This window comes from Zingiber officinale, chromosome 1A, assembly GCF_018446385.1.
Source record: "Zingiber officinale cultivar Zhangliang chromosome 1A, Zo_v1.1, whole genome shotgun sequence".
Classification (NCBI taxonomy): Eukaryota; Viridiplantae; Streptophyta; class Magnoliopsida; order Zingiberales; family Zingiberaceae; genus Zingiber; species Zingiber officinale.
Window position 1 is genome coordinate 102,851,056 of NC_055987.1, and position 144,179 is coordinate 102,995,234.

General features: G+C 38.3%; 3 protein-coding genes and 1 long non-coding RNA gene across 8 annotated transcripts; 1 reads left to right on the forward strand and 3 right to left on the reverse strand.

Moving 5' to 3' along the window:
* The first annotated feature begins 9,855 nt into the window (after nt 1-9,855).
* Nucleotides 9,856-10,595, forward strand: LOC122008068. Of its 2 annotated transcripts, none has more exons than XR_006119182.1 (3): nt 9,856-9,890; nt 10,333-10,435; nt 10,542-10,595. It is a non-coding gene; the product is annotated as an uncharacterized LOC122008068 (long non-coding RNA). The 2 variants fall into 2 exon arrangements; XR_006119183.1 differs by lacking the exon at nt 9,856-9,890 and adding an exon at nt 9,950-10,142.
* Nucleotides 10,596-17,755: 7,160 nt separating this feature from the next.
* Nucleotides 17,756-23,876, reverse strand: LOC122027877 (pentatricopeptide repeat-containing protein At2g35130-like). Of its 4 annotated transcripts, XM_042586895.1 has the most exons (8): nt 23,755-23,876; nt 22,873-23,066; nt 20,286-20,518; nt 19,662-19,911; nt 19,343-19,488; nt 19,050-19,255; nt 18,834-18,958; nt 17,756-18,373 (listed from the first exon to the last, which is right to left on the reverse strand). In XM_042586895.1, the coding sequence occupies exons 1-8, from the start codon at nt 23,793-23,795 to the stop codon at nt 17,790-17,792; spliced, it is 1,779 nt and encodes a 592-aa protein (XP_042442829.1). In that variant the 5' UTR covers nt 23,796-23,876; the 3' UTR covers nt 17,756-17,789. The 4 variants fall into 4 exon arrangements, with proteins under 4 accessions (XP_042442829.1, XP_042442843.1, XP_042442837.1 ...); XM_042586909.1 differs by lacking the exon at nt 23,755-23,876 and having other exon boundaries at nt 20,286-21,306; XM_042586903.1 differs by lacking the exon at nt 23,755-23,876 and having other exon boundaries at nt 22,826-23,066.
* A 14,139-nt stretch (nt 23,877-38,015) lies between these two features.
* LOC122027905 (casein kinase II subunit alpha-2-like) lies at nt 38,016-44,250 on the reverse strand. Its single transcript, XM_042586923.1, has 10 exons — nt 43,832-44,250; nt 43,582-43,711; nt 41,256-41,450; nt 40,263-40,420; nt 39,131-39,221; nt 38,987-39,052; nt 38,665-38,747; nt 38,522-38,585; nt 38,395-38,463; nt 38,016-38,318 (listed from the first exon to the last, which is right to left on the reverse strand). Exons 1-10 carry the CDS (start codon nt 44,122-44,124, stop codon nt 38,262-38,264), a joined length of 1,206 nt encoding a protein of 401 aa, XP_042442857.1. The 5' UTR covers nt 44,125-44,250; the 3' UTR covers nt 38,016-38,261.
* Nucleotides 44,251-44,914: 664 nt separating this feature from the next.
* Nucleotides 44,915-91,255, reverse strand: LOC122027914 (formamidase-like). The gene is made up of 7 exons (XM_042586932.1): nt 90,973-91,255; nt 47,342-47,579; nt 47,057-47,247; nt 46,530-46,765; nt 45,717-45,960; nt 45,529-45,636; nt 44,915-45,233 (listed from the first exon to the last, which is right to left on the reverse strand). Exons 1-7 carry the CDS (start codon nt 91,189-91,191, stop codon nt 45,108-45,110), a joined length of 1,362 nt encoding a protein of 453 aa, XP_042442866.1. The 5' UTR covers nt 91,192-91,255; the 3' UTR covers nt 44,915-45,107.
* Nucleotides 91,256-144,179: the final 52,924 nt, after the last annotated feature.

The window sequence follows — 144,179 nt, forward strand, 5'->3', positions numbered from 1 at the left end:
AGTCGACTCTAAGGTCATAGTAGAGAGCTGTCCAACTATGAGTTCGAGACCGAAATCTGTGATCTCTTTCTGTAGGGGTGGTGACATGGCTACTAGAGATAATAGGGTAGCGCTGGACTTTCTGCCAAGTGCATCTGCTACCCTATTTGCTTTCCCTGGGTGGTAGAGGATATCTATGTTGTAGTCTTTGACCAGTTCTAGCCATCTGCGCTGTCACATATTCAGATCCTTCTGAGTGAAGAAGTACTTCAGACTCTGATGATCTGTATACACTCTGCACTGAGCTCCATACAAGTAGTGTCTCCAAATTTTGAGAGCGAACACCACTGCTGCAAGCTCAAGGTCATGAGTAGGATAGTTCTTCTCATAATCCTTGAGTTGTCTGGAGGCATAGGCTATCACCTTGCCATTTTGCATCAGTACTGCTCCTAATCCCAATTTAGAGGCATCACTATATATATCAAAGCTGTCTATATTTTCTGGTAGAGTCGGAATAGGTGCACTGGTCAATCTCCTTTTCAGCTCGCTGAAACTGTTCTCGCAGCCCTCTGTCCACTGAAATTTTCTGTTCTTTCTGGTAAGAGCTGTCAGTGGGGAGGCTATCCTGGAGAAATTTCTGAATAGCTCGCTAATCCCGTAAAGCTTCGATCTCACGGCGTTCTTGGGTCTTTCCGGTTGCTCACAGCTTCTATCTTACTGGGGTCTACCATGATACCATCCTTTGAGATGATATGACCCAGGAAGGACACCTGATCTAACCAAAATTCACATTTTGTGAACTTGGCGTACAACTGATTCTGCTGAAGGATCTGCAATACTGTTTTCAGGTGCTCTGCGTGTTCTTCCTGAGTTCTGGAATAGATAAGAATGTCGTCGATGAACACGATAACAAACTTATCTAAGTATTCTCTGAATACCCTATTCATGAGGTCCATGAAAGTAGCTGGAGCATTTGTCACGCCAAAGGGCATGACTACGAACTCATAATGTCCGTATCTGGTCCTGAATGCTGTCTTGGGTATATCCCCTTCTTTAACCTTCACCTGATGATAACCTGATCTGAGGTCTATCTTAGAGAACACTGCTGCTCCCTTTAGCTGATCGAACAGGTCATCAATTCTGGGAAGAGGATACCTGTTCTTGATGGTAACTTGGTTCAACGCTCTGTAATCTATACACAGGCGCATGCTCCCGTCCTTCTTCTTCACGAACAATACTGGCGCTCCCCATGGTGAGTGACTAGGGCGTATGAAGCCTTTGTCAAGTAGCTCCTGTAATTGCTCATGAAGTTCCTTCAGTTCTGCTGGAACCATGCGGTAGGGTGCTTTGGAAATAGGGTTGGTACCGAGAATGAGCTCTATTTCAAATTCAATCTCCCTGTCTGGTGCTAGTCCTGGTAACTCTCCAGGGAAGACTGCTGGGTAGTCACATACGACTCGGACCTCTGCTAGCTGTGGGTCCTTATCCTGACTGGTACTGACTACGTGTGCTAAAAATCCCGTACACCCGAATCCATTAATCTGCGGCCTTCATAGTCGAGAGAAACCTCTTGGCCTTTCTTTTGGGTTCTCCGACGAACTCGAATCGTGCTTCGCTTCGGGTTGGAATATGACTTTCCCTTCACGGCACTCGGAAGCACCATATCCGATCAAGAAGTCCATTCCAAAATGACATCGTAGTCACCATATTTAGCACGATCGATCACGTAAGAGTTCTCTCGCTATAATGACCGCACCGCTCGAGCCGTGGATGCCATAATTTCTCCTGAAGGCAGTGTCATCAGAAACTGACTACTGAGTACCTCTGGAGGTATTGCTAACTTCTCGGAAAATGCCCTGGATATATATGAATGGGTTGCCCCAGTATCGAATAAGACAGTTGTACTTTGCTGTAAAATACTAATCTGACCTGTAACAACTGTCGAGGTATTTGCTACGTCCTCTCTGGTAAGTGAGTAGATCCTCGCATTGGTCATAGCTGGAGGGGTTCTAATCTGCCCTGGCTGATGTGTGGACCATCCAAAGCGGCCTGCATCTGATGTAACTGAGCTGGCTGGCCTCCGTACTGAATCGGCTGTGGCTGAGGAAGACTGGTCTTGTTTGGGCACTGCTTAGCCATGTGCCCTTCTTGTCCACATTCAAAGCATCCTCGTGTGCCCTTACGACAAACTCCAGGATGGAATTTCCCACAAGTAGCACACTTTGGATAACTGGGCTGCTTGCTGGCTGGTCCTCCTTTTGGGTAACTCCCTGGTTTGCGCTTGTTGCTAGAGTTCCCTTTCCAGTTAGAGCCATGGGAGCTGTGACCTTGCTGTTTCTAAGTGCCTGAGCCTCCTTGGCCTTTAGCTTCTGAGAGGATTTGCTTCTGCTGCTTGATACTATTCTGGTAGTGCTCAGTGGTCAAGGCGCTGCTGACTAGTTCTTCGATGGTTTGCGGCCTGTGGATGCCGCCCGCCACGTTCATTGCTATTTCTGGCCTCAGCATCTTGAGCATCAACCGAACTCGTTCTTTTTCTGTGCTGACTAGTTCTGGGCATAGACGAGCCAACCTGTTGAATTTCTTCACGACTTCCTCCACTGAAAGGTTGCCCTGACAAAACTCTGTGAACTCGTCGTAGTGGCGGTTTGTGACCCGCATGTGAAAGAATTCCTCAAAGAACTCCTTCTCGAAGTCAGCCCACAACATCTGGTTCACTGGGCGCTTCGCTCTGATTCTCTCCCACCACATGCGTGCATCCCCTGTCAGGCAGAAGGAGGCACACTTCACCTTCTCGTGTTATGGCTAGTCCAGAAGCTCCATCGTACTCTCCAGTGTTTTGAACCAGGCTTGTGCATCCCATGGTTCACTAGTGCCTGAGAAGTTCTCTGGCTTGACTCTCTGCCACTGGATCAGATAGGCTTCTCTCCTTGTCTCTGTTGCTAGGGCTACTGGTACTGTAGGCTGGACTGGTGGAACCTCTAAGACTACTGGAGTCGTCAAATTTGGTTCCGGGGTGACTGTGGGGGTATTCTGCTGATTAGCCCTGAGGGTGGCTATCTCCTGTTGTTGTTCAGCTAGCTGCTGCTGTAACTGAGCCACTAACGCTGTAAGGTCTGGGGGAGGCACTGAACTGCCTGCCTCATGCTGGGGCTCAGTAGCTGGTGTCCTTCTAGCTGGGCATCCTTGTGCCATTTCTAAAGACATGGAGGACAGGACATGCATAACTAATACAATTATAATTGTATAACTATTGCTATCATGTCATATACTATCACATACTAACATGCATCCATTATTTATAAACATGGGCTATAACAAGAAAGCAAGAAACATAAATAAAGCAGAGGTATTCTTACTTGGAAGTTGCAGGTTCAATGCTGATGTGTGTGTAGGAAGTATGGAACACTGCTCTGATACCACTCTGTAACGACCCGCCTCCTACTGACTAGGCTGCGAGGCCGGACCGTTACGTTATGCTGTGCTAAATTACTATTGCGGAAATCTGGATTGATTAAAATTTTTACTAAACTAATTACTGTAAAATCTGAACTTAATATTCTGGGTGTACCTAGGAGTTGTACACATGCTAGGGAAGATAATCTATGCCTCCCGGATGTCCTGCTAGCTGTAATCAGGCATTTCAATCAATCCATGGATCGATTGGGCTGTCGGATCGATCCCGTGATCGATCCAGCTAGATACTGGCACTAAAGGCTCGATCGGCTGACCTATCCACAAGCTATCCTCGCTCAGACGCTGCCGATCGGTCACCGGTCTACCGTCCGATCCAGAGCACGCGATCGGTCGATAGACCGATCTGGCATCGATCGGCCGGCTGACCGATCGGAGCTTCGATGCTCTCGTCACGCATGGGTCGTCGACCGATCCACAACAGATGCCAACTCTGCATGATCGATCGGCCACCGACCAATGCACAACCTAAACTCGATCGGTCTCAGACCGTCTGGCTCGATATCACCGAACTCGATTTCAAGACTCGTACAAAACCTCACACAACAATTCTAAAATCAATTGGAATATATTCTAGCAACTATTAACCAGCATTCTAACATAGTTACTAACAAACTAAATAAATCTCCCATGGTTTAAACATTCTAAGGTCTAAAAATGCATGAAAGAAGAAATACTAAGAATTCAACTATTTAAGCTTGCTAAAACCCCTGAGAATTTTTTATTCCAGTTCCTGCCACACACACCATCTTTGCATTGAACTCCAGCTTCCTCTGCTAGTCCATTTTCCCTTTACCTTTATCTGCAGTATAAGGAAAGTAGAATCTGTAAGCTTAAAGCTTAGTAAGAAACCAACTATCTCACAAAACATGCATACGATGCTAATGATGCTTTGAAAACATGCTATTTAAAACATATGCTGAACATATAAAATATGGCATGGCATACAATCATCCAAACATGTATAACGAACTGAACATAGAGTGATCATGCATATTCACGGGGAAAAACTAAGCTGGAGCATGATACTGAAACTGAAACTGAAACTAAGCTAAAACTGATCTTAAACTATAATCACTTAATTAGTTTATGAGTTTGAAAGCTATTATCATAATAAGTGAAAATACATAATCATGTTGCTATTTGGGCCCGGCAACTGTACTTTGCTGTGCGCGCATCCCTAACTAGACCCGGGTTTGCAAGTCCCGAATTTAGTAGGGTTACTAGGTTGTCTGAACCTAGGGACGACTGTGGGAGTCCAACCCAATGGATATTTGATCCTGTATAGTGCCACTGAATATAAAATACTGGTATTGCTGAATTTACTTATCTTGCTATTACTAGGTTATCTGAACCTAGTGCTAGGTTGTCTGAACCTAGAGGCGACTGTAGGAGCCCACCCATTGGACCGTAGTCCCATGAAAGCTGTAGTAAGGCTAACTAAGCTATTTTAAATGCTCCCATTGCATCTTCTGAGCTATCAAAAATGCCTAAGTTGCATTTTTCTAAGCTAGTCATTTAATCGAACACCTAGTGTGCTTTAACTCCCCTCTCTATTAGGGAGACTACCTTTAGACACCCAACAGCATCTAAACCTCCAACTGAAGGGGGAAAGACATGTCCGGCCCATCTAAAGGTACTCACTAAATCCCTAAACCTGCGAGGAGGGTTAAATACACCCTATATGTCGAAAAATCTGCATATAACTAAACTAATGCATAGAAAACCAAACGGAAGCTACTTATACTGCAGGTGAGGGGTTTCTTACCTCGTACGCTAATTTCCTTACAATTCTATTCGCTAGAATTCCGGTGGAGACGACTTCTCGACGATCTTCTCGCGTCTAAGCGTTCCCCTCGCGAAGGAGAGCGTCCTCGTGCCGGAGTTATCACCGGAAGATGTCCTTGGGGCCCTAGGGAGAGAACCCTAGGGTGTTCTTGTGGTTGGCGCCGAGAGAAGGAGAGGAGAAGGGTGTTCGGCGTGAGGGTTTGGAGGGGAGGAGTTTGCCGAACCAAATTCTAAAATAAACCAAACCCAACCTAACTCTTCTATTTATACTAAGTGGATAATTGAACCCAACTCTAATATAAATATAATTGATTCCTCTTTCTTTCAGCACGGCCCTGCTGGGTTCACCGGTTACTAAGGCTAACTAAAAGTTATCGGATCCGAGAGGTTCCGGGTTCGATTCCCACCTAAGCTATTTTGCGGTTCTAATTATTTTTACTACTTCCGCTACTCGGAAAATTCCGGAAAAATATCTAAAAATTCTAGAAAAATCATAGAATATTTCTAAAATAGTTTTGAGAATTTTTGGGCGTTACACCCTGTCTCATCCCTCACCGGAAAGAAGCGAGGTGTAGAATCGAAGACAGCGGTCATTCCCACCCCCGTTCGCATTTCACCGCCGATCCTCCTGGTGGCCGCCATCTCTAAACCCTAAAATCTCTTCTTTTGGTCGGCGCAATTCGATCTCTCTTTTTTTTTTCCTTTGCGCTAGAGGATGAGAAGCCGGCTCCATCCGACAGCGGTGAGAGGAACAAATCCGTGAGAAAATTCACCTTCAGAGATCTCGCCGCGCCCACTCACAACTTTAGGGAGTCGAATCTAATCGGAGAAGGCGGCTTCGGGAGAGTCTACAAAGGGCGACTCGATTCAGACCAGGCAAGTTGCTCACTCCTTCTCCCCTCCTCCTTGCTTCTGCCATCTTGCGGCTTCGTCTGAACACCGGAACTCGGAAACCAGATTGTGGCCATCAAGCAGCTTAAGCAGGATGGTTATCAGGGGAGCAAGATCACTGTGACCTCAGAGGGCCCCTTCTCAAAGAGGTAGTTGCTTTTTCTTCTTCTCCTTGGAATCTATTTAATTCGTTATTTTCCCTTTTTGTTTAAATTTTTTCTGTCGCATGAATTCCCATTCTGCCGAGATCTGTCTTTTGGTGTTTTAGGTTAAAATTGCACTTACGCTGCATTGGTGAATAACCATCTTCATCTATATTAGTTTCTCATCATTTGTGGCTGGAATTTGAGTAATTATTGTTTCAATATTCACTTTTAAGGCACTTTGCGTCGTGTTCTCAAGAAAAAGGTTTGTTCTTGCGTGTGAATAATGGAGTTGCACAACGCTCGATATATTATGTTTTATAGGTTGGACTCCTTATTTTGAGGCAGTGTTCATCTTTAATTTGTCTTGTTTTAGATAGTTTGGAGGTCAATACTATTCATCTTAGAAAGCCATTTGCTGCAGGGATTGTAAGTTGTGACAACATGAACTAGTGTTTGTAGGAGGCAAAAGTAGGTTCGAGATTTTGGTCTTTCCTGCATTTCCTTTTTCCATGGAAAACATTTTACCTAGTACAAATTTTAGGTTTCGATGTATGAAGTTGGTATCTCTGTGTGTGATTTATGTGTCTTTTGATTCCCCTGCTCATAGAAAAAACTAATTTGATTATTGTCTTATTCTCTAAGAATTTCGTTCTTGCCCCACCTTTTCTTATGCCTAACCTAAAACCTAAAACCTAAAATTGAAGTGTGAACTGACCAATCAAAAAATGGAATATGCAAAGGGGCTCACGTACTTGCACGATGTTGCAAACCCTCCCGTAATTTACAGGGATATGAAGGCGGCAAACATGTTGTTGGATGAAAACTTCAACCCCAAGCTGTTTGATTTTGGACTTGCGCCTAAACTTGGGCCTGTCGACGACAAAACGCCTATTTATCTTAGCTTATAGTTTGGAAATCGAAACCTACTTCTATGCCTTTGATGTTGAAATTCTTATTTGCTCTTCACCATTGTTTCTTCTTGTGTCGAAATTGAAACCGCGACTTGTATTTCTCTTTAGAAGATACACTTGAAATGCACTATATATGGTCGATTCTCATAACTGATTGTTTGCCAAGACTATAGAAGATGAATGTAGACTCCATTAAGTATCCAGTTTAAAGCAATGGATCTCCATGTGTGTGTATTTTAATTGCATAATTTTAACCCTTCTAATACCATTTTGTCGCAGGTGTGGACACTACAAGAAGCTTGCCCCTGAATATGAAAAGCTTGGATCGAGCTTTAAAAAGGCTAAATCTGTTTTGATTGGGAAGGTTAGCATCGTTCTAAATCAGACCAAGAAGCATCATCTCTTTTACTGAATAGGACATGCTCAGATTCCTTTTTTGGTTTTATCTTTTCTGATCATTTTGAGTCTAAATGTAGCACACTACTAGTGTGCTATACTGCCATGTAGTGATTGAGTCTAAATGTAGCACACTACTAGCAACTATCCCTTCTAATGTAGTAGTATTGACTCCAGACATTTGATCAGATTGTTCTTGATGTAAATAAAGATGTTCTTGTTGAATTCTATGATCCATGGTTAGTGTATTTGCTGAGGTTCTTTTTTTTCTCTCCATTTGTAGCATTAGATACTTTTCCTTATCCACTGTAGACGACTAAGTTTCTTATCTTCAAACAGGTGTGGCCACTGCAAGCATCTTGCTCCTGTGAGTATTTTTGTTGAGACAGGGCTTAAGACCTAGATTAGCCTAAGGTCATATTTGCCATGTTTTTAATTATGAGATTACTAGATCTAACCTGATTCATTGATGTGGATTTAGTCAATTGTGTACCTTGAATGCTTCATTAGTTCTGCTACCTATTTAGATTTTGGAGAAATATTATATGATGTTAATTTAGAGTAAGTTGAAAGTAGGTATCATTTATTGAATTATATGTATTTTGAAACTTACATATTGCTAAATAGTTGTCAAACTGAGAGTTCTGTATTTCTAATCACCTATGTACTAGATTTAGATTTGGGGAATTGTGGTAGTGTGATGTCAGTTGATACCTTAAATGCAGAATCAACATCTGATTGAGAGGAGGATTAGATTCACTCACAATTCTTGTTTTCTACAAATTTAATATTTGAATTCGTTGATGTTTGAGAAGAAGTGTAATGCTAAAATCCTTCCAACCTTATCCAACATTCATCTGACATGAAAATTGTGTGAAAAATGTGCATTATGACCTACTATATTTTGTGCTTAATCATTATTATTTCTCAAATTATCATGATGAAGTCCTCTTCAGTCATTTTTTTTGGTATATCATCCTTACTATGATAGGGTGTTAGCAATAATTTGGTTTGATATGAATGATTCCATCTAAAAATTCACTATACTAAAGACTATTTAGTCATTTCCTATGTGGGAGGATCAGAATTTTCAACTTTGTCATTCTGAATTAGTTTGTTAAGCGGGATGCCTTCTGCATTTCAGGTATGGAGTTAGTGGTTATCCTACCTTGAAGTTTTTTCCCAAGGAAAACAAAGATGGTGAAGATTATGAGGCTGAACGGGAGTTGGATGATTTTGTTAAATTTATTAATGTGAAATGTGGCACTAGTCGTGATGCGAATGGTCAACTTACTTTCTAGGTGAGTGATAGATTGTGAAGGATCATATTGATAAACTTTGTTCTTCAGTCCGTAGTTGTATATGAAAGGTACTATCTTGTCTAACATTGCATACGTATCTTCATCAAGATATGTAAGCAAATCATAAATGCACATCTTAATTTAGGTCTTATGCTAGGCTAATTTGCTATGTCATAGATTTCTCTGTCCAATATATATCCACTTATCGGCATCGCAACAACGGCTTTCATTGATAGTTTCCTAGATCTTTTACTGTGTCACATATTTATCTATCCAATATATCCACTTATTTGCATTGTAGCAATTGCTATTATTGATAGTTTCTCGGATCTTTTTCGCAATAAGTATGCAGTGGAAGACTCATTGCTTGTGATGGTATGTTCTCCCTTTCTTAATATGGTTCATTGTTTAAGCAAGTAACTATACTATGTTTGATTTCTTCTTGTCTATCTACACAGATTGCTAAGGGACTAAGACCCATTTTTCTTGGCCTTATATTGTGTGCATCCCATAGTCATACGTTCTCTATACTTAATGAGTGATTCGTGCCTTTGGAAATATATAAACACTTGGGCCATCACGATGTTATTTGAAATGGTAAATTTTTTTTATTTTGAACTAGAATATCCTGTTTGTAGTAAATTCAATATCAAGTTTTAAGATGCAACATCTCTACCTACTCTTTTCGAAGGATCATCATTACTTTTTCAGCGTTCTTATGTACCTTTAATAGTGTTTAGAATAAAAGGAAACAAAACTGAAAAATAATTCTACATAATTGATGCTCAAGGTGATCAAATTTTTTCTTTATTCACAATTTTTGTTTTGAAAGTCTGGTTGATTACGCATATTGTTTGATTAGATTATAGTTTTAAATTTGATGGAATGCTTGCCTTTATGCATAGAGACTATGCTTTGCATCAGAAGTGAATGGCATCGTTATCCTTCTTCATTTTTTATGCCTTCATACATTAAGGAAGTTCAATGGATAAATGAAGGATTTAGGGGTCTTCTCCCATATCCTTTTAATTCAAGTTTGGGAGGCATGATAACTACCCCACCTTATTTCAATGACAAGAACAAGGGTTCTCATGGCCAATATGTGTCTATTAATGGGATTTTCAATGTCTTTCTTACCACGCTAATCCTACTTCTGATTGGATTTGCAGCTTCAAGATATCAAACTCTACACCTTCTATATGGAGCTAGATTTGCAAAAGCCATATCCAACTCGAGGAAGTGACTTTTTGACATGGGAGGTAGGTGTACCTCTTTAGTTCCGCTTTTGACCAAATATCCCTATAAAGATTCATTTGTGTGCTCTTAACAGATCTATTCCTACAACGTTGTTATCTAGGATTAGCATTTATTCTATTAAATGTGATTTATGCACCTATAATTATTCTGGTGAAGTTAGCATTCTATTAAACTAGATTATAACCTTTGCAGAGAACTTATTGGTAACCAAGGACTTTGTGAAGATAGCAAATTTTGGCCTTGCTCGTGAAGTTCATTCGAAGCCACCATTCACAGAATAGGTTTCAACACGCTGGTAAGCATGTTTATGACAAGCACTTGTGATCTTATATTTTTTATTTGATACATGTACACATTTGTTTTAGTTATTTGACATATGGTGGATTTATGTGTTGTTACAGTTTACAAATCTCAAGTACTCCAGAGTTGAAATTGATGAAGTGCGGTTCGAGTGGGCTGAATGCATGCTAGATTACATTTGAAGTGCGGTTCTACCTTGATGTGTTAAAAGAATGTTCTACCTTGATTTTGATATCTATTAGCTAGCTTTTGATGTAAAAAGAATGTTTGGGTATTTTATGGATATTGTTGTAAGAAGATTATTTATATAATTTGTAAATATTTGTGTATTTTATGGATATTATTGAATGAAGAATATTTGTATAATTTGTGAATATTTGTGTATTTTTTTTTGTTATTGTCGGTTTTTCATTGTTTCGGAAATCAAATTTGTGCTGTTAAAAAATATACATATTACATCGATCTTCCACCGCTGCAAAACCGGTGTTATTAACTAATATTACATCGGTCATTTACCGCTGCCAAAACTGGTGTTATTAACATACAATATTACATCGGTTTTACACCGTTGATGAAACGGTGTCGTTAAGTGATACTACACCGGTTAATAACCGATTCGAAGACCGGTGTCGTTAAGTGATACTACACCGGTTTTAACCCGATGTCTAAAATGGCAGACTTTTAACATCGGCTTCATAGACATCGGTCGAAAATGAAATAGACACCGGTGGAAAACCGATGTCTATGAAGGTTTTTGTTGAAGTGATAGGGTTAAGTTCCGCTTGCGATTCAAATCTAAACTATTAAGAACAGATAAGTTAAATTTGGAATCAATGATGTTAAGTTTCGTCTGCGATTCCTAATTTAACTTCTAAAGAACACAATAGGTTATTTAAGGAAAGGTTCAACACTTATACAAAATTTTTGTACAGTGGAACCGGTACATTTTCCTAGGACTAACCAACAAAGCCATGGTTACAAGGGAGGTCAACCCTAAAATTAACCTTGAAAAGACTAACGTGACTAGGGCTTCTAAGCAATCTAAGAAAGTCACTGATAAAGTCACAAGGGAAGTTATCTCTAGAGTTGACCTAGAGGAATCAAGTATGACCAAGGCTTATAAGAAGCCTAGGAAGGTTATTAGGAAGGTATCAAGAGAAGTCATCCCTTGTGAATACCTAGAACACCCAAGGAGCACCAATCAATTTTGGATTCCTAGAAGTGTGTTCTCTATACCTTAAATGAGTCTAGAGAGTGTCAACTCTAATTGGAAGAATAGTTAACCCAATCTTAATGAATTTGACACTTGGAAGTATTTTCAAGGTTTTATACTCCTTGAAAATGAGAAGATTTAAATGCTTACTCTTTGGAAGAGTAAATGTACCAAAATTTGAAGATTTGGACTTAATTAAGATCGGCACAATTATGAAAGATTCAAAGAAATGTCAAGTTGGGATGTTGACATTTTCTTGGGAGAAAAAGGGGCAACTTAGGATTAATTTTAGTTTAGCAATTAATTATGGATATTTAAATAGATAATCTAAGTATATTATTTATGCTAAATTTCTATGCTTTGTTTTCCCATCATATGACATGATATCATAATTTGTATTCATAATTGTTATGAAAAATAAAAATACCTTGTCATGTCATACATAGATCATGTATCTATAGTAAGTTTTTCTTTTAAAAATACTCATATTGATATATGCCATAAATCATCATGCATTACTTTAAATTCTTGTAATTAAGGATAATGGCATTAGTCAATAAGTGACATTATAGGTGGATGATCAATTTTTAAAATGCCTAGATAGATAGGCATGAACCCTTAGATTATGGAAAACTAATATATAGCTCACAAAGACCATAAGTTGACTTGTATGTGTTTTAGTACACATTAGATACAAATGAGATACTAAGAGAATGAACAAAACTCAAGATGGTGATTTAGTGTATGTTTTTGAGTTTTAATTTCATCGAAACAAATAGTTTATGTGTTATCCAATTATTGGGAAAGCTAATATACAATACATGTGCATTTAGCCCAAAGAATATGGTTGGAAATTGATTTTGAAAACCATTTCAAAATGTTTTTCGAAAAATTTGGTTAAGGCTATCTTTTGATAGGATTACCATTATATAGTTAAACACAAACTAGAGCAAAACATTAAAGTTTTCAATGATTTCAAGTTTTATGTCAATCTTTGAAAAATAAGATGTATTTTCTTAGAAATTATTTTTTCTTAATAGTATATGACTTAAATAATGTCTATGTAAAATTTTATATTTTTTTGAAAATTGTAAAATTATTTAGGTAGTTCTGAAATTTGACCAAAATTAAAGCTGATTTCAGAAAAATTAGAAACTCAATCGATCGATCGATCGATCGATTAGGGGGTTCAATCGATCAGTTGATCAATTAAATGGAGGTTTCTGTGAGCAATGCTTACAGAATTGATTGGTCGATCGATTCAACCCTGCCTTGATCGATCAGTTGATTGATTCAAGTGCATTTCCGCAAACAAAAGCTCGCAGAATCAATCAGTTGATCGATCGAATCCCAACTTCAATCAATTGGAAAAGTTAATTTTTTGCTGAAATAGTCTAATTTCAGTCCATTAAGCCTCATTTAGTCGTGTTAACCATTCTTAACCCTATGAAACTCATTTATGAACATTTAAGGATCGTTTTCTTGATGAAAACAAGAATAGAATGGTTAAGGAGACTAATTTAAAGTTTAGGATGAGGTTTGCATTTAATATTGATTCTTAAACCTCAAAACTTTAAATTTTAGATTTCCTAAAGTTTAAGGAACTCCAAGTCATTGTTGATGCAATAACGGAAGATTGAAGCATGTTTTGAGGGCGAGCTGCTTCTTAAAGACATGATTTAAATTTATTTCCAAACAATGATGAGTGTATGCTCTAGGATGAGTATTTGGGCACAATGAAGGGTATGAGATCTTCATAGTGAGGTTGTGAATAACTCTTAAGGGGGAGAGTTTTTGATGTGTGCCAAGGCGGAGAATATAGGGTTTAAGTTAGGAAATTCTCCATGTTCACAGGGGAAGATTGTGAAACCCTTATGTAAAGGGGGAGAATGAAGAAAATCCTCATTTATGCTTAGGCATGAAGAAGAAGTTAAGGCTATAGGATTAACCTAACTTAAACGTATTGTCAAACATCAAAAAGGGAAAGATTGTTAATGCAACATCTTCTGGGTCAAGGTTAACCAGTTTGACTAAGCTTGAGTTGGCTCAAGCTTGAGTCTTGATGTTTGATTTTTAATATTTGACAATATATGAAGAATGCTAGTGCAATTGTTCATATGGAGATTGATGGTCAAAGTCTGATCAGAAAAGTCAAGTAGGTCAAGGTTGATCGAATTCTTGATTGAAAGTCCTAACTAGAGGTTGGACAAGGGTAAGTCCAATAGGAAGGTTGGCAGAAGATGAAAATCTAGGTGGGTCGGTGTTGACCAGACACTTGGTGTGGAAGTCCTGATGAGTGAATTCAGGTAGTGGGAAAATCCTAGTGAGAGAAGCTAGGTGATGGGCAAAATCCTGGTAAGTGAAGCCAGGTGAAAGCCCTAGTGAGTAAAGCTAGGCAGAGGAAAATCTTGGTGAGTGAAGTCAGGTGAAAGTCCTGGTAAGTGAAGCCAGATGGAAGTCCTGGTGAGTAAAGCCAGGCATGTAGAAATCTAGGTGAGTCAAGGTTAACCAGACATCTGGTGTTTGGAAGTCTAAGTGGGTCATGGTGGACCGAACACTTGACATGAGACGGTAAGTCCAATTGGATCAAGGTTGACCGGACACTTGGCATAGGGAGAAAGGTCTAAAAGGGTCAAAGGATTGACCAAACACTTGGTGACGAAGTTCCAGCAGGTCAAGGTTGACTAGATGCTAGGCATGAAGGAGTTTTAATAGGTCACAGTTGACTGGATGTTGAGATTTAGAACCCTAGATTTGAGTTAGTCAAGTTAGGGTTAGTTAATCAATTAGCCGATCGATTGAACCAGAGCCTAATTGATCGATTGGGAGAGTTTTGTGAGCAATGATAGCCAAATCGATCAGCTAATCGATTGAGGTTACACCAACTGATCAATTGGAGGTCATTTGTGAAAGAGCACAGTGTGCTCCCCAATCGATCAGCCGATTGATTTGGCTACTCCAATCGATCAGGCGATCGATTGGGGTATAAATAAACCAAGCCGCTTATGAGCTATTCGAAACTCGATTCGATAAAAGCTCATTTGAGTTCGTTTAATGAAGCTCGTTAAGATAAACAAACCAAGCACAAGTTTCACAATACTCGGCTTGTTAGCTAGTGAACATGTTCGTTAGTAAGTTCATGAATCAACTTTTAAATGAAAAAATAATAGTTTTGATATTGAATTTATAGATTTTATACTCTACATATACACAAATATATTAAATTTATTTATTAGAATAACATTATAAATTTTAATAAGGATATTATATTTTTCTGTAAATATATAATTTAGTTTTTAATAAATATTTAAATTTATAATTTATGTTTATTAAGTGTGTTTAGGCTTGATAAAACTCGAATAAGCTCGTGAGCTATGAATATATTCGTTAAATAAAGTTCCAGCTCGGCTCAATTATAAACGAGTCAAACTCAAACATTCAAGAGTTCGGCTCGGCTCGGCTCAATTACACCCCTAGAGATCGATTGGGGCTAGATTTCTCATAGTAAAAAGAGGAAAGCCGGAATCAATTGATCAATCGATTTTGGGGACTTTTGTGGCATCACAGAAGCATTCTGGATTGATTAGCTAATCAATCCAACTGCTTCCAATCGATCAGCCAATCGATTGGGAGATGACTATTGTGCAAGTTGCAAGGTTTGGATGCCTGGGATTGCGTAGATCTAACGTAGCAATCGATTAGGAACTCTAGAACTGCAGATATAAAGGCGACGGCGAGGTTCAAACAAAATAACGCTTACACGATTTCATCTCCGCTATTGTTCACCGAACTTCGAGCTTGGAAGATAAGTGTTGTTGCACTTTCCAACTAGTCCAGAGGCATATTCATCAACAAGAGATCAAGCAAGAAAAGATTTTCCATTTGTATTCTTGTATTTACTTCTTGTTTCGAGTTGTATCTTGTTGTTGAGTTGTACGAGGTTTCTCGACCTCCGGATTATTCCGAGAAATATTGAGGTGGATACCAAATAAATCCTTTCATTAGAATTGGGAGCTTACTTGAAGTTTATCCTCTGTAAAATCAACATCTACAAAAACAAGCGAGTAAGCGAGACGAGCTATTCACCCCCTCTAGCTCTGGAGTGTCCCAACAGGTATGACATGTAGAATTGTGTTCTCGGTAACACTCATGTATTAAAGGGTGATAGACTTAGCTTGTAGTAATGTCCACATCATGAATTTGAGATTAAGGAAATGCAGTAATTCCCTATGCATCGGCAGTAGGAAGTTTTATGTATGCTTAAGTATGTACGCGTCTACATCATGAATACATTATGGGGATGTTTGGTAGATATTTAAGTAATCCTAGACCAAAGCATTAGAAAGTTGTAAAGAGGGTTATGTAGTATTTGCAAAGAACGAATGATTATATGCTCATATATTAGAGATCAGCCATCTAGAGATCATTAGATATTTGGACTCTGATTTGCTGGATGCTTAGATAGTAGGAGGTTCACCTCAAATTATGTCATCTGCATTATATATCTATATTATATATATATATATATATATATATATATATATATATATATATATATATATATATATATATATATATATATATATATATATATATATATATATATATTAAACAGCCCACTGGCTTTATAAAAACCATCCATTATGATATACGATAGAAAACACATATAAACCAATAACAAGGACTGCTAGCCGGCTAGGATTAAAATTATGATAATAAAAGATGCATAATTATATTCCAAGAATAACAGTAATTTGTCGAAATTTAAATACATTGATATAAAGTTTCTGGCGGTTAAAGAAAGAGTTTAAAATGGTCAAATTATGATAGATCATATAAAGACAGATTCCATATTAAAGGATCCTCTCATTAAAGGCTTGTCACCTAAGGTGTTTTATCAGTATGTGTTGAGTATGAGAGTTTTTCCTTTTGATGAGTGCCTATTATGTAGGAACCTGTATTTTAATGTGATGTTCTATATTAATAAAAAAAAAAAAAAGACAACCCAATGCACGAAACTCCCGCCATGCGGGGTCCCGGGGAAGGATCCATTGTACATAGCCTTACCCTGCTTTTTTACAAGAGGTTGTTTCTAGGATTCGAACTCGTGACCTTTTGATCACATGACAATAACTTTATCGTTGCGCCAAGTCTTCCCTTCATGTTCTATATTAATAAACATATATATTTTTGACTTATTGTACGTACTAAAGTTTTATATGTGTATATGACTTTGACTCTCTGAACATATGGATATCATGATTCACTATTATGATTTTACATATCGTTTTGTAAATATGATGTGAGGCTCTATTTGCTATTACGGTTTTGCATATGATTTTGTAAATATGATTTGGATCCGATTTGATTCATAATGAGAACTTATTGAGAATGAATATTTGTAGATCATATTTCTATCATTCTTATAGTACAAATCCATATTTAATCTATATCATTAATGATATTAATACTATGATTACTCTTGAGTCTTATTATAATTATAATAACTCTACTTCCCCGAGGCCATGGTGCTGCGGTACGACATTCAAGTTGTCACCCAGGCACCCGCGGTTCAAACCTCAACTGCGACGTATTTGCAGGAATTTTTCCTCCAAATAGAGGGCGTAACCAAAGGATACTGGTATCCAAAGATAGCTAACGAGGTTAACTAAAATTATCTTTTTTTATATATATTAATTGAATTGAATTAATAGACCAGAATATGTAAATGGGTATCTGACCTATAAAATTTTGGCACGTAGATTCTGAGATGCATCGTATGGTATTTTGCTTTCAAGTAGCGCTGCTTCCTGATGCAGATGAGACGCCCAAGCAAACAACTTAACGAAAGTCACGGAGACCGCTGCTGTGTTGGCATAGGAAGGTTGACTTCCATATTTTACCTCTTAGGAAAACAAGAAAGTTGACTTCCACATTCTGATTGGGGACCAAAATTTCAACTCAGAATGACATTTTAAACCTTATTTTTTTTCTCAATTAAAAATATTCCATGATCATGTCCTGTGAGATTCTTCTATTTTTCCCCCTAGCTACTTGCTTCTTTTGTAGGAAACATGGCATAGACAAGCAGCTACTGATAAATTATATAATTTGAATCTGCACTCGAATAAATTATTCATGCAGCAAATGTATTTCTTGTTTCCTTATGCATTGATCTAATTACAGTGGTAATCTGTTCGATCTGCTCATCCGTAGCACAAGAGGCAAGCAGCACTTTCGCAGTTCCTCCATCTGGATAACAACCAGCATCTATCATCTCTTCAAAAATCTCCAAGCATTTCCTGTACTGTTTCTTTCGCGCATAAGCGCTCATCTTCGAAGTCCAAGTCACTACATCAGCTTTCAACCCTTTGCTCGCTAGGGAATGAAACACATCTTCCATTCTGCTAAAAAAACCTGCACGACCAAAAAAGTTAATCAAGATGTTGTAAGTGCTGATGTCCCCTTCATATGGACCCTTCTCCATTCCCATTAAGACTTCTTCCATCTTCTCGAACCGACCGGCCCTTCCGTAGGCGTTAAGCATGGAGTTGAGTGCGAAGGTGTCCAGCTCAAGCCCGGATTTATGCATCTGGTTCATGACTGCTTCACATTTTGGAATGTTTCCTGCTCTTGAGTAGGCAGAAAGGAGCAGCATGTGTGATTTCATGGTTGGTGTCATGCCCTGCTGTTTTAGCTCTTCAAATGCGGCCTCTGCATCTGTATGGAAGTAATGGTGATGGTCATGACCTCCATTAACGCCATCAGCACAAAATTTGAACATGGTAAACCCTTTTTCTGCAACTTATCTAATTAAAACATTGAAATCCATAGAGTTTCTCTCGAGGAACTTTGTCAAAGCCAAATGCCATTGAAAATATAAGAAATAGAAGAAGACAACGAAGAAGAAGAAGAAGAAGAAAAGGTCAAAAAGGATGTAAGTTTGATAGATACAGCTGATCATGTACTCACAAAATGACTCCCATCTCAGAAATATTCCCTGATCTAATAGCAAAAGAAGAACCAACAGTTGCTCATTATGATATGGGAGAGCTAAAATGGATGAAGATACTCTGATGGATGAATAAACTTGTCTTACTAGACTACATATTCTAAGTTCTAAACTATATACTCTAACAGAGGCAGTGAAAAAAAATTGAGAAAGGTTGAGCTATCTTACCTTCATGAAGGCCAGCTCTTCCAAATGCATCAACCAAAATGTTGTATGAAGCTCTATCTGGTTCACATCCCATGTGTTGCATTAGCGAGAAGATCTCGTATGAACCAAATGGAAAACCTGCACGACTTTTGGATTGGAAAATCATAGCTTCTAAAACTCCAAAATGGTTAGCCAGAGTTTGAGAGAGAATCTATCATCTTTTGGTTGTGAGCTTACTTATAAACTTCCATGAGAGCATTGTATGCATAAACATCGGGTTCATGTCCAGCCTCCTGTAGCTCTTCAAATATCTCTTCAGCCTTCTCGCACATTCCATCTCTCGCAAATGCATTTATCAAAGCAGTATATGTACATATATTTGGCTTGCACTTTTCAGTTTTCATTTCATTGAATATCTTTAGGGCCATAGCAGATTGATTAGCCTTCAATACATTGAAAGTAACAACAAAGCAATAAATGAATTATGGATTTGAATGCATCATATTAACAAATTTAGGAGAAAAAGTTACCTTCCCGTATAGATTAATCATCATTGTGTATGTGTCTGTTGATGGTTTGCACCGATCACTTTTCATCCTTTGAAAGATTTCAACAGCCTTTCTAGTGTCCCTCTCCTTTAACAACCCATTTATGTATGCATTATATACCACAGCACCTAATCAAAATGGATGATCTATCTGCATAAACTTATGATTTAATAGTTTTCAGAAGATTATTGAATAACATGAGAGTATTGAATAATGTAGCTTGATTTTAATACGACAAACCACTACATAGAGACAACAAAGAGCATTCATGTGAAAGGTGCATCATAAGGAAGAAAGGTACTTGGATGTGTGCCATTTTGTCTCATTTCTGTAAGGATAGCCTCACACTTCTTGTAAAACCCACATCTGGAGTAAGCACCCAACAGAAGAGCATAAGTATCCTCAGTTGGGATGCATTGACCTTCAAGTAGATCTGTGTAAATCGACTCTGCCTTCCTATACTGTCTCTTCTGGCTGTACGAGTCTATAAGCAAGTTGAAGCATATGACATCAGGGCGGAAAGAGCTCTTGTATAGTATCCACTCACAAACCTACAGAACATTCCTCAATTTATGGAAATCATAGAACGCTAAAGAATTTGCATGTTATCTGGTTAGACAGGACTCGTGGAAGAAGCAAATACAGCATAAAGTCATAAATTGAGAAAAAAAATCTCAAGAACAAGCAACATAGTTTACAATATAAAATGTAACTACTAAAATATTTTTCCATGACCCAACATGCTGTCAATAAAAGTAGAAAAACATCTATTCATTGTTTATAGACATTTGATCTAGAATAACCACAATTCAAAGAGCTTGTCAAGTTGATAATGTAACAAAGGAATGTGATGTGTCTTGATCCAACATTATTTTACAGGTGAATGTAAGTGTTAAAAACAAAAACAGTGGAAGATGATGCTTACAGATATAATAGGATCCCATTGCTTGTTGAGACGAAGTTGAACTGACACATTAATAAGATCATCCCACACATTGTGAGTGGCAGGGAGAGTGTCAAGTGCAGCCCATACTTTGGCAGCATCAGGTTCCTTCTGTACAAATTCTAGAATCTGCTGAGCCATGGGGCTTAGGACAGGGAAAACTCCATCTACAAACCCAGATCCATACTTCCAACCCCGTCCCCTTAGTGAACCACCTAATAAAGAATAAGAATGACGTAAAACAAGTCATTAGAATAAAGTCAACAAATTTGAAATGTGGTGATGTTTACTTAAACTAAACTTGTTAAGGACAAAATGATCAAGTTAAGCCATTCTTAGGTAGCACGTGAAATAGAACACTTTTTATGAACTAGTGTGTCCATTCCGGCAAAATCAAATAGTAAATAATTTGATTGACTAAAATTAGTTAACTTTTTGTGAGACGAAGCAATGATCAATGTTAATTTTGAATGTCCCAAAGGTGGTAAAATTTGTAGGCCTGAAGTTTTTTAGGACTAATTTTATAACACAGTCTAACTGAAAGAACATGTAATTTGATTGACAAAACATTGGAAAATTGCACATCTGACTCATTAATACTTTACTGCTACTTAAGATAAAATGATTCAAAGATAAAACTTACAGGTAAACCTGTCATAATCCTTCAATCAAGATAGCAATACGAAAGTTTAGTTATGAAAGGTAACTAAATCTATGCTAGTCCAGAAAGCAAATGAGAATATATAAAAAGGATAGAAGACTAAAATATATGCCGAGTAGTATCTGATACTGAATACATGAAGAATCAATTTTCCACTATAACATATGGTCTTTGTGCATTCTGCAGGCACTCTCAATGATCAATTGCCTAAGTTTCCTGCCAACTTATTTGTCTTGGCACAGAGGTTGAGTTGGCTATTTCTCTCCTTCAGACAGTACCAAAACCAAGATTTGATGAGGGAGAAGAAATTTATTTTAGATGCTTCCCTCCATGGAGTATCATCTGAGAAATATAAAGGGGCAACATTCATCCCAGATCAGAAGATTGAAATGCAACCCTATAAATACCAACCAATGCAGGGAAAGAACATTCCACAAATAGATGATATGTAGATTAACAACAGAGATATAGATGAGATAAATAACACTAACCATTTCATACACTTAAAAAAACAACAACTGCATTCAGCTTATTCTTCGATGTAAGCCAGAAAAAAATTTAGTTTTCAGCGCTGACAAGTATTGCAGAAATAGTATTATCTTGATTAATTTCTGTTGTTTGTCTATGATAGTTGGAAAATATTTTCTCATCCCTTCCCATGTCATCCCATGTTCCTTTGATTTGATAAGAAACCCATTTGATTCAAGCAGAAACCAACCAGCTTCAGTGATGCAGTGATGATTTGGGAAGAGTGCAATGATTTGGATCAATTGGCCACTATTTGTGTAGGGGGCAATGGCAACTTCTGGACTGTTTGCCTTGTCAAACTTGGTCCAAATTGAAGATCTCATCCACAATTGCCTCCAGACAAGTATCAATATTAGGAATTGCTTGCTCTAAACTAACCATGAAGAACCAAATTAATCAACTGATACTTGTTCTTCTATGACCTTAACAAAATTGCACAACTACTTCCTAACCTCAAAGAATGCACATGAATGTTTGGTTCCACTAGATCCTTACCATAAACTGTTCATACTTCGTTTAGTTATGCCATAAAATCCCTAATTACAGTGCATCAATTATGTCTAGAACATAATTCTTCACAAGGTATATATTATACCAACAAACATATATGCATTGTCATCAAAACAAAAACTACGCTAAAGGTGTTCCTCAGCTTTCATGGAATAATATTCAACTATTTGCTATAGCTTTGCTGATTTGCTACTGCTTCAACGCAACTTGGAAAACATGGATGACAAAAATTAATGTAGGAGATTACAATGTCACTCCCCAATTTGTTCCTCCATGCCATCACAAACTTTAGCAGCTAAGACAACAATCTTCACACTTTGTTGTTCTATTGGATACTAGTTGGAAGGAGTGTAACAGATGCAAATTTGTCGATCTCTCATTGACAACCTTGGAATAATGTTCACTTGAAGCTGAGGTGTAGACATCTAGACCTCCCAGATACAGAATGTATCCTTTCCTTATCAGGTCTATTCATCAGCAGGGGTTTCTGAATCTGAGGGAAAGTGAGGCAACCTTCACAGTATAATCACTGGCAGGGATTTTTATCTATCAAATACAACTTTTCTTCATAATCCCTCTCCAAATGTTTGAACAATAGTGGGAGGAATTGAACATGTTTATAAATCATATCAGACTTCCTACGAATTTGTCTTCTTTTGATAATTTTTCCATCCTCCCTTGTATAAATTTTCCCCAACAGCTTCTCAAAAAATGAGGGTTTCTCACTTTGCCATATCAAAAAAATACGATAGAAAACTATGTTTAAATGAAGGTGTATAAGAAATATAACTACTCTGGTATGCAATTAGAAAATGACATATACCAAAATCTGATAAACTTCTGTTTGACTTCTGAAACGTATTGCCCTACCCCTTTTCCTGGACAATTTTTTGGGGTTAGAGATTCTCCATTTCCCACGTTTGTCAAGAAAAACATCCTCACTAATTTCTGCCCCATCAGAAATGTTTGGATGCTTACATCCTTGTCTCTGAGTTTTGTTGAGGCCAACTATTTTGAATCTTGATTTTGCAAACGGACTGTATGGAATACCCTCAATGGTAAACCTACAAATAGACAGCATTTAGAAAAAAAAAAACACATTTCAAAACATCTTTTCTCGTGAGAAATGGAGGGTCAAAGACCGAGAAGAGATAGATGGCTTACAAGCATACATAAAGGAAGTATAAAATGTACAAGAATACTACTCTTATCACAAGCATTACATAGGTTCCACTAGATAGTAAAGAATATCCTTTTAAGGAGTAAAAAAATTACATAAAGGACCCATTTTGATACCAAAGTCTAAACATCATGCAGAACATATTAGAATCTCTAAGCCATCTCATGAATCCCAAAACTTTGCAAGCAAGGAATGGTGGCACCGCTGGTTAAGATAGCCACTCCAAAATCCAAAGGGAAAAGTAACAAAAAGAAAAGGATTGATTGCAAGAGACAACTTTTCTTGTTCAATTTAAGGTTGCGTTGCTCTTCCAAATTCACAAAACATAAAATAAAAAAAAAACGAATGTCGAGGATTCTGCATATAAGAGACTGATAGAGGCGTATTACATTAGAGCAGTACACATTTGACGCCCTCAAATCCCAATGTCTATAGACCTACCGATCTTTCTCACGGCGGTTCTGCTCTACGAAGAGATAGAACGATGCATTGGGAACAAGAGGGACAAGAGTTTCAAGCAGTAACAACAATATGAGAGGAGAAGAGAAGGAGAAAGAGAGGGATTTGGGTACCGGAGCAGGGAGAAGGAGGTGGTCGGCGTGGTGGAAGCCATGGCGCAGCAACCAAGCGAAGCGGAATCTCAGTCACGGGACTCCGTTGCTTCGAGATATGGATTAGAGATGACGTAATAGATAACAGACACATGAACCCAAGTTCATCCAACTTTTATAATATTTATTTTATTTATTTATTTTACGAAATTTCACCATTCTAAAAACAGTTTGTTTTTCTTGTTGAACTATGGCTCTAAATAAATTAATTTTTCTAATTTAACAGACACATGAACCCAAGTATTCGTGAATAAATGTTATATTTAATTTAATAAAAATTTATTTATATTCATTTAATATACATAAAATTAATTAAATAAATAAATTTAAATAATTCGTTAAACTAATAAAATAAACTTAAACATATTCAGTTCGTTAACGTTTATGAACAATGTTTATGAACCATATTCATTATTAAAACTCTTTTCAATATACTAAATAAATAATAAAATAAATAAATAAATAGGTTTAAATTATTAAACTCAATAATTAATCAAACAACTAAAAGTTTCAAACAATCAAACAAACTTGAATTGAGAGCTCGATAACATCTAAATAAACCATACTCAAGCTAAACTTGAATTGAGAGCTCGATAACATCTAAATAAACCATACTCAAGCTAAGCTTAAATTGAGAGTTCGATAACATCTAAATGAACCAAACTCAAGTCAAGCTTCAAACAAGCTCAAACTCATAAAAAATAAACTAAATCAAGCTTGAATAATCATTTCAAAAGTTTGGTTCATTTTAAACTCGGCTCGATTACTTTATCAAACAAGCTTGAACACATCAAAGCTTGGCTCGACTCATCTCATTTATAGCCCTATATTGAACCACGTAGATAAATTTTTAAAATTACCAAATCACGTAAAGTAGTTTTAAAATTACTAAATCACGTATCTATTTTTTGTTTTACCCCTATCAGTCGACTGATTTTTTTTATCAGTCGAATTGATTTTACTTTGTATAGAAACGTTTAAATTTTGAGCAAATCAATCTACTAATATTTTTAAATCACTCGACTGATTTACTTTTTTTTTTAAAAATCAATTTTAGGTAAAATCAGTTAATGTATCAAATGATCTCGGATTGACATGAAACTAATTTCTATATGTTCAGTTACTTCTCCTGATTATATTCATATCCTAAAACGTCAATTTGACTCAATATATTGAGAGCGGTGATTTATTGAACATGAATATGTTTAAAAAATTTAATTCATGTTCAAAAAATTATTAATCTTAAGATATATTGGATTAAATTGGTATTGGAAGACATAGATATAATCAGGAGAAGTAGACAAATACATAGGAATTAATTTCATATCACTCTCGGCAAAATCGACTAATGAACCAAACAACCTCGAATTGATATAAAACTAGATCCTATGTAATCGACTAGTTCTCCTGATTATATCTATGCTCTCAAAAGTTAATTTGACCTAATATATTGAGAGCAATGATTTTTTGAACACGAATATGTTAAGGTCATTTGGTTCATCAACCAATGTGTTTCATATTAATGTTCAAAAAATCACTGCTCTCAATATATTCGGTTAAATTAATATTTGAGGACATGAATATAATCAGGAAAACTATCCAAACATATATGATCCAATTTTATATCAATCTGAGGTCGTTTGGTCCATCAACTAATTTCAAATTAATATGAAACTAGCTCTTATAGTTCATCTACTTCTCTTGATTATATCCATACCATCAAATATCAATTTGACAAAATATATTAAGAGTAGTAATTTTTTAAATAAAAATATGTTTGAAAATGTTTTGAATGTCAAAATTTTGAATAAATCAGTCGATTAATTTACTTTTTTTATTAAAGCCTATTTTAGGTAAAATCGATTGATGGACCAAACGATCTCAGATTGACATGAAACTAGTTCTTATGTATTCGGCTATCTCTTATGATTATATCCATACCTCAAACATCAATTTAACTCAATATATTAAGAGTAGTGATTTTTTTAACACTAATGTGTTTGAAAAATTAAATTCATGTTCAAAAAATCATTGCTCTCAATATATTGAGTCAAATTGGTATTTGAGGGCATGAATATAATCAGGAGAGATATACGAACACATAAGAGCTAATTTTATGTCAATCCGAGGTCATTTGGTTCATCGACCGATTTTATTCAAAATCGACTGATAGACCAAATGACCTCAGATTGATATGAAACTAACTCTTATGTATTCGTCTACTTCTCCTGATTATATTCTGTTGGTGCAATTTTCCTAGGTCAAGGTTGACCAGTTTCACTAAGCTTGAGTTGGCTCAAGCTTGAGTCTTGATATTTGAGTTTTGATATTTTACAATATATGGAGATTACAGTTGCAATTATTTGTATGGGGAGATTGTTGGTGCAATTCCCTCCTAGTCAAGGTTTGACCAGTTTGTAGTAAAGAATAGTCAAGTAGGTTAAGGTTGATCGGATAGTTGATTGGGGAAAGTCCTAACTCAAAGTTAAGGAAGGGCAAGTCCAACTGGAAGGTTGGCAGAAGAAGAAAATCCAAGTGAGTCAATGTTAACCGGACATTTGGTGTGAAAGCCCTAGTGAATGAACTTGGGTAGAAGAAAAATCCTAGTGAGTAAAACTAGGTGAAAGTCCTAGTGAGTGAAGGTAGGCAGTGAGAAAATCCTAGTGAGTGAAGTTAGGTGAAAAATCCTAGTGAGTGAAGCTAGGTAGAAGAAAAATCCTGGTGAGTGAAGCCAGGTGAAAAACCCTAGTGAGTGAAGCTAAGGAGAGAGGAAGTTTTGGTGAGTAAAGTCAGGCAATGGAAATCTAGGTGGGTCAAGGTTGACCGAACATTGTGATTCAGAGTCCAAGTAGGTCAAAGGTTTGGTCGAATACTTGGTACAAGGAGAGAAGTCCAAATAGGTCAAAGGTTTGACCAGATACTTGGCGTAAGGACAAAAGTCCAAGCGGGTCAAAAGCTTGACCGATCACATAGTAAAGAAGTCCTTGCAGGTCAAGGTTGTTTAGATGTTGTTGATGCAGGAAGCATCCAACAATTGAACCTATGTTTTGATTATGTCAAAGGGTTCAAATTAAGTTATTTTGTTATTTAATGTGCTTGAATGAGCTTTGCAAGAAAGTCCTAAGTGTTCTTAGGCAAAAGTCCTGGCTGCGATTAGGCAGGTGAAAAACCCTAGGGGGTGGTAATCCTAGGTGGTGGAAAATCCTAAGGGGCGGTAACCTTAGGTCCTAGGGGTGGTAACCCTAGGTGGAGGAAAACCCTAAGGGGTGGCAACCTTAGGTCCTAGGGGGTGATAACCCTAGGTGGAGGAAAATCCCAAATGGGGGGGTGTAACCTTAGGTCCTACGGGGAGGTAACCCTAGGTGGAGAAAAACCCTAGGGAGGTGGTAACCCTAGGCAGAAAGTCCAATCGGTCTGGAGGACCGGACGGGCATCAGTTATGCTCTCCTGAGTGGAGTAGGTGAGGGCGCATTCCCCGCGGAGGGAACAATAGGCGTCGATTCGACCTAAGATTTTCGGTCGGAAATCCGAAGTCAGAACCGGGCAGTCTGAAGACTGTCAGAATATTTTATTATCATGTTTATTATGTGCTAACTTTGTTTTGCAGGATATGTGGTTGTGTTTGTGGACTAACATATTTTGCAAGAACAAAAGAGCACCTTATGCCTCGGATGAACAGTACCTAAGGCGCCCTCATGGAGCTTGGAGGCGCCTCGGGTGCAAAGGCTGGAGTGTGCGCGCTGCAGAGCTGGAGGCGCCCTCATGGAGGCTTGAGGCACCTCAAGCAGGCTTGAGAGCGCCCTCAATGGGTATGGAGGCGTCTTCAAGTGGATCAGCGACGACAACTTCAGAGCTCATCCGCGCGGCGAACTCGATGCGGATGAGGGTGCCTTCAAGGAGGTTGAAGGCGCCCTCAACAGGCTTTATAAGGGGTATTCGACCAGCAGCTTGAGACAGCAAATTCTAAGTGATTCATCCTTCGTGTGTTGCTCAAGAAATGACTCGGTTAAGCTACGACAAGTCTCCGACGACCCAAAGTTTCGAGATTTCCATTTAGAGTTATCGATATAGCTTTTTCTGCACTAATTGTAATATTCAAACTATACTTTTTGTACTATAATAGTTGTTGCCCAAAGTAAATGCTCAAGGAGCATGAGCCTTAGAGTAGGAGTCGCCTAAGGCTCCGAACCAAATAAAAATACTTGGGTCTTTCTGTGTGTTTGCTTTATTCATTTCTGCTGCATTACTCGAACGTTTTCGAATACGAAAAGTGAAAGTCACGAGCGCTATTCACCCCCCCCCCCCCTCTAACGCTTCTCGATCCAACAATTGGTATCAGAGCTGGCTGCTCTGATTTGGTGAAACCACTAATCAAGCAGGGGGTTCCTATTTTAAAAAAAAATTATATATTGTTTGTGTTAAAAATAAAATCTTACGCCTTTCATTTTTTCCCTCCAAACCCTTTTTCAAAAAATTCATTTTCATTTTTTCATCATTGGTCGGCATTAGCGAAATATCGCATTTTCAAAAGTTTGAAATAATATTTTTTTAATATTTTATTACTTTCCCCCTGAAATTAGTAAATTGTTATTTTTATCTTTCTCTCACACTACTAATCCAAGACCAAGTTTTGAGATATTTGTTTCTTTTTTCCTTTTTGTGTGCGAGATTCATTTTTATGGCACTCCAAGAAGGCTATAGCACTGCCCGCCCACTGCTCTTCACCGTAGATGACTTCGGTTGTTGTAAGGGTCGGATGGAGTTGTACCTTCAAACTAATTTTGAAGTCTAGATGATCATCAAAATCGGTCTGGTACTTACAACTGACGACGCCGGCAAACTAATATCATGCGAGAATTGGGATCCAACTCTAATAAGGAAGGTAGAAGCAAACGCTAAAGCAACATATACACTTCAGTGTAGCCTAACCAATGAGGAGCTGAACTGCGTCGGCCCCTTCTCAAGTGAAAAAGAATTATGAGAGAAGCTGATTGAGCTACACGAAGGTACAAGAAAGACAAAGGAAGCTAGAAAGAAGAAGGTGTTGAAGGCAACATGGTCCGAGTCATTAGACGAATCTGAATCCGATGAAGAAGAACAAACGAGCTTTCTCGCTCCACTGATACAAGTGAACATCGTCAAAACCGAGTCCGAGTTCGAGTCTGAAATCGAGAGCGAATCAGAAACCGAATCTAAGCGAAGCCACATATCCGTATCCGTTTCTGAAGGACCCAAAACCATTGTAAGCACTTTAATTTCTGGTATTAATATAGATAATCTAGAAAATCTAGTTTCTTATTTATTAAAGAAATTGGCTAAATCCAACATCCGGGTTAAGTCACTCCAAAAGGAGGTAACATCCCTTAAGGAAGTGACTAACTCGAGTCCTTTGACTGAGCCAGTTCAAATTGGAAATTCAACCCAAGTCTAACAACTTGAGGAAGAAAATTTCAATTTGAAAACTCAAGTTAAAGAACTTAAGAATACGCTTGAACGGTTCATGTTGGGTTCCAAGAATCTTAATCTGATTCTTGGAAAACAAAGAGCCGTTTACAACAAATCCGGACTTGGATTTAAGGCTAAACACAAATACAAGTCATACTTATTACTTGTAAATTGATCAAATAGAAAAGTAGTCCAAGCATGGGTCCTCAAGTCAAACCTGACTAATCAAGTCGGACTTGGATACTATTGAGTCGCCAAGAATCAGATACATTACCTTGATAGACCATATCGAGACTATGATCCAGGAAGAGCCAATAGAAAAATTATCTTGATAAATAGATAAAATTGCTTGATGATTGTTTATTTTCTTTTCTTTATAATATGTATGTTTAGATTATGATAGATTAAGGACCTAGGCGTAATTTATACTTGTTTAGTTAAACCAAGAGGTTTCAAAAAGGAAATTAAATATATGATTTCTTTGAAAGGCTCTATCTAGAAGTGGTGGATGATCTCATACCCAAGAAGGTCTTGTGCCTCGCCATAGCACGGGAGCCAATCTTTGAAATGTGTATTTAATTGACTAATTGGAAAACCTAAGTCTAACTTAAATATAAATTAATCCTTAGAAATAATCTAAATCTAAAGATAACCATCTCACAAAAATCAATAAGGTTCCTTGGTTGAGAACTTAGAAAAGGGTGAGATAGATCTAGGTAAAAATTTAGAATTAATTTACCAATTTAATTAACAATTTAATTCACCAATTTAATTTACAAATTGTAATCAACAATTGATTAAAATACTTAATCAATTCAATTCAATTAACTTAATTAATTTTAATATTAATATTTAAATCATAATTAAATTTTATATATATATATATATATATAATTAATTTCAAAACTCTAATTAATTTCAATCAAATAAATTAATTACTTTTGATATTTTCAAAACTCAAAATCATTATTTACAAAGTTATAATTTCAAATCATAATTAATCTCACTCAATTTGAAAATTATTTTAAGAACCATAATTAATCTTACTCAATTTGAAAATTATTCTAAAAAACATAATTAATTTCGAAATCTTACTCAATTTTATAATTAACTTTAAAATCATAATTAATTTCAAAATCCTATTTAAATTCTATAAATAATATTAAAATAATTATTTCCAAAATCCTATATTAAAATAATTATTTTCAAAATCCTATTTAAATTCTATAATTAATATTAAAATAATTATTTTCAAAATCCTATTAAAATTTTATAATTAATATTAAAATAATTATTTCAAAAAACATAATTAATTTGGTAATTATTAATTAATTTTAAAAAAATCATAATTAATTTCAAAATCTCACTTCATATCATAATTATTTTCAGAATCATAATTAATTTCAAAATCTCACTTCATATTATAATTAATTTTTAAATTATTTCTTAAAAAGTTAATTATTATTAAGGTATAAATCATAATAATTTCAAAATTTAAAATCATTATTTACAAAATTATAATTTTCAAATCTTAATTAATTTTCAAATCTTAATTAATTTTCAAATCTTTTTCAAAATCTTAATCTTAATTAATTTTCAAATCATATTTGATTCAAAATCTTAATAATAATTAATTTTTAAATTATATTTAGAGTCTTAATGATAATTAATTTATAAATCTTAATTAATTTTCAAACCATATTTGATTCAAAATCTTAATAATAATTAATTTTAAAATTATATTCAGAGTATTAATGATAATTAATTTTTAAATCTTAATTAATTTTTAAATCATATGTTCAAATTATAATTTCAAACTCAATTTTCAAAATATTCATAATTTTAAATGTTTACTCATTTGAAATTCAAACTCAAACTTATTTTAAATATCAATTACAATTTAAACAAAGATTACTCCGTCTCACACTCACTCATAAGCTAAACTTACTTGATAACCTAGAATGAGTAAGATAGTAAATTAGGAAAATAATTACCTTTAAATACATGCTTGGGCTATAGGCATTAATTAAGGGGGAGTGAAAAATTTTTTCCAAGTTAGTTTTTTCTTTAAAATAAAAATTGTTTTTGACTTAACTTCAAAAATAAAAACTATTTTTGACTTGTCTTCAAAAATACAGATTATTTTTGACTTGGCTTTAAAATTAAAATTATTTATGACCTGGCTTTAAAATTAAAACTTTTCTAGAAGCTAAATGTTTTCAAAGCTAAGTACTTAAGCTAAGCTTTTATGTAAATCCTTTTTAAGTTAAGTATTTAAACTAAAATCAAGAAAATCTTTTAAAAGTCAAGTTTTTATCAATACTTTTAATCATCTTAAGAGTTCAATTTTTCAAACAGCAATTATTTTCAAAAGCTTAAGTTTAGCTAAGTATTTTTCGAAGCATTTTTAAAATTTTAGCTAAGTGTTTCTTAAAGCAATTATTTTCAAATGCTAAATTTTGCTAAGTTTTTGTTGAAAGTGCTAAGTATTTTTCAAAGCATTTTCAAAATTTAGCTAAATGTTTTTCAAAACAATTCTTCTTGAAAAGCTAAGTCTTTTTAAGGCTAAATACTTGACAAAATTATTATTTTCAAAAGTTTAGCTAAGTCTTTGATAAAAGTATTTTCTAAGCAAAAATTTGACTAAGTTTGTTTTTTTAAAAAAAAAAAAGGGGGGGGGGGGGGGGGTAAGTTTTTGCAAGATTTTTTTTTACTAAGTTTATTAAACTCTCTTTCAGCTAAGTTTTTAACTAAGTGAAAGTATTTTCTAAACTTAGCTGTTTAGCAACGTATTTTCTCAATGCAATCATTTTGAAGTTAAAAATTTAGCTAAGTTTATTTTTTGAAAGAGAAAAAAGTAAATATGAAAGTTTCAAAACTTATGCATATCTAAGTTTTGTTGAAAAAGTTAAGCATTTCTAAATTGGCTAAGTATTTTTAAAACTTCATTCATCTAAGTGCCACTCTTCAGGGGGAGCTTAAAGTTAAATAGAATAAATATTTTTTCTCTCTTCTTAGTGTTCTTTTTTATTTATGTCAAAGGGGGAGAGAAAAGTCAAAGTTTCAAAGTTAAGAATTAAAAAGTTAAAAATTAAGAACTTAAACATAATGAATGAAAGGGGGAGCATAAGGTGTTGTTTTGAAATTATTTCATTTATGTTCATGTTTAAGTTTTTACATTTACTGTTATATTTTTTATTACTTAACTTTGAACTATGTTGCCATAATCAAAAAGGGGGAGATTGTTTGTGCAGGAAGCATCCGACGATGGCACCTATGTTTTGATTATGTCAAAGAGTTCAAGTTAAGTTATTTTGTTATTTAATGTGCTTGAATGAGCTTTCCAGGAAAGTCCTAAATATTCTTAGGTAAAAGTCATAGCTGCAGTTAGGCAGGTGAAAACCCTTAGGGGGTGGTAACCCTAGATCCTAGGGGGTGGTAACCCTAGGTCCTAGGGGGTGGTAACCCTAGGTGGTGGAAAACCCTAAGGGGCGGTAACCTTAAGTCCTAGGGAGTGGTAACCCTAGGTGGAGGAAAACCCTAAGGGGTGGCAACCTTAGGTCTTAGGGGGTGGTAACCCTAGGTGGAGGAAAATCCTAAGGGGGTAACCTTAGATCCTAGGGGGAGGTAGCCCTTGGTGGCGAAAAACCCTAGGGGGTAGTAACCCTAGATCCTAGGAGGTGGTAACCCTACGCAAAAGTTCAGTCGATCTAGAGGACCGGACTGAGATCAGGTATGCTCTCTTGAGTGAAGTAGGTGAGGACGCGTTCCCCGCGGAGGGAATAGTAGGCGTCGATTCGACTTAGGATTTCTGGTCAAAAATTCGAAGTCAGAACCGGACAGTCTAGAGACTATCAAAATATTTTTATTATCATGTTTATTATGTGCTAACTTTGTTTTGCAAGATATGTGGTTGTGTTTGTGGACTAACATATTTTGCAGGGACAAAAGAGCACCTTATGCCTCGGATGAATAGTACCTGAGGCGCCCTCATGGAGGCTTGAGGCGCCTCGGACAGGCTTGAGGGCGCCCTCAATGGGTATGGAGGCGCCTTCAAGTGGATCAGCGATGACAACTTCAGAGCTCATCCGCACGGCGAACTCGACGTGGATGAGGGTGCCTTCAAGGAGGTTGAAGGCGCCCTCAACAGGCTTTATAAGGGGTATTCGACCAGCAGCTTGAGATATCAAATTCTAAGTGATTTATCCTTCATGTGCTGCTCAAGAAATGACCCGGCTAAGCTATGACAAGTCCCCGACGACCCGAAGCTTCGAGATTTCCATTTAGAGTTGTCAGTATAGCTTTTTCTGCACTAATTGTAATATTCAAACTGTACTTTTTATGCTATAATAGTTGTTGCCCAAAGTAAACGCTCAAGGAGCGTGGGCCTTGGAGTAGGAGTCGCCCAAGGCTACGAAGCAAGTAAAAATACTTGGGTCTTTCTGTGTGTTTGCTTTATTTATTTCCGTTGCATTACTCGAACGTTTTCGTATACGAAAAGTGAAAGCCACGAGCACTATTCACCCCCCCTCTAGCGCTTCTCGATCCAATAGATGCTAGGCAATAAGAAGTTCCAACAGGTCAATGTTGACTAGATGTTGGGTAAGGGAACCCTAGACTTAAGTTTGGAAGTTAGGGTTTGATAATCAACTAGGTTAGTAGATTACCGAAGCTTAATCGATTAGGGTAATCGCTTAAGCTTGAAATCACGAGAAAAACTTTCTAATCGATTGGTGTAATCGATTAGGACATCGTAAGCGATTAGGGTAATCACTTACGGTGCCTTTTGCTTCGAACAGAATGGTTTTGTTTGAAGTTTAAGTGATCAGGTTGATCGCTTAATCTATTTCTCGCAATCGAACAGAATGGTTTTGCTTGAAGTTTAAGTGATCAGGTTGATCGCTTAATCTATTTCTCGCAATCGAACAGAATGGTGTTGAATCGATCTGGCTAATCGATTTAGCAAAGCCTAATCGACTAGGGTAGTCGATTAAAGTTGAAAATATAGTTGTTTATACAGGTTGCTCACGTAATCGATTAAGAGGATTCTTAATCGATTAAGGTGCTAACGATAATCCTAGAAAAGGGTTTTTCGAGCACTGTTTCAATAGCTCTTTTCTTCCACTCTCTTCACCGAGCACACGACTTCACACTAGATTCTTGGAGACTTAGAGAGAAGTGTTGCTACACTTTCAAGTTGATCAAGAGGTGTCTACAAGGAAGAAGTAAGAAGCTAAGGTTTCATTTGTTGTAAATCTTGTACGATTTCATATTGTATTAGCTTCTTCTTGTATTTCTGTGTGTGGGTTTGTAAGAGGCTTCTTCACCTCTGGATTATTTTTGAGAAGGAGTGTTTTTGATAGTAGATGTGTGAGTGAGGGTCAGATCCTTGGATTAGTCACCTCTTTTTGAGGTGGATTGGATACCAAGTAAATCCATCTTGTTAGAATTGGAGAAGTTTCCTTCGAGTATTCCACTGCAAAAGATCATCATTAACGGGAAGTGAGCTATTCACTGCCCCCTCTAGCTCCGAAGTGTCCCAACATATTCAGGCCCTCGAATATCAATTTAACAAAATATATTGAGATTAGTAATTTTTTGAATATAAATGTGCTTGAAAAATTTTTGAACGTTGAAATTTTAAGCAAATCAGTCAACTGAGTTTTTAAATCAGTCGACTGATTTTTTTTATCAAAGTTAATTTTAGGTAAAATCAGTTGATGCATAAAACAATCTCGGATTGATATGAAACTAGTTTCTATATATTTGGTTAGTTCTCCTAATTATATCTATATTGTCAAACATCAATTTGACTGAATATATTAAAAGCATTGATTTTTTGAACATGAATTAAATTTTCAAACATATTCATATTCAAAAAATAATTTCTCTTAATATAATGAATCAAATTGACATTTGAGGGCATGGATATAATTAGGAGAGGTAGACGAACACATGAAAATTAGTTTTATGTCAATCCGAGTTCATTTGGTCCATCAATTGATTTTAGACAAAATTGACTGATAAACCAAATGACTTCAGATTGATATGAAAGTAGTTTTTATGTTTTTGTCTAGTTCTCTTAATTATATTTATGCATTCAAATATCAATTTGACCTAATATATTAAGAGTAATAATTTTTTGAAAATGAATTGAATTTTTCAAATACATCCGTCTTTAAAAAATCATTGCTCTTAATATATTGTGTCGTATTGATATTTAAGGGCATATATATAATTAGAAGAACTAGACAAACATATAGGACTAGTTTCATGTCAATTCAAGGTCGTTTGATCCATCAATCGATTTATCTAAAATTGACTTTAATAAAAAAAAATTAGTCGACTGATTTAAAATTTTAGTTGACTAATTTATTCAAAATTTCAACGTTCAAAAATTTTTCAAAAACTTCTGTATTAAAAAAAATCACTACTCTTAATATATTATGTCAAATTGATATTTGAGGGTATGGGTATAATCAGGAGAAATAGACGAACATATAGGAGCTAGTTTTATGTCAATTCAGGGTCATTTGGTCCATCAATCGATTTTGGAAAAAATCGGTCGATGGACTAAATAACCTCGGACTGACATAAAACTAGTTTTTATATGTTTTAAAAAATCACTGCTCTCAATATATTATGTCAAATTGATATATGACACAATATTTTACAAAATTGGCTGATGAACCAAATGACCTCGGATTGATATGAAACTAATTTTTATCTGTTCGGCTACTTCTCCTAATTAATATCAAACCCTTAAATACCAATTTTATCCAATATATTAAGAGCAACGATTTTTTAAAAACAAATTAAATTCATATTAAAAAATATATTTCTATTAATATATCGTGTCAAATTGACATTGAATGCATGGATATCATCATGACAACTAGCTGAACACATAGGATCTAGTTTCATGTCAATCCGAGGTTATTTGGTCCATTAACCAGTTTTGGACAAAATCAGCTAATGGACGAAACGACCTCGGATTGCCATGAAATTAGATCTTATGTGTTTAGCTAGTTTTTTTGATTATATCCATACTCTCGAACATCAATTTTACTTAATATATTGAGAGTAATTATTTTTTAAACACGAATTGAATTTTTTTTTAAGATTTTAATGTTTAAAAAATTATTATTCTCAATATATTAGGTTAAATTGACATTTGAGGACTTGGATATAATCAGGAGAGGTAGACAAACATATAGGAACTAGTTTTATATCAATCCAAAATCATTTGGTCCACCAGTCGATTTTGGGCAAAATCGACTTATGGATCAAATGATATCGGATTGATATGAAATTAGTTTTTATGTGTTTGTTTACCTCTCCTAATTATATTCATACTCTCAAATATCAATTTGACCCAATATATTGAGAGTAATGATTTTTTGAACATGAATTAAATTTTTCAAAGATATTCATATTCAAAAAATCATTGCTCTTAATATGTTGAGTGAAATTGACGTTCGAGGGTATGAATATAATCAGGAGAGGTAGTGAACACATAGGAATTAGTTTCATCTCAATCCAAAGTCGTTTGATCTATTAACCAAGTTTATCTAAAATTGACTTTGATAAAAAAAAAATAGTCGACTAATTTACTCAAAATTTTGACCTTTCGACAAAGAGCAAAAAAAATCAGTCAATTGATAGTGGTAAAATGTAACATGAGTATATAATTTGATAATTTTAAAACTATTTCATATAATTTGATAATTTTAGAAACTTAGCAATATGGTTGGATAAAAAATTATTCTAAAAATGGTAAGCTTTTTTATATAATTTATATATTTTTTTAATCATGTGGGCCAGATTATAATTGATCATTTTTTTTAATTAATAGCATTTAATAAAATTTTCTACCAACTACATAAATGAGGAAGCACTCATAACATCCTATCATTATATCATTGTCTCATGGCCAACTTATCCCTTCGAGATAGTTTAGCAACTAGCATGTGCTACTACTATGACCAACTTGGTGCATACGATTATTTTCAATCAACTAAGTAGTCCAGATCTTTTGGACCGTAAAAAGTGATCCAGGGGATGATCCCTTGATCTGGATTGGTGGAGATGAATGATCCCCATCTATTTTATGAATGGGGACCATCCCTTGAACCAATCCAAGTCAAGGGACCATCCCCTGGACCGCTTTTTGCGGTCCAGAGGATCTGCCCTCTCAACTAAGCCTTAACATTTAGATTTACTTTTTTTCCCTTTATTTTATTATTTTATAATTATATATTATTATTTTGTTTGCATATTGATAAAGGTGTAATTAGTGATGAAACGAGTGGAGTTGAAATAATATAAAATATTAATATTCAAGTATATATATATATATATATATATAATATTTAAATACAATTTAAAATTTAAAATATAAATAATTTTACTGGAGCTAGGACTTAAATTCGAATTCAAATGATTTCTTATAAAAGATAAATATTTTCCTTTTATTTATTAGGTAAAATTTGAGTGATTCATTTACTACTCAAAGCATTTAACTCAAATTGAAAACTAGCACAATTACAGAACAAGTTGTCACCTTATAACATTCCTATTCTCCTATTAGATGACTAATAATTTAATTTTCAAATATAACAAAATGAAGCTTTATTTTGATGGCATCATTTATTTATCAAATTCATGAGTTGAACACAATTAACCCATTGATATTAATTATTGGAAAATTTCAGATGAAATCAAAACAAAAATAGCACCTTCGGCCACAGCCATCAGACTAGAATAGAAAATTAGGCTGACTAAATCCATATAAATTGTCCTCTCCATGATAAAATATATGGCTCAAGGCTTCAGTACAAACCAAAATATCTCATCTAAAACTAAATTGATCCAAGATTGAAGATTCAACTTCTGAAACAATAAATCAAACATTCGGAAAAATGAGAACAAATAAATCAACTTGTAAAGGTTATCCCACAATAGCACACGCACAATCACTTTAAGATGCATGAACATGTAAAAAAAGCATCCAGCTCAAACGATTATGGACGAGTCCTGGAGCTTTCAACATTTCGCACTGGATTGAAATAAGAATGGGCCTGGAAACAGCAGCAAATTTTCAATCAGAATCATTCATCAGAAAAATGGTGCAAGACTTGCAACAAGGGTATTCACCATTGCTTCCTTTGCCGTGAGCCTATCCTTTTGATCATATTGGAGCAGCTTATCGACGAAATCAACAGCCTAGAAGAAATAACATAAGTAAAAATGATAACCAGAACTTTTGAATCTAGCACATTACCTCTGGAACTGCCAGATGCTGGTTTTCAGAATTTATAAACCTTGTCCATGGCTTCCTACTGTGCCTGTGAAATGGAAAATTGATGTTAAGGAACAGTCTGCAACAAGAAGAGGAGGCTTAATTATAGAAGGGCGTTTGAGAACCTTCCAACAAGCTTTTCAAGGTGCGGATCCAGCTCAAGTCGGTATTTGTTGAGATATGAGTTTAACCCATCTGTTCCAAGCACCTGAACCACAGTAAATATTCCTTGCTGAGTTTTGCAAGAGTAGCGAAGTTGACTAATTGGCAAAAATCGATCAAAACAATTAAAGCAGAAGACAATCAACATACGAGGAAGCAGTGTGTAAAAAGACAATTATACACAAATTAATAACATTTCAATTATGCTATGGGCTTTGAAGTCTTTTTGACATATTACTCACATCCGCCAACTGTAATTAACTTCCATTCAAATGTGAAGCATACCTTAGCTATTTTGACCAACTGATCATAGTTATCCTGCCCATAAAAGAATGGTTCCTTCCTGAATACCTGCTAATCATCAGAGTAACATGAGAAGATAGAAAAAATGGTCAAATGAATGAAGCAGTACAAACAATTTTAACGCACCATCCCAGCAAACATACAACCAAGGCTCCACATGTCAAGTGAATAATCATAATCTTGCAAGTCGACAAGAAGTTCCGGGCCTTTAAAGTACCTGCAAGGAAAAGGCAAAAAAAAAACTTATCCTAAAATTCTGCATTTGATTCATGAAGTAGCAGCAGTAAAGGAAGAAAAATGTCACAATTTCCTGAAGCAAAGAAACCAACAAACCTCATTAGATAGATATTGTCCCTCCATTGAAAGCTATGCAGCTCTCAAATCACATTAATTTGGTTAACTATAGTTTCTTGGGACTCCCTTTGCCCCTTATATCTTCAATTCTAATCAATTCATCCAGTTTATCACAACAATCTTATTCGGCTCTTCTTGAATTAAAGAAATATTAGGTATTCCGACGATTTGTTTAATCGATACAAATTGTGACCCGGATCTCGCAGATATTTCGATTCCATCCAACGATGATGCTATAGCTTCAATCCGATTGGTTCTTAACAAATTAGTATCCGCAATTTGTGAGGGCCGCTCTAGCTATATAAGAAATCCTTGATTATGATTAAGGGGGAATAGTTAAATTTTGGACGATTTTTGGGATTTAGTTACTTTCTTGAATTAAATTTAAATTAAAAACAAAAAAGAAAGTGTGTGCATATTGATAACATGTTACTATGTTACATGATTTCTTTGTATCCCAAGTAATATTCTTGATATCTTAAATATAAGATTAATGAATACAAGAGAACACGTATTGCATACAAGTCCCTTATTATTCCTACGAGGGAAATTTCATATGGGTAACCATAGAAGGGATTTCAGTATAACAAATATCAATTACCCCTTTAAAATTTAGAACCGAAACAAGTATGCAAAAGAAGAAAATAGGGTTCAAAAAAGAAGAAAATAGGGTTCAAAAAAGAACAATAATGATTTTGTCTGTTTTTATTGTAGATATGCATATCAATTTGTTGCTTCCGAATTGCAAAATCTAAGAAATGGTTTCCATTCATCAAGGTTGGCAAGCTATGAGGCTTTGCTTTCTTACAGAAACTAATCACATGCCTAAATCAATTCCATTTTACAAAGACAAGAAAGAAAATGTTAGAAGGTTGGTAATAGGGCACAATACTTAGCATCATACCTAGAGGCAACTCTGACATTGTACTCTTTTCCCGGGTGATAAAACTCAGCTAGACCCCAATCAATAAGACGAAGCTTCCGTTGTTGATGATCTATCATAACATTATGAGGTTTGACATCTCGATGCATGATGCCTTGAGAGTGGCAATAATCAAGGGCCTATAGAGAGTTAAAGGCAATCAAACTTGACAAAATCTAATAAACTGAAAGAAAGAAAACAAAAATTTGCAACACATGCCACTTGCAATACATATGAATAGACAAATTTGCAAAATTCAAATAATTGAATCATGGTACTCTGCACATCACTGTAAATGTTAGAAATCTATTTGCAAAGAAATTCCATTAATTGGTGTAAAGCATCCTATTCAACATTTGAAAAAAAATGATGAAAAAAGCAATTTGGCTCAGACCACATTGAACCAATCATCCTAAAAGGTAAGTCATTTCACAAAAAGTCGCTGACAGGTTGAGCATGCAGAAAATCACATCAAGTTTAAAATGTCATGCAAATTATCATTATAAACACAATAAATAATATATATAATCATGCTTACTAAATCAAAAGTTACAACAATAACAACAAGCAAGCCTTCATGACATCTATATGGGCACTACATGCCATTGGGCTTGATCCCCTACTACTAAATCAAAAGTTACATCTAACATTTTTAATCAGCTACGATACATGAGATAGTATCTGGACTACTCCAATTGGATTGAGTTACCGGCTATTCTCAATCATATCATAGCTGGTCAATTCAAATCCCACTTACAAATATGTGGAAAATCAGGGAAACATAAGATACACCTTATCTGAAGATAAAAACTTACAGATATTTTGATTGGTTGATCTAAAATTGGCAAGTGCATTATTAACTACCAAAACCAATACCCATGCCACAACTAATAACTTAATGTCATTCAAAATTAGTAAGTTGACTAACAAACTGATAATTTCATCTCAAAAACAAAGATGGAAGGATAAACATGCCTTTAGTAATTCATAAATATAGTATCTGATATCGTAGTCTGATAATGTTGGATAGAGAACTTTAAAGTCAGTATTGTTGACATATTCAAAAATCAGACTAGGTGTCTTTGATTGTTGATCTCTGACAATATCAAGTAGTTTGATGATGTTGGGACCACCACAAAGATTTTGCAATATCTTTATTTCTCTCTTGATCTGCATCAAAGGAAAAATAGTTATGTATAAAACGCAACATAAGAAGGAATTACAAATAAGAAACAGAAATGTTACAACATCAAGTAAACCCTACCGTGTGAATCAGACAAAGAATTTATCACTATTGACTAAGTTAAATGCAATTAGAAAATAAGGAAATATACCAGAATTCAATTGTAAAAATCATCATCATCATCAAGCAGTGTTTGCCCCAACTATTTGGGATCGGCTGCATGAATGCTATACTTATTGAGCATCAAGCTATGTACAAGGCAATATCACTAGTAATATTAAATTATTTCGATTGTTATTACATTGACTAATATTTTCTTTGATCACCTACTCCTCCTTACCTTCCACTCTAATAGGTTAAATTATTCTAACTATCGAATCTACTAATTTCCTTTGAATATGTCAATACAGTTTCTATATTCTCTTATTTTATCATCTATTGAAGTTACACTTAATTGCTCTTGAATATTAATTAATTTATTTTTTTATCATTTCTAGCAACTCCAAACATCTACCTTAGCATTTTTATCTCTGCTAACATTAATTTTTATATAATTGTTTCCTAGCAGCCTAACACTTAGATACCTAAAATATAGTATAATATAACCTTATTAAACTTTCCTTTAGCATAAGGGAGATGTGACAATCACACAAAACTAAAGAAGCTCCTCTCTTTTTTGATCATCCATTTTTTTAACCTATTTAATTTTATCTTCATTACTATCACCTTCTTATTGAATAATAAATGTGAGGTTCCTAAACTCATTGACAGGTTCATCCATCTTAAGTGTTTTATCAATACCCTTTTTGTTATTGGAACAACATTTTTATGCATCAATTTTTATTTATTTATTTAATTCAAACGAAGGGACTTGAAGTTAACCTTTTGTATAAACCTCCAACTGTGAGAAAATCATTTATAACACTCTTTGTAGATTTAACATTAATAACAATATTACCATGCATATATTTTGTCACTCATTAATATAATTAGTAGATGTTCTTTTATTTTCAAAAATGTACCACAATAGTTGTCTAAGGATTCAATCATTAGAATTTTCTCTAAATCAGTAAAAAAAATTGTGCAAGTCTTTGTTTTCTCTATATTTTTGTATTATCATCAAATAAACATCCCTGGTTATCTTGTAAACATGAAACCATATTGATTTTCCATAATGATAGTCCCATCTCTTATTCTCCTCTCGCTAACTCTTCCCTGAAATTTTATAGTATGCCTCATCAATTCGATACCTCTATAATGAGAATGGCATTGTATATCCCCTTTATAATTATAGGAATCAAATGAAATATTACCAAAATTGAGATAATGATTGCTACATCAATAGCACTTCCTCATTAGAATTATACAAAAAGAGAGCTCAGTTCCAATTGCAATAGCTTTTATAGAGTTTTAGGGTAAAATGCATTTACTAATGAGTGATGACACTGTATGAAGCACATGCCCTTCAGCAAACTCAAAGTAATATAGCTTAAATCAATTGCAATCTAATGCGAGTTTCACATCACTAACAAAGAAGCATATGCCACCTGAGGAATTTGAATATCTTCACTAGCTTAACAACGATACTCTACCCATGGAATCAGACATCCTTCATCTAGTATATTATTTGGAGAGTTTGAGATCACTAGTAAAGAAACATGTGCCACCTAAGGAATTTTATATATCCTCAGGAGTTTAACAATAGTACTCTCCAATGGAGTCAGGCATTCTTCGTCACGTATTTTATTTGAAGTTACTTAGAATTCTTCGATCAATTCCAGACAGGCATTATTCATCCTCATAAATTTTTGGGATGATTCAAGTATGTTCCTCCAACCTCAGGAATCAACTATTGGAGCATTGGTCAAATGAAATATTGAAAACAAGCAAACCCTATAAGACTTTGCTTTAAAATATCAGACTCTTACGTGAAAATTTTGGCATGTCTAAAAGCTCATGTGATCCCACAAGGCCAAAATGATTAGAAGACATTTAGGATATTCAGTAACAACCAAATCAATCTGTAAAGCAATGGAACCAAAACACATCGTAGCAACTCCTTTATTATTAAGAAGATCTAAAATAAAGCATTAGATTATGACCCAACAAATTTTGCACCTTCTTCTTTTTGACTGGCTTGAGAATCTTAATAATGCACTTCTCATTGTTAGGAACGTGCACTCCCTCGAAAACCTCACTATACTTTCCTCTTCCTACCTTCCGAACCACCTCGTAAGGATCTTGTTCCCTACGAAAGCAAACAATCAACGACCAGCCAGTATGAAGCCTTGAAGGGGAAAACAGAAAATGTGAAATCCAGAAAGAAAACTCAAATCGTTGGCGATAGAGGCATCAATCACGCTCTTACCCCCACTGGACGATGAGTGATTCGTAGTCCCAGTAGTCCTTAGGGCGATGGACGTTGACGTCGGCGTAGACCCGAGCCAGGGAAGGGGCGCCGGGACGGCGGAGGGACTTGCCTATCTTCTGCGCCAGGGCTCCTGCAGCGGCGGACGCGGTGAACGGACGGAGGAGGAATCCGGTGATAGGGGTGAGGAGGCAGTTGGGAGCAGAGGGGGACGCAGTTGCGGGGAAGGAGGGGAGGCGAAGGTGGCGGAGGAGGGATCGGATTGCGGAGGGGAGGAGAGGGCTAAAGGTCATAGAAAGAGAGACAGGGATTGGAGGAGGAGGAGGAGGAGGAAAGATAGAGGGGGAGGAAAAGCGTCGGCGGTGGCGGCGGGTCGGCGGTGGGAGATTGGGATAATACGCATGTCCTTTTAGCGGCGCAGTGGCTTGCTGAAAGGGGCCGAGCATATAAATATTGGACAATTTTAACCCTATGAATTTATTTTATTTATCAATTTATTTTTGCTAAATTGCTAGAAAAAAAAACCCATTATTTATTGCCTTTTTTTGGCATGCCCCATGGAGGTTTGGAATTGTCAGTTTACCCCCTTATAGTTTTAATTGGTTGTTAAAATATCCATTAATCATTAATGTCTATTTTCAATAGTGTAAATTAGCTTGTAGTGCTCAGTAAATTATAGAATTTTAATATTTTAGAGTTATAAATACATATTATGACTCATTTTTTGAACGATGAATCTAATTTTTTTTATAATTTTTCAAAATTTGATAATATTTCTTGCAATCAATAAATTCAATTTTTTAAAAAATATATATATATATATAGTTTCTTATATTTTAATTATCAGTTTGTAGTTATTTTATAATAATATAATGGCAAGTTTCAAAGTGCAAACTACTTGTGCCGTGTTAAGAATTTGTTAAGCAAGAAAACTAAAAAAACTACAATCCCTCCAAAATATGCATCACGAGAAGAGGATAATTGCTTTCTCAAGCCTTGTGCAAACTACTTGTGCCTGTACCGAAGGCTTTTTTCTTGACATTAGATGCGCATCATGAGCATCTACCATGGTAACTCTCCAACTAAGAAGAGGATAACTGCTTTCTCAAGCCTTTTTATTCGTGTAATGCAAGCATATCATGCTCAAACATCCATTACATGGAGTAGTTTTCATAAATTTAAGCAAACAGGGTTATAACCATATACGATAATGTTGATAGCTAGAATGCTGTGATAAAGAACTTATTCAGAACCCAGAGAAGACAAAGCAGCAGAGTCATATATCCTTGGACGGGTTTTGTGTTATGGGCAGATCTCCATCGTATGTGCTCTTCAGAACATCTGGGAGTCTCTTCAGCACTTGAGGTCCTGCTGGCACTTTTCCAGATTTTGGTCTTATATCCTTTGTTCCCATTCCATTCCGAGCATGTAAGGATAATAGTATTAGGCATTATAATCTTAATTATGCTCATTGAAAAAAAAAAAGAAAAGAAATAAACTACAGCCTCTTTAAGCTTGATTAGCTGAATTGAGAAGTTATAGTTATATTATTTGCTGCTAATATTTTTGTATCTCTGCAGTGGGTAACTTAAGCTGCAGTGATCCATGAACTGGACTATAGATAGGTATGTAAAGTTGTTTGTATAGGATTGAAAGAACTCAATCGGATTAGCAGCCATTGAAATTCAACTACCAACCTGATCAAATATGGATGTAGGAATGGCAAGAGTTGCCAAAGCATTTGGGGTGTCTACTATTCCTGATATCCTTCCTTCGCAAGGGCAGCATGAGAGTAGTATATACACCTACATTAAGTATGTGCATTAATTTATTGGTTTCATCTTCATGGTTTGTTGGTATTAGAGTGTGATAGAGTCTTTCAAACCTGTTCTTTGGAGTACCCAAATTTTGAGAGGTAGTCTATGGCATTTAGGACAGCACGCTTGAAGGCTAAAGTTGCATCAAGGAAGTGTTGCCTTCCTTCCTCATCCACACTAATTCCTTCGAAGACTAACCATTCTGAGAACCTTGGTTCCACTGGCCCTATCTCAAAAATTGGGTTTACATGGAGAGGTGTTGGCCCCATCGGTGTAAGGTACTCTTTCATTCCGCCTCTTATGATCTCACACCTGTATATTACAAGTCAGAGAAGACTCATCTTTTAAAGCTAATGTCAATTTGATGATTATTAAACATGTCCGCCTTTAAAGATACTAAAACAATGTTTGTCTCAGTATAAATTTGAAGTAGTTACTAATTCATATTCTTCACACATTCATTGTTTTTTCCTCCATGGTTGTTTTCAAATGTATTGGAACACTTACAAATGCATATCACAAAAGCATTACGGCCATCACTCATCGATATGAAAATATTTGTTTATTGATACGAGTAAACACTCTTAACACTCTTAAGTTGACTAAGCTATGAAGATACTAATGATTATCTCCTTACATGCTTGCCTTTGAGTATTCTTAATGTACCATTGTGCCAATGGGAAATTTATTCTTCAAGCTTTTTTGGAATTCATCGCATGCCAGTTTTGCTAAATGGTTATGTTCAACAGCTGTACTCATTTCTACCATATTTCTTGCTTCTGGTTAAATTTTCTTTTATGACTTCATATTTGATGCTTACTGAAATCATGTATATGCAGAAGCATATAAACAAGAATGCAACTGAGAGTTTGAATAGTTACTTGAGTTCTAGGAATCCACTCATTTCTATTGCTCCACAAAATGTGATTTCACCATCTCCTTGCGAAAAGTGCATATCACCTGTACTAAGATTTGCTCCTTCCACGAATACTGGAAGATACACTTTTGAGCCTGTACTTAGATTTTTGATGTCACAATTCCCTCCATTTTCCCTTCCAGGAATTGTCCTTGCAGCCTCATTTGCAATCTTTTCCCATTCGAGGGTTCCTTCTTTTACCTACAAGTTTCAAAACATATATATATCGGGATTGCGGTACATATATAGTAATATAGAACATACATTATAGTATAATAGCAAAATATATTAGAAAATTCATGTCCCCAAATAATCCAAAAAAGTAATAGTATAATAGCAAAATATACTAGACAAATATGCTTTAGATGCAGTTTTATGTTGTAAAATATTATATGATAACCATATTTTTTATTCCATTCCTACTGTTCAAGTTGTACATACTTACACTTGAAGATGGTAGTTAAAACTCACAGATTCTGTGTGGCATCATACCTTTCCAAGGAGGCAATTCCTTGTGTTTGGTAAGTGTGCTACCGGTCGTTGGTGTACGACTTCAGATAATTTCACTGATCGAATGTCAGTTTCTACCAGTTTCTTTTCCCTTTCATTCCATGTTTGTAGAAGTTCCATGGAAGGTGCAGTTCCAACTACCCCTGGGTGAGTCAAACCAGGAAATCTAACACCTACAAACCAAATTAACTTTGTAAAGACAAAATCACTATTCAGAGAAAAGGCAGATCAAACTGTTGGAAAGGCAAAAATGTTAAACCAAGTCACCTGGTATGTTTGGGGAGTATGCATATATTCCTTCAAAGTACCAAATGGCTTTAGTAGCACAAGGAAAGTGATCCGTTAGAAACCCTCCGCCATTATCTCTATCCAATGTTGCTGTAAAACCCCATTCGTTACCAAGCAGGGGACCTAAGTTGCATATTTCTACGACTAGAAGATCCCCAGGTTTGGCAGGAACACCTTTTGTATCAAGAACTCTTAGAGGACCACTAAGACAATGAGACTGTGAATTATCACAATATTATGATATGGTTAAGAACCTGATACCCAGCATGAATAACATAGATATATCTAATCATAATAATAAAAAATAATTTTAAATTGATTTTAATCCATTGAGATTGAGATTTATTATATTTGATATCATAATTAAAATTGAATAAAATAACAAAAATAATATTTCTAGATGTATTATATTACTATGCTTATAATTATTATGATTATATGTCATATTTAATTTTTCCATTATTCTTTAGACAACTTGTATAAATAAGTTTATTGGCTTTAATAATAATATAATAAAAAAATTTATTCTCTACTATATTTCTTTTCTCTATCTATTAGTTTCTACATGGTATAAGAGTGAAGTTCTCTTTCTCCTAATTTTCCTCTTCTGAATTTTTATTACAGCGGCTGGAGTTTCTACATGCTGATTTGACATCATCAGTAATAGTGCGGCAACTTCGACGACTGCAACAGCAACTTTTCTTCACCTTTCATCAAAAGCTTTTTACCATCGACAGTAGCAACTTCGGCAACGGCAATCGTAACAAGGTAAACTTGCTATTTGTTCGTTTTGTTTTGTTTTATTTTTTGTCCATTATATTTTTTATAATGTATTTTTTTGATAATAATGTGTTTTTAAAATTTCATCCTAATTATTGTCTTGTGAAGGATCCCACGACAAAAACTATTCTATTACAAGGGGATACTAAAACAGTCTTTATTATCTTCAACCCACCTCTATCAAAACCTTTGTTGGAGAACACACAAATAAATTCTCTTGGCATGCACGTCTTAGTCATCCGTCTTATTCAGAATATTATTAATCGTTTTGGTTTACCAACTTCTTCAGTGTCATCATCTCATTTATGTGAAGTTTGTATGAAAATAAAATCCCATAAACTATCTTTTGTATCCTCTACTCGGAACTCTAGTTTTTCTTTAGAAATTATTCATTCTAACGTTCGAGTCTTTAGAAATTATTCATTCTAACGTTCGAGTCTTGCTCCTATTCTTTCTAATTAGGGTTTTCTTTACTATGTTATTTTTATTGATAACTTTAGTAATTCACTTGGATTTTTCCTATGAAAATAAAATCTTATCTCTTCGATATTTTTTGTCATTTTCAAAAGCATGTTGAGCATTATTTTAATTGTAAAATGCTCTCTCTTCATTCTAATTGGGGAGGAGAGTATCAAGCGCTTTATTGTCATCCTACTTCTTATGACATCCTCCATCAAGTCTCTTGTCCCCACACTCCTAAACAAAATAGATCCGCCGAGAGAAAATATTGTGATGCGTTGGTAATGGGAGCCCACCAAGTATGAATCAAAGGCAAGAATAGTATCCGACGTGGAGGGCAAAGTTAAGACAGTCAAGGGCAGGAAACCACTGGCTCACCAAAGTTGGCCGAGCAGGTGGCAACGAGTTGAGCGGGTCTGAAGAGTCTGATCGGCCTGGAGACTCAACTGAATAGATTGCTCATTCGGTTGGGACGACTATAGAGAGGACATCTGATGCTCACAACTATGACCAAATGAAAGCTAGTCCGATCGGACCGCCTATCCAATCGGGCGAGGAACGAACTACTGAGCTGAGCACCCATGGAGAAGAACATCCTTGAGCGATTGGATGGGGAATCTTGGCCGAGTGGCTCCCCCGCTTGGCCAAACAGTGGGTCCCTTGCGTAGCTCATCATATCCTTCTGGGAGTCAGTATCACTTGCATGGGGGCATGGTCAACAAGCAAATTGTATGACGGAAGCTTTTACTGTTATGCCAGGGATTGCACGCCCTGTTAAGGAATGGTGTCAGAGACACTTTCCTGACATGTCTTTACATAGGATAGTTGGAAAAATGTGCACACGCCTTGAGAAATGTGCATGTCTGCTACTGGAGTACTATATAAAGGGGGGTCTATGCACCGACGAAAGTATGCATTATTTGTGCTTGAGCTCCTGTTGCTACAGTTCTTTACCATCTTTCTACTATTCTAGTGACTGACTTGAACGTCGGAGGGCCAACGCCAAGGACCTCTTCCCTGGCTTGACACTGGCGTTCTTAGTTTTGTAGAGCAGAGGGGAGTCTTCACGAGGGAAACTACTAATCCACATCCCTAACCAATTGTCTTCACTATTTTCGGATAGGATCATATTGGTGCATTCTATGGGAACTTAACCTGTATCCGAGACATGGAGATGGAGGACGTTGGATGACTCACGATCGTGACATTGATAAAGGAGGAGTTGGACATGCTGATACAAGTCCAGGCGGTTAAGATGGTGGAGCAACAACAGTAGGCAATGGTCGAGCGCCAAGCAAAGGAACCCGCGACATCAGCAACGAGATAGCAAGCCAGCTACAGAGACCGAGCAAAAAATATATCCGCTCAGGGCCAAACAAGAAACTGTCTGGCACATATGGGGATACACCAAATGCGTCTATCCCCTTTCACCGAGTGTTATTCCACACCCCTTCAGAAGAACAAGGTCGAACGGGTAGAGAGCAAGGATCTTCCTCGGACGACGTGTCTATCTGAGACGGACAGAAGGGAAAGGCACCAAGGATCGATGATTACCCTGAATGGATCAATAAGCAATTCTCTTAGGGGATCTTGGACGACCCACTATCACAACATTACACACCATTGACAATTCAGGAGTATAATGGGACAACCAACCCATAGGACCATCTGATCAAGTTTAACAATACGACCACACTCTATCAAAACACGGATAGAGTGAAGTGTCAAGTCTTCCTTACCACCCTTTCTGGATCATCACAGAAGTGGTTTAGATGTCATCCGATCGGATCAATCCACAACTTCAAGGACTTCTGGGCATCATTTTTGCATCATTTTTCCAACAACCGCCATTACCAGAAGATGAACGTTAACTTGTTCACTGTGAAGCAAGGCCCAAGGAGACATTGAGGGCCTACATCAAGAGATTTGATCAAGTGGCCATCGATATCCCATCGGTCACCCTAGAGATACTGATAAGTGCCTTCTCGCAGGAGCCTATAGAAGGGAAATTCTTTCGCTCACTCATCCGGAAGCCGTCAAAAAACTTCAACCACCTACTCAGGCGCGCCAGCGAACACATAAACGTGGTCGATGCCCAAGCGGCATGAAGGAAGGAAGTGCCCACTGAACATAATGCTACCCCTGAATGACGACCGGCCAATAGCCATCAACCACCAAAGGACCCTTGAGAGAGAGCAACACAATCGCACTTGGAGCCCGGAGCCATGTTGTGCAGCATGTGGAAGCAGAGTGACCGAAGGCTGCGAAAGGCAAGTCGTAGACACCGTTGTTCTGCTCCTACCATCTCTCGGCGACAGATAATACCCGGGACTACTATGACTTGAGGTCAATTTCAAACTGACCGTCTCCTCCAGGATATCGCCGTCATTCACCCTCTCTCAATCGACATCATCGACGTTGATATGTTGATTGGGCGGCAGGAAGAAGAAAGACTGCTGGCCAAGTAGCGTCAATGCCAACCTCAACGAAGAGGTAATGCAAGTCTCACCCGGGCTTCGCCTGAGTGGGCTCAATCTTCAATTCAGGAGGAGGAAAATTAAAGCAATGCGGCTCGGGGCAAATTCAGAATGATAGCCGGAGGGCTGACCAATGTTGATTCCAACAGAGTGAGGAAGTTGCACACCCGACGACTGGAGATATATGGTATGGGATGCATCAAGGAGAAGGTCGATGAACTAGAGATTAGTTTTAGCCCTCGGGACCTAGAGGGAGTGGAGATTCCTCACAGCGACTCCTTAATTATTTGAGCAGTAATAATTAACTACACCATTCACCAAATTTTTGTGGATACAGGTAGCTCGGTGAATATCATCCTCAAGAAGGCATTCGACCAGCTATAAATCAATCAGAGCGACTTGCAGCCCATGACGATCCCACTGTATGGGTTTACATGCAATGAAGTATTGTCAATCGGCCAAGCTCAGCTGGCCATATCACCCGGAGAGGAGCATATCAAGAGGACAAGGACCACAAACTTCATCATAGTGGATGCACTATCCACTTATAATGTAATATTGGGCCGACTGGCCTTGAATGAGTTTTGAGCCATATTATCCACCTTTTGCCAGAAGATCAAGTTCCTGGTGGATAATTTGATGGGAAAAGTCAAAGGCGACCAACTGGTCACTCGATGATGCTACATTGAGATGGTTAAATCTGAGGCAAAGGGCGCTCAAACAACCTAGTGTTTGGAGGTGAACACAATCATGGAGGAATCTCTTGCGCTGGTTTATGATGAAAAAGAGGAGGTTCAGATCCATCCCAGCTGATCAGAAGCTACAACATTTGTCGTTGCTGACCTGACAGATAAGAGGAAGGCAGAGTTCGTCTCCTGCCTTAGGCAAAATCATGATGTATTTGCCTAGTAAACTCATGAACTCAAAGGCATCTCTTTGTGCTTGGCACAGTACAAGCTTCACATCCAACCGGATGCATGACCAGTGAAATAGAGGAAAAGGGATTTCAGCTCGGAGTAGATTCAGATCATCCGACCATAAATTGAAAAATTACTGGAGGCCGGTCACATTTGCAAGGTTGAATTTCTGAGTTGGCTAGCCAACGTTGTGCTGGTCTCTAAGCCGGGCAACAAGTGATGGGTTTGCATCGACTTTCATAACTTAAATAAATCTTGCCCAAAGGATTCCTATCCCTTGCCACATATTGATTAGATGGTAGACTCCACAGCAAGTTGCAAGCTGATCAGCATGCTTGATGCGTACCAGGGCTACCATCAAGTGTCGCTCGCCAAGGAAGATCAATTGCAGGTAAGCTTCATTACGGTCGACGGGATCTATTACTACAACGTCATATCTTTCGGACTGAAGAATGTCGATGCCACTTACCAAAGATTGATGAACAAGATGTTCCGATTGTAGATCAGCCAGAATATGGAGGTATATGTCGACATTATATTAATAAAATCGCTCCGAGCCACTGACCTTTGTGCAGATATCGAAGAAACTTGCCCAATCCTGAGGAAGTACAAAATCAAGATGAACCTAAGCAAGTGTCTATTTGGAGCAAAGAGTGGTCGCTTCTTCGGTTACATCGTGACCGAGAGGGGAATCAAGGCAAATCCAAGGTAAGTGAAAGTGTTGCAGAACATGCCCTGCCCCGCAACTTAAAGGAAGCTCAATAGCTGATCGGATGGATCACCGTGTTATCAAGATTCATCTCCAAATCGTCCGATCGGAGTCACCTATTCTTCAAGATCCTGTGTCATGCTATAAAATTCTAGTGGGACGCGGAATGCAACAAGGCACTAAAAGAACTTAAGAAATACCTTACCTCCCTACCTGAATTGGAAAAGTCCATCGCCAACGAGCCACTTTGGATATATTTGTCATCCACAAAGCATGCGGTTGGCTCGATGTTGGTGCGGTAAAATGACTCTGAAGAACAGCCGGTGTATTTCTTAAGTCATGTATTGAAAGATGCAGAGTCCCGGTACACTTGTCTCGAAAGTTGGCGTTCGAGCTAGTACTCGTCGCTCGGAGGCTTCGTCTATACTTCCTCTCACATCCCATCGTGGTGCTAACTAACAACACACTGGGAAGAGTCCTCCTTATCTCAGAGGCATCCGGATGACTGATCAAATGGATCACTGAGATAAGTGAATTTAACATATAGTATCAACCCTGAATGGCAATCAAGGCCCAAGCCTTGGCTGATTTTGTCACCAAGGTACAGAATGCCCAACCGGATGTGACTTAGAAAATATATGTTGATGGCTCATCCACTGGGTAAGGTAGTGGAATAAGCATCCTATTAATATCACTATGTGAGGATAGGATGCAGTTGTCCGTACAGCTAGATTATCCGACCACAAATAATGAGGTAGAATATGAGGCCTTGATAGCTGGCCTGCAAGCGCCTAGCATGTGAAAGCCACAAAAGTCCTCATCTATTCGGATTCTCAGCTAGCAACTCAACAACTGTCAGGAACGTTGGAGATAAGTAATGCCCGGCTTAAGCTGTATGTCGAAGCTTTCAAGAAATTGAAGGTAAGTTTCCAAGAAGTAATTTTACAGATGATCCCCCGATTGGACAACCAGTATGTTGACGAGCTGGACAAGTTAGCAAGTTCTTTATCTCTAGTCGTCATAGATAAGTCGGTCAAGCAGGTTTTACTAGTGGCATATATTGACAAGACTACCGGAATGGTCTTTCTGAGTGACTAAAGGATGCCATTGATAGAGTTCCTACGATCGGGTGCCACACCAGTCGGTAGGAAGGAAGCTAGGTTGTTAAAATGGAGAGCCGTCCGATTCACACTAATTAGAGATCAGTTAAACAAAAGAGCTTTCTCAAGGCCACTACTTAGTGCATCAGATTGGATGACATTGAGTACATCCTGTAAGAAATTTACCAAGGCTCCTGTGGTAATCATCCGAGCGAAAAATCACTGACTCACAAGATCTTGTTGGTCGAATATTTCTGGCTCACATTGCAAGACGACGCTGCTCAGACGGTGGCCACTTGCCTGTCTTGCCAGAAATACCAGAACATCTCACACCGATCGACCCACCAAAGAGTTGAAAGTATCAACTGTATCGTGTCTTTTTGACTAGTGTGCCATGAACATCATTGGGCAATTTCCCATGGTGATCGGACAATGAAGATTTCTACTTGTGGTAGTAGATTACTTCTTAAAATAGATAGAGGTCGAGCCACTTGCTAAGATAATCGAGCACATGGTTATCAAATTTATATGGAAAAAAAAATCTTGTGTCGATTCGACATCCCTCGCATGCTCATCTCAGACAACGGAAGACAGTTCTCAAGATGGAGGCTCAAAGAGTGGTACGACGGCTATGACATCTTACGGGCTTTCACTTCAGTGGCTTATCTGTAAAGCAACGGCCAGGCGGAAGTCACCAATAGGAAAATCCTCAAAGGGCTTCGAGCTCGGCTCGACCATGATAGAGGCAGTTGGGTCAACGAACTCCCAAGCATATTGTGGGTTTATCACACCACACCTAAAGAGGCAACCAGTATAATCCCATTCCATTTGGTGTACGACAGTGAGGCAGTGGTGCCGGTCTAAGTAAGAGTAGAATCTGACTGGGTGCAGCTCTACAATTAGGGAAACGTCTATCAGAGACTGATGGAACTCAACTTGATGGATGAAGTGCGAGATAAGGTCGCTGTCCGACTCATGGCGTACCGACAACGCATGAAGCAAAGCTACAACCAAAGAGTGATTTCGAGGTCATTTTAGGTCGACGACTTGGTATGAAAGAGAGTGAAGTCGGTTAGCAACGTCATCAATCAAGAAGCCCTATGGGGAGGACCATATAAAGTCATTCAGAAGCTCCTCTAGGAAACTTACTATTTACAAGATTAAAATGAAAGAAATCTCGAGCGGCCTTGGAGCGCAAACCATCTCTAGCCCAATAGAGCAAGGTGAGAATCGAAGAAAATAATAGCCGAAACCACATTAAAAAAATACCATACAATACTTACATCAACTACATTCATCGAATCGTGAACCATTGATGCATTGCAATATCATTAGTTGATGATTCCCCAACAATAGTTGTGTCAGATGATGAACCACCAAAATAACTAATTGATTTATACAAATAAGGCCTTGGAGCACAAACCATCTCCAGCCCAATAGGGCAAGGTGAGAATCGACGAAAATAACAGCCGAAACCACATTAAAAAATTACCATACAATACTTACATCAACTACATTCATCGAACGTGAACCATTGATGCATTGCAATATCATTAGTTGATGATTCCTCAACAATAGTTGTGTCAGATGATGAACCACCAAAATACCCAATTGATTTATACAAATACTTGAGCGATGACTATAAACCTGAGAATCGACGAAAATAATAGTCGAGCGGTGACTATAAACCTGAAATTCGACAAAAATAGCAGTCGAACGGCGGCTATAAACCTGGGTAAAGTATTTATATCAACAGCCAAGTGGAAGCTATAAACCCGAGGATCAACTAAAATAGTAGCAGAGCGACGGCTATAAACCTGAGAGTTGACAAAATACCAGTTGAATGACGGCTATAAACTGGGGGTCAAAAAAGAAAAAAAAAATAGCTGAACAACAACTATAAACTTGAGCACAATGTAATTTGAGAGTCGAGAGGCGACTATAAAACCTTGAGAACTAACCAGCCGAGCGGCAGCTATAAACTTAAGTACAAGGGGATAAATAGTTGAGCGGCAACTCTAATCCTGATTCAACAGTCGAGCGACGACTATAAATCTCATTTCAATAGCCGAGCAACGGCTATAAAATCTTATTGGGATGTATACTAAAAGCCTAGCTTTTTGTATGAACATAAGAATCACATTGGTCAATGTCTGTATTTATATTAAATGTAGTTGTCCATTTAATTTATATTATAGATAACATGGTGTGTGGTGTCATACAAAAGATCATATTATCAGTTCCTTATAAATTATAAATAGTAGCTCACAACCAAGATAGATTGGGACAAACCATTGGAATGGTTGTAGTGAAATTTGATATTAATTTATCTTGACTATAAAGTTACATTAGTACACTATATGTGTATTGAGTAGGACCATTTGAGGTTGTTTCTTTTTATACTGACTGCATAAAAGAACAAAACCTCTGTTATTATGAATGTGTGTACTCTTAATCCCGATATAATAACAAGCAAATAGACTTAGTATTTATTTATTTAATTTATCAATGGGTGAGATTTAGTTCATTAAATCAATATGCCTGATAAGTTGAGAAATGATATTATTTATATAGTGTGTTGTTGATTATAAAAGGAAACTGTGTCTTAGCAATCTAGGTTGATGATGTCCCATTAAGGAGCTCATAAGGATTGTTATATAAACCCTGCAGATGGACTTAGTCTGACACGATAATGAAGTTGAGTGGTACTACTCTTGGAGCTAGATATTAATTAAGTGAGTTGTAAGTAACTCATTTAATTAATGGGCATTCGATATCTTAAACACAGGGAGATTAATGCAATCATGATAAGAAGGAGCCCATAATATAATTTGGGATTGGTGTGGTTGTTCAATAATAACTCTTTAGTGGTATGAGTTATTATTGATGAACTTGAGTTGGGTGTTCGGGGTGAACACAGGAAGCTCAAGCTCATCGGGAGACCAAAACCAATTTCTCCTCTCGATCCCTGTTGTAGCCTCTATAAATCCTTGTATCCATAAAGTCTACTTCTTACCCAAGTAATGGGTCAGGCACATCCTTTCTTAGTGCAAGGGGGCCGGCCAAGCATGGGCTTGGAAGCCAAGAGGTGGCCAGCCAAGCTTGGTGCCCAATCTAGGGGCTGGCCACTGGAAAAGGAAAAGGAAGTCGTGTTTTTAAAATAAAATTTTGTTAAAATCTTTCCTTATTTATAGTTATCTACAATGGTTAAAAGAGAAATTTTATTTTGTTAAAATCTTTCCTTTTTGTAATTATCTACCATGGTTAAAAGAAAGATTTTAATTTTGTTAAAAACTTTTCTTTTATAGCCATCCACATGGTTTTAAAAGAGAGTTTTAAAATTTTAAAATCTTTCCTTTTATAGCTATCTACAAAGGATTAAAGAAAGATTTTAATTTTGTTAAAATCTTTCTTTATTTGTAGTTATCTATAATGCTTAAATGAGAAATTTTAATTTTGATAAAATTTTCCTTTTTTGTAACCATGATTTAAAAAAGAAGTTTTAAATTTTATCTTTCCTTTTTTGTAGTCATCTACAATGTTTAAAAGAGAGTGATTAGTTTTAAAACTTTCTTTTATTGCCATGTACAATAAGAAATTTAGAAAAGAGAGATTTAAATTGTTGTTAAAATATTCTTTTTTTTAAGGGGAGGCCATAAATAAGGAAGTTTTAATTATGTTTAAAACTTTCCTTTTTTGCCATGACCAAGGATTATAAAAGAGAAGGAGAGGGTGCCTCATAAAAAACACAACCTAAGTTCCCTCTCTTCCTAATCCCTTGGTGGTCGGCCCTTCCCTCATCTCCTTCCTTAAGGACCGGCTACAATACTCATATTCCTTCTATAACCGGCGGCCTAAAAGGATTCCATCCAAGCTAGGGTCGGCGGGTTTGCTTCCATAACCTAGGGCCGGCGGCCTTGCTTGGAGCTCATCTTAGATCCTATTGTGGTCGGAGGTATAGAGGAAAGGAAGAAGAAGGTGGTCGGTTGTTGGGAGGGGAAGAAGAAGAGAAGGAAATTTCCTATTTTGGCATCCCTTGGTGGCTCGAAAGTCTTAGAGGAAAAGAAGTGGTTCGGGTGGAATTCATCTTGGTAGATCATCGCTCACACGACGTCCAAGAGGAGGAGAGGAATACAACAGAAGATCAAGAGGTCTTTTGTCTACAAAGAAAGGTACAACTAGTCTATTATCCCGCTGCATACTAGTTTGTTTTCTTTGTGTGGATCCTGAAATACCAACACAAGAGGCTATCGTTTTTAGGTATTCGATTTTGTGTTTCGATCTTGTGCTTCTATTGAGGTCTCTTTAGTTAAACTTAGGGTTACTGTAAGAAGTTAAATATCCAATTTCTTTAAAAGGCTTTGTCTAGGAAGTGGTGGATGATCCCATAACTAAGAAGGCCTAGTGCCTCGCCATGTTTAACCTGGAAGCCAATCTTTGAAATAGATATTTAATTAACTTTTGTAATATGGTTTAACTTCTGAAGAACACATAGGTTAAACTTGAAGTAAAAATGTTAAATATCGTTTCCAATCCAAGTTTAACTTTTGAAGAGCAACTTGGATTAATAATATTAAGCATCGTTTGCAATCCAAGTTTAACTTCAATAGAGCACATGGGTAGCTAGGTTAAGTTCTATGTGTTGGAACCCCAAGGTTGTTTTGGTGTGATCAACAAGTTAAGTTAGGTCCTGTGTGTTTCTAACCTTGTGTCTAAGTGTGCAGGAGCTTAGGAGCACATGTACTCGAGCGGAAGGCACAACTAGCGAGAAGGACGGCACGCTGTGCGTCCAAGGGATGAGGCGCTGCGGAAGAGTACACCGGCGGACGAGAAGGAAGCGTGAGGTGGTTCCGAGGGATGAAAGCCGGAGCGGAAGATTGCTCGGGGAGCAAGAGACACAGCTAGTGAGAAGGTCAGCGCGGGGTGCGACCGAGGGACGAAGACTACGGATGAGTACGCTGGTGGACTAGAAGGAAGCACGTGGAGATTCCGAGGGACGAGAAGCCGGAGCGGAAGCTCGCTCGAGAAGACCGGAACTTGGGTTCGGGTGAGTCCTTTTTCGGATGGTAGAGATCACACAAGCAAGCAGATCCAGAGTTAAAGACCCGGACCGAAGCGGACTGAACTGGAGCGAAGGTCCCGACAAAGAAAAGTCAACTCCTGTTGACTATAGTGCTCCAGGTGCCCGGAACCATTCCGAGCGCCCAGAATGGCTCTGGGCGCCCGGACCTTGAATATTGACTAGATCGCGTCAAACGCGATCTGAACATTGGGGGATAAAGTTGTATCCCCCAGGGCACCCGGAACCCTTCCAGGAACCCCGACCAAGGTTATAAATATAGCCTTGGTCCAGAAGCTTTTTAACGAACTCCAAATAATTAATTTCAATGCTTGTGTGCTTTAGAGTTGTAGTTGAGCTTCTGTTTCTGCGCAATAACATTGTAAGAGGCTTCTCCGCCTGAAGGAGTATTCTAGTGCTTTCAACTTCCTTGGATTAACAATCACATCGGTTGTAACCAAGTAAATATCTTGTGCCTCGTTCTTTATGATTTTAATTATTGCTTTGCTTTATTTATGCAAGTGTTAGCTTAAAGGGTTCGAGAAGGGTTGCGATTTTTATTCCCCCGCCTTCTAATCGGCCGCAACGGTCCTATACTATGCTTGTACAAATTTTTGTACAGGGAAAACAGAACGGTGTTACGAGTAGCAACCAACATCTAACAGGCGTCATCGAGATATTCGAATAAAAATGCCAAGTGTCAGACACTCCTAACTCGACCTGGCGAATCATGAGTGGGATGAGAGTAATCTTAGTATGAAAACGTCAAGTGTGGGAGATACTCGACTCGATAGAGCCAAGCACCTGTTCTTATTTTTTACAATGGGGTGCTGCTTGGACGCGACTCGTGGGATTCCGACTATTGCATGATTTGACTAAATTAAATGGAACGCGCTAAATTGATGAGTGGGGACGTATAGATTAGTACTTGGTAGCTTCGAGAATGAAACGCTATATGCAGCCAAATGGGAGGACATTGATTCATTCTTGGAAGTTTTTTACAAAAAACTGACAAGAAACTTAAACAGAAAATCTACTCCAGATCGACAACAACTTCCTCAAGGAGTGAGGCCACAAGCTCATCCTTCTAAATGGAATCAATGGAGACATCAGCAAGCAAGTAGCTGCCCTCCTTCAGTTGCTGGATGGTGTCGTCTATACCGAGATCGAAAAGCCATAGAATCATATCGCAGAAGAGCTGGTTGAAGCCCTTCGAGTGGAGATATTTAACTCGGAAGTCCTCAAGCTGGGCAGCCTTGCCCTCTTGAAACTTAGCCATTTGGGCCTTGGATGCTTCCAGCTCATCCTTGAGAGACTTCAGCTCAACATCTTGATTGGCAATTTTCTATTGCTCCGCTGATCGGCTTGATTGTTCTTACACCAAAGTTGTCTCTATTTCCTTGAGTTTTTTCTCCAAGGCCCGAGCCTCTAGGTTTTTCTTCTCCAGATCCTCTATTGCATGGAGTTTTCGAGTGTTCGCTGATTTAACCTTAGAGTCAAAATCCTTGGCTTACTTGTTGAGTCGCTCGAGCTGCTGAGCCTACACCTGGCTTTTTTTCTTCTCGGCTGATAATGTTATCTCAGACCCCACTATTTGTTTGGATGATTTTTATAAATCCTCCTTTAGCTGAGCAACCTCAGCGGTGAGCATTTTGACACCAACTCGGGACGCGCTTGCTCCACAGGTTGAAGCCCACAGTTGCTTTTTGTCGTGCTCAAGGAAGGCCAACCTCTGACACATCATCAAACTCTCCACCCAGTACTACAAAATGAGTCAGAGTGATGCAACAAAGACGAATAATAACTCTTGGGAAACACATCATGGTGGATTTTTTAGTGAAGTCGTTAGCCATCTCAACGAGCGGAATGGTCATCACCCTACTCTGGGTGTCCTCCCAGGTCTGAGCTAGAGGACCCTGAATGTAGATCATATGCTTGGGCGATTGGGGCATGTCAACATCGGAGGAGCACCAGGTGTCAGTGCGTAGGTGGATCAGAGTGGAGATGTGTCTATGGCTGACCAGATCGGAGAGCTCTGAAGTCACATGACCCTTGGACATGGACTTCGAGGGACGAATGAAGGAGACTAGGGTCTCTAGATTGGCCGGTGGTGGAAAGAAGGAAACATGCTATGCCAAAAGTGCATCGGTCGGCATCTTGAGCACTAATAGAGTCTGATAGGATGAAGCAGGCATGGGTAAAACTACCACCCTCTTGGGAACGGCAAAAGATGAACTCTCACCCTGCTCAGACGGAGGTCGGGAAGTATGCACTTCCACAGGCGCCTATGTTGAGGCTCCCGAACGAGGGGTTCCTTCCAAGCAAAGTCTTTTCCTCCGTTGGCGCTGAAGCAATGGCTCACCAGAACCAACCGAGTTAGTCGGCAGCGACTCAGATGGTATGACTACTAGGACCATGGTCACATAGAAGGAATCTCGCCAATGGTGGCAGCTGCACTACTCCCGGTCGCTCAGCTCGCCTCGCTTGTCTTATCAGCTGAACTTTTGATCGGCATAAGCCCACGGTTCTCTAGCTCGGCAGCTCCACGAGCATTGATCTCAACGATGGACAGCTTGCTCTTGCCGCTCAACAGGGACTTCAACATGACTTTAGCTGCAAAAATGAAAGTGAAATCAGCTAGATTCTAAGGCAACATATGAAGAAACAATTTACCTAATGAGCCGGGCAGGCGAAAGCGGAGGGGACTCAGTTCAAAAACATATAGAATGCCTTTGTACAACAGCTTATGTATGTGATAGTTCTGACCGGCGAGATGACTGGCCGCCTCGAGGTAGGTTAGCTCCCAGCAATACTTGCGCAAAGCAGGAGGCTTCATCAACTCTATTTGCAAGTCGGTTGGGAATGATGGCCGCTTAGGAAGGTGAACAAAAAAGTAATGGTTCTTCTAGTGTTTGTTGGAAGAAAACATTTTATCAAAGAATATAGAGCTTACTCAAGCCTGTAAGAGAAAGGTTCCTGCCTCAGAGAGCTTAGGATAGTAAAAATAATAGAAAATGCATGGAATGAGCGGGATGTCGTACAGGCGGAATAAGATTACCACCTCACACAGAAGCTTAAAATTGTTTGGCATTAACTTGGGTAAAGGAATATGAAAGTATCTACAGACTGCGGAGAAGAAGGTGTGGATCAGGAAGCGCAGGCTAGTCAAAAATTGATTTAAAAAAAATTAAGGCAGTCATCCGACGACATATGTGGGTGTGTGTATGTAGTGGGAATGATTATTTGGTAGTCATCGGGAATATTGTAGGACATTTGCATTTGCATTATTTCGTCACCGTTAAAGTTAGACTTGGTCGATGAATACCACAAGTCAGTGATAGGTGGAGGGGGAAGAGAAGAGGCATCCATGGAGAAGCAACGAAAAGCAAAGGCGAGAACATCTACGAAAATCAAGAAGCGAACGAACAAAGGGAGAGAGAGTTTATGGAGAAATATCGCTAGCAATGAACGACGAAGGAGAAACTCGACAAAGAGCGTGCGCAAGGAAGATGCAGTGAAGTAGGAGAATGACGACAAATAAGAGTTTATAAACCCTGGGGATGGATGCTCTGCGTGTTAGAGTATATACTAAAAGCCTAGCTTTTGTAAACATTTATTTGTTGAAATAAAAGAATCACATTGGTCAATATTTGCATTTATTTGTTAAATGTATTTGTTCAATTAATTTATATAGTAGATAACGTGGAGTGTGGTATCACACTCAGAAGATCATGTTGTCAGTTCTCTATAAATAATAAACAGTTGCTCGTGACTAAGATGGAAAGGAACAAACCATCAGAATAGTCGTAGTGTAATTAAGTATTAGTTTATCTTGACTAATAAATTACACTGATACACTTTAAGTGTATTGAGTAGGATCATTTAGGTATGTTCTTTTTGTACTGACTTAGTAAAAGAACTAGACCTTAATTATTATGAAAGTGTATGCTCTTAATCCTAATATAATAACAAGCACATATATTTAATATTTATTTCGTTGACTTATCAAAGGGTGAGGTTTAGCTCGATAAATCAATATGCCCGATAAGTTGGGAAATGATATTACTTATAGTGTGTATTGTTGATTATAGAAGGAATCTGTGTCTTAGTTATCTAGGTTGAGAATGTCTCCAAGAGGAGCTCATAAGGATTGCCATGTTAAACCCTGCAGGTGGATCTAGTCCGACATGACAATAAAGTTGAGTGGTACTACTCTTGGAGCTAGATATTAATTAAGTGAGTTGTCAGTAACTTACTTAATTAGTGGACATTCGTAATCTTAAACACAGGGAGACTAACACACTCATGATAAGAAGGAACCCATAATGTAATTTGGGATTAGTGCGGTATTTCGGTAATAACTCTCTAGTGGAATGAGTTATTATCGATGAACTTGAGTTGTGTGTTCAGGGCGAGCACGGGATACTCAAGTTCATCGGAAGGCCAAAACCAATTTCTCCTTTAGGTCCCTGTTGTAGCCTCATTATAGCTTCAAGTCCATCCAAATGTAAGACTCTTCTTGGTGTCCAAGAAGGGGGTCGGACCATTGCTTGGTGACCAAGCAATGGCTGGCCACATCCACTTATAGGGGTCGGCCCTATAGCTTGGTGACCAAGCTTGTAGGGGCCGGCCAAGATTAATTCAAATAGGAGGGGTGTTTTAAATTTTTAAAATATTCTCTTTGCAGAAAACTATAAGTTTTAAAAGAGAGATTTTAATTTTTAAAACTTTCCTTATTTTTAATTAGGCCACATGTTTTAATAGAGAGTTTTAAAAGTTTTAAAACTTTCCTTTTTTAACCATCTTCATGGTTTAAGGAAAAAAGGGAGATAAGTTTTAAAATTAAAATTTTCTATCAGCATGTTAAAAAAGGAAATTTTATAAGAGAGTTTTTAAATTTTAAAACATGGTTTTAATTTTTAGAAACTTTCTTTTTTTAACTCTAGGAAAGAGAGCTTGTAAAATTTTGTAAGAGTTTTTTTTTCTCTTGTAAAATTTTATAAAAAATTATTATTCCTTTCCTAAAACATGGTGGCCGGCCACCTTGCTTGGTGCCCAAGCAAGGGACCGACCAAGCTTAATCCTAAACCAAATAGGATTGATCTCAACCATTGATTGATGATTGATTCAATCAAAAGGAAAGAAAAGGAAAAATAAAAAGGGAAAAGGAAAAACTCTTGGATGATTTTATTTTTGTAAAAGGTTTTTCCTTATTTGCCTTGGGCAAGTAATATAAAAGAAGGGGTGAGGGGGTTTCATGAGACACAACTCTTATTCTTTTGCTTGGGTGATCTCTTGGTGGCCGACCCTCTCCCTTCTCCCTTTCCCTTTGCTCTCTTCTCCTTTGAGGTGGTGGTGGCCGGATCTTAGAGGAAGAGGAAGGACTCTTTTGGGTGGTGTTCATCTTGGAGGATTGTCGCCCACACGACGTCCAAGGTGAGGCGAGGAATACGGCAGAAGATCTTGAGGTCGTTAGCTTACAAAGAGAAGGTATAACTAGTATTTTTCTTCCGCATCAAACTAGTTATTTTTCTTTGTATGAATTCTAAATACAAGAGGCAATTAGATCTAGTTTATCGAATTTATTTTTCAATTTTGTGTTTTCTTCTTTTTCGAATTTGTGATTCGATTGTTCTTTTTGGTTAACCTAGAGTTATTTAAGGAAATAAATATTAGCTTTCCTTAAAAGGCTTTGCCTAGGCGGTGGTGGTTGCTCCCATATCCAAGAAGGCCATGTGCCTCGCCATGCAGTCCTGGAAGCCGATTTTTGAAATTAATATTTATGGAATTAATAACTTAGGTAGATTTGAATCAATAGTATTAAGTTCCGCTTGCGATTCATATCTAAACCATTAAGAACAAATAAGTTAAATTTGGAATCAATGATGTTAAGTTCCGTCTGTGATTCCTAATTTAACTTCTAAAGAACACAATAGGTTATTTAAGGAAAGGTTCGACACTTGTACAAAAAATTTTTGTACAGTGGAACCGGTACATTTTCCTAGGACTAACCAACAATTGGTATCAGAGCTAGGGTTTACCTCTGTGTATTTTTAGAATTCAAATAGGTTATGCACATGTCATACATAATTTAGGCAGGAAAATAGTAGGATGTCCTAACTCTTTGGTTGCAGGCTCCAACTATTATGGCTTATTGATATTGTGTGTGATTGGACCCTTGGACATGGCAAGGGCATTATTTGTGTGCATGATTGTATGTATAAAATACAGCAGGAGCTGTATTATTTTTATAATTTTATTTTTGTTCGATCTAGAATACATGTACATTCCCTCGTGGAATATAGGATCGATATATGTAAAATTCTATTTTTGTTGCGGATCGGATTCTTGCGAGACGTGGTACTTTTGGAGCACCAGAGGCGCAGCGGAATAAGAAACAAGATGGATGCGACAACTCGACCCGATGGCGGTGGCTAAAGATGGCAGCAGATAGGGTTGGAGCATACTGAAGACAGTGATGGAAAATGCCATAATAGTTGGAAAATTAATTTCCAAATTTATTGCTTTTATTTACTGTGATGTTTATATGCATGTGATATATGCTAGGATAGGTTAAAAATCCTCATTTTTAAATAACTAAGTGGGAGAGGGATTTTAATAAATCCCATGGTCTCCATTACTGGTTTGTAAGTGATGCAACAAGCCTGCGTGTTGGCTCTGAGTGCCTCCCTCCACAACGGATGAGTTTGTTGCGGATCACTAGATCAAACTTCCTTTTATGGATGGTTATAGGAAATTATTTAGGAGTGTGTGATCTTCTCCAACTGAAGGGGCACAATCCTATTTAATGGACTTAGTATCAAGTAATGATATACACTTAGACGCATTCAATAGTATCCTCCCCAACGGAGTCACTGCTATTGTATTGTGTGACTAAAGTAAAACCAACTATTAATTTTATTTGTCATAAAGTTAGGATGACAAGATAATAAAATTAATGGGTCACACCCTCCTCTTACAAATGTTGAATTTGTATACGTCCACACTAACATGGCATGCAATATTCACGGTGATTTGAGGTGTTGGTTAATTTAAAATAGTATTGTTTGAGGAATCAATATTATTCTAAATTTAGAGTCTTGACCAAAGTTTATTTTTGTGATTCTTAGGATGACTTTCAACCCACTAGCCATTATACTGAAAGAGAACAAACTTACTGGTCCCAACTATATTGATTGGAAAAGAAACCTGGACATTGTTCTTACTGCTGAAAGCTATAAGTTTGTACTGACTGAGGCTTGCCCTGATGCACCTGAAGGTGATTCTACCCCAGAGGAGATTGAGTATCATAAGAAATGGGTAAAAGCTGATGAGATGACGCGGTGTTACATTTTGGCATCTATGTCAAATGTATTGTAACATCAGCATCAAGATTTACCAACAGCTTATGATATAATGAACAATCTCAAAGAACTCTTTGGGCACCAGAGTCGGACTGCTAGGCAAGAGGCAATGAGGAAGCTAATGACAGCCACCATGTCTGAGGGGACACCCGTAAGGGATCATATCCTCAAAATGATGGCTTATCTGAATGAAATACAAGTCCTTGGAGGAGAAATCGATGGAGAAACCCAGGTCGATATAATTCTCCAAACGCTACCCAGAAGTCTGAACTATAACATGAACAAAAGAGAGTATACATTGGTGGAACTTCTGACAGAACTACAGGCAGCAGAAGGAATATTTCGTCACAGTTCTCAGATTCACTATGCTGAAAATGGTTCTACTTCTAAGTCGAAAGGCAAGAAGAAGAAGAAATAGGTCTTTTCAGCAAAGAAGGTGAATAAACCTCAGAGAGCAGGACAGAAAGCTGGAATGAAGAAGTCGAAGGGCAAATGCTTCATCTGCAAGCAGTCTGGACATTGGAAAGCGGACTGTCCTCGTAGGAACTAGAACAATAAAGGTATATCTCATACTCTAGTAGTTGAAACATGTTTAGCGGTGTTATCTACCTGTAAAATACCGGAAAATAGGCGAATATGAATAAAAGAATTTTCTGGAATTTTTGGAAATTTTTCGAGAATTTTTCGGAGCTCGTACGGACGAGTTAACGGGGACAAAAACGGGGTCCGGAAAAGCCTGTTTAGGCTACCCCATTTAAGTGAGGAAAAGTTTATATATTTAATTCTTTTTTTTTCTTTTTCCTTATTTTTCTTTCCCATTTTCTTTTTCCCTCCCGCGAGCCCGAGCTTTCCCCGACGCCGAGCCCTAACCACTCTTCTTAACCGTCGCCCCAAACCTCGCTGCCACCCTCTCCTCTGCTGACGCCGACGACGCCATTGGAACAGAGAGCCGGCGGCTGAGCATCCCTTATTCTCCCTCGTGTGCACGCCCGCACCCCCGAACCGCCAGTGTCCGAGCCCTAGCGCCGGCCTCTCCCTCTCTTCTTCCTTTCCGAGCCGCACTGGACGACGCCACCACTTGAGGTCGAAGGGAGCAGCGTCGCCGTGATTTTTCTGCCCTAGCGCCGGCTGCCACCACCCCTGTGCCTGCCGACGCTGCCACTTATTCCCGAGCCACAGACTTCGCGTAGACCGCCGCCTGCTTTGGTCGATCTCCGCCGGAAATCGAGTATCTGAACTCTAGATTGGGTTTCTGTGCACCGTCCGAAGCTTCCCTTCTTGTGTCTCTGCTTGACAGTGCCGAAGACAACACAGAGTTGTGCCCTAGCCGGATCTTGGAGGTAAGTATGGTTGGTATTAGGTTAATAGGGATTTAATTCTATACTGTGTTGAATCTCGAATCTGATTGTGATCTTCACTCTTGACCTCACCTTTGATCCGAACAGGGTATAGGAATTCCAGATGAGGATAAGACTTGCTGTGGGGTTTTTCTTGGATCTGGCAGTCACTGCTTCCAGCAAACTCTTTGATTTCCAATAGCAAGAACGACTGTGGAATTTGAGGTAAGGGAAACACATTTCTTTTTGTGGCTGGATTGAAGTTGTGAGTGGATTTCTAGGTTGATTTATGATGTTCTTTGGATTTGGGCTGTGAGGAAGAGTTTCTAGCCAAGCATTGTGCGTTGTGGGGAAAACTTTAGCAAGGAGGTCTCGGCTGAAGAATTTGGAATCTGTTGAGGTGAGTTTGGGAAGATGAATTGGATGATTTCGATGGTCTGAGCTATTGGTATTACTTCTATTATGAAGCATAGGGTTAATTATATTAAATCCTGTGTAGATCTTATATGGTGACTTCCTTTGCAGACCTTGTTGGAGAGAGAGCACTAACCGCTGTGATCTTCCTTTTGTTTGATCCAGAGGTAAGGCTTAATGAATACAATCAAATATGTTGGTTGACTTTGATTGATGGTGTAATTAGGGTTAATGAAACTAACCCTAGATGGTTGATGGATTAGGAATTTATTTAGCTATTTGTTTATACTTAGCTAAATTGTAGGATTTATCACAGGACCTTGACGCGAGACGAGTTTCTCGACGTCCGGATTTGGACTGATTGGACCTTTCTTATTGGAGGCGGGTACTTTTGACTTATTGTCTTTGATATGCTTAGTAATGAAATTAACATGTTGCATTAATTGTGTTTCTTATTTGTTTCGGTTAATCACTGCCCAATACAAGTTACCTGTTTGATTGGTTGTTTGTTTGCATCTCGTATTGATCTCGTACCTGATTTTTCATGCTCATGGGTAGTGATATAACCATGTTTCACATGTTCAGGACCTAGGTTTGATACCTTATTGATCAGTATATCTTGATATGATTTATTCACTATGGTGCCCATTGTTATATGTCCAGAGGTTGGTTTAGTATATTACCATGCTTAGTGACATGCACCATTTGCATGATCGCATGCTGTGCGATAGATTGCTCCATTATTGTTGAGCACATTGCCAGTTTCATCACTGTTCGGTGCTCCATTGTGACGCTCATGGGTAGCGTGACACAGCGTGGTAGCACGTCAGTTTGGCTCTTCCGGTGCTCCGTTGGTCCGCTCATGGGTAGTGTGACGCAGCGTGTAGCACGTTAGAGATCCCTCCCCGTCATAGCGTACCGGGAGATGATCCCCCATTTATGATTTGGGGTAGGAGTACGTGTGTACTCCGACAGCATCCCGTCCACTCGGTCACTCATCAGGGGTAGTGATGCAGAGTGCACGGTTGTCACAGCTCTACCCACTCGGTCCCACTTTTGTTATGAGTTGGCTGACTGGCGTCAGGGGTGACCATGACATTGGCATCATATGCATGATGCATTTATTGTTTGTGATTGTGTTTGCTGCATTTATATGCTGCATATTGTTTGGATACCTATGTTTGACATGCATATAGGTCTTCTATACCTTTCGGACTGTTTGTCCTTATACCGGGTCCTGGTTAGTACAGATTCTCTCCTGTCTACTTCGGTTTGCATTTATCTTTATTTTTATCAGGAGACTGTACGCATGATTAGTGCTAGGTGTTATTTCTTTACTTTGCATATCAATTGTACCTGCTGAGTGTTGGACTCACCCCGCCTCCATTGTTGATATTTTCAGGTTGATGCTGTCAGGAGAGAGTTCCAGTTGCTGGTCCCTACAGACCTCGAGGATATGATTGGTTTTCTTTTGGTTTCTTTTCTGTTCTAGACTGTTTTGAACTTGTTATGTTTTGGATTATTTTACTTATGGACATTGTATGGATTTTATTATGTCGATGGATTTGGATTTGGATTTATTCTACTACATGCCTGCCTAGACGGCAGAAGAGGTGAGTTCATCGGATTTGAGCTTTACGAGTGTAGTGGAGTAGGGTTGATTTCGAGTCAGGGTATTATCTTTATGTTTACTTGTTATATAAACTGCGTGGAATGTGTGGTTGTATTTTTATTGTTTTTATTATTCCAGCCGCCTGTGGCTGAGGTATGTGAGGATGTAGAAAAGTTTCAGATTGCCCACCGTACAGGGGAGATGCTGTCGAAATTTTCTCGGACAAGGACTCCTCTGGGGCGTGACAATTTAGTGGTATCAGAGCAGGTATACGATACTTGCTATGTGTTTTGGATTTTCGAGATTTATTCTGATACCAATTTATTTGGTATCAGAGGGCAGTTTTACGATCGTTGTCTTTGTATTTTGGATATTTGGGATAACCTGATACCAATTTATTTGGTATCAGAGCGCTAAAGTTTGGCAATACTTGGTTGGTTTCCGTGTGTTGGATTTTGAGATTTAACTGATACCAATTTATTGGTATCAGAGCAAGGTTATGATACCTGCTTTTGGTGTTCTGGAGATTTATCGGATACCTGTTGTTGGTATTCTGGATATTTGGGTTAGCCAGGTTTGCGAGTCAAACTGGGTATTTTCGGATTTTCGATATGGTTATGTTTCGGATTTCCATTTCGGATTTATTTGGATTTCCGATGATATTCTCGTTCGGAATTTTGAGGTCAGAAGTTGGGGACTGGACAGCGACGGAACATCTCTAGACGACATATAGGTATGATGTTTAATTTGATAGTTATGACATGTATTAGCACTTTATCTTTAGTACCTGTCTGGTTGTTGTAGCCATATTACATATGATCGGTTAGCCACTGATCTTGGTCGACCCTAATAAAGATCAAGGATTATAGTCTCTGGTGATTTTATATATCTTACCACCAGTAGTTTTAGTTTCTGTTACTACTAGTAGGAGTTGAAGGCACATACCAGCCTCTGCTATTGTTAGCTGGATAATGGATGATACCTACATATTCCTGTTGATTTAGCCAGTAGAGTTTTTTTATACTCATATCTTTTGGATATTAGGGTATTTGATACAATGCAAATTGTTCATTTGGGGAGTTATCAGGTTTGATCATTATTGAGAATGATATTGTGAGATTAGATATTATGATGTGTTGATTTCTAATGATTTATGAGAGTAAATGTTATGTGGTTGTCTGATGATCTATTACTAGATATTTATTTTGATGATCTATTAGTGGATAATTATTTTGATGATCTATTATTTGGGTTGTCATTGATGGTGACATAGTGAGTGTCATGTATGATATTCACAGATTTGATGATTATAGTTGGCGATCAGATATAGATCGGGTGCTAGAGAGTTTACGGTTGAGTGTACTTATGGATTTTAATAAATCTAGTTAGTTGTGGTTAGTTAACAGGATGATAAAGTTGATATTTGCTTCCTCTGATAGTAGACTATGTGGATAAATAATGATTTGATGTTTTGAATGCTAACTTGCTCTTATGGGGAGTAGAGACTGATTCATCTGATATTATGTGGGCTGATATTTTTGAGGATAAAAATGAAAGTGTCTTGATGTTCTTGAATTCTGACTTTATCTTTTGGGTCGTACACATTTATACATATGATTATTGTGGGTTTCTAGTAGACTATACCCGAGTGGATAGGCATACATGTCTGATTGTTTATTGGAGATATTTGTCAATTAAAAATTATGTTGTGGAATGTGTACATATGTTTGAGTGTTTTATTGGATGTATCTTATCGATCTAATCTAAGTTATGATATGTGCGGATGTGTTGGGTGTAATATTTGAGGTATCTTGTTTATTATATGATTGTTTTGAGAGTATACTTGTGCCGATTATGATTTGTTGGAAGTATTACGTTAATTATACTCTTGGCATAGGTGTATATATGCCAGGTGAGGTTGTTTGAGGTGTATTGTCGATTATACCTATGTTGATATATGCACACGGGTTCGGTAGGTATTGTTGGAGGTATCACACTGATTTATACCTGTGCTATGAGTTTGTTTGGTATGTACTAATTGGATGATTATGTCGATCATACCTATGTTGTGTGTGCACGTGTGCCAGGTGTCTTGCTGGTAGCATCATGATGATTCTACCTATGTTGAATGTAAAATGCTGAGTGTCTACATTATGTTATTGGTTGTATAACCCTGTCAACTAATTCTCCTATTAGTGGGTGACCAACCCACTAGGATGATGATAGAGTTGACTATGGATTTGATTTGTTTACTAGGTTGTTTATACCTTTGGCTGCCCACAGTGATATGTGGTTGAGTGGTCTCGTGCAGCCTCTAGTTGGATAGTTAGGTGCCTTGGACACTTATGGATCGTTTGTGTTGGAGCGGAGCTCCCACATATACATATTTCGGATTGCTTGTAGCGGAGCATTGCTCCTATATCTATTGCAGATACATGTTATAGATTATTTGTAGTGGAGTGTTACTCCTACATATTGAGGATTTCTTGTGGTAGAGCGTTGCTCCCACATATGTGGTGTTTTCTGTGATGGAGCGTTGCTCTCACACGGGTGGATCTATTCTTGGTGATTATATTTCAGACATATTGTCAGGGATCTTATGGTTAGAAATGTCTGTGATACGGACATTATGGGTCATGATTTTACCATTAGGGTTTGGGAAGTCTTAGATGTTTTCAGAGACTTGATGATTTTGGTATTCCCAGGATGTTTAGATCGGTTTCCATTGTCTTTGTTGACGATGTTGTGATCTATTTCGGATTCACGATGAGTCACGCACATCATCTTTGCATAGTTCTAGAGATGTTTCGACTGAAGCGTCTAGATGTGAAGATCAGTAGTGCGTATTTTGGTTGTCTTCTATGAGATGTTTGAGACACACGGTCATCAGTAGGAGTATACCGTGGTTCCACAGGAGATCGAGGTTGTTACCGTTGGGAGCAGACGGAGTCTATAGAAGAGGCTCGCAACTTCCTTTGTTTGGCCCGATATTTTCGGGGATACGTTGAGGGTTTCTCACGGATTGCTATGCTACTTACACGCCTGACCAGGAAAGGCTTGAAGTTCACTTGGACTGAGGATGGCAGGACCAGCTTCTAGGAGCTGAAGCGGAGACTAGTGTCGGCTCCGATTTTGGTTTTACCTTATGAAGAGGACGGATTTGTTCTCTATACCGACGCATCTCTACAGGATTTGTGCGCTATTTTGATGTAGCACGGCAGGGTAGTCTCCTACTTCTCGGCAGTGAAGGAGCATGAGGAGAACTACCCCAGTACATGACTTGTGGCTGACTGCCATTATTTTGCCTTGAAGATTTGGCATTAGCATCTGTTCGGTATTACATTTGAGATTCTCACTGATCATAAGAGTCTCAAATATATATTTTTACCCAGAAGGAATTTAATCTCTGACAGAGGAGATGGATGGAGTTCCTGAAGGATTATGACTGTATGATTGACTATCACCGTGGGAAAACTAATATGTTTGCCGACACACTCAGCTTGAAGTCTAGAGAGATTTTAGCTTGCTACCGAGTTGTGGTCACAGACTTGATTTAAGGTTCCTCCGATTTGGGCCTTGAGGGGTAAGGACAGACAGAGCAGGGTACTCTGGTTATCATGGTTGCTCAATTGTTGATCAGTATTTGTAATTTATTTGCAGCCAGATAGCTTCCGGGCAGCAGACCGAGTTCACACGAGACGAGGAGAGTGTTACACTTCCGAGGAAGATTATGCGTACTTCAGTCTCATCTGGTCTTATAGGAGTTATTTCCGGAGGCTCATCGCTCATGATTTGCTTTCCACCAGGCGGTACCCGTATGTGCCAAGATTTGAGGTGTTTCTATTGGTGGAACGACATGAATGATGACATGAAGGAAGACATCGCGGATTTTGTAGCTAGATGTCTTGTTTGTCAGCAAGTGAAGGCCGAGCACCAGAGACCTGCTGGATTACTTAGCGGATTCCTATTTCCGAGTGGAAATGGGAACATATTACTATGGACCTGGTGGTGGGTTTGCCGAGGACACGACGAGGCCATGACGCGATTTGGGTAATCGTTGATCGATTAACCAAATCCGCGCACTCGTTAGCGATCCAGAAGACTGATTTCCTGGATCGATTGATAGATCTGTATTGCCGGGAGATTATCAGATTACAACGGTGTCCCTTTGACTAGTATTTCGGATAGAGACCCCGATTCACGTCTCGTGTCTAGCAGAGTCTGCAGCAGGCCTTGCGAACGCAGCTCCGTTTCAGTACAATTTTCCATCCGCAGACAGATGGACAGTAGTGTGGACCATACAGATTCTAGAGGATTTGCTGAGGTCATGTATGTTGGATTTTTTTAGAGGCAGTTGGAAGGACCATTTGCCATTGGTAGTGTTCGCCTACAACAACGGTTTGCATTTGGCTATCCAGATGACACCGTTTGAAGCGTTGTATGGTAGGCCTTGTCGGATACCCACCCTCTGGGATGAGGTTGGGGAGGCCCAGTTGTTGGGACCTCATAGAGCTCAGCATGAGGCAGAGTTGGTCCGTACTATCAGACAGAGGATGTCAGAGGGATAAGACTGCCAGAAGAGTTATGCTGACCGGAGTCGGAGACTCTTAGAGTTCTCTATTTGCGACCATGTATTTCTGCGAGTTTCACCCGCGAAAGGGGTGAAGAGATTTGGCTTCAGAGATAAGCTAGCTCCACGATACATTGGGCCTTTCTAGATCTCGGAAAGAATTGGAGCGGTAGCTTACGTGTTGGTACTACCATCGTCCTTGGTAGGAGTGCACGATGTATTCCACGTGTCTATGCTAAGGGGAAACATACCCGACCTAACGCATGTGCTGACAGATATCTCAGTTCTCGTACAGCCTGACGTGACCTACGAGGAGGTTCCGGTACAGAATTTAGATGGAAAGAGCGTCAGTTGCGGAACAAAACTATTTAGCTGGTTAAGTCGGATGACAGTATCATTTGGACGAGGAAGTTACTTGGGAGCTCGAGGATACTATCCGAGCTCGATATCCCCATCATTTCACTTGAGGTATGTGATTTAATTTACCGTTCAGCATTTTGTACTCTTTACCTGATGTTAGTATTTGCTGATGGTAGATAACGAAATTTGGGAACCAAATTTTTATTAGTGGCGGAGAATGTAAAATACCGAAAAATAGGCGAATATGAATAAAAGAATTTTCCGAAATTTTTGGAAATTTTTCGGGAATTTTTCGGAGCTCGTACGGACGAGTTAACGAGGACAAAAACGGGGTCCGGAAAAGCCTGTTTAGGCTACCCCATTTAAGTGAGGAAAAGTTTATATATTTAATTCTTTTTTTTCTTTTCCTTATTTTTCTTTCCCGTTTTCTTTTTCCCTCCCGCGAGCCCGAGCTTTCCCCGACGCCGAGCCCTAACCACTCTTCTTAACCGGCACCCCAAACCTCGCTGCCACCCTCTCCTCTGCTGATGCCGACGACGCCATTGGAACAGAGAGCCGGCTGCTGAGCATCCCTTATTCTCCCTCGTGTGCACGCCCGCACCCCCGAACCGCCGGTGTCCGAGCCCTAGCGCCGGCCTCTCCCTCTCTTCTTCCTTTCCGAGCCGCACTGGACGGCGCCACCACTTGAGGCCGAAGGGAGCAGCGTCGCCGTGATTTTTCTGCCCTAGCGCCTGCTGCCACCACCCCTGTGCCTGGAAATCGAGTATCTGAACTTTAGATTGGGTTTCTGTGCACCGTCCGAAGATTCCCTTCTTGTGTCTCTGCTTGACAGTGCCGAAGACAACACAGAGTTGTGCCCTAGCCGGATCTTGGAGGTAAGTATGGTTGGTATTAGGTTAATAGGGATTTAATTCTATACTGTGTTGAATCCCGAATCTGATTGTGATCTTCACTCTTGACCTCACCTTTGATCCGAACAGGGTATAGGAATTCCAGATGAGGATAAGACTTGCTGTGGGGTTTTTCTTGGATTTGGCAGTCACTGCTTCCAGCAAACTCTTTGATTTCCAATAGCAAGAACGACTGTGGAATTTGAGGTAAGGGAAACACATTTCTTTTTGTGGCTGGATTGAAGTTGTGAGTGGATTTCTAGGTTGATTTATGATGTTCTTTGGATTTGGGCTGTGAGGAAGAGTTTCTAGCCAAGCATTGTGCGTTGTGGGGAAAACTTTAGCAAGGAGGTCTCGGCTGAAGAATTTGGAATCTGTTGAGGTGAGTTTGGGAAGATGAATTGGATGATTTCGATGGTCTGAGCTATTGGTATTACTTCTGTTATGTAAGCATAGGGTTAATTATATTAAATCCTGTGTAGATCTTATATGGTGACTTCCTTTGCAGACCTTGTTGGAGAGAGAGCACTAACCGCTGTGATCTTCCTTTTGTTTGATCCAGAGGTAAGGCTTAATGAATACAATCAAATATGTTGGTTGACTTTGATTGATGGTGTAATTAGGGTTAATGAAACTAACCCTAGATGGTTGATGGATTAGGAATTTATTTAGCTATTTGTTTATACTTAGCTAAATTGTAGGATTTATCACAGGACCTTGACGCGAGACGAGTTTCTCGACGTCCGGATTTGGACTGATTGGACCTTTCTTATTAGAGGCGGGTACTTTTAACTTATTGTCTTTGATATGCTTAGTAATGAAATTAACATATTGCATTAATTGTGTTTCTTATTTGTTTCGGTTAATCACTGCCCAATACATGTTACATGTTTGATTGGTTGTTTGTTTGCATCTCGTATTGATCTCGTACCTGATTTTTCATGCTCATGGGTAGTGATATAACCATGTTTCACATGTTCAGGACCTAGGTTTGATACCTTATTGATCAGTATATCTTGATATGATATATTCACTATGGTGCCCATTGTTATATGTCCAGAGGTTGGTTTAGTATATTACCATGCTTAGTGACATGCACCATTTGCATGATCGCATGCTGTGCGTTAGATTGCTCCATTATTGTTGAGCACATTGCCAGTTTCATCACTGTTCGGTGCTCCGTTGTGATGCTCATGGGTAGCGTGACACAGCGTGGTAGCACGTCAATTTGGCTCTTCCGGTGCTCCGTTGGTCCGCTCATGGGTAGTGTGACGCAGCGTGTAGCACGTTAGAGATCCCTCCCGTCCGGAGTTGGGAGATGAGAGCATTGCGCTCCCCCATTTATGATTTGGGGTAGGAGTATGTGTGTACTCCGATAGCATCCCGTCCACTCGATCACTCATCAGGAGTAGTGTTACAGAGTGCACGGTTGTCACAGCTCTACCCACTCGGTCCCACTTTTGTTATGAGTTGGCTGACTGGCGTCAGGGGTGACCATGACATTGACATCATATGCATGATGCATTTATTGTTTGTGATTGTGTTTGCTGCATTTATATGCTGCATATTGTTTGGATACCTATGTTTGACATGCATACAGGTCTTCTATACCTTTCGGACTGTTTGTCCTTATACCGGGTCCTGGTTAGTACAGATTCTCTCCTGTCTACTTCGGTTTACATTTATCTTTATTTTTATCAGGAGACTGTACGCATGATTAGTGCTAGGAGTTATTTCTTTACTTTGCATATCAATTGTACCTGCTGAGTGTTGGACTTACCCCGCCTCCATTGTTGATATTTTCAGGTTGATGCTGTCAGGAGAGAGTTCCAATTGCTGGTCCCTACAGATCTCGAGGATATGATTGGTTTTCTTTGGTTTCTTTTCTGTTCTAGACTGTTTTGAACTTGTTATGTTTTGGATTATTTTACTTATGGACATTGTATGGATTTTATTATGTCGATGGATTTGGATTTAGATTTATTCTACTACATGCCTGCCTAGACGGCAGATGAGGTGAGTTCATCGGATTTGAGCTTTACGAGTGTAGTGGAGTAGGGTTGATTTCGAGTTAGGGTATTATCTTTCTGTTTACTTGTTATATAAACTGCGTGGAATGTGTGGTTGTATTTTTATTGTTTTTATTATTCCAGCCGCCTGTGGCTGAGGTATGTGAGGATGTAGAAAAGTTTCAGATTGTCCACCGTACAGGGGAGATGCTGCCGAAATTTTCTCGGACAGGGACTCCTCTGGGGCGTGACACTACCAGTACCTGGTGTGTAGATACGGGAGCCACTGATCATGTCTGCAATTCTTTGCAGGGGTTTCAGGAAACCCTGCGACTATTTGATGGAGAGATAACTGTCTACATGGGCAATGCTACTAAGGTGGCGGCTGTTGTAGTGGAAGACGTCTACTTATCATTTGATAGGAATAGAAATTTGATTTTAAGAAATTGTCTTTATGTACCCAGTTTTAGAAAGAATTTAATTTCAGTTTATAAACTGTATTTGGATGGATATTCAGTCTCTTTTAGTAACAATGTCGTTATAAAGAGAAATAAGGTGATTATCTGTTCTGGTGCATTGGTTGGCAATTTATACATTTTAAATCTAATTTCTCCCACAAAGCAAAATATGGAAATTAATAACACATCTTCTAACTCTAATAAGAGAAAAGAACCTTTGGAAATGAACCAAACATATCTTTGGCATCTAAGGCTTGGACATATTAACTTAAGTAGGATTCAAAGGCTTGTAGCCGATGGACTCTTGGGTTCATTAGAGTTGGAAACTTTCCAACATGCGAATCCTGCTTGGAAGGTAAAATGACCAAGAGACCTTTTAAGGCCAAGGGGTATAGAGCCAAAGATGCGTTATAACTGGTTCATTCTGATTTATGTGGTCCTATGTCTATCTAGGCAAGAGGTGGTTATGATTACTTCGTCTCCTTTATAGACGATTATTCAAGATACGGATACATTTACCTGATGCACCACAAGTCTGAATGCTTTGACAAGTTCAAAGAATATAAGGCTGATGTGGAGAAACGTCTTGGTAAAAGTATCAAGACACTACGATTTAACCGTGGTGGCGAATACCTCTTTGGAGAGTTTAGGAATTACTTATCAGAAGTCGGGATTCAATCCCAATTGACTGCACCTGGTACACCCCAACAGAATGGTGTGGCAGAACGAAGGAATATAACTCTTATGGAAATGGTTAGATCGATGATGAGTTATTCAGAAATACCAAATTCATTTTGGGGATATGCTTTAGAAACAGCAGTGTACATTCTGAATATGGTACCTTCTAAAACAGTTCCTTCTACTCCCATGGAATTATGGAATGGGCGTAAGCCTAGTCTGAATCATATCAGGATATGGGGTAGTCCAGCACATGTGCTGAAGGGAGATACTGACAAGTTGGAATCACGTACAGAAGTTTGTCTGTTTGTGGGATATCCAAAGGGAACGAAAGGTGGTTTGTTTTATAATCCTAAAAATCAGAAGATCATTGTTAGCACCAATGCTCGATTTTTAGAAGAAGATTATGTAATGAACCATAAGCCCATGAGTGAAATAGTTGTAGAAGAAATTAGAGAGAACACGTCTACTTTAGTACCAACAGTACAAGATGAAGTACCACAAGAGACTGCAACACGTGTCACACATGATACACAACCACAGACGGTGCCTCGTCGTAGTGGGAGGGTTATGAGGCAACCTGAGAGATTCATATTTTTGGGAGAGTCTTCGGACATGATCCCGGGTAAACATGAACCTGATCCCCGGACATATGATGAAGCACTTCAAGATATAGATGCAGTATCTTGGCAAAAGGCAATGAATTTCGAAATAGAATCTATGTATTTTAATAAGGTCTGGGAGCTTGTAGAATCACCTGATGGTGTAAAAGCCATTGGATGCAAGTGGATCTACAAAAGGAAAAGAGGGATAGATGGGAAGGTAGAAACCTTAAAAGCAAGGCTTGTTGCGAAAGGGTATACTCAGAAAGAGGGAATCGATTATGAGGAGACTTTTTCACCGGTAGCCATGCTTAAGTCTATCCGGATACTCTTATCCATTGCCGCTCATATGGATTATGAGATTTGGCAAATGGATGTCAAGACAGCTTTCCTTAACGGAAGTCTTGAAGAAAACATCCATATGAAGCAACTAGAAGGGTTCATTGAAAAGGGCAAAGAGCATCTAGTGTGTAAGCTCAATCGATCCATTTATAGACTGAAGCAAGCTTCATGATCTTGGAACATTCGGTTTAATGAAGTAATCCAGTCATATGGATTTATTCAGTGTCCGGATGAGTCTTGTGTATACAAGAAGTGTAACAGAAACGTTGTGGTATTTCTTGTACTATACGTAGATGATATTTTGTTAATTGGCAACAATGTCACGGTATTATCAGACGTAAGGGTATGGTTGTCCAAATAATTTGATATGAAGGACTTAGGAGAATGTGCACATATTCTTGGGATCAAAGTTATAAGGGATCGCAAGAAAAGAATGTTGTGCCTATCCCAAGCTTTATATATAGATACGATCCTTGCTCGTTTTAGCATGCAAAACTCCAAGAAAGGTTTCTTACCTTTTAGGCATGGAGTAGCTTTATCTAAAGAGATGTCTCCGAAGACATCAAAGGAGATAGAGGACATGAAGGCAGTTCCTTATGCCTCGGCTATAGGAAGCCTTATGTATGCAATGTTGTGTACGAGACCTGATATCTGTTTTGCCATGGGCATGGTTAGTAGATATCAGAGTAACCCTGGACAAGGACATTGGACTGCGGTAAAGCATATATTAAAATACCTGAGAAGGACTAGAGATTATATGCTAGTCTACCAAGCAGACGATTTGCTCCCTGTGGATTACATGGATTCAGATTTCCAATCAGATAGGGACAATAGTAAGTCTACGTCAGGCTATGTGTTTACTGTAGGAGGTGGAGCCATTGCATGGAGGAGTGTTAAGCAGAAATGCGTCTCAGACTCAACCATGGAAGCAGAATATGTGGCAGCCTCTGAGGCAGCTAAAGAAGCTGTATGGCTCAGGATTTTCTAATGAATTTAGATGTGATTCCTGGTTTGCCCAAGATCATCACAATTTATTGTGATAATAGCGGTGTAGTTGCAAACTCGAAGGAACCACGAGCCCATAAAACAAGTAAACATATAGAGCTCAAGTACCACCTGATACGAGACATCGTCAAGCGAGGAGAAGTTGTCGTCGCCAAGATTGCATCAGAAGATAACCTGACAAATCCTTTCACAAAGGCCCTTCCGGCGAAAGCTTTTGATCGGCATGTGGAGGGATGGGAATCAGATGTAAGGCAACAGATATGGCAGCTTAGACTTTTAGTATAAGTGGGAGATTGTTAGAGTGTATACTAAAAGCCTAGCTTTTGTAAACATTTATTTGTTGAAATAAAAGAATCACATTGGTCAATATTTGCATTTATTTGTTAAATGTATTTGTTCAATTAATATATATAGTAGATAACGTGGAGTGTGGTGTCACACTCAGAAGATCATGTTGTCAGTTCTCTATAAATAATAAACAGTTGCTCATGACTAAGATGGAAAGGAACAAACCATCAGAATAGTCGTCGTGTAATTAAGTATTAGTTTATCTTGACTAATAAATTACATTGATACACTTTAAGTGTATTGAGTAGGATCATTTAGGTATGTTCTTTTTGTACTGACTTAGTAAAAGAACTAGACCTTAGTTATTATGAAAGTGTGTGCTCTTAATCCTAATATAATAACAAGCACATGTATTTAATATTTATTTCTTTGACTTATCAAAGGGTGAGGTTTAGCTCGATAAATCAATATGTCCGATAAGTTGGGAAATGATATTACTTATAGTGTGTATTGTTGATTATAGAAGGAATCTGTGTCCTAGTTATCTAGGTTGAGAATGTCCCCAAGAGGAGCTCATAAGGATTGCCATGTTAAACCCTGCAGGTGGATCTAGTCCGACATGACAATAAAGTTGAGTGGTACTACTCTTGGAGCTAGATATTAATTAAGTGAGTTGTCAGTAACTTACTTAATTAGTGGACATTCGTAATCTTAAACACAGGGAGACTAACACACTCATGATAAGAAGGAGCCCATAATGTAATTTGGGATTGGTGCGGTAGTTCGGTAATAACTCTCTAGTGGAATGAGTTATTATCGATGAACTTGAGTTGTGTGTTCAGGGCGAGCACGGGATACTCAAGTTCATCGGAAGGCGAAAACCAATTTCTCCTCTAGGTCCCTGTTGTAGCCTCATTATAGCCTCAAGTTCATCCAAATGTAAGACTCTTCTTGGTGTCCAAGAAGGGGGTCGGACCATTGCTTGGTGACCAAGCAATGGTCGGCCACATCCTCTTATAGGGGTCGGCCCTATAGCTTGGTGACCAAGCTTGTAGGGGCCAGCCAAGATTAATTCAAATAGGAGGGGTGTTTTGAATTTTTAAAATCTTTTCTTTGTAGAAAACTATAAGTTTTAAAAGAGAGATTTTAATTTTTAAAACTTTCCTTATTTTTAATTAGGCCACATGTTTTAATAGAGAGTTTTAAAAGTTTTAAAACTTTCCATTTTTTAACCATCTTCATGGTTTAAGGAAAAAAGGGAGATAAGTTTTAAAATTAAAATTTTCTATCATCATGTTAAAAAAGGAAATTTTATAAGAGAATTTTTAAATTTTAAAACATGGTTTTAATTTTTAGAAACTTTCTTTTTTTAACTCTAGGAAAGAGAGCTTGTAAAATTTTGTAAGAGTTTTTTTTCTCTTGTAAAATTTTATAAAAAATTATTATTCCTTTCCTAAAACATGGTGGCCGGCCACCTTGCTTGGTGCCCAAGCAAGGGGCCGACCAAGCTTAATCCTAAACCAAATAGGATTGATTTCAACCATTGATTGATGATTGATTCAATCAAGAGGAAAGAAAAGGAAAAATAATAAGGGAAAAGGAAAAACTCTTGGATGATTTTATTTTTGTAAAAGATTTTTCCTTATTTGCCTTGGGCAAGTAATATAAAAGAAGGGGTGAGGGGGCTTCATGAGACACAACTCTTATTCTTTTTCTTGGGTGATCTCTTGGTGGCCGACCCTCTCCATTCTCCCTTTCCCTTTGCTCTCTTCTCCTTTGAGGTGGTGGTGGCCGGATCTTAGAGGAAGAGGAAGGACTCTTTTCGGTGGTGTTCATCTTGGAGGATCGTCGCCCACACGACGTCCAAGGTGAGGCGAGGAATACGGCAGAAGATCTTGAGGTCGTTAGCTTACAAAGAGAAGATATAACTAGTATTTTTCTTCCGCATCATACTAGTTATTTTTCTTTGTATGAATTCGAAATACAAGAGGCAATTAGATCTAGTTTATCGAATTTATTTTTCGATTTTGTCTTTTCTTCTTTTTCGAATTTGTGATTCGATTGTTCTTTTTGGTTAACCTAGAGTTATTTAAGGAAATAAATATTAGCTTTCCTTAAAAGGCTTTGCCTAGGCGGTGGTGGTTGCTCCCATATCCAAGAAGGCCATGTGCCTCGCCATGCAGTCCTGGAAGCTGATTTTTGAAATTAATATTTATGGAATTAATAACTTAGGTAGATTTGAATCAATAGTGTTAAGTTCCGCTTGCGATTCATATCTAAACCATTAAGAACAGTTAAGTTAAATTTGGAATCAATGATGTTAAGTTCCGTCTACGATTCCTAATTTAACTTCTAAAGAACACAATAGGTTATTTAAGGAAAGGTTCGACACTTGTACAAAAAATTTTTGTACAGTGGAACCGGTACGTTTTCCTAGGACTAACCAACACTGGGTCGTCTGATCGAAGGCTATAGAATACAAAGCCAAGATATGACCGTTGAATTCAAAATGACGCTTGTCACATCAATCGTGAATATCTGTCTGTCATATCAAACGTGCGGCTGTAGAGAGTGATACACATGGCGCCTTGTTACTAGGAAGCATTAATGAGGTTTAATTAAGGGGCATTGGCGACGTGCTCGACAATAATGACCAGAGATTTGCAGTCTTCAAGAAATTGGGGTGATGTCGACAACCATTAAAAGGCACTCACTTGCCAGAGGAAGCGGCTGGAAGTTGAAAAATTGCTAAGTGTTGTCCATGAGCATTCCGAACGGACTGCGTGGATTGAGTAATAACCGAGCGGCGGCTCTAAACCCATGGCCATAAGTGATAGCAAAGCAGCGGTTGTAAACCCATGTCAATAAGTGATAGTTGAGTGATGGCTCTAAACCCATGGCAGCAAGCAACTGCAACATTCACCATAGTCGAGCGGCGGCTCTAAACATATGGCAGAAAGCAGCCGCAACATTCACTATAGCCAAGCGGCAGCTCTAAACCCATGTCGACAAGTGATAGCCGAGTGACTGTTCTAAAAATGAGAATGTCAGATTGGCCATGTAGGTCACTGAAGACACTGCTCGTCTAGTTAGTCGGACTTACAGCCTCCTTCGACTAGATTTGAGGGGAATGCTTGTGATGTGGTAGTAAAGGGAGCCCACCAAGTATGAGTCAAAGGTGGGAACAATAGTCGATGCGGAGATCAAAGTCAAAGCTGTCAAAGGCAGGAAACCATCGGCTCACCAAAGTTGGTCGTGCGGGTGGCAACGGTCGAACGAGCCTGGAGGGTCCAATCAGCTCGGAGGCTCAACTGAACAAATCGCTCATCCGGCTAGGATGACTATAGAGAGGACATCAAATGCTCACAACTATGACCAAATGAAAGCTAGTACGAACGGACTGCTTGTTTGGCCGGGCGAGGAATGAACTATTGAGTCGAGCACCCATAGAGAAGAACGACCTTGATCGACTGGGTGGGGAATCCTGGCCGAGCGGCTCCCCCGCTTGGACAAATAGTGGGACCCCTTACATAGCTCATCATATCTTTTTGGGAGTCTATGCCGCTGACAGGGGAGCGTGGTCAATAAACAAATCATACGATAGAAGTTTCTATTGTCATATCAGGAATTTGTACACCCTATTATGGAATAGTGTCAAAGATACTTTCCTAACATGTCTTTTCATAGGATAGTTGAGAAAATATGCACGCATCTTAAGAAACATGCACGTCTGCTACTTGAGCACTATATAAAAGGGGGTCCATGCACTAGCGGAGGTATGCATTATTTGCGCTTGAGCTCCCGTTGTTTCTATAGTTCTTTGTCATCTTTCTACTATTTCAGTGACTAACTTGAGCATTAGAGGGCCATATTGGGGACCCCTTCCCTAGCTCGACACTAACGTTCTTGGTTTTACAGAACTAAGCTAAGTCTTCACAAGGGCAACTGCTAAGCCACATCCCCAATCAGTTGTCTTCATTATTTTCGGACAGGATCACATCGTAATATGGTTGAAACTGCCTTAGCTCTTCTTAAGCATGCCTCAATTCTATGTAAATTTTGGGATGACACCATCTAAACCACAGTCTACCTTATCAATTGTTTACCCATTCCACTACTTCTAAACAAGTGTCCTTTGGAAAGATTTTATAATCATCTAAAATCTCTACCAGATTACTCTTTCTTCTGTATCTTTGGTTACGCATGTTATCCTTGGCTATGACTTTACTCTAAACATAAGTTAAACCCTTACTCTCAATAATATTTTTTTCCTTTGTTATAGTAATTTGCATCATCAGTACCATTACCTTCATATTTCAACCGAGCGGATATATGTGTCTTGGCATGTTATTTTTGATAAATCTCTTTTTTCATTTGCAGTTGCTACCTCATATCCTCCCTCAGATAATCAAGGTACTTTTCTAATATCACCAAGTAAAATACTAGAATCCCCACATATTACTTCATCAAGATATATTGAAAGTACAAGGAGGGATGTCATCTTGGGTCCTGCTCCATCTCCACAAGTTCCTATAGACTCAGGGCTAGTGGTGATCCACTCTCTAATTCTGATTCTCATCCATTTGTCCACCCATCTTCAAGTAGCTCTGATGATGATACTTCTCGGTGAATGCTTCCTCTAAGCGATATTTATACATGATGTCAACTAGTTTCCACTCATTATCCTTTTCCACGTGCTCTTATTGTTTCTTCAAATTTTGTTGAACCTTCTAGCTTTACACAAGTAGTCAAAGATCCAAATTGGCGTGTTGTAATGACTATAGAGTTTGATGCTCTTCTTTGCTATGCAACATAGAGCTTAGTTCCTCGTACTCCATCTATTGTGAGTTCTAGATGAGTTTACCAAATTAAGTATTGTGCAAATAGATCTATTGAAGATTACAAAGCTCGCCTTATTGCTAAAGGCTTTAATCAACAACCAAGTATTGACTTTAATGATACTTTTAGTCTAGTTGTCAAAATTACAACTATCAATTTGCTACTATCTATAGTTGTTAGCTCTAATTGGCTGATACAATAATTAAATGTTTCTAATACTTTCCTTCATGGACACCTTGAAGAAACTATTTTTATGGAGCAAATCTAGATTCATCCACCTGCAACTTCTAACACATGTGTGTCAACTTCAGAAATCTATATATGGTATTTGGCAAGTAACAACTCGTGTATGATTTCATCATCTATCTACCTGGCTTTATACTCATAGATTTTCTGACTCAAAAACTGACTCTTCCATATTCTACAAATGTAATGAGGAATTTTCAATATTTGTTCTGATTTATGTGGATGATATCTTAATAACGGATAGTGATCAAAATAATATTACTACTTTACTTCATCTTCTTCATCAAAAGTTTCTTATTCGAGATCTTGGCAACGCTTTTTTTCCTTGGCATAGAGTTTCTTTCGCATTCTGAAGGTTGTCTTCTTTCTAAGAGCAAATATATTACTGGATTTCTACAATGAGTAATAATGGATGGTGCACGTCCTATATCCACACCAATCATTAAAGGTAGTTTCACTACACCTTCATCCTCCTCTTCAATGGTAGACCCCCAAATCTATAGAAGTATTGTTGGTGTCCTACAATATGTCACTATTACATGACCTGATATTACTTTCACTGTCAATCGTGCCTATCAATTTATGCATGCTTCTACTGAACATCATTGGAAAGGTGTTAAGAGAATTCTTCAATATCTCAAAGGCACTATTCTACATGATCTTATTTTAGATCATTAGTTCTCATGAGAGTTGATTGCCATAGTGGTGTATATTGGGCTAGATCTCCCGAATATAGATGCTCTATGAGTGGATATGCCATATTTCTTGGGCAAAATATTATTTCCTTGCTTTCAAAGAAGCAACCTGTAGTCTCTCGCTCAAACACTAAAGCTGCATATAAAGTTATACCTAACGCGATATCAAAAATTATTTGACTACAATATCTTCTTTCGAAATTACACTTTTCCCTAACTACTACACCTAAAATCTAGTGTGATAATATTGGTGCAACTTATCTTGCGGTAAATCTTATTTTTCATACTCGTACCAAGCATATAGATATTGATTTTTATTTTGTTCTCGAGCGTGTGACGACTTAACAATTTTCAGTTTCTTACATCTCTACAAAAAAAATTACTGATATATTTACAAAGTCATTATCTAGATAATGTTTCACCAAGTTAGCACTCAAACTCAACGTTCAGACACTCCCGTTAAGTTTGTCGGGTGGTAATGACAATATTAAAAAATAATCTTAAATTGATTTCAATCAATTAAGATTTATTGTATTTGACATCACAATCACGATTGATATAAATCAAATAGCAAAAATAATATTTTTAAATCTATTTATTACTATGTTTATAATTATATGATTGTATGTCATATTTAATCTTTCCATTATTGTTTGGACAACTTGTATAAATAAGTCTATTGACTTTAGTAATAATATGATCAAAAAATTTATTTACTGTTGTATTTTTTTCTCTATCTATTAGTTTCTACAATATCAACCATAAAAATAAGATTTGTATGCATAAATGTGTTTTTTTTGTTAAAAAAGTTTTTTTTTAGGGTGGATCTTTAGGCCTTTGAGGTAAGTTTGGTCTTCAACATTTTAGATGAACTTATGTTGTTTGTCTTCTACTTCAAGCTTCAGTTATGCTTTTTTATCTATATTTTTGTAGATTAAGGGTGAAACTACATACTATTTTAACTGAAAATTTGTGAAACTCTTCTCGGTTATGATCATAGATCTACTCTAATTTCATGTTCATTTTCTAGGTTTGGGATAAGTCATCAAGTTATTTGTACATTCATGTCTTTCAATGTTCAGAACTAATGATCATTCTTGCTGTACTTACATTACAGTTAGTGTATAAGCTATCTTTATCTCGCTATAGTGTAGCTATCTTCTAATATCAAGCTTGAGTATAGCTCTATTACCCTATATAAAGCATTTGCTTTTTTTTCTTCCATTCATGTTCTAGGGGAAATGTTTTAGGTTAGTGGATATATTTAAGTTTAAGATACAATGCACAACAACATGATCTTAACTAGGCAGGATAAGTGAATACGATTAATGTCTTTGATATAACTAATTAGAGTAATAAGTAGGGATATAAGCGAATCAAATATTTTTGAGTGAATTCAATGTTTGGTTTGGTAAGAATTTGTTTATGTCCATTCATTATATAAAAGATAAATTAAATGAATAAGCTTAAATACATGTATTCAACTTGTTAATGTTCATGAATAAAGATTTATGAATTGTTCATAAATGATGTTCACATAGAGATGACAATTTCCTCCGAATCCGATGGAGGATCCAATATCCGATCCGAATCGGATATGGAGAGATTTTTTTTACCTGATTAAATAATTCGATAATCAGGTATGGATATTCTAGTAATTAGGTATAGAGACGGATCTAGTAGAATCCTATCCATAGCCGACCTGAATACCCGATTAAATAAATATACACACCCAAAATCCATTAACTATTTTATTGGTTCTTAATATGTTTTTATTGAATATAGTTAAATCAGTATGCTATAGATGTTTAATCTATTTTTTTAATTATATATTTTTATATGATGTTAATTTTAATATAGTTTAGTTGAATGATGGTAATCGGATGAAATGAAAAAAAATTATTAGTATAGAGGATATCCGATCCTCTGATGGATATGAATATGGATATCCGATCCCTGATGGGTATGTAGATGAGGATAAAGTTGAAAACCTTATGGAGATGGAGATGGAGATGAAGATGAATATAATAAATGGGGATGGAGACGGAGGATATGGAACCTGACCCATTGTCATCCATATGTTCACAAATAAAGTTTGTGAACTATATCCATTAAAAAAGTGCTTATGACATTTGTAAATTGATAAACAAGCTCTTATAAAACAAACAAACAAGCTTGTAATATTAAGTTTACTAACCAACTGAACAAACTTTAAAATGTAAAAATTCTAAATAATTAAACAAGTTCTAAATGAGAGTTCAATAATATCTAAACAAATCAAATTCAAGCCAAACTTGAATCAAGCTCAATCTCATAAAAAAGTAACCAAGTCAAGCTTGAACATCCATTTCAACCATCATGTTTGTTTTAGGTTTAACTTGGCTTGACTACCTTATCAAATAAGCTTAAACAATACAAAGTTTGGTTCGACTGAACTCGTTTAGTGCCTTAGTAATAACCCAATTTTATGTATATTGTTCACTAGGATAGGAGTTATATGAGTTTATTATAATTTTGGAATATTTTTTTTTATCTAAATTTTGAGGTAGCCCTATTATTGACTCAGTTTATCTGCTCTTTGATTTCTATTTATTTCAACTATGTTTCTTGGGATATACTTATTGTTTGAGGTGTAAAACTACTTTTGTCATTAGATTCATTGGATTTGTGGTATTGTGAATCAAAGAATTTCTTGTGTTATGATATAATATAGTATGAGAATTTGGCATGATTTCTTGACTAAGGTGATGGATATTGATCCTGTCTGAAAACTGGACAGATGACGCGCTGAGCAGGTGGTTGCCCTGTTGATTGCATGGAGACTTTGAATTAGAGAAAAGGGACTTCTTTTTCCTCTTTTCACAAACCAAAGAGATTAGATAGGATTTCAGCGCCAAAAACCAGGGGAGAGGTCCTTGGCATTGTTTTTCCGACGCTCAAGTCAATATGCTAGCCAAGCATAAATAAGAACAGTAAATGAATCTCAGTAGCAAAGCATAACTTAATGTAATATAGCATACCTCGCTAACGGAGATGACCCCTCCTTTATATATCATCTCTCATAACCTCCATAATTATGAGATAGAAGAGAATGTCAGGAGTCAAAAACTATTGAGTAAGAGAATATGTATATCTTGGGAGGCGTATAGTCACCGTCTGAGGAATCTTTCGTTACTCTTGCGTTCACCTTTTGTAACTTATGTCATTAATGAGGCGGTTGAAGGAATATGTTGTCATAATGTGTCGGTTGATGGAGAGTGTAAAGCCACCTTTGAAGAAGGTTCCATGGAATATCCATATTACAATAGCATAATATTCTTTAATAAATTGTTATGATTCTCTGACAATATTGTCTACTGAATGTATCTTGACCGGGTCTTTAACCAACTTACTATAGGGTCATACTTCCTTTAAGCTACTCGGCTATGTACTAAGTGATGTTGGAGATTTGCTCAGTAATATGTAGCTAGGTCCCCTAGATCCGGTCGATTAGCGGGACACTTTTTTCTAAGAAATGAGGAGTTGAGTCCCGAGAGATTTGATCAGTGTTTTAAGTTGATTGTCCATATGATTGAAGACCCGCCTTTGAAAAGTAAGACCCTGAGATCTAGAAGTTCGTCTAAGTTTATAAGGAAAATCACTTTACACTTTTATCTTCTATACGTATAAGTGACGGACATGCTGAGCTATATAAGTCTGATCAGAGTTATTATTGACCAGCTATATGAAGGAGGACTGACATGTGAGAAAACTCATAGGATCGACCGACAGTGGGGTCGACCAGTCATATGATGAAAGACTTGTTCTGAGTGTGAAGTTGGATCCCCCTACTTCAGCCGGACGTATGTACGACCAGCTTTATGATAGGTTAGACATCCCTTAAACTCGGTCAGCAATAGAATGATCTGATATATAATAGATGCCTTAATACATAAATGGAGCACTAGGTCCCCTAGGTCTGACTGCTTATGGGTCGGTCGTCCTCGTACTAAAGATCTTAGTGTTGGACGAAGATCAAAGTCCTGTGGAGAATGATACGCTGGCGGACATCTCTCATTGACTTTGACTGTCATGTCACCTTAACTTTGACCACCATGTCATACCCAGGTCCGCCCATAACACCCCATATCATCTATACTTCAAAAAATGTTACTTATATTGGAACCATATTTAAAGCAGTATCCTGGTTTGGTTACAAGAATTATGAGATGTCATCTTGGTGAGATTTAGCTTCCGCTAGAAATTAATAAAAAGAAGTTCTTGTAATAAATTTATACCATGCTGATCAAGGTTTATCACTTCTTTATTTTGCAGTTTGCATTCCTATTTTGGTTGTTAGATATTCAGATTTAGTTATTTTTAGTATCTTATTAGCAGTGAACAAGGCATGCAGTACTTACTATCGACGCGTCCACAAATTTTATGTCTTCAGCCGAGTTATTATCGCCAACTCGACCTCCGACACAATCTAACATCTCAACTCGGAAGACCTCCCCCTCGGTCACCTCTGCGACTGGGGGTATGTGAGGATGCCAGCGGTTGTGGATGGGTAGCTTCTGCTCCCAAGGGCTTTTCTTCACATCTATGGGCACAACAAGTCTGGGGGTGGGGGGAGCCATTGGTGGAAATGGATGCTGCAAGTTGTTGGATCAAGATCTATCCTTAACAGAGCTTGCAGAGTGCTTGAGTAAGTATATATACTCGGAGGTTCAAGTCTGCATCAAGTTGTGTCTTTCAGGGGTAGAATAAGCGAAGACTTTTCTCCTAATGAAAGAAACTTATTAGTACTGAGGGATTTGAGCTCTTCATTGGAAGTTCCAGTCTGCATCAAGCTGTAACTTTCAGAAGCAGATGCAGCCAACTTACGTAAACGTGAGCGGTTAGAAAAGGTAGCAATTCCTTACGCACATTTACTAAATAATGTCAAATGTCCGGATCACCAGCCGGCTTGCCACCTTAGTGACAATGAAGTCCTCCATACAGGGAGAATTTCTATTTAACGATAGCCGCCATTGTCTTTTTCCACTCCTGGACAAGGATCTTTCTTATTGAAAGAGCCTACATGGTTCGGAGCATCTTTGAATTTCTTAATTAGAATCAGACCATGTTTTTTTCCCAGTATAGGTGAAACATATTGCTTTTTAACAGTTTGTATCCTCAGTTTTGATCATATCTGAAAATTACAAAGATGACGTGCTGGGTATGATGATTTCATGATTGACTGATAGAAAGACTTTTTACTCCATGAAAAAGCTTCTTTTCGATTCTGTACACATGGAGACGAGCCAACAAAACGTCGATGTCTAGAAACCAAGGGGAGTCTCTGACGAAGGCCCTCCGACGCTCAAGTCAATATAAATCCGGACGGGTGAATGAAGAATAGTAGATAACATGTGTGCGAGAGTAAGTTACAGATGTTCAGAGAACGTACTTTACCAACGGAGAGGTCTCCCCCTTTGTATACCACCTCTCATAACCTCCACAATCATAAGGTGGCAAAGTGTTTCAGATGTTGTTATGTAAAGGAGAGTGTACAACCTAAGCAATGTGCAATAATTGTTCGAGGAATCTTTCATTTACCAATATGTATACCTCTTTGTCGTCTATAACCTATGTTGTTATTGAGGTTGTTCAAGAAATATGCTATTATAAGTGGTCTGCTAATAAGAGACATGATGATCCTCGAAGAAGGTTCTAGAAGAATATTCTCTTACATATAGGTGTTATTCTGACAAATTGTTAGGATCCTCTGCTCATGTTGTCGACTGAGAATATCCCAACCGACCCATAAGGCTGGCTATCTTTATGCATATCCTTGCATTAATTATAAGTTGTTTTGTTATGTATTGAAGGCTTCTTTAAAAAATCATTCAAGAAATAATATGATGCCTCAGGCGTATTAGAAGTTCATCTGCAAAGCAATATGAAACTAAGTAATGCAGGCTTGGTCGACCTGTTATCTGACCGAGTATATAATAGACCACCTAGAGAAATGAAACTGTGTTCTGAGAGGTTTGGTCGATTTTTTAAGCCGAGGTGCCTTATGCCCAGTCGACCTTTTGTCTGGACAGGCGCATGGTATAGAGTCATATAAACCTGTCATTTCTTATAATTGAATGGATACACAAGCATATCATCGTATGTAAACCTTTAGGGTTGACTGGTAATTGGGTAGACCAGACATAGGCAAAGAGGCTCGTTCGGAGTAAGGAGTTCAACCTTTCCCTCAATCAGATCTATGGTCAATCGATTGTGAAGTGAGTCGGTCATTCTAGCCTACCTATAAGGATGACCGTCCTTAAACTCGATCGGCCATTAAACGACCGAACACTGTCTTTTTAGTTATTAAAACACTAAACCCCTTATGTTCAACCGGCTTAAAGGTCGGTCGACCTTTTTTCGTACAGCTCAAAATCCGACCAAGCCAGTCCAGCGCGCCTTAGAGCTAGGCAAATAATCAGAGCCAAGTGGGGAGATCCTCTCCTCCATTAACTTTGACCACCATGTCATCTTGGCTTTGACTGTCATGTCATCTTCTAGGTCTACTCGTTATATCCCGTATCACTAGTCTTCCTTTTAAGTCTAGTCGAAAGAGGTGTAGTCGACTAACTGGATCCAAGTCTAACTCTCGCCCGTTCACCCTTTTGCTAAGGCTGTCCGGGAATTCATGTTTTCCTTTGTGCATGGGACACTTAGTAATATTTGTTTTTCAAAAACTACCTGTCAGAGGTGCATAGTTCAGAAGAGAGTACCGAGAACACGCGGAGAAGCACTTTTGGCAGCATAATGATTTGGTTGTCACCTCCATAATAAATACCTATTTATGGGTGGATGCCACGTGACACCAATCCTCATTTTTTGAAATGGCTTCTGACGTATGCCTCTTCGTACGTACCAATGACCTCTCTCCTCTTGCAGATCAATGGTCCCCTGCATGCCCATTATTTTGATCAAACAATAGTATTAAGTTATACTTTGTAAGAAACCTTAAACGACACAAAATCTTGACACTTTGCCTTTCGTCTTCCCTGAACTTCCCTCCAGCGACTTCTCTTCGACCAACTTCTTCTCTTTTGCACCCTAAGTGACAAAGTAAGTCGTTCGTTCTTTGAGTTTGCATTTTCTCAAGGCTCAAGTGCTAGAGTGTATACTAAAAGTCAAGTTTTTTGTAAATATTTATTTTGAAATAAAGAATCACATTGATCAAATGTCTACATTTATATGCTAAGTATAGTTGTTCAATTAATTTATATTATAGACAACATGGTGTGTGGTGTCACACACAGAAGATCATGTTATCAGTTCCTTATAAATTATAAAGAGTAGCTCACAGCTAAGATGGATAGGAACAAACCATTAGAATAAATGTAGTATAATTTGGTATTAGTTTATCTTGACTATAAAATTACACTAGTACACTCTGAGTGTATTGAGCAGGACCATTTAAGGTAAGTTCTTTTTATACTGACTGTATAAAAGAATAAGACCTTTGTTATTATGGAAGTGTGTGCTCTTAATCCTGATATAATAACAAGCGCATATATTTAGTATTTATTTCTTTAATTTATCAAAGGGTGTGATTTAGTTCGATAAATCAATATGCCCGATAAGTTAGGAAATAATATTATTTATAGTGTGTGTTGTTGATTATAGAAGGAAACTGTCCTAGAAATCTAGGTTGATGATGTCCCCGAGAGGAGCTCATAAGTATTGTCATGTAAACCCTGCAGGTAGACTGAGTCCGACATGATGATGAAGTTGAGTGGTACCACTCTTGGAGCTAGATATTAATTAAATGAGTTGTCAGTAACTCATTTAATTAGTGGACATTCTAAATCTTAAACACAGTGAGACTAACACACTCATGATAAGAAGGAGCCCATATAGTAATATGAGATTGGTGCGGTAGTTCAATAATAACTCTTTAGTGGAATGAGATATTATTGATGAACTCAAGTTGGGTGTTCGGGGCGAACACGGGAAACTCAAGTTCATCGGGAGACCAAAACCAATTCCTCCTCTCGGTCCCTATCGTAGCCTCTTATTTATAAAGTATTATACCCACTCATACCCACCTTCTTACCCACCTTAAGGTGACCGGCCAAGCCTAGCTTGGAGCCCAAGCTAGGGCCGACCAAACCAAGGTGAGTTGGTGGTCGACCCTAGCTTGAACCCAAGCTTAAGTGGTTGGCCACATTAAATTAAAAGGATTTTATTTTTTTTTTAAAAATCTTTTCTTATGTGGAAGCCATGATTTCAAAAGAGAGTTTAAAATTTAAATCTTTTCTTTTATAGTTTTCTACAAAAGATTAAGAGAAATGTTTGATATCTTTCCTTACTTGTAGTTAAAAGGAAGATTTTAATTTTTGATAAAACTTTTCTTTTTTTTAACCATCCTTATGATTTTAAAAGAGAGTTTTAAAATTAAATCTTTCCTTTTATAACTTTCTACAAAAGATTAAGAGAAAGATTTGATATCTTTCCTTATTTGTAGTTAAAAGGAAGATTTTAATTTTAGATAAAACTTTCTTTTTTGTAAATCATCCACATGTTTTAATAGAGAGATTTTAATTTATAAAAGTTTCCTTTTATAATCAACCATGAAGAGAATTTTTAAAAGAGAAATTTTATTTTAAAAATTTCCGGAAACAAATTAGGAAATTTTAATTTTGTGTTTAAAACTTTCCTTCCTTGGAGGATTTGATATGGCCGGCCACATTAAGAGAAAAGGAAATTTTTTTTATCAATTAAATTTTCCTTTTCATTGGCAAGGAAATTAAGGAAGTTTTAATTAAAACTTTCCTTATTTGCCAAGACCAAGGAATAGAAAAGAGAGGGTAGAGGTGTCTCACCTCATAACAATCTATCTTCTATTATTCATCTCTTCCTTGTGGTGGTCGGCCCTCTCTTATTCCTCTTCCCCTATTCTTCTTCTTAAGTGGCCGGCGGCATCATCTTCTTGGAGAGATCTTGGTGGCCGGATTTTGCTTGGAGAAGAAGAAGAGATAGGAGGCATTGTTTCCTATCATCCATTGGAGCTTGGTTGGTGGTCGAAGTTCTTCATCTCTAGGAGATTGTTGGTGGCCGAAACTTGCAAGGAGAAGAAGGAGGCTTGGGTGGATTCTTGTCTTGGATAAGAAGAGGAATACATCAGAAGATCGTGAGGTCTATAAGCTATAAAATGTATAACTAGTTATTAGTTTTCGCATCATAACTAGTTCATCCTTTTATTTAGATCTTGAAATACCAAACACAAGAGGCTAATGAATATAGGTTATTGAATTTATGTTTTCGATTTTGTGTTTCTTTTGTTTTTCAAACTTGTGATTCGATTGTTCTTTTTGGTTAAACCTAGGGTTACTATAAGGAAATTAACTATTAAATTTCGTTGAAAGGTTTTATCTAGGAAGTGGTGGATGCTCCCATACCCAAAAAGGCCTAGTGTCTCGCCATGTTTAACTTGGAAGTCAATCTCTGAAATTAATATTTAATTGAATTTGTAAAATGGGTGGATTTGGATCAATAATGTTAAGCATTGTTTGCGAACCAAGTCTTAGCCACTAAGAATAGACAAGTTGAATTTGGAATCAATAATGTTAAGTTCTGTTTGCGATTCTAAATTTAATTTCTAAAGAACACAATAGGTTGTTAGGAATGGTTCAGAACTTGTACAAAATTTTTGTACAAGGAAACCGGTACGATATTCCGAAATAACAACCAACAATTGGTATTAGAGTTAGGGTTTACCTCTGTGTGTTTGGTTTTTAGTTTAATTATACATATGTCATACATAATTTAGATAGGATAATAGTAGGATATGCTAACTCTGTGGTTGTAGGCTCCAACTATTATGGCTTATAGAGATTGTGTGTGATTAGACCCTTGGACATGTCAAGGGCATTTTATTTGTATGCATAATTATATGTATTAAATATAGCAGGAGCTGTATTAGTTTTAGGATTTTACATTTTTATTTCGATCTAGATTACATGTACATTCCTTTATGGAATATAGGATCGATATATGTAAAATTCTATTTTTGTCGCAGATCGTATCCTTGCGAGGCATAGTACTATTTGTGGACCAGAGGCACAGCGGAAAAAGAAGCAAGATAGATGCGGCGACTGGACCCGATTGCGGTGGCTAAAGATGGCAGCAACTAGGGTTGGCAGCACACAAAGGACAGTGATGGAAAAGGTTATAATAGTTAAAAAAAATTATTTTTCCATATTTATTGCTTTATTTGCTGTGATGTGTGTATGCATGTTAAAATTCCTCACCTTAAATAACTAAGTGGGAGAGAGATTAGTAAATAAATTCCACGGTCTCCATTACTAGTTTGTAAGTGATGCAACAAACTTGCGTGTTGGCTCTGAGTGTCTCCCTCCACAATGGATGAGTTTGTTTGTAGATCACTAGATCAACTTTCTTTATAGATGATTATAGAAAATTATTTAGGATCGCGTGATCTTCTCCAACTGAAGGGACATAATCCTATTTAATGGACTAAGTATCAAGTAATAGTATACACATATGCACAATTAATAGTATCCTCCCCATCGGAGTCACTGCTATTATTTGTGCGACCGAAGGAAAAACCAACTATTAATTTTATTTGTCATAAAGTTAGGATGACAAGATAATAAAATTAATGAATAAGACCCTCCTCTTACAAATGTTTGATTTTGTATACGTCCACACTAATGTGGCATGCAAAATTCACGGTGTTTTGAGATGTTGGTAAATTTAAATAATATTGTTTGAGGAATCAATAATATTCTAAATTTAGAGTCTTGACCAAAAGTTTATTTTGTGATTCTTAGGATAACTTTCAACCCACTGGCTATTATACTGAAAGAGAACAAACTTACTGGTCCCAACTACATATATTAGAAAAGAAACCTGGACATTGTCCTAACTGCTGAAGGCTATAAGTTTATACTGTTAGATGTCTGTCCTAATGTGCCTAACGATAATTCTAGTGAAGAGGAGATTGAGCATCATAGGAAATGGGTCAAGGCAGATGAGATGGTGCGGTGTTACATTTTAGCTTCAATGTCAAATGTACTGCAACATCAGCATCAGGACTTGCCAACTGCTTATGACATGATGAACAATCTCAAGGAACTCTTCGGACACTAGAATCGGATTGTTAGGCAAGAGGCAATGAGAAAATTAATGACAACCACCATGTCAGAGGAGACACTTGTAAGGGATCATATCCTAAAGATGATGGCTTATTTGAATGAAATACAAATCCTTGGAGCTGAAATCGATGGGGAAACCCAGATCGATATTATTCTCCAAACGCTACCCAGAAGTTTTGAGCAGTTCTGCCTGAACTATAACATGAACAAAAGGGCTTATACGTTGGCGAAACTTCTGACAGAACTTTAGGTAGCAGAAGGTATATTTCGTCATAGTTCTCAGATTCACTTTGCTGAAAACGTTTCTACTTCTAAGTCGAAAGGCAAGAATACGAAGAAACAGGCTGGCTCAGTAAAGAAGGTGAATAGATCTCTTGGTACTGGACCTAAAGCTGGAGTGAAGAAGCCAAAGGGCAAGTGCTTCATCTGCAAGCAGTCTGTGTTGGAGTGTATATTAAAACCCTAGCTTTTGTAAACATTTATTTTTGAAATAAAATAATCACATTGGTCAATATCTGCATTTATTGTTAAATGTAATTGTTCAATTAATTTATAAAGTAAATAACATGGAGTGTGGTGTCACACTCAGGAGATCATGTTGTCGGTTCTCTATAAATTATAAACAGTTACTCACGACTAAGATGGAAAGGAACAAATCATCAGAATAGTCGTAGTGAAATTAAGTATTAGTTTATCTTGACTAATAAATTACACTGATACACTTTAAGTGTATTGATTAGGATCATTTAGGTAAGTTCTTTTTGTACTGACTTAGTAAAAGAACTAGACCTTAGTTATTATGGAAGTGTGTGCTCTTAATCCTAATATAATAACAAGCACATATATTTAATATTTATTTCTTTGACTTATCAAAGGGTGAGGTTTAGCTCAATAAATCAATATGCTCGATAAGTTAGGAAATGATATTACTTATAGTGTGTGTTGTTGATTATAGAAGGAATCTGTGTCCTAGTTATCTAGGTTGAGAATGTCTCCAAGAGGAGCTCATAAGGATTGCCATGTTAAACTTGTTGGAGTGTATACTTAAAAGTTTAGCTTTTGTACACATTTATTTTGAAATAAAGAATCACATTGGTCAAATGTTTACATTTATTTGTTAAATGTAATTGTTCAATTAATTTATATAGTAGATAACATGGAGTGTGGAGTCATATTTAGAAGATCATGTTGTCGGTTCTCTATAAATTATAAACAGTTGCTCACGACTAAGATGGAAAGGAACAAACCATCAGAATAGACGTAGTGTAATTAAGTATTAGTTTATCTTGACTAATAAATTACACTGATACACTTTAAGTGTATTAAGTAGGATCATTTAGGTAAGTTCTTTTTGTACTGACTTAGAAAAAGAACTAGACCTTAGTTATTATGGAAGTGTGTGCTCTTAATCCTGATATAATAACAAGCACATGTATTTAATATTTATTTCTTTGACTTATCAAAGGGTGAGGTTTAGCTCGATAAATCAATATGCCCGATAAGTTGGGAAATGATATTACTTATAGTATGTGTTGTTGATTATAGAAGGAATCTGTGTCCTAGTTATCTAGGTTGAGAATGTCCCCAAGAGGAGCTCATAAGGATTGCCATGTTAAACCCTGCAGGTGGACCTAGTCCAACATGACAATAAAGTTGAGTGGTACTACTCTTGGAGCTAGATATTAATTAAATGAGTTGTCAGTAACTCACTTAATTAGTGGACATTCGTAATCTTAAACACAGGGAGACTAACACACTCATGATAAGAAGGAGCCCATAATGTAATTTGAGATTGGTGCGGTAGTGCGGTAATAACTCTCTAGTGGAATGAGTTATTATCGATGAACTTGAGTTGTGTGTTCGGGGCGAGCACGCTCAAGCTCATCGGAAGGCCAAAACCAATTTCTCCTCTAGGTCCCTGTTGTAGCCTCAATAAAGCCTCAAGTCCATCCAAAGAAAAGTCTATCTTGGTGTCCAAGAAGGGGCCGGCTCATTGCTTGGTGACCAAGCAATGGCCGGCCACATATTCTCTAGAAGTGGCTGGCCCTTGCCTTGGGCAAGGGGGCCGGCCGCAATATTTAAATTAGGAAGGTTGTTTTTGAATTTTTAAATTTCCTCATATATTTACAATTTGTAAAAAGAGAGATTTTAAAAATTTATAAAATTTTCCTAATTTAAATTAGGCCACAAGGTTTTAAAAGAGAGTTGTAAAATTTATGAAACTTTCTTTTAAAAAGAAATATTATTAGAGATGTTTTAAATTTTAAAACTTGGTTTTAAATTTTAAAACTTTCCTTTTAATATCCACATTAGAAAAAAAAAAGAGAGTTTGTAAAATTTTATTAGAAGTTTTCTTCTTTTAAATTTTATATAAAAATTTTCTTTCTTTCCCTTTTAATAAGTGGCCGGCCACCTTGCTTGGTGCCCAAGCAAGGGGCCGGTCAAATAATTAAACATCAACAAATAGTTGTTTAATTAATAAATCAATCTAGGATTGATTAATTAAAAGGAAAGAAAAAGAAAAAATTAAAAGGAAATAGGAATGAGTCTAATTTTTTATAAAACTCTTTCCATAATTTTCCGTTGGGAAACTAATATAAAAAGGGGAGAAGGGGAGGCCTTGAAACACATAACAATTGATATTGTGTTGTTGGAGATCATCAAGTGGCCGGCCCCTCTCCCTCTCTTCCCTTTGCTCTCTTTTGCTCCTTTGTGGTGGTGGTGGCCGAATCCTAGAAAAGGATGAGAAGCTCTCCGGGTGGTGTTCGTCTTGGAGGATCGTCGCCCACACGACGTCCAAGAGGAGGCGAGGGATATGGCAGAAGATCTCGAGGTTTTTAGCATACAAGGAAGAGGTATAACTAGTATTTAATTTCTGCATCATACTAGTTAATTTTACTTTGTATAAATACCAAATACAAGAGGCATTCGATTCTTGTTTTTCGAATTTAATTTCGATGTTGTGTTCTTTTTCTTTTTTCCTTGTGATTTGATTGTTCCTTTTGGTTAACCTAGAGTTATATAAGGAAATTAAATATTATTTTCCTTAAAAGGCTTTGTCTAGTCGGTGGTGGTTGCTCCCATATCCAAGAAGGCCAAGTGCCTCGTCATGCAGCACTGGAAGCCAATTTTGGAAACTAATATTTAATTGAATTTATAACCTAGGTGATTTGGATCAAACGTGTTAAGTTCCGCAGGATATCCAAATCTAAACCTAAAAGAACATATAAGTTAAACTTGGAATCAAACGTGTTAAGTTCCGCAGGAGATACAAGTTTAACTTAAAAGAACACATGGTAGCTAGGAAAGGTTCAGATCACGTACAAAATTTTTGTACAGTGGAGCCATTGGGTTTTCCGAGTAGCAACCAACAATTGGTATCAGAGCTAGGGTTTTGCCTCTGTGTATTTGGTATTAGTTTAATTATGCACATGTCATACATAATTTAGGCAGGTTAATAGTAGGATGTGCTAACTTTGTGGATGCAGGATCCAACTATTATGGCTTATAGTTATTATGTGTGTGATTGGACCCTGGACATGTCAAGGACATTTATTATGTGTGCATGATTGTATTATAAAATACAGCAGGAGCTGTATTTGGTTTTATTAGGATTTTATTTTTTTTATCTAGATACATGTACATTCCTTTTATAGAATATAGGATCGATGGATGTAAATTTTATTTTATGTTCGATCTAGTTTACATGTACATTTCTTCGAGGAATATAGGATCGAAAAATGTAAAATTCTATTTATGTCGCGGATCGAATCTTGCAAGGCGTGGAACCTTTTAAGGATCAGAGTAGTGTAGCGGAACAAGGAGCAAGATGGATGTGACAACTAGACCTGGTGGCAGTGGCCAAAGATGGCAGCAGCTAGGGATGACGACACACGGAGGACAACAATAGATAAAAGCCATAATAGTTGAAAATTAGTTTTTCTATTTATTGCTTTTGTATTGTGCTGTGTGTGAATGTTAGTGTACATGTTTAGTAGGCTAGCATCATCAAAATTCCTCACTTTAAATAACTAAGTGGGAGAGGAATTTATTTTAGTGAATTCCACGGTCTCCATTACTGGTTTGTAAGTGATGCAAACAAACTTGCGCGTTGGCTCTGAGTGCCTTTCTCCATATTAGATGAGTTTGTTTGCGGATCACTAGATCAAACTTCCATTTCGGATGACTATAGGAGATTAATTAAGAGCGTGTGATCTTCCCCATCGGAAGGGGCACAATCTTATTAATGGACTTAGTGTCAAGTAATGGTATACACTTAGGCACGTCTAATAGTATCCTCCCCATCGGAGTCACTGCTATTATTTGTGTGACCGAAGGAAACCAACTATTAATTTTATTTGTCAAAAAGTTAGGTTGACAAGATAATAAAATTAATGGGATATACCCTCCTTTTACAAATGTTGAATTTGTATACGTCCACACTATCGTGGCATACAAAATTCACGGTGTTTTAAGGTGTTGGTTAATTTAAAATAGTATTGTTTGAGGAATCAATATTATTCTAAATTTAGAGTTCTGACCAAAATTTATTTTGTGATTCTTAGGATAACTTTCAATCCACTGGCCATCATACTAAAAGAGAACAGACTTACTGGTCCTAATTACATAGATTGGAAAAGAAACCTGGACATTGTTTTAACTGCTGAGGGCTATAAGTTTGTACTGTCAGAGGAATGCCCAGAAACACCTATCAATGATTCTACCCCAGAGGAGATTCAGTATCATAGTAAATGGGTAAAAGCTGATGAGATGGCGCGGTATTACATCTTGGCTTCGATGTCAAATGTATTGCAACATCAGCATCAGGACTTACCAACAGCCTATGATATAATGAACAATCTCAAGGAACTCTTCGGACATCAGAATCGAGCTGCTAAGCAAGAGGCAATGAGAAAACTGATGACAGCCACCATGACTGAGGGGACTCCCGTGAGGGATCATATTCTCAAGATGATGGCTTACTTAAACGAAATACAAGTTCTTGGAGGGGAAATTGATGGGGAAACCCAGGTCGATATCATCCTCCAAACGCTGCCCAGAAGTTTTGAGCATTTTCGCCTGAACTATAATATGAATAAAAGGATGTATTCATTGGCGGAACTTCTGATAGAACTTCAGGCAGTCGAAGGGTTGTTTCATCAACATTCTCAAATTCACTATGCTAAAAATGATTTTACTTCTAAGCCGAAAGGCAAGAAGAAGAAGAAACAAAATGGCTCAGCAAAGAAGGTGAATAAACCTCAAGGTGTAGGACAAAAAACTGGAATAAAGAGGTCGAAGGGCAAGTGCTTTATTTGCAAGCAGACTGGACATTGGAAGGCAGACTGTCCTCGTAGGAAACAGAACAATAAAGGGGTTCCAGGAAACCCGACGACTATTTGATAGAGAGATAACTGTCTACATGGACAATGCTACTAAGGTGGCGGCTGTTGCAGTGGGAGACGTCTACTTATCATTTAATAGGAATAGGAAATTAGTTTTAAGGAATTGTCTTTATGTACCCAGTTTTAGAAAGAATTTAATTTCAGTTTCTAAACTGTATTTGGATGGATATTCAGTTTCCTTTAGAAACAATGTGGTTATTGTTGATACAGTCTGACCTGGCTGTTGTTTTGATGTTGACACTGATTTAAGTTTGTATCAGACATTAGTTAAACTCAGACTGATTGATGATCAAGGATGATCATGAGGAGAGGAAAAGTCCAAGTACGGATACTTGGCACGCAAAGTCAGAGAGGGCTCGGTAGCTCGTTCTCTGGACCAGACGAAGTCGGAGAGGGCTCGGCAGCTCGTTCTCCGGACTAGGTCAGAGAGGGCTCGGTAGCTTGTTCTCTGGACCGGACGAAGTCGGAGAGGGCTCGGTAGCTCGTTCTCCGGACTAGGTCAGAGAGGGATCGGCAGCTCGTTCTTTGGACCGGACGAAGTCGGAGAGGGCTCGGCAGCTCGTTCTCAGAACTAGGTCAGAGAGGGCTTGGTAGCTCGTTCTCTGGACCAGGAAGATGTTAGGGTTTAGGGTTGGGAGGCTCTAAAACTAACACAGAGAGCTATGGATCGGTCTGTTGACCGATCCAGTGAAACTCTGGTTGTCTGGATCGGTCCACAGACCGATCCAGTGATACTTAAGTCACCTGATCGGTCTCGTGACCGATCAGGAACCACACAGAAAGTTTCTGTGGGCTATCTGATCGGTCTGTGGACCGATCAGGAACCACACAGAAGGTCTGTGGACCGATCAGTAACCACACAGAAGCATTCTATGGGTTATCTAATCGGTCTACAGACCGATCAGAAAGAAGCGATCAGAAACGCTGGGACTCAAAGCGAGAGGGTGGATCGGTCTGTGGACCGATCCACACATAGGCTGATCGGTCCACAGACCGATCAGACTCTTCCCGGACCGATCAGGATGTGTCCTGATCGGTCCAGAGAGCCATGGATCGGTCTGCTGACCGATCCACAGCGATGTCATTTGTATTCTGCTGTCTTTCTGCAACTTCTGATTTCTCTGAACTAACGATCTGCTGTGAGCTTTTTGAGTTACAGGTTGCAGGTATCATGACGATGCTTGAATTCAAATTAAGGTCTATCAGAGGAATAAGACAAAATGGTTTTTCTACTGAGCTTGGCTGCAAATGGTGCATTTGAAGCATCAACGGATACTGGCGATCTGGGTATGTTCTGGCTGCAATCAGCTTGACTCCTTGGCATTGGTTCGAGCTCAGAAGACACCAGTGAAGACCATGGATGGTATTGGTGTGAGTTCAGAGGACTAGATGAGGAGGAGGAGTGATTGGCGACGCCTGAGTTGATTGCAGCGATTCGATACAGGTTGCAGCGATTCTATGCAGCTTGCAGTGATTCGATGCAGGCAAACGCAGTGAAGAAAGCAGAGAAATAAGAAGGAGAAAGAAGAGAGGTTGGGGAAATGTTTTCGCATTGCAAACTCTCTGTCGTCGATTAAGCAAGAGTGCCGTGTGGAGCTCTTGGCTGAGGGTCCGCTTCTTTAAGCTCTGCTTTCATTGTGGCTGTAAGTTAATTGTGCATTCATTGTAGCCACCAAATCATGTAAGTCTTGTGCTTCATTTAAATCCTTTTGAGACTTTGTGGAGAGGTTTTCTCCATCGAGAAGGAGAAATACTTAGCCGGAATCTGTCCGGGGGTTGATCTACCGAAAGATCAAGGGATCATCCACCTTACGGACACGCCGAGGAGTAGGGGCAAGTTATCCCCGAACCTCGTACATCATTGTGTTAGTGGTGTTTTGTTTTCTTCCTTGTATTAGTTTGTTTTTGCTTATTTCCGCTGTGCTAACAAAGTTCTGGAAGAAAATTTGTGTAAGTTTGCGAAGAGGCTATTCACAACCCCCCTCTCTAGCCATCCGAAGGTCCTAACAAGTGGTATCAGAGCATGGCGCTCTTCATCCGGACTAACACCCTAAAGAGCAAGAAGATGGCTATGAAGGAAGGCTTTAGCACCAATCGTCCACCCTACTTCGATGGAGCGGACTTCCAATATTGGAAGAGCCGTATGGAGTATTATCTCAAGACCGACATCTCCATGTGGTTCTCGGTCAAGGAAGGTTTCACACCTCCGAAGGATGAAGAAGGTAAGGAACTAGAGTCATCAAGGTGGTCCGCCGAGCAAACTCACAAAGGACAAGCCGATGCCAAGGCGGTGGTCACCCTACAATGTGGAATAGCCAAAGATCAACTTGTCAAGGTAGGCCCATTTGTGAGTGCAAAGGACTTGTGGAACAAGCTCATCGAGCTCCAAGAAGGAACTCGAGACTCTCGGATCGCCAAGAGAGACTTGTTCCTCAACCAACTATAAAATCTTTCCATGAAGGAGAGTGAAACGGTAAGTGAACTACACGGAAGGTTCAAAGAGATCATCAATGGTCTTCATTCCGTGGATGAACGCGTAGAGAATCGCGATCTCGTAAGGTACGCTCTCAAAGCTTTTCCAAGGAATGCCTTGTGGTCATCTATGGTAGATGCCTACAAGGTCTCCAAGGACCTTTCAATTGTTAAGTTAGATGAATTCTTTTGTGAAATGGAACTTCATGAACTTGCTAACAAAGGTCAAAAAGAGAAAGATATTGCTTTAGTTGCAGGAGAAAAGAGCAAGGATGGAAGAAGGAAGAAAGAAAAGAAAAAGGAGAAAGAAATTCCTACATCCTCATCCTCCTCTGAGTCCGATGATGAAGGAGGATCATCATCAAGCGAGATGGCCAACTTCGTGAGGAGAATCATAAGAAGGAGCCGAAAATACAAAGGGAAAGGTAAGTCTATTGATCAAAATATTGATAAGACTAACGTTACTTGTTATGAGTGTAGCAAGAAAGGACACTATCGGAGCGAGTGTCCAAAACTCAAGAAGAAGGAAGAAAGGGCCAAGAAGAAGAAAGCTCTCAAAGATTCTTGGGATGAATCCTCCTAAAGCTCATTGGAGGAAGAGAAGGAGAAAAGCACTCGTCAATTAGCACTCATGGCAAGGGAGGAATCGGACTCCGGAAGTGATACATCAGCCGCGGCTTCATCATCTTCGGATGATGAAGAGGTAACTTCCCCACATTTAGAAAAATGCTATAGGACTATTGCTCATTTGTCTACCATGCTTAAGAAATCAAAAACAGAAATTAAATCTTTAAAAGAAGAAGTATAACACTTGAAGACTCTTAGGGAAGATGAGGTTGATGACCTTCATCAAGAGCTTCTTGAGGATGAAAATAATGCCCTAAAGAGTGAAGTTGAGAAACTCAAGAAAATGCTTGAAAAATTCTCAACTAGCTCTAAGACCTTAGATATGATTCTAAATGCCCAAAGGGCGGTCTACAACAAGGCTGGATTAGGATACCAACCTAAGGAGTCTAGTTTCATTTCCTTAGTGTCTAGAACCCAATTTCATAGATCACATGCTTCTAGGGTTCATGAGACTAGGAAGGGCGTGACCAAGGCATGGGTTCCTAGGTCTTTCATTGTAGATGCATTAGGTCCCAAGATTTGGGTACCTAAAACATCTATCTTTCGTGTCTTGTAGGCATTTGTCGAGGGGGAGCATCTATCAACTTGGTTTGTTGATAGTGGATGCTCTAAGCATATGACCGGGGACAAGTCACTCTTTACCACCTTTCAAAACAAAAATAGAGGTAATGTGTCCTTTGGTAATAATGGTAGCCTTAAGGTTATAGGAATTGGAGATATTCAAATATCCGAATGTCTCCAAATCAAAAATGTCCTTCTAGTCAAGGGGATGACTTTTAATCTCCTAAGTGTCAGCCAATTGTGTGATACGGGTTACACAATTGAGTTTCATTCAAGTTAATGTCTGGTCAAACACATTGACACACTTGACACGGTACTAGTAGGCACAAGGGTAGATAACATTTACCAAGTATCCTTTAAAAGTGCTACTAATGCCTCTGCTAAGTGTTTCATGTCAAAAGAAGAAGAATCATGGTTGTGGCATAGAAGATTGGCCCACGTAAACATGAAGAATATTCGAAAGCTGGCCAACAAAGGATTAGTGCGAGGACTACCAAGCATCAAGTACCAAAAGTCAAAACTATGTGATGCATGTCAAAAGGGTAAGCAAACAAAAGCGCCTCATAAAGGTAAGAGCATTGTAAGTACATCTACTGCTTTAGATTTATTACATATGGATTTGTTTGATTGCAGTAATGTTATTTCATTGAATGGGAGTAGATACTGTTTAGTGATCATTGATGATTTTACTAGATATACATGGACCTTCTTTTTGAAAAATAAGGATCAAACCATAGATGTTTTTGTTTCTTTTTGTAGAAGAACTGAAAATGAAAAATCAACAACAATTAAAACAATTAGAAGTGATCATGGTGGAGAATTTCAAAACCATAGATTTTTAGAATTTTGTCAAGAAAAAGGATATAGGCATGAGTTCTCTACTCCAAGGACCCCACAACAAAATGGGGTTGTGGAGAGAAAGAACTGAGTCTTGCAAGAGGCTGCACGAAGCATGCTCAATGAGTACTCATTACCGAGCTACTTATGGGCTGAAGTGGTAAATACCGCTTGCTATGTGCAAAACCGAGTCTTGATACATATGTTTTTAGGAAAGACTCCCCATGAACTTTGGTTTGGGAAACCCCCTACAATTAAACATCTTAGGGTGTTTGGTTGTAAGGTGTTTATCTTGAACACCAAGGATCATCTTGGAAAGTTCACGGCTAAGGCTGAAGAAGGGATACTAGTCGGGTACTCTCTAACCAGCAAAGCCTATCGAGTCTACAACAGTAGGACTAAATTGATTGAAGAGTCCTCTGATGTAGCATTTGAAGAAATCCCTAAATCAAATGATCAATCAAGGGATGTAGGAGAAATTCAATTTGAACTTAGAAATCTAAGTTTAAATGATCAAAACATAGAAAGAGTCGAAGTTGACTCCGATGACGATGAGCAAAGGCAAGAGAGGACTCAGTCTGATCCCTTGCCTGTGTCTAGTGAGACCATTCATGAGGCACCGCCAACTCCAAGGCAATCTAGGATAGCCTCTAGTCATCCCCAAGACCAGATTGTGGGAGACATTCAACAAGGGGTTAGGACTAGGTCATTCTTTAGAAATGAGTCTAATGAGGTCGCCTTGATCTCAGAAATCGAACCAAAATTAGTTGATGAGGCATTGCACGATCCTGATTGGATCATAGCTATGCAAGATGAGTTAGGTCAATTTGAAAGGAGCCAAGTGTGAGACTTAGTTCCTAGACCTAAGAAGACCACCATTATTGGAACCAAATGGGTCTTCAAAAATAAGTTAAACCAAAAGGGAGAAGTAGTAAGAAACAAGGCAAGACTTGTAGCCAAGGGCTATAGTCAAGTCGAAGGTCTCGATTATGATGAGACTTACGCTCCCGTGGCTCGATTAGAATCCATTCGCTTAATGCTAGCTTTTGCTGCACATAGAGGCTTCAAGCTCTATCAAATGGACGTCAAATCAGCCTTCTTAAATGGTTTCATTAAAGAAGAGGTTTATGTTGAACAACCACTGGGGTTTGTGAATACCGAAGCTCCAAACCACGTGTACAAGCTCAAGAAAGCTCTTTATGAGCTTAAATAAGCACCTCGAGTTTGGTACGAAAGGTTGTCAACTTACCTATTAGAAAAGGGTTTTGTGAGAGGTCAAATAGACCCAACACTATTTCTGCGTAGAGATGGTGAAAACATATTTGTAACCCAAGTGTATGTCGATGACATAATTTGTGGCTCAAATAACAAGGGTTATTTGAATGAATTTATCACTCACATGGAAAGTGAGTTTGAAATGAGTCTGGTGGGAGAATTGACATTCTTCCTTGGACTTGAAATCAAACAAACTCGAGATGACATTTATGTCCATCAAACAAAATATACTCAAGAGATGCTCAAGAAATTCAAAATGAGTGACTCTAAGGAAGTATCCACTCCAATGGCGACAAACACTCGCCTTGACAATGATGAGAGTGGAAAACCAGTTGATCTAACGCAATATAGAAGCATGATTGGTAGTCTTCTATATCTCATAGCTAGTAAGCCGGACATACTTTTTGCTGTGGGCATGTGCGCTAGATATCAAGTCTGTGCCAAGGAATCTCATTTAATTGCAATTAAGAGAATACTGAGATACCTTAAGGACACAATTCGAGTAGGTCTATGGTACCCTCGCACGGAGTCTTTTGACTTGATAGGTTATACCGACTCCGATTATGCTGGGTGAAAATTGGATCGGAAAAGCACTAGTGGGGGTTGCCAATTTTTAGGTTCATCATTAGTTAGTTGGTCAAGTCGGAAGCAACATTGTGTTGCTCTCTCCACGACCGAAGCTGAATACATTGTCATGGGAGAGAGTGTATCACAATTATTGTGGATGATCCACACTCTAGAGGATTATGGGCTCTCGTATAAGGGAGTGCAAGTGTTGTGTGACAACATCATCACAATAAACCTAACAAAAAACCCAGTCCATCATTCAAGGACCAAACATATTGAAGTGCGTCACCACTTCATTAGAGATCACGTAGCTAGGGGAGACATTGCACTCACCTATGTTGAGTCAAAATCAAACCTAGCCGATATTTTCACCAAACCTCTTCCCGAAAATGAATTTAGTCATTTGAGGAGAGAATTGGGAATGTGTTTGGCTCAATAGGCCATTAGGACTTCATCATGATCAATAAGGACAATTAAAACAACAAGAGAAATAGGGAAATTAATTTGGGCAACTTGGGAACATCTCACACAAACTATAAGGTTTAACAAATGATTTTTGTTTGCTAGAAATGGGGTGAGATGCTAGGATCAGCCAAATTATTCAAAATGTATCATGCATCCCTTGAATAATTAGGTTGAAGAGACATAAATTGAGTATGGGGAAGACCATTACATAATTCATGTGTATTTGGTTCCTAGATCTTACTCATATATTCCAACAAAGGAAACTTGGTTGGACCTTTACCTAGAAATTATGAAACTTTGGTTGATGGACTGTTTAACACACTTGACCGATGCTTTCATGATTTTGATTGATACTAGGACAAGTCTTTGAAAGGATGATAGCAAGTTGATTATATTTTGACAAACTTGAAACTGAACAAAGGTCAAAAAATTTCAGTTTTCAGGCCTTAAGGTGTTTGTTTGTTATAAACAAGTTAAGACCATAACTTTTAGGTAATAGTTATGCTTGTAGATCCTCCAGATTCTAGGTTCTGACCTTGGAAGGTTTCCTAGAGAAACTTCCACGAATTATCGAACATCTCCACGAATTTCAGTTACTAAAATTACTGAAGTGATGTAAGTATCAGACTCTGATCGGTCTAGGGACCGATCAGGTCAGCATGGCACGCTACTGATCACCTTCTGATCGGTCTGTAGACCGATCAAAGAGTTCCCTGATCGGTCCGGAGACCGATCAGATCAATCCGGCACGCTATTGCCACTGATCATTTTCTGATCGGTCTACAGACCGATCAGGAAGTTCCCTGATCGATCCAGGTGTAACGTCCCGGCCCGGGCGGGCCCCACCCGGACCGAACCAGGAACGACACCAGAATTACCTATCGGTTTGATGACTAGCTCCACAGACCACCAGAGGTCCTTTCAGCGTGCTTTGTCCTCACTCGCACGCACCCTGGAAAACTTCCCAGGAGGTCACCCATCCTCAGATTTCTCCAAGCCAAGCACGCTTCACTTTAGAGTTCTTAAGTTTGGGCTTCCGAAAAGGAAGGTGCACCTTGGTGATATGGATAGTACCATCTAACCTTTTAAGTTATACTTAACCAGAATCTCAGAACCGGGGTATTACAATCACCCCCACTTAAAGACACAACGTCCTCGTTGTGTAACCACAAATCACACCACAAACAAATCCCAGAATCTCCCTCGCTAGGTGGTGCCCTGGGTGCTCCTACCACAGGCGCACTCACGGTCGCAAGGTCGCTCTGATACCATCTGTAAACGTCCCGGCCCGGGCGGGCCCCACCCGGACCGAACCAGGAACGACACCAGAATTACCTATCGGTTTGATGACTAGCTCCACAGACCACCAGAGGTCCTTTCAGCGTGCTTTGTCCTCACTCGCACGCACCCTGGAAAACTTCCCAGGAGGTCACCCATCCTCAGATTTCTCCAAGCCAAGCACGCTTAACTTTGGAGTTCTTAAGTTTGGGCTTCCGAAAAGGAAGGTGCACCTTGGTGATATGGATAGTATCATCTAACCTTTTAAGTCATACTTAACCAGAATCTCAGAACCGGGGTATTACACCAGGGACCGATCAACGAGTACTGATCATCTCCTGATCGGTCTGCGGACCGATCAGGGTGTTCCTGGATCGGTCCACGGACCGATCAGGAGGCTCCTGATACCTCCTGATCGGACAACCGTCCGATCATTTCTTCACTGTACACCCATCTGTAACCCTTAAAACTTCCCGATCCTTTCTTTTCCTCCTTCACGCGAAACCCTAGCCGACTCTTCCCTACACCTCACCACTTCTCCTCTCTTTGCACGCCGGAACCCTAGCCGAAGTTCTAGCCCTCCGAAGCTCTAGCCAAAAGTTCAATGGCACCAAGGTAACTCCCTATTTCTCTAGAACTTTAGCATTTCGATTTCATTTCTCACATATCTGTGGTGTTTGTTTCTAGCGGCTCCAGTGCTCATTTACTTCCCATTGTATCCCATTGTTAACATCTTAGAAAGAAACCAGTGGGTGAGGGGACCTCTAAGTCACCTGAGAAATCGAAGTCTAAGGCTCCTTCCCGACCTCAACCATCTCTTTCCGGGAGATTCCCGAACCACAATTTTGAGGAAGCCTTTAGACAAAGAACTTTTAAGTTACTCCCTTGTAGGTCTGTAGATCGTAAATTCATGGACGAATTTTGTCCAACTGTGTCTGAAACCATTGCCTACTACAAACTTGACTCACTTGTCTACTTAGAACGGGATATCAACTATGACTTGGTCTCTGAGTTTTATAACAACCTTCATCAGACTAGTGATGTAGGTTATAAAACAAGAGTTGCTAAGCGGACTATTGATTTCAATTTCTCATCCTTCTTTGAGTATCTCGATTGTCGGAGGTGTACTGGTAATGTCTTTTCGATATTTCCTGATCTACCAGACCCCCTACCCTCACCTTTTGATGTCACACCTGACTCAGTCTATGAGTATTTCTTCAGACAACCTAGACCGGGTGGCCTTGATGAGCTAGATGTTGACTTTCCTACTTTTGCAGCCTTGAGATTATCTCCTCAAGACTACATTCTTTTTAAAATTGTCACAAACTGTCTTCTGCCTATCACATCTAAACCATTGTCTGAGATCCGTCCATATCATTGCCTGATGCTTTATGGATTGCGTCGGCGTCTCGACTTTGACATCGTATCTAGTATCTACTCTTCGATCATCTCCTATAGTGAGCCGAGTGGCTACACTGTTTATATGCCTTATGGGCATATAATTACAGATTGGCTCGAGATCCTTCAGATTGATGTCTCTAAGGGTAGAATAATCAAGATGGTCAGACAGGATTGCAGACTTGGGAAGCGGGCATTTTCCAAGTCTGGAATCATAGGACAAAATGGGGACGTCCGGTGGAAGGATGGGAGAGCACTAGGTGAGTTACCACGGGGACCTCCACGACAGGTTGCTCCCGTTGCTGCTCCTCCTGCTGCTGACGATGGAGAGGCCGATCCTGATCTGCGCTGGCAGATCGCCGAGCTGGAGAGTCGCTTTGATCGGCACGATGAGTTGCTGGTTGCTGAGCTTCACGGGTTGCGCGTCTGGATTGACCAGCGCTACGATGAGTTACGTAGTCAGCAGCTGGCGACACATCAGACGATTATGGATTGGATGGCCAGATACCCACCTCCGCAAGATTTCCCGGGCTATCCATCTTCGAGCAGCGGCATGCCACCTCAGGGACCCTTTCCTCCCACTGATGTTGCTGATGTTCCTCATGATGAGGAAGCTGATTGATACACTTTGTTCTACGGTGTCAGTTTGACTATCTATGTTTTTGATGTTGTTTGTTGGATATTTTTGTCTGCCTGGATACTTGTTCATTTCTTCTATGTACGCTATTCATTCTCTTGTTTTCCTTATGTTTCACTTCTTTTTGGTTATCAATATGTTGTTCATATGCCATGTCGTGTATGTCTCTCTTTTCTTTATCACTGTCTTATAATGCACTTAGAGGGTGTTCTAGGTGAATTGAGAAAACGACAGTATGGGTTAAGGGGGAGTCTTTTCAAGTTTTCTTACCTAATTCGCACCTTTTCGGTGTTTGACAAAGGGGGAGAGAATAACTAAGTTTAGAGATAAATGAAAGTTTGGCTTTAGGGGGAGGACTTTGATTTCCCTATCCTTACATGGTGTTGTATCTGTCTTAGGGGGAGGATCTTGATTCCCCTAAAATTAGGGAAATATGGAAATAAGAACATTTCTGATCTAAACTTAAATCGTATTGTCAAACAACAAAAAGGGGGAGATTGTTGATACAGTCTGACCTGGCTGTTGTTTTGATGTTGACACTGATTTAAGTTTGTATCAGACATTAATTAAACTCAGACTGATTGATGATCAAGGATGATCATGAGGAGAGGAAAAGTCCAAGTACGGATACTTGGCACGCAAAGTCAGAGAGGGCTCGATAGCTTGTTCTCTGGACTAGACGAAGTCGGAGAGGGCTCGGCCTCCTCGGACAGGTCGAGAGGGCTCGGTAGCTCTCGACCGGACGAAGTCGAGAGGGCTTAGCGGCTCCTCCGGACTAGGTCGAGAGGGCTGCTCTTTAACGAGAGGGCTCGCTCGTGACTAGGTCGAGAGGGCTTGGTAGCTCGCTCTCCGGACGATGTTAGGGTTGGGAGGCTCTAAAACTAACACAGAGCTATGGATCGGGCTGACCCGATCCAGGAAACTGGTTGTATGGATCGTCCACGATCCGATACTTGTCACCGATCGGTCTCGTGACCGATTAGGAACCACACAGAGTTTAGGAGGGATCGATCGGTGGACCGATCAGAACCCATGTAGTATTCATGGGTTATCTGATCGATGCGTGGACCGATCAAGTAACTGAAGCATACATGGGTTATCGATCGGTCTGGACCGATCGTAAAGAAGCGATCGTAAACGCCGACTCAAGCGAGAGGGTGGATTGGTCCGTGGACCGATCCACACATAGCCGATCGGTCCACGCACCGATCAAACTCTTCCGGACCGATCGGATGTGTCCCGATCCAGACCATGGATCGGTCGACCGATCCACGATGTCGTTGTATTCATCTTTACGCAACTTCGATTTCTCGAACTAACGATCTGCGTGAGCTTTTGAGTTACAGTTGCGGTATCATGACGATGCTTGAATTCAAATTAAGGTCTATCGGAGGAATAAGACAAAATGGTTTTTCTATCGAGCTTGGCTGCAAATGGTGCATTTGAAGCATCAACGGATACTGGCGATCCGGGTATGTTCTGGCTCCTCATTGGTTCGAGCTCAGAAGACAGCAGTGAAGACCATGGATGGTATTGGTGTGAGTTCAGAGGACCAGATGAGGAGGAGGAGTGATTGGCGATGCCTGAGTTAATTGCAGTGATTCGATACAGGTTGCAGCGATTCTATGCAGCTTGCAGTGATTCGATGCAGGCAAACGCAGTGAAGAAAGCAGAGAAATAAGAAGGAGAAAGAAGAGAGGTTGGGGAAATGTTTTCGCATTGCAAACTCTCTGTCGTCGATTAAGCAAGAGTGTCGTGTGGAGCTCTTGGCTGAGGGTCCGCTTCTTTAAGCTCTGCTTTCATTATGGCTGTAAGTTAATTGTGCATTCATTGTAGCCACCAAATCCTGTAAGTCTTGTGCTTCATTTAAATCCTTTTGAGACTTTGTGGAGAGGTTTTCTCCACCGAGAAGGAGAAATACTTAGCCGGAATCTATCCGGGGGTTGATCTACCGAAAGATCAAGGGATCGTCCACCTTACGAACACGCCGAGGAGTAGGGGCAAGTTATCCCCGAACCTCGTACATCATTGTGTTAGTGGTGTTTTGTTTTCTTCCTTGTATTAGTTTGTTTTTGCTTATTTCCGCTGTGCTAACAAAGTTCTGGAAGAAAATTTGTGTAAGTTTGCGAAGAGGCTATTCACACCCCCCCTCTCTAGCCATCCGAAGGTCCTAACAGTTATAAAGAGAAATAAAGTGATTATCTGTTCTGGTGCATTGGTTGACAATTTATATACTTTAAATCCAATTTCTCCCACAAAGCAAAATATGAAAATTAATAACACATCTTCTAAATCTAATAAGAGAAAAGAACCTTCGGAAATTAACCAAACACATCTTTGGCATCTAAGGCTTCGTCATATTAACTTAAGTAGGATTCAAAGGCTTGTAGCCCATGGACTCTTGGGTCCATTAGAGTTGGAAAACTTTCCAACATGTGAATCCTGCCTGGAAGGTAAGATGACCAAGAGACCTTTTAAGGCCAAGGGTTATAGAGCCAAAGAAGCGTTAGAATTGGTTCATTCTGATTTGTGTGGTCCTTTGTCTATCCAGGCTAGAGGTGGCTTTGAATATTTTGTCTCTTTTATAGATGATTATTCAAGATATGGATACATTTACCTAATGCGCCGCAAGTCTGAGTGCTTTGATAAGTTCAAAGAGTACAAGGCTGATGTGGAGAAACGTCTAGGTAAAAGTATCAAGACACTACGGTCTGATCGTGGTGGTGAATACCTCTTAGGAGAGTTTAGGAATTACTTATCAGAGGTCGGGATTCAATCCCAATTATCCGCACCTAGTACACCCGAACAGAATGGTGTAGCAGAATGAAGGAATATGACTCTTATGGAGATGGTTAGATCGATGATGAGTTATTCAGAATTACCAAATTCATTTTGGGGATACGCTCTAGAAACATCAGCGTACATTCTGAACTTAGTACCTTCTAAATCAGTATCTTCTACTCCCACAGAATTATGGAATGGGCAGAAGCCCAGTCTAAGACATATTCGGATTTGGGGTAGTCCAACACATGTGCTGAAACAAGATGCTGATAAGTTAGAATCTCGTACAGAAGTTCGTATGTTTATGGGGTATCCCAGAGGAACGAAAGGCGGTTTATTTTATAGTCCTAAAGACCAGAAGGTCATTATTAGCACCAATGTCCAGTTTTTAGAAGAAAACTATATAATGGATCACAAGCCCAGTAGTAAAATTGTTCTAGAAGAACTTAGAGAGGACACATCTACTTCAGTACCAACAGTACAAGATGAAGTACCACAAGAGACTGCAACACGTGTCACACAACCACAGACGGTGCCTCGTCGTAGTGGGAGGGTTGTAAGGCAGCCCGAGAGATTCATGTTTCTGGGTGAGTCTTCGGACTTGATCCCAGGCAAACATGAACCAGATCCCCGGACATATGATGAAGCACTCCAAGATATAGATGTAGTATCTTGGCAAAAGGCAATGAATTCTGAAATAGAATCTATGTATTCTAATAAGGTCTGGGAGCTTGTATAACCACCTGATGGTGTAAAAGCCATTGGATGCAAATGGATCTATAAAAGGAAAAGAGGGACAGATGGGAAGGTAGAAACCTTCAAAGTAAGGCTTGTTGCGAAGGGGTACACTCAGAAAGAGGGAATCGATTATGAGGAAACCTTTTCGCCAGTAGCTATACTTAAGTCTATCCGGATACTCTTATCCATTGCCGCTCATATGGATTATGAGATTTGGCAAATGGATGTCAAGACAGCTTTCCTTAATGGAAGTCTTGAAGAAAACATCCATATGAAGCAACCAGAAGAGTTCATTGAAAAGGGCAAAGAGCATCTAGTGTGCAAGCTTAATCGGTCCATTTATGGACTAAAGCAAGCTTCAAGATCTTGGAACATCCGGTTTAATGAAGTAATCCAGTCATATGGATTTATTCAGTGTCCGGATGAGTCTTGTGTATACAAGAAGTGTAACGGAAACATGGTGGTATTTCTTGTACTATACGTAGATGATATTTTGTTAATTGGCAACAATGTCAAGGTATTATCAGACGTAAGGGTATGGTTGTCCAAACAATTTGATATGAAGGACTTAGGAGAATGTGCACACATCCTTGGGATCAAAGTTATAAGGGATCGCAAGAAAAGAATGTTGTGCCTATCCCAAGCTTTATATATAGATACAATCCTTGCTCGTTTTAGCATGCAAAATACCAAGAAAGGTTTCTTACCTTTTAGGCATGGAGTAGCTTTATCTAAAGAGATGTCTCCAAAAACATCAAAGGATATTGAGGACATGAAGGCAGTTCCTTATGCTTCGGCTGTAGGAAGCCTTATGTATGCAATGTTGTGTACGAGACCTGATATCTGTTTTGCCGTGGGCATGGTTAGCAGATATCAAAGTAACCCTGGACAAGAACATTGGACTGCAGTAAAGCATATATTAAAGTACCTGAGAAGGACTAGAGATTATATGCTAGTTTACCAAGCAAACGATTTACTCCCTGTGGGTCACACGGATTGGGACTTCCAATCAGATAGGGACAACAGTAAGTCTACATCAGGCTATGTGTTTACTTTAGGAGGTGGAGCCATTACATGGAGGAGTGTTAAGCAGAAATGCATCTCAGACTCAACCATGGAAGCTGAGTATGTGGCAACCTCTGAGGCAGCCAAAGAAGCTGTATGGCTCAGGAACTTTCTAATGGACTTAGATGTGATTCTTGGTTTGCCCAAGATCGTCACAATTTATTGTGATAATAGTGGAGCAGTTGCAAACTCGAAGGAACCACGAGCCCATAAGGCAAGTAACATATAGAGCGCAAGTACCACCTGATACGAGACATCGTCAAGCGAGGAGAAGTTGTCGTCGCCAAGATAGCATCAGCAGATAACCTGGCAGATCCTTTCACTAAGGCCCTTCCGGTGAAAGCTTTTGATCGGCATGTGGAGGGGATGGGAATCAGATGTATGGCAACAGATATGGCAGCTTAAACTTTTAGTATAAGTGGGAGATTGTTGGAGTGTATACTTAAAAGTTTAGCTTTTGTACACATTTATTTTGAAATAAAAAATCACATTAGTCAAATGTTTACATTTATTTGTTAAATATAATTGTTCAATTAATTTATATAGTAGATAACATGGAGTGTGGGGTCACACTTAGAAGATCATGTTGTTGGTTCTCTATAAATTATAAACAGTTGCTCACGACTAAGATGGAAAGGAACAAACCATTAGAATAGACGTAGTGTAATTAAGTATTAGTTTATCTTGACTAATAAATTACACTAATACACTTTAAGTGTATTGAGTAGGATCATTTAGGTAAGTTCTTTTTGTACTGACTTAGAAAAAGAACTAGACCTTAGTTATTATGGAAGTGTGTGCTCTTAATCCTGATATAATAACAAGCATGTATATTTAATATTTATTTCTTTGACTTATCAAAGGGTGAGGTTTAGCTTGATAAATCAATATGCCCGATAAGTTGGGAAATGATATTACTTATAGTATGTGTTGTTGATTATAGAAGGAATCTGTGTCCTAGTTATCTAGGTTGAGAATGTCCCCAAGAGGAGCTCATAAGGATTGTCATGTTAAACCCTGCAGGTGGACCTAGTCCAACATGACAATAAAGTTGAGTGGTACTACTCTTGGAGCTAGATATTAATTAAATAAGTTGTCAGTAACTCACTTAATTAGTGGGCATTCGTAATCTTAAACACAGGGAGACTAACACACTCATGATAAGAAGGAGCCCATAATGTAATTTGGAATTGGTGCGGTAGTGCGGTAATAACTCTCTAGTGGAATGAGTTATTATCGATGAACTTGAGTTGTGTGTTCGGGGCGAGCACGGGATACTCAAGCTCATCGGAAGGCCAAAACCAATTTCTCCTCTAGGTCCCTGTTGTAGTCTCAATAAAGCCTCATGTCCATCCAAAGAAAAGCCTATCTTGGTGTCCAAGAAGGGGTCGGTTCATTGCTTGGTGACCAAGCAATGGCCGGCCACATATTCTCTAGAAGTGGCCGGCCCTTGCCTTGGGCAAGGGGGCCAGCCGCAATATTTAAATTACGAAGGTTGTTTTTGAATTTTTAAATTTTCTCGGATATTTACAATTTGTAAAAAGAGAGATTTTAAAAATTTATAAAATTTTCCTAATTTAAATTAGGCCACAAGGTTTTAAAAGAGAGTTGTAAAATTTATGAAATTTTCTTTTAAAAAGAAATATTATTAGAGATGTTTTAAATTTTAAAACTTTCTTTTTAATATCCACATTATAAAAAAAAATGAGAGTTTGTAAAATTTTATTAGAAGTTTTCTTCTTTTAAATTTTATAAAAAAAATTTCTTTCTTTCCCTTTTAATAAGTTGCCGGCCACCTTCCTTGGTGCCCAAGCAAGGGACCGGTCAAATAATTAAACATCAACAAATAGTTGTTTAATTAATAAATCAATCTAGGATTGATTAATTAAAAGGAAAGAAAAAGAAAAAATTAAAAGGAAATAGGAATGAGTCTAATTTTTTATAAAACTCTTTCCATAATTTTCCGTTGGGAAACTAATATAAAAAGGGGGCAAGGGGAGGCCTTGAAATACAGAACAATTGATATTGTGTTGTTGGAGATCATCAAGTGGCCGGCCCCTCTCCCTCTCTTCCCTTTGCTCTCTTTTGCTCCTTTGTGGTGGTGGTGGCCGAATTCTAGAGAAGAAGGAGAAGCTCTCCGGGTGGTGTTCGTCTTGGAGGATCGTCGCCCACACGACGTCCAAGAGGAGGCGAGGGATACGACAGAAGATCTCGAGGTTTTTAGCATACAAGGAAGAGGTATAACTAGTATTTAATTTCCGCATCATACTAGTTACTTTTACTTTGTATAAATACCAAATACAAGAGGCATTCGATTCTTGTTTTTCGAATTTAATTTCGATATTGTGTTCTTTTTCTTTTTTCCTTGTGATTTGATTGTTCCTTTAGGTTAACCTAGAGTTATATAAGGAAATTAAATATTATTTTCCTTAAAAGGCTTTGTCTAGTCGATGGTGGTTGCTCCCATATCCAAGAAGGCCAAGTGCCTCGCCATGCAACACTGGAAGCCAATTTTGGAAACTAATATTTAATTGAATTTATAACCTAGGTGATTTGGATCAAACGTGTTAAGTTCCGCAGGAGATCCAAATCTAAACCTAAAAGAACATATAAGTTAAACTTGGAATCAAACGTGTTAAGTTCCGCAAGAGATACAAGTTTAACTTAAAAGAACACATGGTAGCTAGGAAAGGTTCAGATCATGTACAAAAGTTTTGTACAGTGGAGCCATTGGGTTTTCCGAGTAGCAACCAACAAAACCCTGCAGGTGGACTTAGTCCGACATGACAATGAAGTTGAGTGGTACTACTCTTGGACCTAGATATTAATTAAGTGAGTTATCAGTAACTTACTTAATTAGTGGACATTCGTAATCTTAAACACAGGGAGACTAACACACTCATAATAAGGAGCCCATAATGTAATTTGGGATTGGTGCGGTAGTGCGATAATAACTCTCTAGTGGAATGAGTTATTATCGATAAACTTGAGTTGTGTGTTTAGGGTGAACACGGGATACTCAAGCTCATCGGAAGGCCAAAACCAATTTCTCTTCTAGGTCCGTGTCGTAGCCTCATTAAAGCCTCAAGTCCATCTAAAGAAAGGCCCATCTTGGTGTTCAAGAAAGGGGCCGGTCCATTGCTGGGTGACCAAGCAATGGCCGGCCACATCTCCTCTTAAAGGGCCGGCCCTATTGCTTGGTGACCAAGCTAGTAGGGGCCGGCCACAATATTCAAACAAGGAGGGTTGTTTTTGAATTTTTAAAATCTTCTCTTTGTAGAAAACTATGAGTTTTAAAAGAGAGATTTTAATTTTAAAAACTTTCCTTATTTGAATTTGGCCACATGTTTTAATAGAGAGTTTTAAAAGTTTTAAAACTTTCCTTTTTTAATCATCCTCATGGTTTAAGAAAAAAGGAGGAAGATAAGTTTTAAAATTAAAATTTTCTATCATCATGTTAAAAAAGGAAATTTTATAAGAGATGTTTTAAATTTTAAAACATGATTTTAATTTTTAAACTTTCCTTTTTTAACTCTAGGAAAGAGACCTGGTAAAATTTTATAAGAATTTTTTCTTCTTGTAAAATTTTATAAAAATAAATTATTTTTCCTTTCCTAAATATAGTGGTCGGCCACCTTGCTTGGTGCCCAAGCAAGAGGCTGACCAAACTCAATCCTAAACCAAATAGGATTGATCACAACCATTGATTTGGTGATTAATTCGATCAAGAGGAAAGAAAAGGAAAAATTAAAAGGAAAAAGGAAAAACTCTTGGATGATTTTATTTTTTGTAAAAAGTTTTTCCTTATTTGCCTTGGGCAAGTAATATAAAAGAAGGGGTGAGGGGGCTTCATGAGATACAACTCTTATTCTTTGGCTTGGAGACTCTCTTGGTGGTCGGCCCCTCTCTCACTCTCTTCTCCCTTTGCTCTCTTTTCTATTGTGGTGATGGTGGCCAAATATTACAAGGAGGAGAAGCTCTTTTGGGTGGTGTTCATCTTGGAGGATCATCGCCCACACGACGTCCAAGGCAAGGTGAGGAATACGGCAGAAGATCTCGAGGTCATTAGCTTACAAAGAGAAGGTATAACTAGTAATTTTCTTTCGCATCATACTAGTTATTTTCTTTGTAAGAATTCTAAATACAAGAGGCAATTAGATCTAGTTTTTCGAATAAGTTTTTCGAGTTTGTGTTTCTTCTTTTTCGAATTTGTGATTCGATTGTTCTTTTTGGTTAACCTAGAGTTATTTAAGGAAATTAAATATTAGCTTTCCTTAAAAAGATTTGCCTAGGCGGTGGTGGTTGCTCCCATATCCAAGAAGGCCATATGCCTCGTCATGCAGTCCTGGAAGCCAATTTTGGAAATTAATATTTAATGGAATTAATAACATAGGTGGATTTGAATCAATAGTGTTAAGTTCCGCTTGCGATTCAAATCTAAACCATTAAGAATAGATAAGTTAATTTGGAATCAATGATGTTAAGTTCCGTCTGTGATTCCTAATTGAACTTCTAAAGAACACAATAGGTTATTTAAGGAAAGGTTCGACACTTGTACAAAAATTTTTGTACAGTGGAACCGGTACGTTTTCCAAGGATTAATCAACAATTAGTATCAAAGCTAGGGTTTGCCTCTGTGTGTTTAGAATTCAAATAGGTTATGCACATGTCATACATAATTTAGGAAGGATAATAGTAGGATGTGCTAACTCTTTGGTTGCAGGCTCCAACTATTATGACTTATTGATATTGTGTGTGATTGGACCTTTGGACATGTCAAGGGCATTATTTGTGTGCATGATTGTATGTAAAAATACTGCAGGAGCTGTATAATTTTTAGAATTTTATTTTTTTGTTCAATCTAGAATACATGTACATTCCCTCGTGGAATATAGGATCGATATATGTAAAATTATATTTTTGTCGCGGATCGGATTCTTGCGAGGCGTGGTACTTTTGGAGCACCAGAGGCACAGCGGATTAAGAAGCAAGATGGATGCGACGACTCGACCTGATGGTGGTGGCTAAAGATGGCAGTAGCTATGGTTGGAGCACATGGAGGACAGTAACAGAAAAAGGCCATAATAGTTGGAAAATGATTTCCATATTTATTGCTTTAATTTACTGTGATGTGTGTGTATGCATGTGATGTATGCTAGCATAGGTTAAATCCTCATTTTTAAATAACTAAGTGGGAGAGGGATTTTAATAAATCTCATGGTCTCCATTACTGGTTTGTAAGTGATGCAACAAGCTTGCGTGTTGGCTCTGAGTGCCTCCCTCCACAACGGATGGGTTTGTTGCGGATCACTAGATCAAACTTCCTTTTATGGATGGTTATAGGAAATTATTTAGGAGCGTGTGATTTTCTCCAATTGAAGGGGAACAATCCTATTTAATGGACTTAGTATCAAGTAATGGTATACACTTAGACGCATTCAATAATATCCTCCCCAACGACGTCACTACTATTGTATTGTGTGACCAAAGTGAGACCAACTATTAATTTTATTTGTCATAAAGTTAGGATGACAAGATAATAAAATTAATGGGTCACACCCTCCTCTTATAAATGTTGAGTTTATATACGTCCACACTAACGTGGCATGCAATATTCACGGTGATTTAAGGTATTGGTTAATTTAAAATAGTATTGTTTGAGGAATCAATATTATTCTAAATTTAGAGTCTTGACCAAAGTTTATTTTTGTGATTCTTAGGATGACTTTCAACCCACTAGCCATTATACTGAAAGAGAACAAACTTACTGGTCCCAACTATATTGATTGGAAAAGAAACCTGGGCATTGTTCTTACTGCTGAAAGCTATAAGTTTGTACTGACTGAGGCTTGCCCTAATACACCTGACGGTGACTCTACCCTAGAGGAGATTGAGTATCATAAGAAATTGGTAAAAGCTGATGAGATGGCACGGTGTTACATTTTGGCATCAATGTCAAATGTATTACAACATCAGCATCAAGATTTACCAACAGCTTATGATATAATGAACAATCTCAAAGAACTCTTTGGGCACCAGAGTCGGACTGCTAGGCAAGAGGCAATGAGAAAGCTAATGACAGCCACCATGTCTTAGGGGACACCCGTAAGGGATCATATCCTCAAAATGATAGCTTATCTGAATGAAATACAAGTCCTTGGAGGAGAAATCGATGGGGAAACCCAGGTCGATATAATCCTCCAAACGCTACCCAGAAGTTTTGAGCAGTTCCGCCTGAACTATAACATGAACAAAAGAGAGTATACGTTGGCGGAACTTCTGACAGAACTACAGGCACCAGAAGGAATATTTCGTCACAGTTCTCATATTCATTATGCTGAAAATGGTTCTACTTCTAAGTCGAAAGGCAAGAAGAAGAATAAACAGGTCTTTTCAGTAAAGAAGATGAATAAACCTCAGAGTACAGGACAGAAAGCTGGAATGAAGAAGCCGAAGGGTAAGTGCTTCATCTGTAAGCAGTCTGGACATTGGAAAACGGACTGTCCTCATAGGAACCAGAACAATAAAGGTATATCTCATACTCTAGTAGTTGAAACATGTTTAGCGGTGTTATCTACCAGCACCTGGTATGTAGATACGGGAGCCACTGATCATGTCTGCAATTCTTTGCAGGGGTTCCAGGAAACCCGGCGACTATTTGATGGAGAGATAACTGCCTACATGGGCAATGCTACTAAGGTGGCGGTTGTTGCAGTGAGAAACGTCTACTTATCATTTGATAGGAATAGAAATTTGATTTTAAGAAATTGTCTTTATGTACCCAGTTTTAGAAAGAATTTAATTTCAGTTTCTAAATTATATTTGGATGGATATTCAGTTTCCTTTAGTAACAATGTCATTATAAAGAGAAATATGGTGATTATCTGTTCTAGTGCATTGGTTGGTAATTTATACACTTTAAATCTAATTTCTCCCACAAACCAAAATATGGAAATTAATAACACATCTTCTAACTCTAATAAGAGAAAAGAACCTTCGGAAATGAACCAAACGTATCTTTGGCATCTAAGGCTTGGACATATTAACTTAAGTAGGATTCAAAGGCTTATAGCCGATGGACTCTTGGGTTCATTAGAGTTGGAAAACTTTCCAACATGTGAATCTTTCTTGGAAGGTAAAATGACCAAGAGACCTTTTAAGGTCAAGGGGTATAGAGCCAAAGATGCGTTAGAATTGGTACATTCTGATTTGTGTGGTCCTATGTCTATCCAGGCAAGAGGTGGTTATGAATACTTCGTCTCCTTTATAGATGATTATTCAAGATACGAATATATTTACCTGATACACCGCAAGTCTGAATGCTTTGACAAGTTCAAAGAATATAAGGCTGATGTGGAGAAACGTCTTGGTATAAGTATCAAGACACTACGGTCTGACCGTGGTGACGAATACCTCTTTGGAGAGTTTAGAGAATTACTTATCAGAAGTCGGGATTCAATCCCAATTGTCTATACCTGGTACACCCCAATAGAATGGTGTGGTAGAACGAAGGAATAGAACTCTTATGGAAATGGTTAGATCGATGATGAGTTATTCATAATTACCAAATTCATTTTGAGGATATGCTCTGGAAACAGTAGTGTACATTCTGAATATGGTACCTTCCAAAACAGTTCCTTCTACTCCCATGGAATTATGGAATGGGCGAAAGCCTAGTCTGAATCATATCCGGATATGGGGTAGTCTAGCACATGTGCTGAAGGGAGATACTGACAAGTTGGAATCACGTACAGAAGTTTGTCTGTTTGTGGGATATCCTAAGGGAACGAAAGGTGGTTTGTTTTATAATCCTAAAAATCAGAAAATTATTGTTAGCACCAATGCTCGATTTTTAGAAGAAGATTATGTAATGAACCATAAGCCCATGAGTGAAATTGTTCTAGAAGAAATTAGAGAGGACACGTCTACTTTAGTACCAACAGTACAAGATGAAGTACCACAAGAAACTACAACATGTGTCACACATGATACACAGCCAGAGAAAGTGTCTCGTCGTAGTGGGAGGGTTGTGAGGCAACATGACAGATTCATGTTTTTGGGTGAGTCTTCGGACTTGATCCCAGGTAAACATGAACCTGATCCCCGAACATATGACGAACCACTCCAAGATATAGATGCAGTATCTTGGCAAAAGGCAATGAATTCCGAAATAGAATCTATGTATTCTAATAAGGTCTGGGAGCTTGTAGAACCACCTGATGATGTAAAAGCCGTTGGATGCAAGTGGATCTACAAAAGGAAAAGAGGGACAGATGGGAAGGTAGAAACCTTCAAAGCAAGGTTTGTTGCGAAAGGGTATACTCAGAAAGAGGGAATCGACTATGAGGAGACTTTTTCACCGGTAGTCATGCTTAAGTCTATCCGGATACTCTTATCCATTGCCACTCATATGGATTATGAGATTTGGCAAATGGATGTCAAGACAGCATTCCTTAATGGTATTCTTGAAGAAAACATTCATTTGAAGCAACCAGAAGGATTTATTGAAAAAGGCAAAGAGCATCTAGTGTGTAAGCTCAATCGGTCCATTTATGGACTGAAGCAAGCTTCAAGATCTTGGAACATTCGGTTTAATGAAGTAATCCAATCATATGGATTTATTCAGTGTCCGGATGAGTCTTGTGTATACAAGAAGTGTAACGGAAACGTGATGGTATTTCTTGTACTATACGTAGATGATATTTTGTTAATTGACAACGATGTCAAGGTATTATTGGATGTAAGGGTATGGTTGTCCAAATAATTTGATATGAAGGACTTAGGAGAATGTGCACACATTCTTGGGATCAAAGTTATAAGGGATCGCAAGAAAAGAATGTTGTGCATATCCCAAGCTTTATATATAGATACAATCCTTACTCGTTTTAGCATGCAAAACTCCAAGAAAGGTTTCTTACCTTTTAGGCATGGAGTAGCCTTATCTAAAAAGATGTCTCCGAAGACATCAAAGGAGATAGAGGACATGAAGGCAGTTTCTTATGCCTTGGCTGTAGGAAGCCTTATGTATGCAATACTATGTACGAGACCTGATATTTGTTTTGCCGTGGGGATGATTAACAGATATCAGAGTAATCCTGGACAAGGACATTGGACTGCGGTAAAGCATATATATTGAAGTACCTAAGAAGGACTAGAGATTATATGCTAGTCAACCAAGCAGACGATTTGCTCCCTGTGGGTTACACGGATTCAGACTTCCAATCAGATAGGGACAATAGTAAGTCTACGTCAGGCTATGTGTTTACTCTAGGAGGTGGAGCCATTGCATGGAGGAGTGTTAAGCAGAAATGCATCTCAGACTCAACCATGGAAGCTGAGTATGTGGCAGCCTCTGAGGCAGCCTCTGAGGCAGCCAAAGAAGCTGTATGGCTCAGGAACTTTCTAACAGACTTAGATGTGATTCCTGGTTTGCCCAAAATCATCACAATTTATTGTGATAATAGCGGTGCAGTTGAAACTCGAAGGAACCACGAGCCCATAAAGCAAGTAAACATATAGAGCGCAAATACCACCTGATACGAGACATCGTCAAGCGAGGAGAAGTTGTCGTCGCCAAGATTGCATCAGAAGATAACCTGGCAAATCCTTTCACAAAGGCCCTTCCGGCGAAAGCTTTTGATCGGCATGTGGAGGGATGGGAATCAGATGTAAGGCAACATATATGGCAGCTTAGACTTTTAGTATAAGTGGGAGATTGTTAGAGTGTATACTAAAAGCCTAGCTTTTGTAAACATTTATTTGTTGAAATAAAAGAATCACATTGGTCAATATTTGTATTTATTTGTTAAATGTATTTGTTCAATTAATATATATAGTAGATAACGTGGAGTATGGTATCACACTCAGAAGATCATGTTGTCAGTTCTCTATAAATAATAAACAGTTGCTCATGACTAAGATGGAAAGGAACAAACCATCAGAATAGTCGTAGTGTAATTAAGTATTAGTTTATCTTGACTAATAAATTACATTGATACACTTTAAGTGTATTGAGTAGGATCATTTAGGTATGTTCTTTTTGTACTGACTTAGTAAAAGAACTAGACCTTAATTATTATGAAAGTGTGTGCTCTTAATCCTAATATAATAACAAGCACATATATTTAATATTTATTTCTTTGACTTAGCAAAGGGTGAGGTTTAGCTCGATAAATCAATATGCCCGATAAGTTGGGAAATGATATTACTTATAGTGTGTGTTGTTGATTATAGAAGGAATCTGTGTCCTAGTTATCTAGGTTGAGAATGTCCCCAAGAGGAGCTCATAAGGATTGGGATGTTAAACCTTGCAGGTGGATTTAGTCCGACATGACAATAAAGTTGAGTAGTACTACTCTTGGAGCTAGATATTAATTAAGTGAGTTGTCAGTAACTTACTTAATTAGTGGGCATTCGTAATCTTAAACACAGGGAGACTAACACACTCATAATAAGGAGCCCATAATGTAATTTGGGATTAGTGCGGTAGTGCGATAATAACTCTCTAGTGGAATGAGTTATTATCGATGAACTTGAGTTGTGTGTTCGGGGCGAACACGGGATACTCAAGCTCATCGGAAGGCCAAAACCAATTTCTCCTCTAGGTCCCTGTCGTAGCCTCATTAGAGCCTCAAGTCCATCCAAAAAAAGACCCATCTTGGTGTCCAAGAAAGGGGTCGGTCCATTGCTTCGTGACCAAGCAATGGCCGGCCACATCTCCTCTTAAAGGGTCAGCCCTATTGCTTGGTGACCAAGTTAGTAGGGGTCGACCACAATATTCAAACAAGGAGGGTTATTTTTGAATTTTTAAAATCTTCTCTTTGTAGAAAACTATGAGTTTTAAAAGAGAGATTTTAATTTTTAAAACTTTCCTTATTTGAATTAGGCTACATGTTTTAATAGAGAGTTTTAAAAGTTTTAAAACTTTTCTTTTTTAACCATCCTCATGGTTTAAGAAAAAAGAAAGATAAGTTTTAAAATTAAAATTTTCTATCATCATGTTAAAAAAGGAAACTTTATAAGAGAAGTTTTAAATTTTAAAACATAGTTTTAATTTTTAGAACTTTCCTTTTTTAACTCCTACTTTAGGAAAGAGAGCTTGTAAATTTTATAAGAGGATTTCTTCTTGTAAAATTTTAAATAAAAAATTCCTTTTTCCCTTGATGAGGTGGCTGGCCACCTTGCTTGGTGCCCAAGCACGGGGCCGACCATAATTAAAAATTAAAAATCATCACAAAAATTAATGTGGGTGATTGATTCAATCAAGAGGAAAGAAAAGGAAAAAAGAAAAACTAGAGGATGATTTTATTTTTTTGCAAAAAGTTTTTCCTTATTTGCCTTGGACAAGTAATATAAAAGAAGGGGTAAGGGGGCTTCATGAGACACAATTCTTATTCTCTTGCTTGGAGACCCTCTTGGTGTGGCCGACCCTCTCCCTTCTCTTTTTTCCCTTTCGCTCTCTTCTCCTTGGTGGTGGTGGTGGTCGGATTTTAGAAGAAGAGGAAGAAGCTTTTGGGTGGCGTTCATCTTGGAGGATCGTCGCCCACACGACGTCCAAGGTGAGGCAAGGAATACAGCAGAAGATCTTAAGGTCGTTAGCTTACAAAGAGAAGGTATAACTAGTAATTTTTTTCCGCATCATACTAGTTATTTTCTTTGTAAGAATTCTAAATACAAGAGGCAATTAGATCTAGTTTTTCGAATTAGTTTTTCGAGTTTGTGTTTTCTTCTTTTTCGAATTTGTGATTCGATTGTTCTTTTTGGTTAACCTAGAGTTATTTAAGGAAATTAACTATTAGCTTTCCTTAAAAGGCTTTGTCTAGGCGGTGGTGGTTGCTCCCATATCCAAGAAGGCCACGTGCCTCGCCATGCAGTCCTGGAAGTCAATTTTGGAAATTAATATTTAATGGAATTAATAACATAGGTGGATTTGAAGCAATAGTGTTAAGTTCCGCTTGCGATTCAAATCTAAACCATTAAGAACAGATAAGTTAAATTTGGAATCAATGATGTTAAGTTCCGTCTGCGATTCCTAATTTAACTTCTAAAGAACACAATAGGTTATTTAAGGAAAGGTTCGACACTTGTACAAAAAATTTTTGTACAGTGGAACCGGTACGTTTTCCTAGGATTAACCATCAATTAGTATTAGAGCTAGGGTTTGCCTCTGTGTGTTTAGAATTCAAATAGGTTATGCACATGTCATACATAATTTAGGTAGGATAATAGTAGGATGTGCTAACTCTTTGGTTGCAGGCTCCAGCTATTATGGCTTATTGATATTGTGTGTGATTGGACCTTTGTGTTGGAGGATCGGTGGCCGGCTTGAAGGGGGGTTGGATAGCTAGGCCACCCCCAAATCGATTTCTTCTCTACAATACGTTAGTTTGCGCAAGCGGAAATATAGAAACTAAAACAATGAAACACAAACGAGAATACAAACGCTAACACGCTCGATGTAACGTGGTTCGGAGATTGCTTGCTCCTACTCCACGACGTGTCCTTGAGGTGGACGAGCCCTTGATCCTTTGGTGGATCAGTCCCCGGCAATCTCCGGCTAAAGCTTCTCCTTCTCGGTGGAGCAAACCTCTCACAAAGTTCTCTTCCTCTTTACAAGATGAAACTTAGGGTTAGAAGGAAGAGAGTTGACTTGGAAGCTTTGGGCAAGATTCAGAAGGTTTACAATGAGTATCAGTAACCCCTTCAATGCCCCAAAGCTCCCCTTAAATAAGAGGAAAGAGTTGATCACCAATCAACTCAAACCCTGACACCAGTCGACTGGTCCATGCACCAGTCAACTGGTGCTAGCCGTTAGGCAACACCAACGGCTCTCTTTAGAGCCCGTTTTCTGCCAACGGTCATGTACCAGTCGACTGGTCTTAGGACCAGTCGACTGGTCTTAGGACCAGTCGACTGGTCCCCTTAGTCGACAAGCACAGAATGATTCTGTGCATTCTGTGAAGCTGGATCAGTCGACTGGTCCCATGACCAGTCGACTGGTCCCAGTACATTCACTCCTCTCATCCTCTCCGGAGTCGCCTTTGAAGTCCTCTTCCTTGGCCTTCGTCCCTCAGATGCACCCGAGCCCGCGGCTCCTCTCCGTGCCATCCTTCACGTTGCCTTGAAGTCTACTTCCTTCGGCTCCACTCCATTGCTCCTCGTCCGCGCGGTCCCTCGGATGTCTTCCACACCATCCTTCACCGACTCAACGATCCGAGCCCTTGGATGAGCTTCTCGAACTTGGTCACACCAAGTCCTTATGTGTTCCACCAAGTCCTGCATGACTCAAACACATATCAAATACATATGAAAGCCTAACTTAAACTCTTTGACACACACATCAAAACCTAGGTCGATTGCACCAACACTTTGGACATGTCAAGGGCAATATTTTGTGTGTGCATGATTGTATGTAACTAATACAGCAGGAGCTGTATTAGCCCTAGGATTTTAGAATTTTATTTTCGATCTAGATTACATGTACATTCGCTCGTGGAATATAGGATCGATATATGTAAAATTTTATTTTTGTCGTGAATCGGATTCTTGTGAGGCGTGGTACTTTTGGAGCACCAGATGCACAGCGGAATAAGAAGCAAGATGAATGTGACGACTCGACCCGATGGCGGTGGTTAAAGATGGCAGCAACTAGGGTTGGAGCACATGGAGGACAGTAACAAAAAAAGGTCATAATAGTTGGAAAATAATTTCCATATTTATTACTTTTATTTACTATAATGTGTGTGTATGCATGTGATATAAACCAACCAATATGTCAAGAAACTCTCAATGTGAAACTAAAATCTCATTCACAATGATCCATATTCAACCGTTATAAAGTTCTTCATTCAACTTTATTTGATTATTTAAAAATTTTATATTTTAAATTTGATTGGTTGATTATAGTGTTTGAAAATCTAAATTTATTTTTTTATTTTAACAAAAATTATTTAGTAAATTGGTAAAGACTTTATTATTGGATTGTTGATCGTACGTATTAAATGAATATAAATAAATTATTATCCAATTAACCACCTTTAAGTGAGCGAAGATGAAATGTTTTTCTCATGGACACAGAAAATCCTTTCAGCTTGCAAAATATTTTTTTTTACCTTCCCTCATCCATGTAAAATGTGTTGGATATACGGGAGCTGAAGGGAGAAGATGTGAGAGAAGAAAGAGGTTTTATTGTGAGTATTGGAAGTTTTAAGGTATATTGGTTAGTTTATAGTTTAAAATTTCTCACTTTAAATAACTAAGTGAGAGAGAGATTTATTTTAATAAATTCCACGGTCTTCATTACTGGTTTGTAAGTGATGCAAATAAATTTGCGTGTTGGCTCTGAATGCCTTTCTCCACATCGGATGAGTTTATTTGCGGATCGCTAGATCAAACTTCCATTTTGGATTACTATAGGAAATTAATTAAGAGCGTGTGATCTTCCCCATCGGAAGGGGCACAATCTTATTAATGGACTTAGTGCCAAGTAATGGTATACACTTAGGCACATCTAATAGTATCCTCCCCGTCGGAGTCACTGCTATTATTTGTGTGACCGAATGATACCAACTATTAATTTTATTTGTCAAAAAGTTAGGTTGACAAGATAATAAAATTAATGGGTTACACCCTCCTTTTACAAATGTTGAATTTGTATACGTCCACACTATCGTGGCATACAAAATTCACGGTGTTTTGAGGTGTTGGTTAATTTAAAATAGTATTGTTTCAGGAATCAATATTATTCTAAATTTAGAGTCCTGACCAAAGTTATTTTTGTGATTCTTAGGATGACTTTCAACCCACTGGCCATTATACTGAAAGAGAACAAACTTATTGGACCTAACTACATAGATTGGAAAAGAAACCTGGACATTGTCCTTACTGTTGAAAGTTATAAGTTTGTACTGACTGAGGCTTGCCCTGATGCACCTGACGGTGACTCTACCCTAGAGGAGATTGAGTATCATAAGAAATGGGTAAAAGCTGATGAGATGACGCGGTGTTACATTTTGGCATCAATGTCAAATATATTGCAACATCATCATCAAGATTTACCAACAGCTTATGATATAATGAACAATCTCAAAGAACTCTTTGGGCACCAGAGTCGGACTGCTAGGCAAGAGGCAATGAGAAAATTAATGACAGTCACCGTGTCTGAGGGAACACCCGTAAGGGATCATATCCTCAAAATGATGGCCTATCTGAACGAAATACAAGTTCTTGGAGGAGAAATCGATGGGGAAACTCAGGTCGATATAATTCTTCAAACGCTACCCAGAAGTTTTGAGCAGTTCCGCCTTAACTATAACATGAACAAAAGAGAGTATACGTTGGCGGAACTTCTGACAGAATTACAGACAGCAGAAGGTATATTTTGTCAAAATTCTCAGATTCACTATGCTGAAAATGGTTATACTTCTAAGCCGAAAGGCAAGAAGAAGAAGAAACAGGTCTTTTTAGTAAAGAGAGTGAATAAACCTCAGGAACAAAAAGCTGGAATGAAGAAGCCGAAGGGCAAGTGCTTCATCTGCAAGTAGACAGGGCATTGGAAGGCAGATTGTCCTCGTAGGAATCAAAACAATAAAGGTATATCTCATGTTCTAGTTGTTTAAACATGTTTAACGGTGTTATCTACCAGCACCTGATGTGTAGATATGGGAGCCACTGATCATGTCTGCAATTCCTTGCAGGGGTTCCAGGAAACCCTACGACTATCTGAAGGAAAGATTACCATCTACATGGGCAATGCTACTAAGGTGGCGGCTGTTGCAGTGGGAGACATCTACTTATCTTTTGATAGGAATAGAAAATTAGTTTTAAGAAATTGTCTTTATGTACCCAGTTTTAGAAAGAATTTAATTTCAGTTTCTAAACTGTATTTAGATGGATATTTTGTTTCCTTTAATAACAATGTGGTTATAAAGAAAAATAGGGTTATTATCTGTTCTGGTGCATTGGTTGGCAATTTATATACTTTAAATCCAATTTATCCCACAAAGCAACAAATGGAAATTAATAACACATCTTCTAATTCCAATAAGAGAAAAGAACCTTTGGAGATGAACCAAGCGTATCTTTGGCATCTAAGGCTTGGTCATATTAACTTAAGTAGGATTCAAAGGCTTATAGCTGATGGACTCTTGGGTTCATTAGAGTTAGAAAATTTTCCAACTTGTGAATCTTGCTTGGAAGGTAAAATGATCAAGAGGCCTTTTAAGGCCAAGGGATATAGAGCCAAAGAAGTGTTAGAATTGGTTCATTCTGATTTGTGTGGTCCTATGTCTATCCAGGCTAGAGGTGGTTTTGAATATTTTGTCTCTTTTATAGACGATTATTCAAGATATGGATACATTTACCTAATGCGCCACAAGTCTGAGTGCTTTGATAAGTTCAAAGAGTACAAGGCTGATGTGGAGAAACGTCTAAGTAAAAGTATCATGACACTACGGTCTGATCGTGGTGGTGAATACCTCTTAGGAGAGTTTAGAAATTACTTATCAGAGACCAGGATTCAATCCCAATTGTCTGTACCTGGTACACCCCAACAGAATGGTGTGGCAGAACAAAGGAATAAGACTCTTATGGAGATGGTTAGATCGATGATGAATTATTCAAAATTACCAAATTCATTTTGGGGATACGCTCTGGAAATGGTAGCGCACATTCTGAACTTAGTACCTTCTAAATTAGTATCTTTTACTTCCACAGAATTATGGAATGGGCGAAAGTCCAGTCTAAGACATATTCGGATTTGGGGTAGTCCAGCACATATGTTGAAACCAGATGCTGATAAGTTAGAATCTCGTACAGAAGTTCGTGTGTTTTTGGTTTATCCCAGAGGAACGAAAGGTGGTTTATTTTATAGTCCTAAAGACCAAAAGGTCATTGTTAGCACCAATGCCCAGTTTTTAGAAGAAGACTATATAATGGATCACAAGCCCAGTAGCAAAATTGTTCTAGAAGAACTTAGAGAGGACACGTCTACTTCAGTACCAACAATACAAGATGAAGTACCACAAGAGACTGCAACACGTGTCACACATGATACACAACCACAGACGGTGCATTGTCGCAGTGGGAGGGTTGTAAGGTAGCCTGAGATATTCATGTTTTTGGGAGAGTCTTCAGACTTGATCCCGGGTAAACATGAACCTGATCCCCAGACATATAATGAAACACTCCAAGATATAGATGTAGTATCTTGGCAAAATGCAATGAATTCTGAAATAGAGTCTATGTACTCTAATAAGGTCTGGGAGCTTGTAGAACCACCTGATGGTGTAAAAGCCGTTAGATGCAAGTGGATCTACAAAAGGAAAAGAGGGACAGATAGGAAGGTAGAAACCTTCAAAGCAAGGCTTGTTGCGAAAAGGTACACTCAGAAAGAGGGAATCGATTATGAGGATACTTTTTCGCCGGTAGTCATGCTTAAGTCTATCCAGATACTCTTATCGATTAATGCTCATATGGATTATGAGATTTGGCAAATGGATATCAAGACAGCTTTCCTTAATGGAAGTCTTGAAGAAAACACTCATATTAAGCAACCAGAAGGGTTCATTGAAAAGGGCAAAGAGCATCTAGTGTGCAAGCTCAATCGGTCCATTTATGGACTGAAGAAAGCTTCAAGATCTTGGAACATCCGATTTAACGAAGTAATCCAGTCATATGGATTTATTCAGTGTCTGGATGAGTCTTGTGTATACAAGAAGTGTAACGGAAACATGGTGGTATTTCTTGTACTATACGTAAATAATATTTTGTTAATTGACAACAATGTCAAGGTACTATTGGATGTAAGGGTATGGTTGTCCAAACAATTTGATATGAAGGACTTAGGAGAATGTGCACACATTCTTGGGATCAAAGTCATAAGGGATCGCAAGAAAAGAATGTTGTGTCTATCTCAAGCTTCATATATAGATATGATCCTTGCTCGTTTTAGCATGCAGAACTCCAAGAAAGGTTTCTTACCTTTTAGGCATGGGGTAGCCTTATCTAAAGAGATGTCTCCGAAGACATCAAAGGAGATGGAGGATATGAAGACAATTCCTTATGCTTCGGCTGTAGGAAGCCTTATGTATGCAATGCTGTGTATGAGACCTGATATCTATTTTTCCGTGGGCATGGTTAGCAGATATCAGAGTAACCCTAGACAAGGACATTGGACTGCTGTAAAGCATATATTGAAGTACCTGAGAAGGACTAGAGATTATATGCTAGTCAACCAAGCAGACGATTTGCTCCCTGTGGGTTACACGGATTCAGACTTCCAATCAGATAGGGACAATAGTAAGTCTACGTCAGGCTATGTGTTTACTCTAGGAGGTGGAGCCATTGCATGGAGGAGTGTTAAGCAGAAATGCGTCTCGGACTCAACCATGGAAGCTGAGTATGTGGCAGCCTCTGAGGCAGCCAAAGAAGTTGTATGGCTCAGGAACTTTCTAGCAGACTTAGATGTGATTCCTGGTTTGCCCAAAATCATCACAATTTATTGTGATAATAGTGGTGCAATTGCAAACTCGAAGGAACCACGAATCCATAAGGCAAGTAAACATATAGAGCGCAAGTACCACCTGATACGAGACATCGTCAAGCGAGGAAAAGTTGTTGTCGCCAAGATTGCGTCAGCAGATAACCTGGCAGATCCTTTCACGAAAGCCCTTCCGGCGAAAGCTTTTGATTGACATGTGGAGGGTATGGGAATCAGATGTATGGCAACAGATATGGCAGCTTAGTCTTTTAGTATAAGTGGGAGATTGTTGGAGTGTATACTAAAAGCTTAGCTTTTGTAAATATTTATTTTTGAAATAAAAGAATCACATTGGTCAATACCTTCATTTATTTGTTAAATGTAATTGTTCAATTAATTTATATAGTAGACAACATGATGTGTGGTGTCACACACAGAAGATCATGTTGACAGTTCTTTATAAATTATAAACAGTTGCTCACGACTAAGATGAAAATGAACAAACCATCGGAATAGTCGTAGTGTAATTAAGTATTAATTTTTCTTGATTAATAAATTACACTGATACACTCTAAAGGGTATTGAGTAGGACCATTTAGATAAATTCTTTTTGTACTGACTTATTAAAAGAACTAAACCTTAGTTATTATGGAAGTGTGTACTCTTAATCCTAATATAATAACAAGCACATATATTTAATATTTATTTCTTTGACTTATCAAAGGATGAGGTTTAGCTCGATAAATCAATATGTCCGATAAGTTGGGAAATGATATTACTTATAGTGTGTGTTGTTAATTATAGAAGGAATCTGTGTCCTAGTTATCTATGTTGGGAATGTCCCCAAGAGGAGCTTATAAGGATTGCCATGTTTAACCTTGTAGGTGGACTTAGTCTGACATGACAATGAAGTTGAGTGGTACTATTCTTGGAGCTAGATATTAATTAAGTGAGTTGTCAGTAACTTACTTAGTTAGTGGACATTCGTAATCTTAAACACAGGGAGACTAACACTCATGATAAGAAGGAGCCCATAATGTAATTTGGGATTGGTGCGGTAGTGCGGTAATAACTCTCTAGTGGAATGAGTTATTATCGATGAACTTGAGTTGTGTGTTCGGGGCGAACACGGGATACTCAAGCTCATCGGAAGGCCAAAACCAATTTCTCCTCTAGGTCCCTGTCGTAGCCTCATTATAGCTTCAAGTCCATCCAAATGTAAGGTTCTTCTTGGTGTCCAAGAAATGGGCCGATCCAATGCTTGGTGACCAAGCAATGGCCGGCCACATCCTCTTCTATAGGGGTCGGCCCTTTGCTTGGTGACCAAGCATGAAGGGGCCGACCACAATAATTCAAAAGGGGAGGGTTGTTTTGAATTTTTAAAATCTTCTCTTTGTAGAAAACTATAAGTTTTAAAAGAGAGATTTTAATTTTTAAAACTTTCTTTATTTGAATTAGGCCACATGTTTTAATAGAGAGTTTTAAAAGTTTTAAAACTTTCCTTTTTTAACCATCCTCATGGTTTAAGAAAAAAGAAAGATAAATTTTAAAATTAAAATTTTCTATCATCATGTTAAAAAAGAAAATTTTATAACAGAAGTTTTGAATTTTAAAACATGATTTTAATTTTTAGAACTTTCCTTTTTTAACTCCTACTTTAGGAAAGAGAGCTTGTAAATTTTATAAGAGGATTTCTTCTTGTAAAATTTTAAAAAAAAAATAATCTTCCTTTTTCCCTTGATGAGGTGGCCAGCCACCTTGCTTGGTGCCCAAGTAAAGGGCCGACCATAATTAAAAATTAAAAATCATCACAAAAATTAATGTTGGTGATTGATTCAATCAAGAGGAAAGAAGAGGAAAAATAAAAAGGAAAAAAGAAAAACTAGAGGATGATTTTATTTTTTTTCTAAAAAGTTTTTCCTTTTTTGTCTTGGGCAAGTAAATATAAAAGAAGGGGTGAGAGGGCTTCATGAGACACAATTCTTATTCTCTTGCTTGGAGACCCTCTTTGTGTGGCCTGCCCTCTCCCTTCTCTTTTCCCTTTCGCTCTCTTCTCCTTGGTGGTGGTGATGGCCAGATTTTAGAAGAAGAGAAAGAAGCTTTTGGGTGGTGTTCATCTTGGAGGATCGTCGGGCACACGATGTCCAAGGCGAGGCGAGAAATACGGCAGAATATCTTGAGGTCGTTAGCTTATAAAGAGAAGGTATAACTAGTAATTTTCTTCTGCATCATACTAGTTATTTTCTTTGTAAGAATTCTAAATACAATAGGCAATTAGATCTAGTTTTTCGAATTAGTTTTTCGAGTTTGTGTTTTCTTCTTTTTCGAATTTGTGATTCGATTGTTCTTTTTTGTTAACCTAGAGTTATTTAAGGAAAATAAATATTATCTTTCCTTAAAAGGTTTTGTCTAGGCGGTGGTGGTTGCTCCCATATCCAAGAAGGCCACGTGCATCGCCATGCAGTCCTGGAAGCCAATTTTGGAAATTAATATTTAATGGAATTAATAACATAGGTGGATTTGAATCAATAGTGTTAAGTTCTGTTTGCGATTCAAATCTAACCCATTAAGAACAGATAAGTTAAATTTGGAATCAATGATGTTAAGTTCCGTCTGCGATTCCTAATTTAACTTCTAAAAAATACAATAGGTTATTTAAGGAAAGGTTCGACACTTGTACAAAAAAATTTTGTACAGTGGAACCGGTACATTTTCCTAGGATTAACCATCAACTTTGATATTTGCTAACCATGTCCACGACAAAACAGATATTCAGTCTCGTATATAGCATCACATGCATTAGGCTTCCTACAACCGAAGCATAAGGAACTGCCTTCATTTCCTCTATTTCCTTTGATGTTTTAGAAGACATCTCTTTAGATAAAGGTACTCCATGCCGAAAAGGTAGAAAACCTTTCTTGGAGTTTTGCATGCTAAAATGAACTAGAATAATATCGATGTATGGTGTCGGCGTGCGCAGATGAACATGCTCAAAATGCTACTGTAGAAGCTCCTAACTTGGCCTACCTTATGAATTAATATTTCATTGTTGTTATTTTTTAGATTTACGCTTCTGGGTTGCATTTAAGCCAACTGGATGTGGATTTGAAGTGGGCTAACAAAATCCTAAGGGAATGAGTAGAAGAGTTAGAATGTGCTGCATCCGCTCCAAGCCCTGAAACGACTAACTTATGAGAAGAGGTTAAAGCTCAGGTCGAGCTTCTCTCAAGTATGGGGCAAATTCTGAAGGAATCTCAACTATTGGCGGATTCTCACCACAGAAATAAGAAAAGAATACAAGTCTTGTTGTAGACTAGTGAATCTAAGCTCCAAGCAGAAAGGGCCTATGAGGGCCAGGGTTGTTTCAGACATGGCTCAGAAAACTGTCCTGCTAGAGGAGCTAAGATTTTCTCATATGTCCGACTCCTCTACACAAGCCGATGAATTATCCTCCAAGGACTTAATGATACTGGAACAACAGCGGAAACTGGACACGCAAGCAACCCTACTAGGATCATTACAAGCTAAATTAGATTCTACAAAGGGTGAGTTGGAAACATATAAGGCTGGGGAAGACGAGCGTTTTAAGACCAGACGAAAGGCTTATTTCGAATCCAATGAATTTGGTAAAAAATTTGCCAAACACATTTTAAGAACGCTCTCCCATGCAGTGGAGGAGTTGCCCAACAACTACGGGAGGGCAGATATCTATCAACTGATCCTCCTCAACAAGCTATAAATCATCACCAAATTCTCAAAGAGCTCCCGAAGGATCTCTTGAGCAGATTTGACTAAGTGTATTTTTCATATTGTATAATAAGGGAATAAACTTTGAATGCAAAACGTTTATAAAATATTATTAAATTGGACCTATTTTCTTGTGTATCTTCAGAACCACTAGTATTTCTTGTAAAATAGGTTTCGTATGTACTCTTTTGAAAATATTTATTAGTTTCCCTGATAAATTGGTTGAGATAATAACATCGAGAAGAACAATCAGGTTGAGAAAATGAAGTATCTTATAAGGGATCTCCATGCTGCATAATATGCTGGATAAGATGCTAACACCAAGCAGAATGATCAGGCCAGAGGGTTATAACCCTATAATATATTTATGATATGACCTTTGAGCGAGCTCCTCATAAGCGATTATCGAACTGAATAATAAATCAAGCAAGACAATAATACTGCACGACATAACTAGGTCGGATGATACCACAAAACCCTTATTATTAGAACTTATATAGAAATTTGGGAGTTTAGAATTTAAAGGCGCAGCATAATTGCTTATAACCCGGTTAGAGGCTCGGGAGTCTAACATATAAAGGTATGAGAGCATGGTCGTTTATAACGTACTCGGAGGCTCGGGAGTTTGGAATATAAAAGTGTGAGAGCATGCTCACTTATATCCCGACCGGTGGCTCGGGAGTCTAGAATATAAAGGCACGAGAGCATGCTCGCTTATAACCCAGTCGGTGGCTCGAGAGTCTAAAATATAGAGGCGCGAGAGCATTCTTGCTTATAATCCGACCGGTGGCTCGGAAGTTTTACTACAACAAATATGAATTTCCATAACGCATCATCAATGACGCGCAGTTAAAGCGCGTCGTTAATAATAGTTTTTATGACACACCTGTGTTATGAATAGTATAATATTTATACAAATGACGACGTGTATAAATTATACGTTGTCAATAAACTTTTTTATAACGTACAAAGTGTGCTATTAAAATTTAATATTAATGTACTTATATTATTATATTATTGTTGGCATACAAAAATATACACCCAACAAATAATTATTATTAAAATATTAACAGAATTAACATGCATGCTGTTAATAATTTTTAAAATTTTATAAAATTTTTAATCCCCTGAATCCTTCGCATAACCTAAAAAAAGAAACTTTGATTCCCGAACCCTCGTAAACCCTCTTCCGTCAAAAAGCCTCACCGTAGAAACTCTTCTCGCGAAAACCATCTTCTCCGCACCCTCTTCTCTGCGAACACCAAATCCCCAAAATCTATCTTCTCTGCAACCTCTTCTCCTTGGATCTGGACGTTCGAGCACCGCACTCGTAGTACCAGAGTGTCTGCACTCTTGACAAAGTGCAATCCGCCCTCGAACGCGCTAGGCGCGAGGACCCCCATCCCGACGGCTTCTCCTCCCTGCTCTCCTCGTCGTGGGCCAGCGAAGCCTCCTCGACAAAGCGAATGGAAGTAGGCGATTGGGAGCCACTGCCCACGGTGACAATGGGCATCGGCAGATGCTGGTTTGCTTCCTTTATGTGCTCGTCTCAGTGCCGGCCCACAGCAAGCCCAACATGAGACACAAGTTTGATGATTCTTATGTTTATTTCTCTCATTTGAGTTTTGAGCTATAGAAGGTTCTTTCAATTTGATGGCGTTGGGAGTATGGCAAAATTTCTGTGAAAGGCTTGAATGTGAGTACAGGTGTAATATTGGAGGTTTTTTGGATTGATTGTGGCATCAAAATCAAGCATGTTGTTTGACATGTTGTAGCTTTTTCATATTGCAGATTTATATTGGAGGTTTACTTTGTGTTTATAATGGTATTCTCTGCATGCTCTATGGGAAATAATCTATGTTGTCAGATGGTTTTCTTATGGATTGGGATTTCCTTGAGATGTTTGCTAGACTTTCTATTGCATGGAGGTTTCGTATTGGAGGTTTTCTTTGTGCTTATAATGATATTCTTGCATTATTCCTTTTGGCGTTGAAGTTTCTGTTGGTTTGAAGGCAGAGCTTGGCATGCTGTGGTTTTCTCATCTTTCGTTTTTTGTTTGCTTTGGTGATATGATGAAGCTTGGTGGAATTTATGCTATATTTTGTTTTGGAGCTTATGACTAAGATTGAAGAAGGTGGAAGTGTGGTTTTTGTGATGGGTTTCTGTTGAAATTTGTGCTTGGTTGAAGATGGTGGAGTTTGGAGATTTTTCAGATTGCAAGATTCATATGGGAGTTCATGCTTAGTGGGAACTTCATGTTAGTTAGAGCCCTAGAGCCAATCATATGATGATTGTTGTATGAATTCATTGTATCATATTCCTATGTATATAAAGACATTTGTTTTGGTTATTATACTTACTTGTATTGGTGCCAAATAACTAAGTATAATAGCATCCTTGAGTATAATATTTCTATCTATATCAATCGATTGGTTGAATCGATAGTGAGATGATATAGAGAACACTACTCTTAATCATTCCTAATCAAGTATTAACATTCAGGGACAATGTTAATGCGACGAGACTAGCATGTAGGTCAACTCGATGACTTGATCTCACAAGTCATGGATATAAAGATATCAAGTTGACACATGGGTATGCATTGGAGAATGTATACTGAATGACCCGCCATGAGAAAGTATCATGGATCATTATATGAGTGTTATATACTTTCTCATGTGGCTATTTTATGGCTATTAGTCCTTGGACCTGAAGTCACTAAGGTTTCCTACATAACGAGTTGCATATTTTGGCTTCGTCAAACGTCACTCGTAATTGGGTGGACTATAAAGGCGATTACTGGATATGTAACAAATTATGCGGAGGGATGTGAGTGATGTAGATGGGATCTATCCCTCCTATATAACGGGAGTGACATCATTATTCTTGATAGAGTGAGACCACTAAGTGCATGGTCATGCCCAAGTGAGTCAATATGAGATATTGAGCTCATTTGATTAGAGTGAGTCTACTTGGAGTTCAAGATTTAGATTGATTAGAGGATGACACGGTCTATGTCTCACATTGATCAATCTAGGTGTCAAGGATAAAAGAACACTTGTCATATATTGTGAAGAGTCACAATTAGTAGTCGCAAGGTGATGTTGGATCTCAACATTCTTGTAACTTGGGTAGTAATGATGTGTTGCTAGATACCGCTCATTACTTATGCTTCTAAATGAGTTTAGGAGCATTGTCAACGTTACAAGAACCTATAGGGTCACACACAAAGGGCAATTAGATGGAGATTAGCTTCATTTGATGTACCTAGAGGATTAGGTTCATGTGATGAACCAAATTGGATTAAGAGTAATCCAAATTAAACTAATTGAGTTGGACTCGATTTGATTCATGTGTTCAATGGATCTAATTTAGATTATGTTTCATTGAATCAATTTAATCAATGAATAGAGATTCATTATATTAAATTGATTTGAATCAAATGGTTAGATTTGATCAACCATGGGAAAGAAGTGGTCAAGTTTGACTTGACTTGAGAGGGAAGATGAAAGGTCAAGTTTGACTTGACCATTGCCACCTCATTTGTGAGTTGGCATTAAGTGGGTCAACGATGATGTTCCACATCATCAAGGATAGTACATGTGTGTGCCACCTCATGAGGGAGATCAAGAGTTGTGACTCCTGGCATTCCATGGAGTTTAAAAACCCCTCTTGAAGTGACCGGCCACTTTAGTGGTGATTGATTGCTCTTGTGTGCTATTCAAGGCATCTTCTTCCTCCTTGTTTCTTCTTCTCTCCCTCTCCTCTACCTTAGTCAAAACCTTCAAGGGTGCTAGCACACTTTAAGGTTTCTTCTCCATCTTTTGTTCGTGTGGATACACATAGAGGGGTGTTCATTTGACACCCTTGAGATCCGGCGATCCTTGGACGAGCGGGATAAGCGAAGGGCTTCGCATCAAAGGTATAAACCCTTCTTCTTGTAGATCTAGTGTAGATCTAGGTTTAGAGAAACTTATACATGTAAATTTTAATATTCGCACTGATCCGGTGGCATGGGATTTCGGGATTTTTCGCAACGCAAAAAGCGGTTCTTGCGGCTCGAAAATCCCAACAGTGGTATCAGAGCCACATGCGAACATGTACTTGTTTTTATTTTAATTTTTATGAA

Excerpts from the sequence above, each read along its gene's own strand:
- LOC122027877 (XM_042586895.1), bottom strand. The coding sequence starts at position 23,795 with ATGGCTTCCACCACGCCGACCACCTCCTTCTCCCTGCTCCG. Across the intron at positions 20,519-22,872 it reads AAAATTGTCCAGGAAAAGGG|GTGGTTCACTAAGGGGACGG; the intron begins GTAGGGCAATAC and ends ATTCTTTATTAG. Across the intron at positions 19,489-19,661 it reads ACAAAATGGCACACATCCAA|GTGCTGTGGTATATAATGCA; the intron begins GTACCTTTCTTC and ends CATTTTGATTAG.
- LOC122027905 (XM_042586923.1), bottom strand. The coding sequence starts at position 44,124 with ATGACCTTTAGCCCTCTCCTCCCCTCCGCAATCCGATCCCTCCTCCGC. Across the intron at positions 43,712-43,831 it reads TCACTCATCGTCCAGTGGGG|GGAACAAGATCCTTACGAGG; the intron begins GTAAGAGCGTGA and ends TTGCTTTCGTAG. Across the intron at positions 38,586-38,664 it reads CTTGAAAAGCTTGTTGGAAG|GCACAGTAGGAAGCCATGGA; the intron begins GTTCTCAAACGC and ends TCCATTTCACAG.
- LOC122027914 (XM_042586932.1), bottom strand. The coding sequence starts at position 91,191 with ATGGCTCCCCCCACCCCCAGACTTGTTGTGCCCATAGATGTGAAGAAA. Across the intron at positions 45,961-46,529 it reads AGTGGATTCCTAGAACTCAA|GTGTGAGATCATAAGAGGCG; the intron begins GTAACTATTCAA and ends TGTAATATACAG. Across the intron at positions 45,234-45,528 it reads CTACATCCATATTTGATCAG|GATATAAGACCAAAATCTGG; the intron begins GTTGGTAGTTGA and ends ATGGGAACAAAG.